This window comes from Canis aureus, chromosome 14 (genome assembly GCF_053574225.1).
Source record: "Canis aureus isolate CA01 chromosome 14, VMU_Caureus_v.1.0, whole genome shotgun sequence".
Lineage (NCBI taxonomy): Eukaryota > Metazoa > Chordata > Mammalia > Carnivora > Canidae > Canis > Canis aureus.
The window spans coordinates 48,386,312-48,530,490 of NC_135624.1; the positions used below are offsets into that span (position 1 = coordinate 48,386,312).

A 144,179-nucleotide genomic window follows, 5' to 3' on the forward strand; every position below is an offset into this window, starting at 1 on the left:
GAAAGTCGGGGAACAGATCTTGGAGGGATGCTCTGGAGAGGACAAGCAGAGATGGGGGAGGGGTGTCAGGAAGGAAAAGGGGAAAATGCCAGAGAAGCAGGAGGAGAGACAGAGGAACACAGCTCCTGACAGCCCAGATTGGAGAGTCACGCCAGGAAGGGCTAATTGAGGATAATGGCAGAGCATCTTTGCCTTTTACCAAAAAAAAAAAAAAACAAAACAAAACACTTCTCTTCTGAAAAGACTGATTTTTTTTAAAAAAAATCTACAGTTTGGTCTACAAAATGGTTCCTCTTTAACATAACCTATGAAAAAATATTTAGAGTTGCTCTGAATCGCCCCAGCTTTGTAGTTTCGCGACCAACCTCCAGAAAGCTGTGCCGTTCTTTGGGCAGAGTTTGCTGAGCATCTTTTCAGCGGTTCCATCGAAGTGCTTCAATCTCTACGAAACGTTTTACTTGAATTCCCTTTGATTCCCAAGTTCCGCATCCTTGTCTTCGTCGCAGTAGAGCTGGTCCTCGTACAGAGAGTCAACGCCCAACATGCTGGCCCAGCTCTCCCTTTGAATATAGAAGTTAGAAGGCTCTTTTTCTAACCACCACAGATTCTCTTCTGAGTCTTTACCCCAGTCTCTACCACCGAGGGGCTCCCCTGTTCCCAGTGAACTGGTTTCTTCTGGGAACTCTTGTAATAATGGCCCCTGGCTCTTGACACTCTTTTCGGCATCATCCCCTCGTCCTCTTTCACACCAAAGAGCCGGTTCATCACTACAGGGTTGTAACAGTTGTGTGTGGCTTATAACCCCTCTGGAATCACAGTCCTCACGGGGACATACAACCCCCCCATTTGCATCAGCGTCCATCGGGTGGGAATTCGGGTTGCCCCCGGCAGAATTTTGCTGTGAGGGGCTTAAGTTTTCACCCGCAGCGATCCGGAGAGGAATACCACGTGGGCCTGGGTCTGCCTCCTGCACGCGGGGTTCGTATTTATAAACGCCCGGGTCTCTTCCCCGACAGTCGCTCTGGGCGGGATCTGGGGGGACTTCGGCAGTCTGCGGTGGTGTTTGCGGTACAGCATCCGCAGCTAAAAATTCTAGGTCTCTGAGTGAGTAACGCCACTCCACTGCCTCGGAGAGGCGCGCTGCGGCGTAATCACTAATGCCCCTGCCTGGGGCCTGCTCACCGGAGGGCCCGGGACTGCCCGGGGACCCGGGCCGGGTCAGTGGGTCCCCCGACGGCTGGGTGCCAGAGTCTGGACCCGAAATGAGAGGTTTATCAAAAGGCTCCTCCGGAGTCTCACACCTGTCCAGAGTCTCCCAGCGGGGGGTGTTGTCCTCGGCATCCTCAGCATCGTCTAATGACACAACCCTGTCCTTCCTCATCCCCGAGTCCTCGTCCTCCGGGGACTCGCGGGCCCCATGGCTGTGGTCGCCGGGCGCCTCTTCTTCGGCATTTCCCGCATCATCTGAACTCAGCGAACTCAGGGTGAACAAGGACCCTTCCTCAGAGTCCGAGTCGCTGTCCAGCGCGGAGGGGACATGCTCCTGCCCCGGTTCCACGCGCAGGTGGTGGCCTGCATCCCAGAGAAGGTCCGCTGGGGCCGGGCCGGGCGCTCCTGGGTCGTCGGGCGTCGCGGCTCCCATGCAGGTGGACAGTCCTTCCGGGGTGCTGGCCCCCCGGGGCCTCGGCTGCTGTGAGTCCCCCAAGTTCAGGTAAGCGCCCACGTGCATTGCCTCGGGATGCTCGGAAGGTGAGGGCCCGTCCGGCGGGGCCTGCGCTGCTCTGGGCCACGCTGGCGCTTCGGGGACGGAGGCCGCAGCTCCGCCGTCTAAGTCCGGCCCGGGGCCCGCCGTGCACCTGCCAGGCGCGGCGGGGTGCGCCCCGGGAGACCCTTCCAGGGCCAGACGTGCGTAGCTGCCTTGTGCAAGAACATGGGTGCTGGGGAGGCCGTCCCACCCCGCCCCGGCTGGTCCCTCTAGGGCGGCGCTCGGCGGCCCCGGGAGGGCGGAGGGGGCCGCGCCGTCCCTGGACATCGGGTCGTCCCTCCCGGCCCCGGGCCCTCCGCGCTCCCCGCCGCCCTCCACGGCAGTCCAGGCCGGAGGGGCGGGCTCGGGGCCGGGGCGCCCGGGGCTCCCCACAGCGCCGCCGGAGGCCTGGTTGGAGTCTGCACGGTCCACGCCCGACCTTTGGCGGCCGCACCTCTGGAACCACAGTCTGTCCACGAGAGGCCTGGCGAGAGCCCCCAGGCAGAAAGCCACGAGGAACGTGATGAACACGGCCAGGCAGACGGCCAGGGCGAGGTCCTGGGCAGCGTCCCTTGCTCTGCTGGCCGGTGGCGCATCCCTGGGGCTCCCGGCCCCCCTGCGCAGGCGGCTGGGCCTCCGGGTGGCCTGGGCACCCACAGGGTGTCCCCTCCGCGGGGTGCCGGCGTGCTCCTGCGGGCCTGCCCGCGGCCCCTCGGGGGCACTGTCGGGGAGGTGGGTCTCCCTGGACATCCGGCTTCGGGGGGTCCACCCGTAGGCCTCCTCGCTCCCTGGAAGTGGGGCGGGGGAAATACAGTGAGTGGACATTGGAGTAAGCCTCCAAGGGTTTTAAAAGCTTCTGTGAGGCCCCTCAGTCCTTCCCTAGCTGCGTCTGAGGTGTCAGGCCAGGACGACAGGCTTCACCGGTTGATCAGTTGGTTGGGCAAGGCCAACACTACGTCTGCGGCCCTGCGCACTGTGGCACCGGCGGTCGGGCCCAGGGCGGCTACTCAAGAGGCCCGGGAAGCTGTACATTTCTTAGGCTTCCTGCCTGCCTGTTGCCCATGGGGCGACAGAAGCCAGGCCGGGGGACCGCGACATCGACATCGCTTTTCCTTCCACGTCTCCTCCACCTCCTACATTCCATCAGCCACCTCCAAAGCCTGCCCTGGCTTTACCTACGTGCATATCATTGTCTCACCCCCCAACCCCCACCGGTGGTAAACAAACATTCAAGTTTCTCTCCCGGTTTCTGACCTTCTGCTTTCCATACCCAGGAGGCTAGTTATGGCTTTTATAGAGGAATGAAATGGGATGGCTGACGTTAAGACTTCTCTGTGATCTTCATGGATTTCTTTAGAACCTGGTAAGCATCATGATGTTTCTATGTCAGTGGCGGTCATGGGCAGAACAGAGTCCAGGACTCATTACAGAGAACCCTACCCCCCTCCCCCTGAGACCCAGTTAGGAGTTTGAGATTTAGCCAAGATAGTTAATGGCCAAAAAAAAGTCTTCCAGAATGTTCAACTCTAGTAACATAGTCTAGCATTTTGGGAGAAGATCAGGGAACAAATCAACGTATACTTTTGAAATATGTGTATGGTGTGTGTATGTACATACACACACACATATATAGGATTATACTTTCAGAGGGTTAGCAAGCACTTTATTTAAATTCTAGCATAGTTAAAATATAGTGTTATTTTCAGGGGCAAATACTTTAATCATGTTTTGCATTTCAGTTCTTTCTTTGACCGGCTATTTGTTAAGAATCAGAATAAAAATGTGACCTTTTGGGGCTTTGTCTTCCTGTGAAACTTCTGTCTTCGATCAAATCAAATTGCTTCCTGAGCTATTTGAGCTAGGTTTCTTTGACCGTGTGAAGAAAATCATTCGCGAACTGAGGGAAGCAGTTAGGCGCCAGTGATTACTCCGTGACACAGCCCGTGGCTGACTTAATGCCATAATCAACACCCTCGCTTTCACGGGGACTGTCACGGTTTCAAATGAGACTAAATTTTTCATGTGCTTTTTCAGTTCAGCTGGAACCGTTTCAGAGAGAAGAGGCACCACTGACTTACCCACAGACTTGCTGCAGATTACATTCCATGTTTTCCTCCAGGATTCAGAAATGACATTCTGAAAGGCTGCCACGCTATAGTCACACTGCCATGGGTTATCAGCCAAGTCCACCTCCAGATGGGGAAGTTTGAGAGCAATGATCATCATTGGTAGGATGGTGGTCAGAACATTGTCGCTGAGGTCTACAACCTGTTTGAGAAGAGACAAATTGAGGACAGCCTGTGAATAAAGACATTTAGAGACAAAATAAATAATAGTTACAGATATTGTTTACATTGCTGTGGAGGCAACAGGAATTTAGCACGGATTTGAGAAGTTAGAGAATCTGTGAGCCTCAGCAAACGGTTCACTTTTTAAGAGCCTACTTCCTAGGGTTGTTGTAAGGATTAAATGTATGTGAAAGCTTTAAGTATGGTGCCTATATTAGATGCCCAACCATTTCCCCTTCCTTTTTTCCTATGAGTTGTAATTTTTACTTTTATTTATTTATTTATTTTTAAGATTTTATTTATTTATTCATTCATGGGAGACACAGAGAGAGAGAGGCAGAGACACAGGCAGAGGGAGAAACAGGCTCCATGCAGGGAGCCCAACGTGGGACTCAATCCTGGGACTGGGGGATCATGCCCTGAGCCAAAGGCAGGTGCTCAACCGCTGAGCCACCCCAGGCATCCCTAATTTTTACTTTTAAATAAAATCTAGACTCCCTGTTGTTATCAAGGTCTAGAATTAGATACCAGGTCTAGAATTTCTAGAAGCGCTGTGATCTGGAAAGCAACCAAAGATACCAGACGATGAGAACATAGAACACGTAAGAATCGTGGTTGACCAGAAGTAGCAAAGACAGAGATCTTTTGCATCAGCGATGATCTCAAGGGTCCCCCTGAGATATCAGTATCCGTAGCTACCTAGTATTCACAAGATGACTAATTTTGCTAGTCTAATCAGAAATGAACGGGAACCTGGGGAACAACAAGGGCTTCAGTGGCTCTAGAAACACAGAGCAGGATCTGTTGAAGTTGAATATGATAGTGGCATGATACAGCAGGGAAAGCAGTTGGGTGTAGCTCTAGCTATTGTTCGCAGAGTGCTTCTGTGTACCAGGCATTCTCCTGGGTGTTTCACATATATTGTCTCCAATCTTCCCAAAAGCTTCCTCTCCCTCCCCCTCCCCACCTTTCACAGAGTAGTAAACTGGGCTAGGTCACACAGTGCATACCACACAGCCCCTGTAGAACCAGGGCCTGATACACAGTGAACGCTCAGTAAATAATGGAGAAGGGAATGAATGAATGAATGAATGAATGAATGAATGAAATGTGATCTAGCTCCACAGCTGTGTACCTTCCACTCTGGAACACGCCCTCTTGGAGCCTGGGTTCACTGCATGGGAATGACAGGCTGGGTGGAGGAGGCCTGGGGCAGGAGGCAGCAGGGTGAGGTCAAGGGGCTTAGGGAGGGGCAGGTGGTAATCAGAAGAAGAGAAAATCATAAAAGAGAAAATGCAAACCTTGCTGGAAGGAAAAAAAAAAAAAGTGGGCCATGGATGACAGCCAGAGAGGCTGAATGTTATCCAGGTCAATTGTTTTTTAAACATCAGGGGGAAAAACAGCACTGGCATCTTGGGTTATATAAATTCCTAAGAAGAGATGATTCAAACAATCAAACAGCACCACGACCAAGACCACAAAGTATAGAATCAGAATTCTCCCTGAATTTAGGTAGTGAGGATGACCTTTCCAGCACTGAGCAACCAAGTAGTCTTGACGCCCAAAGGGAGGTTGCCTGAAACAGGAAGGAGGAGACTTGGGGGGTCGGGGAGGTAAGGGGAGCAAAAGCCACTTCACTTGGCCAGGCCTTGCCTGGGATCAGTAGCTTTCCTTATGTACCCCTCCTCAGCAACACAGTGAAACACTCCGATGTGTTTCAGGTAGTTATTTGCCTTTTACAGCATATCTGCATTTTCTTCATCCCAGCATCTTATTATATTACAAATCATGGAACTGAAAAACAAAACTGGAGCAGGAACAGAAAGCTAATAGAATGATTTAGGAGGAATAATTTCTGAGGAAAGATGAAAGCAGAACAGTCTCATTTGCCTAAAGAAAAAGCCATCCACCATCATCCGAGAGGGGTGTACATTATAGAAAAGATTGGGAGAGGCATCTAATGTTGCTACACAAATCACTGCCTCTAAGAAGAATGGGAACAATTAAGAAAAGGAATGCTAATTTGAAATGTCGGTGGAACTTATTTCATTTGATCTAAACACAATGATGAATTTATGCTTCGAAAAATCTATCCGGCTTTTGAAAAGATTCCCACATGGGAAGACACATAGCATAGTGCAAGTACTAAATTCATCTCCTGAAAGTGGAAAAAAAACCCAACATCTATTTTGATATTCAGCTTTCTGGTACCAAATATGTTCACCAAGTTCCAAAACCAGTTTTTAGAGTTATTGCCAAACATGGAGAAGGGATCATGGAGAAGGAGGAATTGTGTGATTCTGGGCAGTTCAGATGAAGTGAGAATTACAGATGATTTAAAATATTCTTGGGGCTGGTTTTTAGTTTGCCTGTAGCAGTTCTTACCTGTGAGCTACAGAACACTTATGAAGCACAGTAAGAATGCATAGGAAGTAACAACAGACACAGGGCAATCACACCCACAAATACACTTATAATCAGTGTATAGTATACTAGGGGAGGTTCCCAGGCAATCCAGCAGCCTACTTGTGGGGAGCTGGGGAGCACTGCCAAGTTGAGTGGACTTTCTCATCTGCTCTGATAATTACCGTGGCAAAGATGGTCCCCAGTGGTCCTGCCACCTGGTCTTGATGCCCTTGAGGACTCTCCTCCCTTAGAGTGTAGGCAGGGGCTATGACTTGGTTCTAAGCAATCGAGTATGGCAAAAGCAATGTGATGTCACTCCCGTGATTACATCATCTAGATTGTAATGTTTTTCTTGTTAGCAGGCTCTCTACTCGGGCTCTAAAGTGAGCTGCCCTATGGAGAGGCCCACGTGACACGACCTGAAGGCAGGCTAAGGCTGACAGCCAGTGAGGAACCGAGCCTCACTTCCATAGCCCACAAGGAACTGAGTCTTGCTGACAACCGCGTGAGCTTGGCAGTGGGTCCATCTCCAGCTGGGCCTTCAGGTGAGTCTCCAACCCTGGCCAACATCTTGACTTCAGCCTCTTGAGATACCCTTAGCAAAGGACCCAGGCCCTTGCCTGGCTTCCTGACTCCCCAGATCATGAGATAATATGTGTGTGGCTTTAGGCTGCTAAATTAGTAGTCATTTGTAATGTACCTATTCAGGATCATCATCCATTTTTGTTCAGCAAGTATTTTTAAATGTGTTATGAATTAGACATAAGCTAAGCACTAAAACAAGATAGATCATGATGTATGTCCTTAAAGAGATTATGGGGATATAGGCATTAACAATGAACCGTACCTATAATTAAATAAATTGAGTTGTGAGAACTGCAATGAGGAAAAAGCATAGCACATTATAAGTGTATATAAAAGGGCAGCTAATTCAATGTGGAGGCCCCAGGAAGGCTTCCTTGAAGAAGTGACATTGGAAGGATTCGTAAGAGTTAGCTCTCCCAGGGAGAGGAGGATCCGTGTGTGCTCTTTCAGCCTTGGTGTGAAGATAGAAGCAGGAGTGCAGTGAGCAAGGGAGAGTGGTTTGCAAAGAGGTTGGAGAGACGGGCAGGGGCCAGGCCCTTGTTGTGAAAGCTTAGAAGGATTGTTTTTTATTTTATTTATTTATTTATTTTGCTTAGAAGGATTTTTAACAAGAAGTGGCATGACCAGATTTGTATGTTCAAGAGTAGGGTGCTGTGGCCACTTGAGAATTTCTATACGCAGTCTGTATTGATAAAGAGCTTGCTATATTCCAAGTACTATTCGAAGCACTACGCACTAAAGTGCTGCGAATGCATTAAAACATTTAATTTATGAGAAAGGAATGAAGTTACCTCCATTTTTCAGACGAGAAAACAGAGGCACAGAGAGATACGGTGACTTGCCCAAGATTGTGTGCCTGCAAAGGGGCAGAGACTAGATCTCAAGCCAGGCAGCTGAGCCCAGAGTCCACCCACCTTACCACTGCTTCACTCTCCTCCCTTCAATAGCGGAGGGACTGGGGGGCGGGGGGCGCTGGCTGAAAGGTGGCAGTTGGAAATTTGTCTTGCACCCGTACTTGAATAACACTTTTTATAAAACTGGGAAACAGCCGCTGTCTATGTCGATGCTGCCCAATATGACGGCCCTTAGCCACATGTGACTTTCGAGCATTGAAACATAACTAGTCATGTTGGGACAAGGGTGTGTATAATATACACCAGGGTTTGAAGTCTTAAGTGTGAAAAATGATGTAAAATATCTCATGAATAATTTTTATATTGGTTACATGGGTAAGAGATAATATTTGGGTATTGTGGGTTACAAAATATGTTACTACATGAAATGCACCTGCTTATTTTTTCCTTTCTGAATCCAGTTACTAGAACATCTAAAATTGCATGTGCGGCTCACAATTTGTTTCTATTGAATGATGCTGGCCTATATACAGAGTGAGGGTGTGTGATGGAGGATATGGGGGACTGAATCTTTACCTAGGACATCGCTAGATGTCACACTGGAGGCCTTTCTAAAGGAACACTGTGGGGAGGTTGGAGGAAGGTGCTGAGGGAAGGAGCTGAGGCTGCCCAGCCTGGAGCAGGGCTTCGGGGGATCCTCCCCTTCACAGCTGTCAGTGCTTCAGTGAGATAAACCTCAAGGTGCCTGAGAGACAGGCACTGCAGCTCCAAAATGTGACACAGAGCCCCCAGGATGAGTCCGACATTTGTTTAGAACAGTAGGTGGCATGTGGTAAGTACTCTACAGATATGAGCTGTTATTATCATCATTTTTATTATTTGAAATAAAATAATGGGTTTGGGTTTGAAAGCAACAGTGTCACAGGCCTTCAGAGCCCTGTATAGCCCGGTTCCAGACAGCTCAGCATTGCCCCGGGGGCAGGGGGAACCTCCGCAAGTGCTCCAGACTGCACAAGACCCCAGGGACCTTTGACCCACCCTGCAGCTCAGGGAGGGAGCCTCGACTTATAACTCAGATGGAATTTCTTGCCAACTGGTAAGTGGAAGCTTGGAGTTGGGTTTAATTTGATTTAGAAAAATGTGCCAGTTTTTGCTGCTGAGTGTTATGTTCGAGTAAAACTCACATCCATTACTGAGGCATTTGATTTTTGAGGCAAGAGAGAGACTTCAGCAATTTCAGCAGAGTCTTAAAACAGACTCTAAAATCTCTAGATTTTGACTAATAGCCAGTACTCTTGGGCGAGGAGCTCTTCAATAGAAATATTCTTCTAATGTAATTGCCCAGATGTCTGCCTATTGGAAAAGCTCTAAAAGTCATTTTATAACCTGTAACTTCTTGAGGTCCTTGAAGGCTTCTGGATGAATCCGGACTATCTTGTTGCTCTTTAAGTAGAGGTTCTCCAGCCGCAGGCAGTTCTGAAAGTCAGACAAACCGATCTGCGATATCCTGTTGAACGACAGATCCAGACTCTGTAATGACTTCAGTTTCCATAATCCTATTAAAATGAAAAAGCACATTAAAATATAAATGGGTGATATGTACTGTACCATTGTTTATAAGGGTGAAGCAATGGAGACACCCTGCGTGGCCGTCCAAGGAGGACTGGTTCAATGGGGTAGGGTAGGCGATCCTGCGCTGCATCCCCCAGGCTTAGAGAGCCAGGGGAGATGTACAGGAACCACGGCCCGCCTGGGAGGGACAGTGTTCAGTTGCAGAACAGCCTAGAGTATGATTCCAACATTCTTGGGGGAGAAAGAGCCACATGCAAACAGATACAGACATTCTGAGCGAGGGGAGGGAAGGAGATGAACTAAACCATCAGTGGTAGTAACACTCGAGAGTTACTATGGATGCTGTAACATTTCTAGGCCTTGCTATTTTCCAGACATAATAAGTTGTAGCTAGGTTTTGTTTCCGGACAAGACAATCTAATGTGGTTTTGGTCTCTGTCTCTGTATTTCACTTGATTCCAGAGAGTAAACCAGGAGGCCCATTTGGCACAGAACATAAAGGCTGAGAAGGAGGTGCCAGTCAGAGCAGACTTCCAAATCTGATTTCCCATATGAGTCTCACAAGGATGCCCTGCATTTTCACATTTTCCTTCTGCTCTGTTCTCACATGTAGTTTGTGTCTTTTTTCTTTTTTTTTAAAGGGTTTTATTTATTTATTTGAAAGAGAGAGAAATCACGAGTGAGGGGGGAGGGACAGAGGGAGAGGAAGAAGCGGACTCCTCACTGAGCAGGGAGTCCCTGGCAGGCTGGACCCCAGGACCCCCAGGTCATAACCTGAGCCCAGGACAGGCGCTGAACTGAGCCACCCAGGCGCCCCTCGAACGTAGTTTGTGTCTTTAACCAACTGCTACTTAAGAGATCAGGTTGGTTCAATTCCAGAAGGGTTTATTCCTTGTCTACGGTCTGCAAGGCACTCATTATCAGACTGATTATGCAGAGATGATGACTTAATGTAAAAAGCCATACATTGATGTTATCATAGGTTCATATCAGCTGTACGGATTACGTAAGAGACCATTAGACAACTCAATCACAACATAACGAGCTAGGCACTTAGTGCTGAGGACAAATAGAGCATAGCATCCTTGTGTCGGAGTGATAAGACATACACACAAGAAAAAGCTCCCGGTCATACAAGCAGTTACACCCCCACCCTCCTACTGTAAAATGAACTGTTGTTTGCCTCCCTGCCTCTTCCATCAGATACTTTAGTACCTTCTGGAGGCAGAACTCATAGTGTTGTTAACTCTTGCAGTGCCTGGAATATAGTATGTATTCAATAAGCTGGAGGTCACAGTGTGTGACCCGCAGAGAGATTTAAAAATTACCGAGCTAACATTAAAGACTCAATGCAAAAATTTGCATTTCTAGCATCTCTTTGAAAAATTGGAAGTCCCAACAGGCACAAGACAATGTTGGGCTAGAGCCGAATGAGGGCTGCCTGCTTTAGATGGGGCAGGCACTTACAGAAGAAGATTTCTTTGTATTCATGCCTCTATCAAAAGCAGGAAAACAAAGGATAGGCCAAGAAGCAGCATGTTTAAGAAAAATGGGAGAGAACCCAGGCTGAAATTTAGCTGCCATAGGCTAGCAAGAAATACTTCCATATTGGTTTGTAAATAACCATGGCCAGGCCTTTGTGTGCAGCCCCACTGCCCTAGGCACACAACTGAAAGCCCAGGCTACAGGCCAATTGTAAAGTAGTTTGAATATAACCCCTAGAGAAAATATGTTTCTTTGTGAAGAATAGTCCTACACCTTTTAATATGTCAACATATGGGTCTGTGAGAAAAAAGTGCAGCATAAGACACCAGTATGAAAGAAGCTATGGTTTCCTCAACATTGCCTCTAGGTGGGTGTGAGCTCATAGTTCTGTAGTATCTCACTGCTTAACATGGACCCTAGGAGCTCAGTGGAGGGAAGAAATCATTTTAAAACTCCTATTTAATGATATACTCACTTTATGCTCTAAGCACTTCACAAACATCTCCTTTTATTTATTTATTTTTATTTTTAAAGATTTTATTTATTTATTTGAGAGAGAGAGAGAGAGAGAGCACACCAGCAGGGGAGCAGCAGAGGGAGGAGAAGCAGGCTCCCCGCCAAGCAGGGACCCCAACGTGGGGCCTGATCCCAGAGTCCTGGGATCAGAACCTGAGCCCAAGGCAGATGTTTAACTGACTGAGCCACCCAGGTGCTCCCAACATTTCCTTTTAATCCTTTTAGAGCCCTGAGGGTTTTATCATCTTATAAATGGCAAAACCTAGGTGCAGTGAAGTTAAGAAGTTGCCCCATGTCATGGTAGGTGGAGCTATGGAGCTGGGATTGAAATTCATACTGGCACAAAAACAGACACATAGATCAATGGAACAGAATAGAAAATCCAGAAGTGGACCCTCAACTTTATGGTCAACTAATATTCGACAAAGGAGGAAAGACGATCCACTGGAAAAAAGTCTCTTCAATAAATGGTCCTGGGAAAATTGGACATCCACATGCAGAAGAATGAAACTAGACCACTCTCTTGCACCATACACAGAGATAAACTCAAAATGGATGAAAGATCTTAATGTGAGACAAGATTCCATCAAAATCCTAGAGGAGAACACAGGCAACACCCTTTTTGAACTCGGCCACAGTAACTTCTTGCAAGATTCATCCATGAAGGCAAGAGAAACAAAAGCAAAAATGAACTATTGGGACTTCATCAAGATAAGAAGCTTTTGCACAGCAAAGGATACAGTCAACAAAACTCAAAGACAACCTACAGAATGGGAGAAGATATTTGCAAATGACGTATCAGATAAAGGGCTAGTTTCCAAGATCTATAAAGAACTTATTAAACTCAACACCAAAGAAATAAACAATCCAACCATGAAATGGGCAAAAGACATGAAGAGAAATCTCACAGAGGAAGACATAGACATGGCCAACAAGCACATGAGGAAATGCTCCGCATCACTGGCCATCAGGGAAATACAAATCAAAACCACAGTGAGATCCGACCTCACACCAGTGAGAATGGGGAAAATTAACAAAGCAGGAAACCACAAATGTTGGAGAGGATGTGGAGAGGAACCCTCCTGCACTGTTGGTAGGAATGTGAACTGGTGCAGCCACTCTGGAAAACTGTGGAGGTTCCTCAAAGAGTTAAAAATATACCTGCCCTTCGACCCAGCAATTGCACTGTTGGGGATTTACCCCAAAGATTCAGATGCAGTGAAATGCCGGGACACCTGCACCCCGATGTTTATAGCAGCAATGTCCACAATAGCCAAACTGGAAGGAGCCTCGGTGTCCATCGAAAGATGAATGGATAAAGAAGCTGTGGTCTATGTATACAATGGAATATTCCTCAGCCATTAGAAATGACAAATACCCACCATTTGCTTTGACGCGGATGGAACTGGAGGGTATTATGCTGAGTGAAATAAGTCAATCGGAGAAGGACAAACATTATATGGTCTCATTCATTTGGGGAATATAAATAATAGTGAAAGGGAATAAAGGGGAAAGGAGAAAAATAAGTGGGAAATATCAGAAAGGGAGACAGAACATGGAAGACTACTAGCTCTGGGAAACGAACTAGGGGTGGTGGAAGGGGAGGTGGGCGGGGGGTGGGGGGTGACTGGGTGACAGGCGCTGAGGTGGACACTTGATGGGATGAGCACTGGGTGTTATTCTATATGTTGGCAAATTGAACACCAATAAAAAATAAATTTAAATAAAAAAAAAGAATTCAGATCTCGTAAGCATTACTGTTTAACCATGAACATTTCATACCAAAAAAAAAAAAAAAAAAGACATGGACAGGCCCATGTTTAAAGTAAAAAATTTAACATGTATTGTGAGACTTATATGTAGGGGTAAAATGTATGACAATACTAGCACAAACAATAGAAGAAAGGTGGAAGAGTATTGTTAAAATTTCTTGTGATGTTAGGATGTATATTGGAAACCCCAAAGCAATCACTAAAATGCAATAGCAAAGAATTATGGCTAGTAAGCCTACAAAGGAGATTGGATTACTTTTAAAAATATGCAATGAATGCAAGAAAGGCAGAAAAAAGATAAAAGGAACAAAGAAGAGAAGGAACAAATAGAAAAAAAATCAAGATGATAGATATGAATAATAGCCTAAAACACCAAATAAATGGCAAAGATTCCAAGTTTGGATAAAATTCAAGAGTCAGCTATATAATTCCTACAAGAAATCCACTTTAAATATAGAAACATGGATAGGATACATGTAAAAGGATGGGGAAAAAATAGTCTTTTCTACAAATGGTGCTGGAATAATTGCATATCTTTAAAACTTCTATATGTTATTCATACCGTGTACAAAAAAATTAACTTGAACTATTTTAAAACATCATAAACCTAAATTTAAACCCAAATATAAAGACATCATAAACCTAATATATAAAATGTAAAAAAGTAAAGTTATAAAACTTCTAGAAGAAAACATAGGAGAGAATCTTTGTGACTTTGGATTAGGCAAAGATTTCTTAGATATGACACCAAAACACAAATTATACATTAACAAAGTGATGAACTGTACTTCACAAAAATATAAAATTCTGCTCTTTGGGTAGCCCTGGTGGTGCAGCGGTTTAGCGCCGCCTGCAGCCCAGGGTGTGATCCTGGAGACCCGGGATCGAGTCCCACATTGGGCTTCCTGCATGGAGCCTGCTTCTCCCTCTGCCTGTGTCTCTGCCTCTCTCTCGCTCTCTCTGAATGAATAAATAAATAAATCTTTAAAAAAAATAAATAAAATTCTGCTCTTTGAAAGACATTGTTAAAACAATAAATACTCAAGCCATAATCTGGGAGAAAATATTTGCAAATGACATATCTTGAAAAGTCTTGTATCCAGAATATATAAAGAACATTCAAAACTCAATAATTTTTTAATAAATTTTTTCTCTTCTTTCATAGATTTTTAAAAAATATATTTTATTTATTTCTTTGACAGAGAACACAAGTGGGGGAGTGATAGAAAGAGAGGGAGAAGCAAGCTCCCCTCTGAGAAAGGAGCCCAATGCAGGGCTTGATCTCAGGACCCTGGGATCAGGACCTTTAAGCTGAAGGCAGATGGTTATTCCACTGGGCCACCCAGGTGCCCCAAAACTCAATAATTTAAAAAAAAGTAGAAATTGGCCAAAGATTTATATGCATCATCGGAGATACACAGATGGCAAATAAGCACACAGAAAGATATTCAATATCATTAGTCATTTGGGAAATCCAAATTAAAACCACAATGATATACCACTATTCATCTATTAATATGACTAAAATTAAAAAGATTGCCCATATCTGGTAAGGATATAGGACAACTGAAATTCTTACACAATGCTGGTGGGAATTTAAAATGATATGACCACTGCACACAGGACTGGCAATTTCTTCAAAAGTTAGACATCTACTTGACATACAGCTCAGCCATTCTACACCTAGGTTATTCATCCAAGAGAAACAAAAGCATGTATTACTATAAAGACTGTTTTATTATTTTTTTAATGTTGATAGGAACAGTAGCAATGACCCCTCTTTTATCTCGGATAGTGGCAACTTGTGTCATCTTGTTTTTTTTTCTTTTTGGCTAAAGGGTTATTAGCTTTATTTTTTTCAAAGAAACATTATGGTTTTGATTTTATCTATTGTTTTTCCTGTTTTAAATTCCACTGATTTCTGCTGCGATTTTTCTTGTCTTTTTTCTTTTTTCTTTTTTTTTTTTAGATTTTATTTATTTAGTCGTTAGAGACACACAGAGAGGCAGAGACATAGGCAGGGGGAGAAGCAGGCTCCCTGCAGGGAGCCCCATGCAGGACTCCATCCCAGGATCCCGGGATCCCGTGCTGAGCTGAAGGCAGATGCTCAACCACTAAGTCACCAGGTGCCCCTCTGCTGGGATTTCTATGATTTCTTTTTTTCTGTTTGCTTTAAGCTTACATTGCTCTTACTTCTTTACTTTCCCAAGGAGGAAACTTATGTTATTGATTTTAGACTTTTCTTCCAGTGGATGCTTTTAATGCTATACATTTCCCTCTAACCACTGCTTTTGCCACATCCCGCAAATTTTGACAAACTGAATTTTCATTTTCACTTAGCTTAAAATATTTTCAAATCCCTCTTGAGATTTCTTCTGTGACATATGTTACCTAGAAATGTGTTATTTTAATTCCGAGAGCTTTGAGGGGTTTGCAGCTTTCTGTTGCTAATTTCCAAGCTTAATTCCACTGTAATCTGAGAACATACTTTGCATGATTTGTTATTCAAATATGTTAAGATGTGTTTTATGGTACAGAACGAGGTCTGTCCTGGTAAATATTTCATGTAAGCTTGAAATAATGTGTATTCTACTGTTGTTGGAGGGAGTATTCTATACATGCCAATTTGATCAAGTTGATTGAGAGTGATATTCACGTCAACTACATCCTTATTGATCACCTGCCTGCTTAATCTGTTAGTTGACCGGGGAGTGCTGGGAGTCACCAACTATAGTGGATTTTTCTAATTCTCTTTTCAGTTGTCAGTTTTTCCTCATATATTTTGACACTCTGTTGTTAGGTGGATTTATGTTTAAAATTATTAGGTCGTCTTCAAGAATTGACCCCTTTATTCTCTTTATATAGTGCTGTATTTAACCTTGATAGTTTCCTGGTTCTAAAGGAAACTTTGTCTGAAATTAATATAGCCACTCCACTCTTCTTTTGATTAGTGTTTACGTAATGGTTTATCTTTCTCCATCCCTTTAGCTAGCAGCTTTATTTATAATAGTCAAAAAAGACAGCCTAAGTGTCCAGTAACAGGTAAATGCATATCTATACAATGGAATTCTGGCAATGAAAAGGAACAAAATTTTAATACAGACAACACCGTGGATGAATCTCAGAATAATTATGCTGAATGCAAGGATCTATCCCAAAAAATGAAAGTACATATCATATGATTGCATGAATATAAAATTATAGAAAATACAAACAAATCTATAGCATCAGAAAGGTCAGTGTTCACTTGGATTGAGGGGAGAGGATGGGTGGGAAAGATAGATTACAAGGGGCATGAGGAAGCTTTTAGGGGTATGGATAGTTCATTATATCTTGATAGTGGTGATGGTCTCACAGGTCAGTGTGGTTCAGAGAGTCAAAGGAGGATCAAAGTGTGCTCAGATGACAGAGAGGCAGGGGCCTCTCAACAATGTACAGACTTACAGAAGCCTGAACAGTAGCAACAGGATTGTTGATGGGTACTCGGAACTTCATATGAACTCTGAACTTCTGCAGAAAGAGAACGGAAACCACCTACAGTTACCCGTTGTACCTCAAATCACAGAAGTGACTATGATAGCAAAGACTGGCATGGGGAACAGAATTGGAGACTCAGGGTGGTCCAAAGGCACTAGAAGGTAACTGACATTTTGAGCACCTGTTATGTACCAGATGAGAAATGTTTTATATGAGAAATGTTTTACGTGTATCAGCACTCTCTGTGTTAAAGTTTTTACAAACACTATCGCTACCCCTCATATCCTTCCTGTAGGTGCCATCATCATCATCCGCAGTTAAAAATAAGAACCAGGCAGCTTTTGATAGGTTAAGTGTCTTGTTTAAGGTCAATTAACAGGTAAATAGAATAATACAAGAAGTATAAGAGTATAGAAGAAGAGTATAAGAGTAAATAAGAAGGATCTCACTCATGGGGAATTTAAGAGAGGAAACAGAGGATTGTGGGGGAAGAGAGGAAAAAAAAACAAAACAAGATGAAATCAGAGTGGGAGACAAACCACAAGAGACTCTTAATCATAGGAAACAAACTGAGGGTCATTGGAGGGGAGAGGAGTGAGGGGGCGGGGTAACTGGGTGAAGGGCATTAAGGAGGGCACGTGATGCGATGAGCCCTGGGTGTTATATAAGACTGAGGAATTACTGACCTCTACTTCTGAAACCAATAATACGGTAATGTTAATTAATTGAATTTAAATAAAACCAAAAACCACCCCAAACAAACAAAGAGTAAATAAGAAGGATGGGACCAGAACATCCTAAGCATGGGGGGTAGGGACTTTGAAGGCAGAGAGTTACAAGGATACCTCCTTAATTGACTCCCTAGTATCAAGCTAAGATCCCCAAGAGGAAGGTAAACCTTCAGATAGGAATTAAGTTCAGTTACACCTTCTACATGAAAAATTTCCATCTACTTCCAATGTTAGAGAATTAAGGTTTAATTGTATGAAGGGAACTGGTGGGGTCCTAGAAATGATGTTGTTTGTTTGGGGTCTCCCAGGATAGAGGTGGGAAATTTGAGTAAACTTGTCCACGACACTTGGCTGTGTTTCTCAATGGGGAGAAATGTGTTCTTTTAGAGATTTTGTGTGGTGCATCAAGGATGAGGGGGAACTCAGGTGAACAAAAGAAGTTGGGAGGGGCATTCACGGCTGGGGCTTGGACATCAGAGGGTAGATGCCATGTTTCAAGGGAGGGGGGTTGAACACTGGGAGGAAAATGTGGAGGCACTTTTGTGGAGAAGGGATTAATTATTGAACTGCTTTCTTATGATCATAAGCCGTGGGGGACAAGAATCCGATTAGCCTTTGCCTTTAAGTGGCCAAAGGCGTTTTATTGTTTCCAAGAAATTATCTCAGTGCCTATTAGCAGAAAGGCCACAGAGGGTACACCCGGACGTTAAACTGCCTTGGGAACATTCCTTTGGACTATGAACTTCTTAAATGTTCTCTTAAAAGTGATAACCTGGTGACATAAATAGTGACATTCAGGAGGTTATGGCTTCAAGTTCAAAGAGCATTAAGAATCAGAAGAGTTGGGATCCCTGGGTGGCGCAGCGGGTTAGCGCCTGCCTTTGGCCCAGGGCGCGATCCTGGAGACCCGGGATCGAATCCCACATCGGGCTCTCGGTGCATGGAGCCTGCTTCTCCCTCTGCCTGTGTCTCTGCCTCTCTCTCTCTCTCTCTGTGACTATCATAAATAATAATAATAAAAAAAAACAGTATAACTCTTAAAAAAAAAAAAAAGAATCAGAAGAGTCTGGAATGGTCCTAGACAAGATATTTGATTCATAAGGGTAGCCCTTAATGTGGTCAATCTTATATAGGTGAGCCAAAGACCTTACCCTCTTAGCTTACTGGCATACATTCATGCTGTTATTTTAGAACCTGACCTGGTTTTGAGAACGCAGGTTATTGGTATTTTTAAAATCTAATAGCAACCAGGAGGAAATATTTAATTCCCTGAAAAAAAAAAAGAATACAAAATATTTTTGTTTTTTACCATACACTGGTTATATATATATATATTTTTTTTCCTCCACCAGTTTCAGAAGTCAGGGATTACGTCCTCTCATCTGCAACACATTTATCTCTTGGGTTCCAGAATTTAGTGTGTTCAGTATCAGGCAGTCAAATCTGGCCTGTCAACCTAGTTGGAATCCCAGTAAGATGTCGGGCCTTTACACTTCCGGGGGCTCTACGGGTACTCCAAAAATGTTGCTTGATGAAGGTAGGACAGTTTAACTGGAGATTGATCCCGTTGTTTTAAATGTTTTGAAACTGATTTTCTGTTATTAACGCTGCACTCCAGAAATATGTGAGGAAGGTGGAATCATCAGTAAGGTTAAATTCATAGCTGGCTAACTGGTAAATTGCATTGACTGGCACCTCCTCTGGGTATTTTCCCAACATGAAGCTTATTGGTGACATCGCAGCTGACTCTGATGATACGGGATCAGTTAACACTGAGTGAGTCACTGTGATCTGTCACTCTTACAGAGGTGGGCTTTCCGGGGTGAAAGCAACTTTCTGTTGCTTCTTTAAGCTGTCACCATTTTAAGACGGGGGCCGTGATTTATAAAAGTACACATGTGCTGCAAGGCCAGTTGCTTGACTGCCACTTTGTGAGAATCTCGAATATTATTTTAGAGGAGCACAAGCACTTATATAAACAGGTGGATACAAATGAGTCTCTGCTCAGGAATTATCGTGGGCTAGGAGTTCCATCTACTGCAGTAGTTATTTAACATTTTAAAAGATAACTTGAGATTTAGACAAAACGGAATTTATAATTTGTTTCTAAATAGACTGCTATTCTCAATTTGTGCCAAGAGAGTAAAAATAACTAATATTTGCAAAGTACTTTACAAGTATACAAAGTACTTTTCACATATTTTAATAGCTACCATCTATTATGCCAAGTGCTACGTTACATTAGGCTCTTGAAATACATTTTTCCTTTAATCCTCACAACAATTCTATGTGTAAATCTTACATTATCAAGATGTTACCCTTTTAAAAAAGTTTTTTTGAAGTAAACTGTACCCCCAATGTGGGGTTCAAATTCACAACCCCAAGATCAAGAGCGGCATGCTGTACTGAGCCAGCCAGGGGCCCCCCAAAATTGCCTATAAACAGGCTTAGTTACAAAGGAATCCAAGAACAAAGGGAAGGTCAGAAACAGAATGGTACTCCAGGCAGCACTTCTTTATCAGCTCTTTCTCTCCAAAATGGGATTTCAAAGTCAAAGTGACTGAGCCACGGTCACAGAATCACTGAATGGCAGAGGGATGTTACAGAGGCTCAGCTGAAATATATGATGATTAGAGGAAAATAATTCAAATCACAAAATGCTATGGATAAAAGAACTCTGAATTATATCCAATTAGATTCAGGGCTTATACTGGCCTTCCATCCCCCACCTGTTGGTTTCATTCATCTCTCTCTGGCTTCATTTGCTAGAATTCTAGTAGAATTTCAGATATACAATTTGCGCATTTCACTTTTTCTTCTCTTTTCCAAGTTTAACATTTTTCCTGATATTTGGGGAGGCAGAAGTGCAACTTGGAAAAGGAAGGTGGGGATGGATGTGCATTTTATAAGGGGTGTCTGGTCCTTAAATGGAATTGTATTCCCTCTGACTTCCAGCTAGCTCTGGGGAATTCATCTGCCTTAAGGAAATATGTTCAGTGGTAGGATATTTTGACCTATTAATCTTTTAACTCTATTTCTCTCTTTCCATTTCTTCCCATGCAAGCAGAAAGTAGGCTCTGTGTTAATTACCCTAGGGAAGGCGCAGTGCAGGGCAGAAAACAGAGGAGACTACAAGTCTTTCTGGCTTTTGTTTTCCAAAGGCCTAAACCTTTAAAGGAAAGGAATTTGTAGATTTAGACAGAGGGTTTTGAAGAAACAAAAAATGGGAAGGATTTTCTCCAAACTGAAAAAACTGAAAGGAAATGTTCTCTGGCTGCCAGGTGTAAGGGACGTACACACACACACACACACACACACACAAGCACATGCATGCACATGCATACACACTTTGATGCCTTTTCAGGGTATACGATTTTACAGCTGTGGCACAAATTTGGGGAAAGCAAAAGAAAGCCCATGAAAGACTGATGTTAAGTACAAGTATCTACACCCAATCCCCAACAGACCCTACTAGAATGGGGGCTCAGAAATTATGTTGAGTTATAGACAATAGAAGGTTATAGCTCTAGTATATTTGAATTTATGGGTTGATATTCACATCTACCATACTATTTAAAAAATGTTATATTGTAGGGATACGTGTAGCTATAATGATGATCATTAAAAAGTTAAAGCAAAAAAAAAAAGTTAAAGCAAACAAAATGGAAAGTCCAAATGTTGTTTGATTAACTCAATTATAACATATGTATATGGATATAAAAGCTATTCAACTATTTAAAATATTATTTATGACATTGCTTAATTATATAAAGATGTCCAAAATATACTGATATGAAAATACAAATTATGAAATATTATGGAAAGTATGATCCAGTTTTGAAAGAAAATATGTACAAAGGCATAAAGAATATATACAGTTGATCTTTGAACAACACAGGGTTTAGGGGTGCTGACCTCCCACAGTAAAAAATTTATATATAACTTCAGCTTCCCCAAAACTAAAAAGCCTACTGTTCGGCACCTGGGTGGCTCAGTGGTTGAGCTTCTGCCTTTGGCTCAGGCAAAGGGCCTGGAATCGAGTCCCACATTGGGCTCCCAGCAGGAAGCCTACTTCTTCCTATGTCTCTACCTCTTTCTCTGTATCTCTCATGAATAAATAAATAAAATCATTAAAAAAAAAGCCTACTGTTGACCAGAAGCCTTACCCATAACAAAAAGTCAATGAACAAATACGTTGTATATTATAAACATTATATACTATATTACTATAATAAAGTAAGCTAGAGGAAAGATAATGTTATTAAGACAATCAGAAGGAAAAGAAAATATATTTACAGTATTGTATTTATTAAAAAAAAAAATCCACGTACAAGTGGACCTGCACAAGGGTCAACTGTATTACATGGACTAGTGTCTTCCTTTAAATTTTTCTTCAATTACCAATGATCTACAAATAACAGGTTTCTAAAAATAAGAATACAATAAAATTATAAAATAAGATGCAATTATTTTATGCTTTACACTGAAAATAATCCTGCACATTGCTTTTATGGACAAGCTTAGGAAGAGAAGGCTCCTCCCCTTCTCTCACCATTTTGTTGATATGGTGACTGGGATAGTCATTCCTTCACCTGGCAGGCTATTGTCAAAACGATGCTTAAAACAAGACCAAAAGCTGGAGAAAAAGCAAGACAATAAAAATATGAAAGAACTGAAAATAAGAAAAACTATGCATAATTTGGGATGAAGAAAAAAAAGACAGTATCTTTACATTTTCTTTTTTAGCAGAATGTCTTATATAAATACTTAGCATATAGTGACCAAGACTAAAAAGCCAAATGAAATTGTCTAGCACTCTTGAATATTAAAAAAGGCAAAAAAGAAAAAAGGCAAAAAAAAAAAAGGCAAAGGAGGCTATGGATTATGAATCTGATACATTTTCTTAATAAAATATTGGTTGTGTAGATTACTAGATACCAGAATAGATGGGAATTTACATATTGGTTATATATCAATAACATATTTCTAGTCTACATTTGGAGGACAATTAGACAAATAGATGCAAAATGCATTTGAACAAAACAAAAATTATAAATATAGCAACTTAATTTGAATTGTGCTGCATATTGAAAGTACATGAACTAGTTATTTTTTAGTGCTTTTCTATTTTTAGTAACAAATATGATAATCAAAGTAGGTTATTTGAAATCATGCATTATTATTCAGCACTTAAATACTTGTCTCTCGACAAATTAAGTTATAGTAATGGGAGATTAATTGCACTATGAATTCCACATATTATAACTTGAAATTCCACTTAGAAACTCATTTATTTGTTCTGATAAAATTGCTTTCCTTTCAGCTATTTCCTCAACACTGAAAACAAACATGGAAACAAACATCTCATTCTTTGGTCTAGTCCATCTTTTAAAATTGGCCTTACCCTCGGGGATGTCACTGAGGCTGTTTCTTCGAAGAATTAACAGCTTTAGACTTGGAAGCCTATTTCTCAAGTGGCTTCTGTGGCGTTTCCCCCACAAGGACTTAGCACTGGGTAGATCCAACGAGATGGAGCGGAGGGAACTGTTGCTGAGGTTTAGTATTTCCAAAGCACGGAAGTGTGCAAGAGGACTTAAGGTGATGTTCGAAATGAGATGGTTACTGAGGTCCAGATGCTTTATATTCCAGTCTTCTCTTCTCATAGGAGACTGTAAGAGAACCCTAAGGAAACTGGCACTTGAGTCCACTGTGGCTGCTGCCTGCGGTGTGTCCGCAGGTACATCATGCTTTCCGGTAAAAGAACAATTTGTCAGATGATGCCCATTCCATTGGCACTCAGATTTGAATAAAATACTGTTTTCTCTGGGTGGGTTGGTCATTGTTCCACTAAAATAAAGACTTATTAGCATTGTTATGACTCTGAAGTGTAGGTTTTTCATAATGCCTAGAGAAAGGAAAATGATTTATTCAAAATAATGTAATAATTAACAGCAAATGCACAGAAAATTCAATTTTCAATTTAAGATTTAGGAAAATTATCTTGCCTTGATTGCCAGCTTAAGTGCATGTTTGATTTCTTAGAAATTGGGGCATTAAATGTAGCTAAAAATTGGTAAAGCTACGGGGCGCCTGGGTAGCTCATAGCTCAATCTGTTAAGCTTCCGCCTCAGCTCGGGTCAGGATCCTGGGGTCCCACCAGGGTCAGGGTCCCTGCTTAGTGGAGAGTCTGCTTTGCCCCCTCCCTCTGCCCCTATGCCACTACCTCGTGCTTGTGCTCTCTCAAAAAGTCTTTTAAAAAATGGTAAAGCTATAGTATACAATTACATTTATGTCATTAAAGAAAGAACTCCCCTGATTTTTCAGAAAATACATATTCACTTGGGCCTCACCTTGTGTCTGCTGTTCCAGGAATATTCACTGGGCAGTCTGCTTTGGAGAGAAACCTACCAAGATTAAAGACTTCTCTGTTTTCTTACTGGTCATTAGTACTGAGCAAAGTCTATTATGCTTATCTACAACCTGTAATCAGCTACGTGGTTTATTATGTGAGTGACAAGCCATCCAGTTACACTAAACTGTGAACTGTATGGAGGGAAGGTTCAATTCACAAAGGAGACTCTTGATTTTTTATAAATAAATTTACATTTTTTGTGACTTAAAACTTTGAACAATGTGGGTCATAAAAAGGATGTTCTGCATCAGAACCATAAAGATGTGATACAGAAACATCAAGTATCTTTTTCATCAAAGATGGAGAAGCAATCGAAAATTTTAAAATAAGTATCTACAATGGCTGAATGTATACGCAAAAAATTTTAAAAGAAAATGGACAGTAAACTTCCCCAAAGACTGTAAGCTCCCAGAAGAGTCAGGTTTTCCAAATACACACTCACACACACGGAAATTTTATATAGATATATATAGGAAGTTCAACTCACAAGAGACTTATTTTTTTAAAATGACTAGAACTACATATATATGTGTGTAGATATATATACTATGTATATAAAATTCTTCTCCCATGTCTAATATTTTCAATAGTCTGTAGTCTGTCTTAGGGCTATGTTGCTTGGATAAAAAAAATGCATGGAAAGAATGAAATTTAACTTGTAACTTTTAAACTTTTTTTTTTCTTTTAATTTTTATTTATTTATGATAGTCACACAGAGAGAGAGAGAGAGAGAGAGAGAGGCAGAGACACAGGCAGAGGGAGAAGCAGGCCCCATGCACCGGGAGCCCGACGTGGGATTTGATCCAGGGTCTCCAGGATCGCACCCTGGGCCAAAGGCAGGCGCCAAACCGCTGCGCCACCCAGGGATCCCAACATGTAACTTTTAAACTTTGGTTTTATACAAGGTCAATTCTGCTACATTTTGAAGGGCACCTAAATCCAGGTACACATGGCCATGGACCGTAAAGGTGCCCTACAGTGTGGAGGAGTGATTTATTTTTATAGTGTGCCTCTTACACAATACCAGAACTTGAAATTAATTTGTACAGCCAGAAAGATATTTGTTTCTATATTCAAAGCTGCAATCATTATAAATATAATTGTATACCAAGTTAATTTTAATATGAACCACCAAAAAATGTCATCATTCACAGGCACATTACTATGCAGTATTGAAGAGAAACATGATTGAAAAATACTTAGGAGGGCAGAAGTTAAAGATTTTCATTGACCTAGTTCTTTTTAAGTTGAAGAGATTTATACATTTAACTAACAGATTTGAGTTAAAAAAGTAGGTAAGATAATTTTAGGTCTTAAAATGAAATGCTGATTTTTAAAGAAAAATTATGTATACTACATACAAACTTTTATGTACTAGGTAAAGAACCCCTGAGAACTCCAGAAAAACTTTCTAAGGAAATCAGGAAACATTGGGTAAAATGTCAGTCTTTATATGGACACATATATTCAAGCCTAAGTATGAGGAAGCAGTTAGAGATATTGGGGGTGTGTGTGTGTGTCAGAGAGTGAGATAGGGAGAAGGCAGTAGAAAAAACCCCAGAAAAGCACAATGGAAACCAAGAGGCCATTCATTCTTCTATAAAAGAGAAGTTATAACAATTAGAAGAAAAAAAGCAGAAGGGGGTTATGTTTGGCAAGATGCAGGAAGAACACAAGAGTAAGTTTCTAAGGCATACCTTTATGGTCCTTAGGTCCTTTTCAAATGGGTCTCTGTCTAGATCTAGCCAGGTGGGAATTTAGACCTGAGCCTCTGAGGCTCCACCCATATGCCCCCGGAACCTGCCGGTCCCTGGCGAACCTTCGCCCTTTCCTCTTCAGGCTCTGGCCTCTTGCCACTGTGACAGCACGCACATTCCCCCGAGACACTGAGGGAGGAGCCACTAAAGAGGGAGAGAGAGTCTGCAATGCACAGAAGGCAGGACTATCCCAACAGGAACAACTGTACAGCTTCGAACTACGATCGCCAGGACTCCAGACAGATTACATAAACACCCACGTAGTTAAGCATCACCAAGCTGTATTTAAATACATCATGTTTGTATGATTAAGAAGACACCTGTGCTCAGGTTTTTAACCATTAAAAAACCAACAGCAAACAATTTATGGAGTCTTTATTGTAAACAGAGATCATTAATAGTTATTACAAATTGAACAAACTGAAACTCAGGTTAACAATCTGAAATGAGTTACAGGTTTCTTTTTATATGCCATAATTTGTAGTCTTTGCCCTCTCAACACTTTTTAAGACTACTGAAATTATCAGCATTTCAATAGTCTCTTTTTTGTCAAGTTTAGCACCAGAACGTTCTTATCCTCTTAAAAAATTCATTCGAAACTAGGTGGAACTTTCACTTTTCATCATCAAAATTATCACACAAAAAGTATTTCATTTTTTTCATAATGCAGAAAGAACACAAGTAGGTATATTTTTAAATCTTGCAGACCGTGTATAGGCAGTCCCCCTTGAGTTGTTTCGCATTTTCCTAGCTGCCCATTGGACGGTTTCTGAAATGCTCTGTTTTTATTTCACTTGTCCCCTTGTCATTGCAACCTATCTGGGAAGTACTGGGGTTATTTAAGCAAGCATGTATCCACCCCGCTCTCCTGGGATCCTGTCTTTGCCTGTCTACCTTCCCTGAGTCTGCTGCTTATCGTATCTGTGCTCCGAGCAGGGCAGGAACAGCCAGCAGAAAGGGGCAAAGTCAACATTTCAGTTTTTGAGAAATACCATCTGGTGATGAGGAGGAGCAGCTGAAGCTTTACCATTATGCAAAAACAGATCACAGGTGAAGTGGACGGTTTGTTCTTCATCTCATTTTCAGTGAGTGTTCCAGGTCTACACATCAGTGAAAAGGCAAGGGCTACCTGCACAGTGTCCTAAAATACAAGACCTGTTACCTTTACAATCAGTTCTATAAAAACATCAAAATATCCTCTCGTGTCAAAAGCACTTAATGGAGATGTATCAAAAACACAAGTATTTCTCAAGGAGGAGTAAAAATAGATTGCTTCATGAATTATATTCAATAAATAATACTTTGTAACAGCGTTTTGTGGTTTTTACAAAAATATTTAAAGACACTTTCAGAACAAATCTAAATAGAGCAGACAAGTAAAGAATGTAAAATTAAAAATATACTAAGCATCTGAATGAAAATACCAATGGGTTTTTTTGAATATCATTCAAATATTAAGTGACACTGATTATATTCAACTAGGATCTGAATATCACATCAATTAATAGCACTCAGCGGTCATAAAGTTCTTTCTTTCCTTCATTTAAAAACTTCAGTTAGATAATAAGTCGATCTGTTAGTTTACTTTAATGATTATTCATAATCTCTAAGGCATTTGGTTGTTCTATCAGAGAGAACTGTGACTGTATTGAATGCAGATTGTTTTTTGTATTGATTTTCTAATCTACACTGTTCTAACTGACCACGACAGGATACTGTTATACTTGAATGCAGAGTAGGGCTTATGATTTATCTCTACTGCTTATTTTGCAGCAAACTATGTTGAAAACACCTGCCCCTGACGCTGTGTGTATGATTAATAATATCAGAGAATTCCTTTTAAGTCAAATATAAAAAACATTAAAAATCAACCGGCTGGAGGATTGTAAATTGTTACAATGGGATTGTGATAAGGAGGAGCAGAGATCAGTTCTCATACTTACTCAAAATTTACTTAAAAATTATTTCCTGTATCAGCACCCTTTACTCCAGTGCTTCCCAACTTTGTTCAAGGCTTGGCGAACACTAAAATGGGTACTGTTTAAATGGCACACTGGGGTAAACTTACCAACCACTCCCAGCCCCGAGGATTTGCCTGGGGCCACGGCCTCCCACTTCTCACTGCATCGCCCGGGGGCTGAGGGTATAAATATCTTAGGAACCCTTCTATCCAATTCAGGTGCTCCAAGGGGCCAAGGTCCCCTGGCTAGGAAACTGGACTAACCCATAATGAGGCTAATCTGACCTCTCTATAGTGTAATATTTTGGAATTGGCTTAAGCTAGTTTAAAACCTGATTATAGCAGCTAGCCATTTTTTGGACAGGAGATTGTTTTTTTTTTAAACTAGAGTAAGCATGACTGATTTGAATCTTCTCTGCTTAGGGGAGTTTGAATTAGTCGTTTCCATTTTTCTAGAGTTTTAAGTATTAAGACTTCAGCGCAAATAGTAAAAAGAACACAGTATTTGGAAACAGGTACATATAGGCTTGAATCACATGTGAATTCCAATCCCAACCTGGCTATCTCCTATGTGACATTACTTAAGTTTCTTAACTTCCTAATGGGTAAAACTGGGGTAATACCACCGACATACAGAGCTGTGGGGAGAATTAAGAGATATTACACATGCAGCGCCTGGGACAGTGCCCAGGATGTGTAAGATGCTCAGTAAATGACAGCTATCATTATTATTTCATAGTTAAAGCTGAGACTGTGTTTCAATTTTTTACCACATTAACACTTCATACTTAACAATATTTAACAGGTAAACGTTCTTTACAAAGTGTTTTCATACTAGTGTAAAACTAAGAAACCATGGTTTCTTACCAGCTTACATATGTGAAGTTCTCTAATGACTTCACTTGCATTGAGAATATAGCTGAAAATTAATGCACTAAAAATCTATCTTTCCTCTTAGAAGCCCAAAGACAGAATGTGCAACACATATTAACGGTGTACCTTTCAAACATCTTAAGTGGGTGTTAACCCCATTAGTTACCAAAATTTACTTATAGTGAGTCTGAACAGTTGCTTCAGCCCTTTACCCTTTTAGAGACAAGGAACAGTGGAATTTTAAAAACACTTCTTTAAAGATTAATTTTGGTTGTATTCACTTCTGATAATTAGTTTAGAACTCTAATTTGAAGATCAGTGCAACTTAATGAAATGTATTAAAATTCAGGCTGAGAATCTTTTAAAATATGGAGATTGTAGTATAGGTACGTAGTGCTCTGTAGATAAAATAAGAGTGACTGCAAACTCTCTAAAAACATGACTTGCATGCACACTCTTAAGAAAAAAGTCAAGTCAAGGTATGAACACACTGGTGACCTCTCGGGTTCTTCTAGTGAGTGTTTCCACAGGGGTTGTCTGAGGTCTGGCAGCCCATGTTCTGGCCTGTTACTTGTACTTTGAAGAGAGTTCCGTCTGCACACATACAGAGCTTGTAGCGCACCCAGTCACCGGCACCAAACTGGTCTCCGCTGGAGGAGCTAGGTAGGCGAGTTGTGCTGACCATCACAGTTCCATTTAGGATGATGCTGTTTTCCTATCAGGAGAGTAACAGATAATAGTATGATTGATTTGCCTCCACAAGTGTTGACAGGACGAGATGAATACACAAAACTTAGAATGTTAACAAGAAAAATAGGTAACGAAAAACAGTAAAGTCATGACCAAGACAACAACAAAGGAAATTAAAACCAGTGTCGAGATTCAGCTAGTGGCCTCTAGTTCATAATGTGTATTGATACCTAATATTCATCAATCCTACCTGCATGAGACTGATAGAGATCATTTGTTACTTCCTAAGAGTTTTTACAAAGTTACTGACTGGTATATTTCTGATGATGAGAAGAAAAAAAGAACTGTTTTTCTCCTACCGAAAATGAATTTTAAAGACCAGGCACTCAAAGAAAGAGAGCCTGGAGGTTCTCTTCTTCAAGCCCACTATTTCAGGAATATTCTTGTTATTGTGGCCTTTTTCTTTTTGGGAACTCCTAACCCTCTCTCTCCTTTCTTTTTTTTTTTTTTTTTTTTTCCCCATTCACTCCACAAATAATTATTAAATGTCTGCTACATGTTAGATACTATTCTAGGTGCTGAGGGTACAGCGATCAACAGACAGGCAAGTCCAAGTTCTCATACAGTTGACATTTTAATGGGGAGGGGCAGACAATAAACATGTGAACAGGTAAAATAAATAAAACCTCACCGGAGAGAAATAAGGTAAGCAGAGAGACAGTGAGCAGGCCGGGGCTCTATTTACATTGGGTGGTCAAGGAAGGCCTCTCCGATGAGGTCACAGTGCAGCGGAAATGGGATGACACAAATAAGCCATGTGGGCAACTGGGGAGAGGCACCTGAAGCAGAGGACACAACACGCCACAGTGTGAAGATGTGCTAGGTGCTTGAGAACAGGTGGAAGCCAGTGTGGCTACAGCAGAAGGCACAAGGGAGTCAACTAGTAGGAGAGGAGTCGAAGGAAATGGACTTTGAATTTTATCCCCAGTTAGAGGAGAAGCCACTTGGAGGGATATGAATATGGAAGTGATGTGATCTCTGAGGAAGGACTGCTCTGGCTGCTGCTCAGGAAACTAATCACAGGGGTGAATGAGGAAGCAGCCAGAGTGCATAGGAGGCCTTTCCAACAGTGCAGCAGGACACGGTGGTGCTTTATAGCATGGGTGGTGGGGGAGGCAGTGAGAAGCAGCCAGGCTCTATCTCTTGAAGGTAGAGCAAGAAGGCTGCTGATGAACTGATAGACACCATTTAACGAGATGGGAACACTGAAAGAGAAGCATGACTGGGGAGGGAGGAAGGGTATGAAGATTTTAGACTTGCTAATTTGAGATGCCTGTTCTGTCCTGGAGTGAAGGTAAGTCGGCGGGGTATGTGAGTCTTAGACTGGAGGAGAGATTAAAGCAGGAGTTCCAAATTTGAGAGTCATCAGGTTACAGAAGACATTTAAAGCAATAAGACAAAGCTGGGTATGAAGAAATGGAAATAGCTAATGTACTATGCAGTATTAATTAGTATGTATATGGAAATAGAATCCCTAAGTGATGAATTTTGAATTTTGTTCCAATGTTGCCATCTTGTGGTCATTTAATTTTACTTTCTTTAAAACTGCTAAAGAATTTGATTTCTTTAAAAACAGTTTAACTGATAAAATTATTTTTTTAAACAAAATTCTTATCATTAGCTATATGCTTAAAAACTAATTGCTGATATTAACTAGATTGTAAAGCTAATTATTTTCAGTACTGGCCTGTTTTTCTTTAACTGTGGAGAAACTGAAACGTATGTATGTGTATTTCAAAGAATCTTAGTATTTCTCTAACAACAGATAGAGTTTTCAGGTAGAAAAAAAGAAAAGATTTACGTAACTTGCTAATGGCTATATACAAATCTATCACACCTCTTGCTTCTTTGAGTTTCCAGTGCTGAGAACAATAGCCCCACAGTGACGGTTCTTCAACACTATTCTTTTAGAGGAATGGCTTCTTACTTACAATACATGCAAAAAATACTCAGTACTGCTATTGAGTTTCTGGCAAGAAACACATTTTATGTCATCTTTATTATTTAGAAATTAGAATGTGTGCTTAAGGGAGAAAGCTATTTAAGAAAATGGAAAACTTAATTTTTTAAAGAACTATGAAATTTTTTCTAGAACTATGAAATTAAATTTAGGTAAAAATACAAATCCTTAGGTTTCAGTTTATTTTTGTCGCATATGATGCTTGGTAAAATCAATTTAATTAGCTTTAGTTAAGTAGCATATAGCAGGCGACCAAAGGAAGACCTTTTGAATAAATATGCTTCGACTAAAATTGTGAGCAGGTAAACTGTTTTTGGACTTCTGGCTCCCTTATATATGTTACCTATTGAAGTTCAGATATAAACTGTAAAGGACAAAACTTCACTTTTCAATAGCTAAAATAAAGGCAAAATCTTTTTCTTTTGTAGTTAATAATAGATGGGTAAATAAAATACATTTCTTACATCTGCTAATTGATTTTCACATCACTGGATATAAAACTCAGTAAAGGATATGGAAAATCTTTAAGTGAAAAAAAAACAAACCCCAACAACTTCAGGGAATGGACACTACTTTGATAATTCTTACTTTGGAAATCTTCCAGAATTCTGGAAGTTTATTCATTTTTGCTTTTTAAAATAACAAAGGAATAACAAAGGTATCATTTTGTAAAAAAAAAAAAAAATTTTTTTTTTAGAAAACAAGAGGCAAGCAGAAAGAAAAATTAAGTCACCTGTTACCCTGCTACCCACAGCCAACCGCTGTTGACATCTGGCACACCCTTCCAGGTTTTTATAAACGTAGTTATGTTTTGAAAAATAAAAACAATTTATTTCACAAATTGTAACTCTCTTTCACTACCAGGTCAAAAAATATACAACTATAGTACCATTTTTAATAATTGTATACTATTCTACATATAGATTCATGTGCCCAAGAATCTAATAATTCTCTTAAACTCTTAAGGAATACTTACTGCCTTCAACTCCATATTACCACCCATATGAAATTCAATGGTTTTGCCCATAATGAATACGCCTTCATTTCCACGCACAATAGCACGCCCATCAACCTTTATATTTAAGTCACTAGTAGCATTGCTGGTAATCTGAAAATTAAAAAAAGTAATAAAAAGTGTTTCTAAATTAAAGTGAAAATTATTAGAGACAGAAACAGGAGTTTCAGCCATAGAATATGAAAGGCAAGGGTTTCCTGTCACGTTTTATAGGTGTTGAGACAGAGATGTGGCATGATAATGATCAGATTACAAATCCAGAACTAATCAATCCTTCCCACTTTTCCATAATTTATTCTTTCCCATCACTTATAAAACAGCAAAACTCCCCTCCCACTTTGTAAATTTAGACAGCAATTCTCTTCCAGTAATAAAGCAAACAAAATAAATCATACCCTTTCAGTAGAAGCTTTTTGAACGTTCAAACTTTTCACTCCACTTGGCAAATGAAACTCATGAGTTTCATAGTCTGTGCTGAATAAGATATTCTGAGTCCTCGGGTCAAAAAACTGCATACCAATGTCACTCGTAATAGAAGTTTTGTTCTTTTCTACACTGAGCTTTGTTGTCCCTTGCTGAAAGACAATCTTCAGAAAAACACTTTATCATGAGTATGTTTTCAAAGGAGACTGCAGCCAAAATTCATCAAGAACATTATCAAACACTTTAAAATAATAGACTAACTTCAAAGAATTTTAACTGCATTGGTCTGTCCCCTCTCTATCCACTTGGGAAGAATTCTTTAAAAAGAGGGCTTATATGCTGGTTTGCTTACACTGCTCTGCACAAATCCATGGGTCACATGGGCAGGAGGTGGTAAGAACACCTTTAGGTTCTATGTCATTGAAAACCTACACTGCAGCAGCCATGGGGCACAGGCTGCCATGGACTAGATTGGCATATTCTTCTCTAGACTCCCAGAAAGTACAGGGTATTCCAACCTGGGAAGGTGCTTTGTTTGCTGGTTATTTTGTGTGGAGGAGATAGAGGATATTCTGTATTCTTAGAATAATTAATCTGTATTAAGAAAGCAAATAACATTAATGGATTATAAGACCCGCAATATTATTAAATGTGCTGATGAATATTCTCTCAAGGAAAATATCCATTTCCAATAATCAACTCTAGTTTTTTAACAAGGAAAATTTCTCTACTGTCCCTTGACTAAAGTGGTAACTTACAGGCTGGTTGTTGCCGGTGATAACCAAATTTTCATTTCGCCTTCCTCCCACCGTGCTCTTGTAAAGAGGATGTATAACTCCCATGTCAGATACTTGCTTAAACCGAAGCAGGCCACTTTCATGAAACTCCATGCTGTCACAGCCATTTGGTCCAATGCGAATCACAGCCCAGATAACAAGTGTTATCTAAAAAAGAAAACAATCCCCTGCGAATGGGTAGCATATATTCAACATAATTAGAAACCAAACAGAAGATAATTGCCGAAGCATTAAACTTCCTGAGATGTCTCATCAGTGGTATGAACATTGTATTGTATTGTATTGTATCAGTTGGTTTTCCACTTATAAACAGAACCAGTTTTATTTTTATCACGGTATTAGAGGCAAATAGCTAAAAGTCAAAAAGTGCTACAAGAGCAGTTTCTTCTTCCTTTTGCTCCCTCTACATCTCATCCTGGGACAACCACTTTAGGTATTTCATCTAGAATTTATCCCAGATTTTTAGGTGATATATTATTTCTTGACACATCAGTTTGAGGTTTTATCTATTATTTTCATACTTTAGCAGATGAGAATTTATTGTGTTTCCAATCCTGATATGGAAATAGGTTTCAAGTGCTGGCTAGATTAGATCCAGGTTCAGTATTTTTAGTATTGTAACCATATAAGTATTGTTCATTGCTAAGCCAAATACTGTAACTAAGAGAGCAGTTCCTTTCTTGTACTCTGTCTTGTGGTTTCATATTCTTTTTTTTTTTTTTTTTTTTTTTGGCACTGGACCAAATTTGCTTACTCAAATTTTGCTCAAGTTTTCATTTGAAAACTTGACTGAATTTTTTCAAAACCTCCCATGTTTCTGTAAAATGTCCCTTGATAAAATGTTCTAAAAGTCCAAACCTCTTTAACAATTTTTTCTATTAATTTTTCTCTCCCAGGCGATCTTGCTGCAACTCTGATCTTCTTGCTCCAATCTGGGTGGTCACTGCTGGGTCGGCTACATAACTGTAACCGTGAACTTGTCCTTCATTTTCATGCTGGAACTTCCTTCTTTCTCCTGCACTAGATAGATACTGTTTCCTGTATCCTTGTCTTCAGCCTTCTGGGAGTCAGCTCCTTCTTGTGGTGAGCACCTCCTCCAGTGGCCTCCTTAGAAAAAATATATGCGAAGTAAAATTTGAGAGTATATATGGTTTAAAAATGTCTTTATAAGCCCTCACATTTAACAGTCGAGCTTGATAACTTCTAGGTTTGGTGCTATTCTCTCTCTGAATGTTGAAGGCCCTTGTATTCTTGCTTTCTGGTCTCCAGGGTTGCATTTGAAAAGTCTGATGCCTCCGATTTTGTATTCTTCATATGCAACCTTTTTTTTTTTTCACTTCCTCTGGAAGGTTTTAAGATCTTCCCTTTATCCCAGGTTCTCTTCAATTTCACAGTAATGGCCTTGGTGTGAGTTTTTGTGCATGACACTGGACCTAGAATGGTAGTTTTCAATCTGTTCCAGGAAACTTTCTTGGTTAATTTATTTGGTAATTTTATCCCCAGTGTTCCTTCTTATCAATTTGTGAAACTCCTATTAACAGAATGTTCCACTTCCTGGACTGATTCTTCAATTTTGTTGAGCTTTCTGGACGGGTTCCTTTTATCTTCCAATCTCTCTCCTTCTCTTTCCATCTATCCATCCATCCCTATGTATTTCTTTAAGTTCTTCCTTATTCCTTAGTTGCTCCTTTTTAATGGCATGTTATCCTTGTTTCATGGATGTAATATCGTCTCATTTCTCTGAAAATACTGATTTTAATTTTTTAAGTTTTCTGTCATTCATTCTATTTTCTCTGTCTCCCTGAATTCCTAGTTTCCCCACGGTTTGGGTGATTTGGTGCTCATCATTTTTCAAATCTGGGAGCTTTCCAAAAAACTCCATTATCTCTGATAGCTCAGTGTTCATATTTAACAGTGAGGTTTAAAAAAGTGCACAGAAAGTTCTCTGTGTGGGGTGGTTGTGACAGACAGGCTTCACAGTAGGAGAGAGGGTGGCTGTCTCACTGGGACCTGCCAAGTGTCAGTATCTACAGATTTTTTCTCCCAGATGCTTCAGTTTTTCTGGAGCAGACTACTTCATCTCTTGCCTCAAGGACATAAGCCTGGTGCCAGGGAGCTGGAGTCAGAGGATGAGAAGAGAGCTGGGAAACGGAGTCTCAGTGCTCAGGATTCAGACTTCTCTGCTTCCAGCATGGAAACCCATCCCCACCTGCTCTGTGCAGTATCCTCAGGCAAGAAGAATTGTCTCCCTTCCATAACATACTGTGTGGGGTTAGGAGGCATAGTTGCCCAACTGCTGGCTGGAAGGGAGAGTGAGGCTAGGGATCTCAAGGCTCCTACAGGTTTTTCAAAGAAGCTGTTTTCAGTTCCTGCCTCAGTCCTGCTTTTCATGGCACTTGTATTTCCAATTCCTGACGATTCTGCAAGGCACTTTCACCAACACGCCCTGCAGCCCCCTCCCCAGCAGACATGCAGAGAAATCTGCCATTTCTCCTCCTGCTTCTTTATAGGGCCAAATTTAGGATTTTAGGTGCCTCCCACGTTCTTTCAAGATATTTCTATCTCTTGACATTGTCACCTTGGGATGAGCTTTTTAAAGAGGAAGGGGACAAAAATGTCCCCATTCTGCCATCTTAACCAAAAGTTTCCAACAACAAAAAAATTATAAAGTCAGAACATGCACTCTTAGTAAAGCTATTTATAGTATGAAGTCTTTTCAATGTAAGGGAAGAATTAGACACAAATGTTTTGAATGTACATAAAATACAAAAGATGGGATTAAAAATATTAGAAGTCAAAAATAAACTAAATGGAATCAAGGTTAGAACCAATGTAGCCCATGATCATCAGTCTTGGGTATACCAATAACTACCCTCTCAATATGTCATCTACACACATGCCAGAGGGGTTCAGGTGTAGCCCTCAGATTGTTACAACCTTGGATTAAGTCTTCTTCTTTAGAAAATCAAGTATCTTTGGAAAAGGCAACATACTAAGTCTTTAGCACCTTAGTGTAAACTGGCCTACCAGATCCTCCCATTTGACAACAGAAATTTAAGACTATAGATATAACTGTTTGCTGTCAAATAAGGGTTTGCAATTGTAAAATCTGGTTGAGGAGGGACACCTGTGTGGCGCCTCCTGCGTGGCGTGGTTGGGTGCCTGCCTTCGGCTCGGGTCATGATCCTGGGATCCGGGATCGAGTCCTCCATCAGGCTTCTCCCTCTGCCTCTGTCTCTCCCTCTCTCTCTCTGTATCTCTCATAAATAAATAAATAAATCTTAGAAAAAAATTAAAAAAAAAAAAAAGAAGAAAGAAAAAAAATCCGGTTGAGAAGGTTTAGGACTAAATTTAGGTTTAGGACTGCATGAAAACAGAGAGGATTGTATTTTTTAGGAGAGGTAAAGGCAATAAAGTCATGATGGCAAAGGTCTCTCCTGACCAAGTTGACTCTACCCTTCCAAAAGTTAAGTTCTTTAAAGGGAACTTTCCATGCACATTTTCTTCTAAATAAAATTAATACGTGTCAATATTAGCATACTAGGTTTTTAAAATATATGACATATTTAAGACAACTCAATGAGTAGAGGTACAGACTTAGTTATGAAATGAGTAAGTCACAGAGATGAAAAGTACAGCACAGGGAATATAGTCAATAACATCGTAATAACGTTGTATAGTGACAGATGGTGACTACACTTACAGTGAGCACTGAGTAATCTACAGAACTGTCAAATCCCCCTGTTGTACATCTGAAGCTAATCTACTGTATGTTAACTGCACTTTAAAAATAAATTTTTAGGGATGCCTGGGTGGCTCAGTGGTTTAGTGTCTCACTTCCGCCCAGGGCGTGATCCCAGAGTCCCAGGATCGAGTCCAACCTCGGGCTCCCTGCATGGAGCCTGCTTCTCCCTCTGTCTGTGTCTCTGCCTCTCTCTCATGGATAAAAATAAATAAATAAACAAATAAATAAACAAACAAACAAACAAACAAATAAATAAATTTTTAAAAAGGCCAGTGGGTCTTTTCTGTAAGTGTGTAAAAGACAGAATCTCCTGTTGTTTTTCAAAGTATACATCAGAGGAAAAAACATCTGATAAGATGCCCTCTTGGTCATGAAATTAGGAAGATAGGTTTCTGTTAGACAATATATTGGACAGTAGGCAAGTCAGGGCCTCTCTGCACACAGTGTCAAAGGTAATTGTGCATTTAAAAGAACTTAAGAGATAAAACATGTACAGAAAAGCAGAAAGTAAGAGGATTTCAAAAGAAGTTATAGAAACAAAGTCTGCGATTTCACTGAAAAATCCCTAAGGTAATTAAAAGAAGGAAATTCTGTACCATATACTTACAATTAAATTGATGACAGCCAAGATAAACAAGAGGATAATGACACAGATGGCCAGGTTGCCCTTTCTTCCTCTCAATCCCGTTTTATGGAGGCGATCTTCATCAATTGGAATATATCCAGCTTTGAAATTACTATTGTGCTCCTTATTGACATTCCTTCTCTCGACGGCTTTCTCACGCATGGACTTCTTTACAGGACCATTGGAACTTTGCTAAAAACAAAGGACAGCACAGTGGAACCGCCATACTCACTCTTTTCAAGGCATTTATTGATGAAGTGCAAACTCCTAATCAAAGAAAGCTGAACGGGTTAGTGATATATTTTCCATGAATAAACTTTAAGTCACATTGAGTGGCAGGCTCCAAGTCATGACATTACTATGCTTAGAGAGGAGAAGAACCTTTAGTGTGACTATATGGTGACACATTTCCACTCTCTGCTTTGAATAGTCCTAGTGTGTACAGCTAGCTCACTTGGGGGAAAAGCTGACATACACATTCCATGGTGTGTTATCTTTTTTTTATTAATGATTTATAGTGATTTATTTCATTATATATATAGATAGAGATTATATAAATTTTTTTCATTTACAGGAATTTGTAAAGGTTGACACATTTTGCTTTTTGTCACCCCAACTGGCTAAAGCTGACATTATCCTACATCTGCAGTTTTCAAAGTCAGGGCCGGGGAGAACTGGAGGAACTGCTTCAACGCTTAGAGGAATCTGGAGAGGACAAACTATGTTCAAAATAACACCAAGACGTTATTCACTCTCCCCCTCTCATGAATGTTCAGTGGAGTTTTCCAGAGGCTAAGTGATTGTATGGGATGACATCAATGCTCTAACAGCGAATGGAATATGTGCTTGTGTATTCCTGTGTTTCCAATTTTCTCAGGTTTAATTTCTAATGTGGTAAATATCAATAAATACCAACCCACGTAAACAAAAGTTCTTTGGGATCCTCAGTCACCTTTAAGGGCATAAAGATAACCCAAGACCAAAAAGTTTGAGAACGTCTAACTTAAGACTATGGTTGAATAAATAACATTTTTGGTAATATATCATGAACACTGAACGGTAGAAATGGATACTGTCCAACTTACATAGATTTTGGAGCTCAAGGAAAAAAAATTATTAAACACTTTATGCTAAACACTAATACCACAAATAGGAAATATAGGACAGGATCCTCATTCTCTAGATTTTTATTTATTTTTTAAGATTTTATTTATTCATGAGAGACAGAGAGAGAGAGAAGAGAGAGAGAGAGACAGAGAGAGAGAGAGAGAGAGAGAGAGGTAGAGACACAGGCAGAGGGAGAAGCAGGCTCCATGCAGGGAGCCCAATGTGGAACTCAATCCCGGGACTCCAGGATCACACCCTGGGCTGAAGGCAGCGCTAAACCGCTGAGCCACTTGGGCTGCCCATATTCTCTAGATTTATACCCAAATATAATTTGGGTATAAAATAATTAGCAATGCAATAGAGTATTCTGTATGTTTAGGTGCCAGAATCTCAATACTTTGGCCAATACATGCCATGGAGCTCAACGGGAGGAGAGACGGGATGGCTTTGGATTTGTTTTCAACGAAACAAGAAGTAGATGGATCAGAGCTCGTAACAGGGGGGAGAATAAAGTTGCAGAGTAGGGTAGGCTGAGAAAATGTTTGGACTGCTGGGTACAAATCCCAGTCTTTTTGTCTGTTTAACTGGGAATCACTGGAGGTTTGTAAACATGAATGACATATATTTCAGGATGCTAAATGTGTGGATGTTTGTAGGAGAGGAGACAGGAATAACAGTAAGTAGGCTGTTGGGGATGTTGTCATAATGGAGGTTCGAGGTAATGAGATAACGAGGTGGGATGAAAAAGGATAGATTAAAAATATACTCCGTGAGAAGAGTGGACTGAATTTGCAGCCAACTTCAAAGAATCTCGTGTTTACTGAATGGTGACTAGCTAAATATGGGGAATGAAGGAGGAAGATTCTACATATGTTGCACTTAAACTAAATGAGAAATAACCATATGACTCAAAGGCAAGGGGAAGGATGGAATGGATATTAGATCAGTCAGGACTAGAGATAAAGATTTGAGAGTGCTTAGCCTCAAGGTAAATTAAATTCATGAGAGTACATCAGTTTACTGTGAAAAACTGCATACAGGAAAGAGAACAAAGAGCCAAGCACATAGTCTTGGAGAAATTTAAATGTGCAGCTACAGTGGAAAATGAGAAATACAATGAATGGTAAGAAAACCAAGGACGGGCAGTGTCGCTGAACTTGCTTTGTTCAAAAGTGCTTCCATAACCTTCAAAGGGGAACTCTTCCAGCAAAATGTGAAGCTGGAGGGCAGCCTGGGTAGCTCAGCGGTTTAGCGCCACCTTGAACCCAGGGCATGATCCTGGAGACCTGGAATCGAGTCCCACGTCGGGCTCCTTCTATGGAGCCTGCTTCTACCTCTGCCTGTGTCTCTGCCTCTCTCTGTCTCTCATGAATAAATAAAATCTTTAAAAAAAAAAAAATGCGAAGCTGCAGTCTGAAGAAAAAATACCACATGTAAACATCTATTTTCCAGTCCAGAAAGAGAAAAGAGGAAAGAGAGAAGACTGTAGCTAAAGAATTATGTACTGTCAGAGGAAACTGTGCTTTTCATGTTGCTGTTAGTAAACCAACCCCAGCCTCCCCGCCTCACAATTTGGGGGAAAGACTTGTATGTTTGACGGCAGAAGGAAAGATGCCAAGAGGGGCAAAGACCAAAGACCTCAGATGAGGGCAGGATAATACAGGGAATGAGACCCTTTAAGAAGCAGGAAAGAAAGTGATACAGAGGATATGAGAAAAGAATAGGCTTTAAATTTAAAGATAGGCTCCCACTTTGGTGAAACAGTTCACACTCAGAAGAGAAAACACTCTTTTTTCTTCGGGATGTAAAAGGAAAGGTCATCTGAAAATAAAGAGTGGAGAGAGCTACTACAATCTTACGGTGGCAGAGGTAGTGGGCTGGTTAAAGGCTTAAGGAAAAATGGAAAAAGATGCGAATAATTATTGTAATGTAACAGATACAATTTTTTAATTCCACAGAGCAGTATGGAAGGCCTATAGAATACAATTCAATCCATCCATCAGATTTTTTTCATAAAACAGGTAGTTGAGTACAGTTGTATAGGTTGTGTCTACATGAGGTGCAACATCTATGAGGGGTACATTGATACCGCAGATGACTTGGAGTGCAATATGCATTTTGATACTTTTTGGCTGAAGGTATATGATACCTTAAGGGAGGTATGCTTTCTTCTAATTTTCACAGACACATCATGGGCAATTTTAAAGTCAGAGCTTGAATAAAGGTTTACATAAAAGAAAGGACAAAACTGTTCTCTCCTAGGATGCATTCTTCACTCTTCTTCGCCAATTCATGTCCATTATTATATTCAACTTGACGTATTTATGATTTATTGAAGAGTTACTATATGCCAAATGCTCCAGACCACCAAGACAAGACACAGCACTTAACCCTCAATGAACTTCCTTACGGGCCAGGAGAGTAGATAGACAGGGTCACTAACAATGGCAGTTCAACATGGCAAATGCACACAATATTGGGAGGGTACAGAAGAGGAATGTAACTCTACGTACCAAGCAAGGGCATCAGGTGAAGGTTTTTAAGAAAGGCTGAGATTTCATTTGAAACTTGGGAGGATAAATAGGAGTTAGCCAGGCAAAAGCACAGAGAAAGGCATTCCAGGCAAAGGGAACAGCATGGAAACCCTGAGTACAAGTTATCTCTCTGTGAACCAATTTTGGAAGTTTCTGTGGATGGTGAAAAGGATGAGTACAGAAATGGGGCAAAAAATAAGATCAGAGATATGGTTAGGGGCCAGTTAAGGAGCGGACATAAGTACTGTGTCAAGAACAATGGACTTTATCCTGAAGGTGATAGGGAACTACTGAAAATCTAAAATAGGTGATACCATCAGATTTGCATTACAGCAAAATCAAAGACATGTACCAAAAAGAGACAGAAGAGTTTAGACATGAAGATACATCAAGAGCAGGTTGATGTATCTCCAAAGGAGGACTTGACTGAGCTTTAGATGAAAAGATGGGGAGAGGCATCAAAAAGAAGAACTACAGAACCTGCTGACTGATGGGCTGTGTGACCCAGAGGGGATCTAAGATGACTCCCAGGTAGAGACCTGCTAATTACATATGGAGTATGGAGGAAAAAGAAAACGTGGGACCCTTTGTTCAAATGTCACACTTGGGAGAGCAGAGCATGAGAGCAAGTGTGAGTCCCTTCTGAGCTCCCTGGAGCTGGTCCGGCTCTCAATTTTCTAGTGGGGTTAACCTAGCGAATGGATGGTTGGAGCCCTTTTAATGGTAAACACGATGCCACCCAGTTTGTACCTGTTTGAGTTTGAGGGGCCTGTGGGAAAAATTCAGTACAGGCTGAAGACGTCAATGTTTTTAACTCTCAAGTGGAAACTAAGGAATGGACCAGATTACCCAGCTTAGGTGTAAAGTGAGAACGGAACCTTGGCGGCACCTCTGGAGCATCATCAACAGGTGATATGGATGAAAAGAGAACCACCTAAAACAAGAGCTGATAAGCCAGGAGGGAGATCAGGAAAGCCAAGGAACAATTAATTTTTATCTCAGTAACTCCAAGGAGCTTTGTCTCCTTTTACTTTCACTCATTCCTTTAGTTTTTATTTTCCTGCCACCATCTGTAGCGTGCCCCCACCTCCCCCCCCTTAGCTGATTTTTCTGCGTTTGACAGTCTGGGTTTAAAGCTCCTTGAAGGTGGGTTTCATAGCTTCTATTTGTGTCCTTTTGAATGACTGTTCCAGTGAAATACATATAGACATAAATACATCTCTAAAAGCAGTTAATTAGTCAAGAAAGTATTTTCTGAGAACACTGGCATCTTGACTTGCATTCACTTCTTCAACAATGTTGGAGAATGACACTTTTTTTCAAAAGAAACGATCATATATATATAAAAGAAAAAAAACGGTCATATAGTTTTGTAGAGGAAGATAACAGTTAAGGGGGTAAAATGACTATGGAAATTAGTTTTATTACAACCAAATGCCGTCGCACCTCTAGGTTCGTATGCAACACATGCAAGCAGGTATGCGTATGCATGGCTTGCTTTTTTGGGGGGAGGATCAGGAAATTCCTGCTAAAGCATTAAGAAATGATCGTAGACCAAGCGGACGGGAGGCGGTCTTAAACTGCGGACTCGAGCTGCAAAACCAAAGCGCGCAGGGCTGCCTGCTGCCTGCTGCCTGCTGCCCGCGGGGGGCGGACACCAGCGGCCCCAGGCCGACACCCAGGCCACCGCCCGCGGTCCTGGCTGCGGTCCGGGAGCCCCCCCGCCCGCGCCGGCTGACGCTATTTTTACCCGCAGCTCTGCTGGCCACCGAACCCGGCACGAGCCGCCGCTGCCCCCGGCCGCCTGCCCCCAGCAGCTGGCGACCCGCCCCGTCCCCGCCCCGGAGCCCCCGCCCCGGAGCCCCCGCCCGCAGGCCCGCCCCGCCCTCGCCGGCAGCCCGGGCTGCGGACAGCCCCTCCCGCCCTCCGGAGCACGCCCTCGCGCCCCGACGCCCTGCGGCAGGCCCCACGGCGGGCCCCACGGCGAGGTCCCGGCCTCCCCTGCCCCTCTGGCCCCCGGCCGCGGCGGGGCTCCCAGACCTGCTCTGCCGCCGCCGCCGCCGCCGCCGCCGCCATCTTCCTGCGCCTGCGCACTGGAGGGATGGGGGGGCGGTTCCCAGCTCGACGCCGCTACACCCCGCGCGCCTGCGCACTGGAGGGATGGGGGGGCGGGTCCCAGCTAGCCGCCGCCGCTGCACCCCGCGCGCCTGCGCACTGGAGGGATGGGGGGACGGTTCCCAGCTCGCCGCCGCTGCACCCCGCGCGCCTGCGCACTGGAGGGATGGGGGGCGGGTCCCAGCTCGGCGCCGCTACACCTCGCGCGCCTGCGCCCTGGAGGGATGGGGGGCGGGTCCCAGCTAGCCGCCGCCGCTGCACCCCGCGCGCCTGCACACTGGAGGGATGGGGGGACGGTTCCCAGCTCGCCGTCGCTGCACCCCGCGCGCCTGCGCACTGGAGGGATGGGGGGCGGGTTCCCAGCTCGTGGTCGCCGCCGCCTCCTGTCTCCGCTGCGCTCCGCTGCGCTCCGCTGCCTGCGCCCGGCGCAGTGGCCGCGGGTGCGCCTGGTTCCCGCGAGCTCGGGCCGCCTCTCCTCCTCCCGAAAGGGCGCTCCGAGAGGGGACGACGCCTCCCCCGTGGCCCTCCGTCCCTCCCCGCAGGGCTGGTGCGTTCCCGAGCTGCGACGTCCGCGGTGTTCGCTTTCTTGGTGGCTGGAGGTGTGATGTCCCTGCCCTGTCTGCTTTACATCAGACTTGGCTGTGAAGTTTAAACTAGATCATCTGATGCATAAGAAATCCCTCCTAAACGTTTCCCTTCCCTCTGGAGTTTGGCTGATGTCCATCTCTGTGCATCTTTTTTCCCAAATGCTGGAACCACTGACCCATCCCCGTGCTCAGCCCCGCCGGGCGCTCCGGCACATCCTGCATCTTAGCTGGGACAACTGACTGTCAATTGTAGCCCAAGGCTTTGGGAGTCAGCAGTAAGTCTGTCTGTGCTCTGGCTCTGCTCCCATTTATCAGCTCAGATAACAGGGCTTTTGATTGATCCTCAGTTCCTGTTTCCAGTTCTGGTACCACCACAGTCCTCCCTATCGATGCTTTGCCTCTTTTTTTCCTCTGCTGGGGAAGAGTTTCTCTTTTGCTCTCTCTGGCAAGCACACGCTTATTCAACCTCCAAGAATCTGTTCCAATGTCACATTCTCTCTAAAGCCTTATCAGACTCCCACAGGCAGTTTTTTTGCTGGTCTGCCCCTTAACTCTTGTCTTTAATTCTGCATTTCCTTTTACCTTTGGACATGCACACTAAAGCTGGAGTATTAATCAGATTATGAAGACAGCTATTCCTTCATTCGCTTTATAACACATTAAATACTGTCCCCCCCACGCAAAAATATATCCAAATCCTAATCACCAGGACCTATACATGTGATGTTATTTTGAATTTTGAAATAGGGTCTTTGCAGATATAAATAAGTTGAAGATCTCAAGAGAGATCACCCTGGATTTGGGTTGGGGTCTAAATCTCATGACTGGTGTCCTTCAAAGAGGAGAGGACAAAGGCACAGGCAGAGAAGAAGACCATGTGAAGACAGAGGCAGAGATCAGAGTAATGTTTCTACGAGGCAAGAAATGCCAAAACTTGTCGCCAGACGCTAGGAGAGAGGCATGGATCAGATTCTCCCAGAGAGCTTCCAGAAGGAACCCTGCTGATTTTCTGAGTTCTAACCTCCAGAACTGTGAGAAAATAAATTTCTGTTCTTGGAGGCTATCAGATTTGTTACAGTAGCCCTTGGGAAACTTACACTTCAAGCCCAACAAGTCAAAAAATTGGGCTTAAAATCTTTCCCCTTCATCTGCTCTTTGCATGTTCCCTTAGTGAATGATACCACCATCCAGTCAGAAACTTGCAAAGTCATTCTATACTATTTGTAGTGTGATTTTTAAGAAAAAAAAAACAGACAAACCCAGGGATGCTTGGGTGGCCTAGCGGTTTAGCGCCTGCCTTTAGCCCAGGCCTGATCCTGGAGACCGGGGATCGAGTCCCACATCAGGCTCCCTGCATGGAGCCTGCTTCTCCCTCTGCCTGTGTCTCTGCCTCTCTCTCTCTCTCTCTCTCTGTGTCTCTCATGAGTAAATAAATAAAAATCTTAAAAAAAACTACAAACCCGATCATGATACTCTTTGAACTTTAAAATCCTCCGATAACTTTTACAATGAAAGTCTATCTTAGCACATACAGTTCTGTACTTTTTGGTCCCCGTCTACCTCTTTCTATCCTCCTTTCCTGCCCCTTTACAAACTCATCTTCTCTCCAGCCATGTGTAGTATTTGTAGTTCCCATGTATTTGCCTGAGTGCATCAAGTTCTTAATGTCTGTGCTTTTGCACATGTGGCTATTTCTCTATTTTATCTAGCTATTCTTCTACTTGTCTACAAGGACTCAGCTCAAAGGATATCTTTTCTGGGAAGCCCTTCATAATTTTTCTCCTCATCCCAAATTTCTGATATCTCTGGCCCTCAGTAGTTGTTATTGCACTGATTTGCTATGATGCCCTTTGGATACTCCATAATACGCTAGCGTGTTATTTTACTTTTCATGCATGTACAGTTTGTCCCAGAGTGTACTGTAAGTTCCTTACAAAGCAGTGTCAATGTGTTACCACTTCTGTGCTCCAAATCCTGAACATACTATAGGATCCAAGTAAATGTACTTAATAATTCTGATGAATGAATGCTGGATTAATTTTCTTCTGCTGGGTAAAAAATATTACTAACATCTGAATGTCTCTGATACATGTCCACTCTAATGCTCACCATGCATTACTCCATGGAAGAGCCTCAATAACTCTCAAATCTTGTCTCCTAAGAGCTCTTTCTGGGTCCAGCCCAGCTCCAAACTTCACCTCTACGAGCACCAACATGATATCAAAAAGACCATTTTTTCTGTTTATAGCCCTGTGCTGCTTCCCTATTGCCTACAAAATAATGATCGACTTCAGCCTGATATACAAGACTGAATCACAGTTGAACCCAGGATTATCTTCCCAGTCTTGGCTCTGATTCCCTGAATTCCCTACAGTCACACTGGACTAGCATTCATCCTTCCCTGCCTCTCCATGCGATTTCATGCCTCTTTGCTACTGTCCATTCTGTTCCATCTCTTCCTGGTGAAACTCCTCTCCATCCTTCCAGATCTGACTCTAAATGTCAGTCTCTTCTGTAACTTCCTCTGGCCCTTTCTTCAAGAAGCTAGAGGAGGAAGTAGGGGAAGGATAGTGTTTCCAGAGAATTTTATATTTACTGTTACAACTTTCACATTGATCTATGGTTATGTATCTCTTTTCTGAATAGATTATGAGATGCTAGGGAGCAGAGATCAAGTCTAATCTTGCCTTATGATTATGGTAAATGTTTCTGTTGCCTAGAAATTCAGTAAATGTTTATCAAATGTGATGAAAAAACCTATTTCAACATCCTTCATCTTAGGGACCGCCCTCATGCTGTCCCAGGTCCTCTCCCAGGATGCTTAAGGACATCCTACAGTGTAGATCACACCCAGTGCACATTTGCAACAGCTTAAAATATCCTAAGTGAACCCCTTCGATGGCCATTTTCAGAGCCAAGTGTTTGCCATTGCATTTAGCTAGCAGAGCTGAAAACATTGAGGACAAGGATGCCTCAATATTCCATCACAATGATAATTAAGACCTGGGTTGAGATAGGAGGGCTACCTTGTGGCTCTCAAAACTCGCACTGAATTGGCTCCCCCCCCCCTTCTTATCTGTATTTGCTACAAAAGCTCTATAGTTTAGGTGCTAAGGTGATACAGTTGCGATATTAAAATTTTCCTCTTGTTTTTATAGTTTAACCAATAAGGGGCATGAAATAATTTTACAGAAAAATCCTGAACTGTTGCTTTGAGCAGGGAATGCTTATTGGTATGACACAGGAAACAGCATCCCTGCTTCTGTGCAGTGGGGGAACCTGCCTTCAGTTCAGATCCCAACCAATTAGTTCTTTCTCCAATGGGTGGTGTTTTTTTTTCTTTTAAAATCTTTTACTTTTAAAAATATTTTATCTAAGCAAAAGCCAGCACAGTGAGGAGGGAGAGAGGGGAAGGGAGAAGGAGGCTCTCAGCAGGGATGGGATCATGACCTGAGCCGAAGGTAGATACCTAACTGACTGAGCCACCCAGATGCCCCTTAAACTCTTCAAATCTTTTCCTTTCTTGCAATGTAGCAAAGAACAAAAAGGGCCCAATGAAGCTGATAAAATGCGTATAGGGAGCACTCAGACTGAAGAACACGAAGTAAATGGATAAATGAGTATTTTGCTACCTGCGAGTGGAGACAAAGCATCTGAGCAATACCACCAATGACAACTGGATTTAAAGGAAGCTTCATGCCAGTGGGTGAGAAAAGGTTAAAAGATTCTCTTCTGATGCCAATAGGCCCTACCCTAAAGGAGCAATGTCCTAACACAGACAGCTGTAGGACAAGAATAGCATGGCACACAGATTAGTATCTGGGGCACCGGTAAAAGCGTCCAGGCCAGAGCTGAACAGAGTGATTCTTGTAACCACACTGGCTAAATGCAACTGTACTTAATGAGGAAGAACTGAAAATCATGAGGATTCCACTGTATATCCTTGCAGTTTGTTGTATATATTTATGTTTCATGTAGTGTTGAACTATGTATATACACACCTCTCATGACACTGAGTGGATTCAGTTAATCTTTTATTGGTTTCTTAAAAATCTCTAACTAAAAATCTTTCCAGTTGACTGATGCAGGTAAAATTCAGAGTGGGCCAAATTATGGACTTTTCCTAATCCGTCCAGACTTTTATCACATGACACTTCTCTAGAACAAATGGCTCCTAGCTAGTGGTGGAATTATGATGCCATAATAACCACCAACTGGCTGTTAAATTTGCTGTCTCTTGCCTCAACAGGATTATGACATCAGATATAAAGCAGCCAATCCTCTCCTCCTTTCCTCCTTTCTTTTTTTCTTTCTTTCACTTATTAGCAGTTTGGTTCAACAAACTTTTATAGAGGGCCTAGAATGTGTCCGTTCCTATGTGGAGGAAAGCCAAATAAACCTCCCTCTATTCAGGAAGCTTACAAGCTTATACAGGAGGCAGACAAATAAGTTTAATATAATGTGATAATTGCAACAATATCAACACCTCCAAAAGTGAGAGGAGAAAGAGCATAAACAAGAGCAGGGATGAGCTCTGAGAGCCTGGGGTAGGGGTGGGGGGTTGGAGTTAGGAAGATTTTGTCAGTTTTAGGTAGGTTTAAATTTATTAAAAGTGCAACTATAGAGAAACCCCTTGCTTATTTCCTGGAGGTTAAGTGCACTAGTTCTTCCTGCAACCCTGCAGGATAAATTGTATGCAAGAATTGACCCAAGCTGAACTGTGAACCAAGAATTGAAATAAAGGGCATGATTTGCTCAATCTCAACTACAACCAGTATGTTAAAAGAAGCAAACAAAGGAAACAACCAGCATTAAAGAACGTCAGAAGTGCAAGAGATTGCTTAGAGCTGATCTAGTCCATGTTTTTCATTATGTAGATGGAATAAAAGTGAAGTTCAGGGTGATTAAAGACTTCTGTAAAATCACAAGAAACCACTAACTGGCAGAGGGTGAGATAAAGCAAGAGTGTCCATCATGATCCAAGTTTATTGTTTTTTCAACTTCTGCAATATACTTTATAGTGTACCACAAAAGAAAAATTTGATTTTATCTTTTCTTCCCAAATAATTGCCTAGTGATAGTATCCTAAAAGAATCGAATTGAGACAAAAAATATTTTCCAAATAAAGCCTTTACTAATCTGATGTTTTCTTCCATTGGTATAAAAAAGTAGGCTTTTTTAAAAAAGACTTTATTTATTTATTCATGAGAGAGAGAGAGAGAGGCAGAGACAAAGGCAGAGGGAGAAGCAGACTCCACGCAGGGAGCCCGATGTGGGACTTGATCTTGGGACTTGATCCTGGGACTCCAGGATCATGACCTGGGCCGGAGGCAGGCGCTAAACCACTGAGCCACCCGGGGATCCCCCAAAAGTAGACTTTTAAAATAGAATCTCAACCTTGTTGGCTTCACGCTTGTGATATGAGGCATATGGCTTCTTCTTTCATCTGCAACACAGACTATTATGCACTCCAGGCTTCAGCTCCCTCTTAAATTGATTGCTATCCAGCACCCAACAGAAGCTCTGTGGAGGGGACCATTATTAAGGGCACTTATGAGGATGTCCACTTATTCCTACCAGTATGGAAGTTCTAAGTTTGTTACTGGGTAGCATCACTAGAGAGCTAAGAAATGGGGTATCAATTGCTTGGCCCTCTCTTTGATGACATGTGTTCTAGTGTCACCCCCTCAGCATTGATCAAAGGTGACCACAAGAAACAATCACATCAAGACTCTTGCTGTATTTGGTAAAAAAAAAAAAAAAAAAAAAGAAAGAAAAGAAAAGAAAAGTGGGGGAGGTACACTGTCATCTGTATTATTCTAGGCTCTTTAGAAAAGAATAAACGTATTTTGGAATTGGTACCAGGAAAATGTGTTTCCATTAAAAGAAGTGGTTGTGTACTTTTAAACTCAAATAACAATAATCATAAAAGTCATTTTCCTTTCTGCATGGCTTTCATAAAGTGCAGGTTAAATGTTAAATAAAGCTCAATCTTAATACATAGGCTTACACTGGGGGCATATTTGCTTTTTGCACTACAAAAATATTTCTGATCTAACAATGATATTTTCTACAAGTGTTTTACTATAAGTTATCTCAGATCCTCCTTTGGAAGTAGCAGGGAATAAATAATGAATAAATTTCTAAAACACTTTGTTTTGAGTCATTGTTGACTATGATGCTTTGTTATTGATAAACGTGAAGTTCCTGCTACACATGGCGCACGTGCTGCAGAGTTCTGGGGAAACCAAGTGGTACACGAAATGACTCCAGGCTGTAAGGGTCTTGAATCCAGCTGTGGGGCTAGAGCATATGTAGAGATAAACAGTTTCAGGTAGCAAACTCTAAAGTGATTTCAAAGATCCATTCTATTCTAAGACTCTAAGACTATTCAATTAGTAATTTGGACATCTGGTCAAAGCACATTCTGTTTTGAGTCAACTTAATATTGATATTTGGGCTAACATTTTTCTGAAGGTGGTAAGATCCTTTGGGTAATTCTGCTTCTGAATAAGTTTTCATAAAAGCAATCAGTGTTCATGGTAGAAATTCGGAAAATCAGAAAAGTGTAAAGGAGCAAAGTAGTTGATAATCATGCTTTGGGTTCATACTGTATAACAATATATATATAATTTAGTGTTCCTGCTTTTTTTCACTTAACTTTATAGTGAGAATTCCTAGATACTAGATATTCTTCAGTAACGAGATTTGCATTGTGCAACATTGAATGGAAGGATTTGCTCAACCATCACTGTATTGTTGATTTAGATTGTTTCCAAACTAGTTATCACCGTTAAATACAATACTGTGATCTACATTGTAGTAATACACTGTTAAACACTTCACAGGAATTTTTAAAATTTAGTCTCACAATAATCCTGTGAAGTAAGAACTATTGTTCCTTGTTTATAATGTAACCAAGGAGTAGCAGTTAAAGAGCCCACAGCAAGGAAGAGGACTTAACCACTAATCTTACATAAGCAAATATTGCATCTTGTTTTTTATGAATAAATAAGTAGGACTGCTCAAAGATGCCAACCGCCTATTGAAATATGCAATTATTAGCTCCAAATTAAGAGAGCTGTGGAATTTTTCTCCATCCCTTTCCTTCTTCTTAATATATTTTTTAAAGGAAGGAACTAATGAATACTTAGGTTTTCTGATTTTTTCTCTTACTTTAGTAATTATTGCTCTACTATGATAAAATGTGTCATGTACCCTTATGGTCCTTATTGTTTTTGTTTTTATTGAGATATAAATGACAAAGGTAATTATATTAGTTTCACGTGTACAACATAATGATTCAATATTTGCATATAATGTGAAATGACCAACACAATACTCCATCCATTACTACACATAGCCACAATTTTTTTTCCTTGTGATGAGAACTTTTATAGTTCTTATTTTGTAGTCTACAGAAGATGGTAGCAACACAGGCTCCAGAAATAAGCCTCTCATTTTTACTGGAGGACAGTAAAACCACGGTAATGAAGAGAAATTTTAAAAAAAGTGGTATAATTTTGAATATTATCATATTTGTACATGTGCAATGTTCATATATTTTCAAGTACCTAAAGAAATGGAACTGAATTAAACGAGCTGGCTACCTGAGGCTCCGATCCATTCCTGCTGTTTTAATGACTAGGTAAGGACGATTTGCAATCAGCTCATCATTTGAAGCATATAAAATAAGGGCTTCTAAACTGCTTAATGATGGTTTAAATTGTTTCATTTCTTAAGCAGTTTAAACGATCACTGTGGCATTAACACACCCTTTTGAAATAGTGCCAAACGGGGTCTGAAACTTTCACAAAGTTTGTTAGAGAATGAGAAGGAAGTGAAACTTGAGAGCGATCAGTGATCCTAAAACGACACCAAATAATGTCCAGACCCGAGGGATCACCTTGGATTTGTGAACATTCCCGGAGCTTCCAATCTACTGACTCGGGCACCCTGCAGATCCTAAGTATTACAAGGGAAGCACTGAAGGCCTGAGAAGTTAGAGGACCGAGGAAGGTGCCAGGTAGGTGCTAACCTACTGCCTAGGCTAGGTGCTTACCTACTGCTTTACCTACTGTCTAGGCGCCAAATAGGTGCTTACCTACCGCCTAGGCTAGGTGCTTACCTACTGCCTAACCAAACTGTCCACGGAGAAACCACCTTTGCTTTTCCAGGCAGGAGGCCTCGGGGAGCCCCCATCCCACACTGCAGGCGAGTCTTGGTCCATCAAGGGGTGGAGTGGGCGCCCTCGGTAGTCTCGGCACCCCGGCCCGGGCCACGCGCGGAGTGTGCGGGCCTAGCCATCCGCGAGCAGGAGCAGCAGCAGCAGCAGCAGCAGCAGCAGCAGCAGCAGGAGCAGCGCCAGGGCGCTCCAGGGCAGGTGCCCGGCCCCGGGGGTGGGGGGTGGGAGGTGGGAGGTGGGGGGTAGGCGGGTGGGAATTGCAGTCCCCGCGGGCCGCCGCGCCCGGCGTTGCCAAGGCTTGCGCAGTGCGCGTCCCTAGCAGCCGGCCGCCCACGTCAAGGTTTGTTTAATAATCGCCCGGTATTTGGGGGGCGGGGGGACTCTGGGCGGCGGCGGGGGCAGCGGCTGAGGCGCGGCGGCTGTGGCCCAGGGCACCCTGCCCCGTCTGACCCGAGCGGGGAGGATGGAAGCTCCCGCCGCGCTCTGAGCCCCCCGCCCCCCCGGAGAGAGAACACGCCTCCCGCCGCACCGGCCACCCGCCCGCCGTCCTGCGCTCGGTCTCCGCCGCCCAGCGCGCGGCCGCGCGGAGGAGGGAGCGATGGCAGAGAACCTCAGGAGGCTGGTCTCCGGCGAGCCGCTCCGGACCCTGCACGAGCAGCTGGAGCGCTGGCGGACGGAGTACAGCGTGAGTCGGGGCGGGGCGGGGGCGCTCCTGTCCCGGCGGGGGCCTCCTGGGGCTCGCTCGGGGGCCGCCCCGGACCCGGATGGCGGGGGTGGGGGGGCGCGGGGCCGCAGACGCCCCGCGGGTCCCAGGGCGCCCTCCCCGCCCCGCCCCCGCGCGGTAACCAAGGACGCTGGCGGCCCTAGCAACGGGGCGCGTCCGGGTCCCCAGCTCGCAGCGCAGCCCTGGTCCTGCCTCCCCGCGAGGCTCGGGGGCAGCAGGGGTTGTCTCGCGGTGACATTTTATTTTATTTTATTTTATTTTATTTTATTTTATTTTAATTTTATTTTATTATTTTGTTTTATTATTATTATTTTTTAATAATAAATTTATTTTTTATTGGTGTTCAATTTGCCAACATACAGAACAACACCCAGTGCTCATCCCGTCAAGTGCCCCCCTCAGTGCCCGTCACCCAGTCACCCCCACCCCCCGCCCTCCTCCCCTTCCACCACCCCTAGTTCGTTTCCCAGAGTTAGGAGTCTTCATGTTCTGTCTCCCTTTCTGATATTTCCTACCCATTTCTTCTCCCTTCCCTTCTATTCCCTTTCACTATTATTTATATTCCCCAAATGACTTTTTATAAAAAATACCCCCAGATGGCAGTGACATGGACACTTGTCAACGTTGCGGGCTTCAGGCGTGTGCCGACTTCGGGAGGCCTGGGGCCAGGGCTTCTGTAGGAAGCCGGCGTTCTGGCATCGAACCCATAGAGCTCCTTAAGTCCCATTAATCGCCCCCCCCCCCCCCCCCACCTACCACCACCACCACCCAGTGCAACTCAGTGTTGCATCTGCTGAGGTTGACCCGTGCGTCTTAAGCAGGGGAGGCGCAGAGGTTCAGCGAGTGGAAGGGCGGGGCGGAGCGCGGGGCGCCTGCGGCCCTGCACCCAGCCCCCCTCCGCCACCGCGGGTTCGAGGGCCGGCGCCGCACAGACCCGCGGAGGCGCCTGCGCCCATGCATGTCCCCTCCGTGCGTCTCGGTACCTCGTCTGTTAAATAGGAGAGACTCGCTCAACCAGATGATACGCGAAGTTCTTTCTAGGATCTCAAATTTCTCTCTCTCTCTCTCTCTCTTTTTTTTTTTTTTTGAATTTAAATCCGCTTGTTTCTGAAATCCTACCAGGACAAATGCAACTGGATGCCGTCTGAGTCTCTGGGCTTCCGCGTTCCCCCTTGGACCAGGGCTCCTGTGGTGGAGGGGAGCTCCAACAGCACTTAGAGCTTTCTCCTCGCCCCCCCTCTCTGCTGCTGAGTATTTACCACCTCTGCCCACTTTTAAAGAATGAGCACTGTGACTATTCCTTCCCCATCAAGATTGCAGGACTGTGTTTTTTTTTAAATTATTTTATTTTATTTTATTTATTCATGAGAGACAGAGAGAGAGAGAGAGAGAGGCAGAGGCACAGGCAGAGGGAGAAGCAGGCTGCACGCAGGGAGCCCGATGTGGGACTCGATCCCTGGACGCCAGGATCACACCCTGGGCGGAAGGAAGGTGCTAAACCACTGAGCCACCCATTTTTTTGTGGTCTGTGGTTTTTTTTTTTTTAATTTTACTTTAATTTAATTTTATAAGATCGCAGGAAAATTGACATTTACCTCCTACTACATCTTATAGCATATTCTTTCTATTTCTTTCCTTCCTTTTTTCTCCCCTCCTTCTCTTTCTTTTCTCCCTCCCTCCTCTCTTTTCCTTCCTTTCTTTTTCTTCCTTCCTTCTTCCATTTCCGTCTTCCTTTCCTTTCCTTTCCTTTCCTTTCCTTTCCTTTCCTTTCCTTTCCTTTCCTTTCCTTTCCTTTCCTTTCCTTCCTTCCTCCCTCCCTCCCTTCTTTCTTTCCTTCCCTCCTTCCATCCTTTTTCTTGTTATTACCCTGTGACCTAAGTAAACTCTGAATGTTAAAAAGTACATTCAGTTTTGGGGGTGCCTGGCTGGCTCAGCCAGGAGAGAGAGCTTGAGGCTCTCGATCTTGGGGTTGTTAAGTTTAAGCCTCAATTACTTAAAAATATAATAATAAGGTTTTTTTTTTTTACAAAAAAATAGATTCGGTTTGTCACAAGACCATGTTTAACATAAATGACACTACCATTTTGCTGAATCAAATGATTTTTTTAGAAACTACACATAAGTACTAAGACATGCCAAAGTTTATTACACTTCCCTTTCTTAGTAACAGTGGTCTATCTACAAACTATTTCAATCTAGATTCTCTCCCCCATGCCAGGCTCATCCCCCCACCTTCATAGAGAATGCACTTTTAGAGACCAATGCCTTTCTAAAAAAAATCTGTGACCATTTCTCTGTATGATCATTTCTCCTGGGCTGTCTAGTGTTTCTGTTGCATTTGGCTGTTGACATCTCCATTCTTCTAAGGCTCTAACAGTTTGTCTCCTTGCCTTGTCCACTTCCCTCCTATAGTAATTATTCAAGACTTTATCAATCTTCTCTTGGGCCTCCATCCTTGCTTCTCTCCCACATATAAGCCCATGAATCTCATATCTGTATTCAGGGCCTGTTCTCATCTGAGCTCACTTCTCCGATTGCCTTTTAGACATTTTCAGTTGTTGCTATCATTATCTTGAAGTCCAATCAGTCTAAAATCTAACTTAGCTTCGCCCATGCCATGAACACTGGCCTCTTGACTTCACTGTCTTCATCTTGACACACCTCACAACAAGTTCACCTGCTTAATCTGTTGGCACCTACTTCAAAATGCACACAGAATCCTTTCACCACCTCTGCTATAACCATCCTTCCATCATCGTTCATCTAGATTATTATAAAAATATCTCAAAGTGATTATCCTAAATGTCAAGTCAGATCAAGTTACCTCTCTGATAAAATCCTCAGACTTTCTATCCCACCTAGAATAAAAGCCAAAGTTCCTACAATGACTATCAAAGTCCTACACAATTGTGCTCCTTTAAACTCTGACCTCATCTGTTACTCCCTTAATCTACTGCAGCAATATTGGTCTTGTTGCTCTTTCTATTGGCAAAGCTGTCCAATAGAACTTTCTAGGATTGGACATGGTCTATACAGGCACTGTCCAATATGGTGGTTATTTGGTACTAGAATTGTGGCAAGTGCAAATTAAGGAACTGAATTTTAAATTTCATTTAAATTTTAAAAAGTAAATTTCATTAAAGTTTAATTAATTTAAACCCAAATAGTCACATATGGATAGTAGCTACTCTATTGGACAGAAGTCTAGAGCATACCAGCCAGTCTCCTGTTTCAGGACGTTTTGCACTCTCTGTTCCCCTCTGCCTGGAAAACTTTTGCCTGTGGATATTTAAGTAAGATATCAACATTTTCACTTTCTCTCCTCCTTAAGTCTTTGTTTAAATGTCACCTTCTCAGGAGAAACCACTCTGTTCACAATTACCATCTCCCGCCCCTGCCGCTGGCACTCACTGTGTCCCTTTTCTGCTTTATTACTTCTGTGATAGCTACATCTTCTCATTTTTACTTATTCTTTTACTGAATTGTCAATCTTTCCTTCTCCTTTTCCCACTAAAAGGTAAGCTCCAGAAGGCCAAGATTTCTCCCTTTTCCTGCTCATCACTGTATTTCCGGCACTTAGAATAATGCCTGCCTCCTAGTAGTGCTCAGAAAATGATGACTGACTGAGTGCCACCACCATTCTCCCAGACATCCGGGTTCTTGGACTCATTTCTCTTCTTAAAAACCTCATATCCAGTGTAGAATTAAAGATGGTCCTCCAGTATCTTTATTTCAGCCTTTATTGAAATTGGAATTGAATCCAAAAGCCAGGATTTCCAAGTAGGGGCACAATTGAGAGGATGCAAGTGTTTTTAATAGTTTTTGTTGTTGTTGTTGTTGTTGTTGTTGTTGTTGTTGTTGTTGTTGTTTTTGGTGTGTGTGTATGTGGTGAAAGGCAGAGGATAAGAAAATATCTATAAGCCACCTACCAAAATTTAGGTTACATCTAGACTTATTTAATAACTTGTCACCTATAGTGTGGGTTTTGGTCAACTGCTAAGATGTTTCCTGTAATACTGCAAGTTTGTTTTACTAGTTCCAAGGACTTTTTCCTTGAAATCTTGAGATACAGAATAGTCATTGTAGCAAACTACATTATTAAAATGTTGGTTGTAGAGGTTTTTTCATTAAAAGCTTTAAATTATGTTTGTTACGGAAAGTTGATTTTGTTGACTGTGACCACATTGATTTAGTTCTAACTAAACTCAAGCAAAATAAAAGACCATAAATACTACACTAGAATTAAGAATGTGATTAAAATCATCCCCTTGTGAAACAATTTATTTTCAGTGAAAAAGATCAATAACTTGAATAGATTAGTTCTAAAACACAATGCAAAATTTTCATTTTCCTTCATTTGGATTAACAGATCCTATTTAGTTTTTCTTCTTTCTGTCCTATAATTTCCTTCATATGGATTCCCATTTCCTCTGCCTTAATCTGTCCATCACCACCATCTTTTCATCGTGTCCTATGTATGTTGTCAGACACAGTAAATTTTTTAAAAATGTAATTTTCTGCCCCAAAGCTTTTGATTTTTATTTGTTGGCTGGATTTTAATCTTACAACATCTAATAATCTTCTGGGCCCTAGGCAGAATCACAACTTGCTTGATTTTTTTAAAAAAATTTATTCATTAAAAACAAATTATGAGGAGGGATATTTTTCAAAACCCCACTAGAGAAACCTAATAAATGCAACAGCAAACACTGCCAATTCACTTTCTTTTAGTTACTAAAGAGAAGTTGAATTATTGTATTACTTGGTCTTTAAAACTTGGATTCCATTGGCTGTTCAGGGACAGCTTGGTACAAACATGTACCTTCAAAATTGTTTTTCCGTCTTTGTGGTTATTGAGTATGTCGGTGAAAAAGCCATAGAAAATCTCTTATTGTTCAACCAAGAACTGAGCCAATTATTAAGAGCTTAATAATTCACTCAATAAATGGTTATTGGACTAGACACTATATTTACACATTTGGCAATGTACATTTATTGATTAACTTAATAGTTTTTTCAGAGTTTATGATGTGTCTGTGCTCAGTGCTGGGACTAGAAATGTCAGTTGCATCTTAATGATAGACATCCAGTTGGAGAAGAGGATGAAGGGTAAAGGAAACAGCATGTGTAAAAAGCAGGGAGGCATGAAGAAGCTGGCCTATTTGGGGAAGCCTGTGAATGGTTCAAGGCAAGGAGTGGAAGTGAGATGAGGCTGAGGAGGGGGGGTTGTTGGGCCAGACGGTAGAGGCTTTGGGTGGTATATTAAGGAGTTTGGACTTTATCTTAGGAGCAATGGTGGGGGTGGGGGTGGGGGAAACCAAAAGCGTCATGCTTTTTGGAGACCTGTAAACAAGGTCAGACTCTGAGAAGCATCCTTCAAGTAAGAAGGAGTATGCTGCCCCAAAATGCCCCCAGTTGATCATGCAACATCTATATGGTCCTCTTGGTCAACTCTACAAAAGGGTCATATCACCACCTATGCAGAACTGGGTTCTGATGACCTAATTAACCCATAGAGATGTTAAGAAGAAGAGTTAACTTCCTTCCAATGTTAGCAGTACCTGGAGAAGGTCAGCTCTGGGCTGAAATGCTCCTCCTCCTGAGATTCTTTTGTTTCTACCCAGAGTCTTGTGGACTAGGGAGATGCCTTTGGTCAGATGCTCTGCGATTTATTACTTTTTAAAACGTACTATATATAATTAGAGGAGCAAATGGTAAGACCTTACTATACCCTTGATCACCCATCCCTAAGAGAGAATAGGATTCCACTTCTTGATAATAGACACCAGGACATTACATTCTGGAAACTTTTGATTATCTGATATGTGAGTGGGGATGATAGAGAAAGCTGATGATGCATCCTCTTGCATGACTCCCTTGTGCTATAGAAAGCTGCCCTCTTAAGTGAAAACAGCATATTCAATATTAGTACATAAAAAGGAGATCTCAGGGAGGAGTCCCTCTGTCATAGGATACTCTTTGTGGTTGAAATAGACGTTGCCTATATGACAAAATGTCCCTGACTGTCAATACAAAAGGGCTGTTGTAGTTGCTATGGTGTCTTCAAACAGACTCCCTGGCTGCCTTTGCCCTTCCCCATAGTCAACACATTTCTACATTCCTGGGGATTCAATCTAGTAAATTTATAGAAAACACGTTTTCTTCCCTTTATCTTTTTACTACTATGCTGCAGTAATGAATAAAAATCCAAATCTTAGTGCCTAAACCTGCATAAAAGAGATTTCTCATTCATGCAAAGTCCAGTGAAAACTCTCTTCCACAATTGGCTCGGGTTCAGGTGCCCTCTACCTCGTGGACCAGTCATCTCATCACAGGATCTCAAAGGTCGGTAGGGGAAGAGAGAGAGCGCCTAAATTATATATATCACTTTCACTCATCTTCCCTAGGCCGGAATTGTTATGTGGCTCCAATCTAATCGTAAAAAGAGCCTGAGAAATGGAAAGCATGTGGAATATTTGATTGGTGCTACTGTTTCTGCCACAGCTACTAATGAGGAATTCATGGCTAGGAAAGAAATTGACGAGTGATTAAGACAGATTATTTTTAACAGAGGGTCTATCATCTTTTTAATTTCCCTTTCTTCGCTTCTTCTTAGACAAACATGTTAATGGAAATATCATCATTGCTTAATATTTAAGGAAAATAATTAATGAAAGAAATCCAATAGAGATATTAACCGCAGGCTGAGACGCTAAAATCCTGCGGAGAGGTCTAAATAGAAGCTTTTGCTAAAATGTTGGGGTATATTTAAGCTGTCTTATAACTAAAATTCAATATTTTGGTTTTATTTTTTAAAGCTTTTATTTGTTTATTCATGAGAGACACAGAGGGAGAGGCAGAGACATAGGCAGAGGGAGAAGCAGGCTCCTTGCAGGAAGCCTGATGTGGAGCTTGATCCCAGACTAGGATCACACTCTGAGCCAAAGGCAGACGCTCAGCTGTTGAACCACCCAGGGGTCCCTAGACTGAGGTTTCTTAAAATGTAAATCACTGTATTTTGTGCTGAAATCGATGGGTTTAAATAGCTTTTCCAGCCAACTTGCAAATTGATGAAGGATATTTAGTGATAAATTTGATTAATGTAATGATGAAAAGTGTTCTCTCTTCCATGTTGTGGAGGTGATTCAAGGTGAGGAATAGGATCAAAGATGTGAAAGACCCATTGGTAGAGGCTTGGATGATCTGGCTGTCACAAGGAGAAATGGTAAGGTCAAGGCTGCTCCCAAGTAAAGGACGTCAAAGGCATCAAGGTTGGTGGTGGTTCTAGTACACATGTTACGTGTGCAAAGGCAAGGCAGGGGTGTGGCTGCAGTGAAGAGAGTTGCTGAGGGGGAGCAGAGGGAAGTAAGGCTGGACAAGTCATGTGGATGCATGTTGGCAAGGTATTGGGAAATGGGGCAATATTTAGGCTTGATATTATTGGGAACTTTTGTTTGGGCAAGAGAGTGGGGACCTTGAAAGGATGGGAATGAAGCCACTGTCCCATTGCTCTCCTTCCCGCACCAAGGAACTTCTTCAAAGACTCATCTGTCCTCATAGTCTTTACTCCTTCCTTGCTTCCATTTGCTCCCTCAACCCCATGCAATGTGGAAATACATCAAGTAACCCCACACCATTCTGCTGTCACTGTTCTCTCATGGTCCCCAGAGGCCACCTGATAGCCAAGCCCTACTTCTTTTTCCTGGTTCTTATCTCCTTGGATTTTCTGCAGGCAATTGATGCACCAAGTTCTATAGCTTTAGCTACTTCCCCGATGTGAGTGACCGTGAAATCTATCTCCAGGTTGGGCTTTCTTCAGAGCCCCCGACCTAGCCAACCAGCCGCCTTCCAGCTTGCAACATGTGGATGCTCTAGATATCCCCCAACCCAACACCAACCCAACAGGACTAGTTTCCCCCTCTCTCACCTTGCTGGTTCTCCACTTGTGTCCTGTGGTCGGGCAATGGCACCGCATTGCCTGCTGTGGTCCAAGCCTGAAACCTGGGGCCCCCTCTCTCCACCATGCCTCACAAATGGGTTCATCACACCCTCAGGATTCTACTGTTAAATATCTGTCAGGTAGCCCCCATTTTTCCCTTCGCTCAACTGCTGAGCCACCTAAACGTCCCTAGACTCATTAAATTGATCTCCCTTCCCATTCGAGCTGTGGTTTGCACTTTTGGTTGCCCATAAAAATCATTCAGAAAACTTTAAAAAAACTTTTCAATGCTCAGGCCTTACACTAGAGCAATTAGAAAATAGGAATGAGAGCCCACAGAGCTCTTCAGGTGAAGGCGTTCCTGAATCTTCTTGGCCCCCCACCACTTCTTCTTTTGAGCCTCACCTGTGAAATCTAGACCTACTTTTATCATAGCAAGTAATTCTGGTTTTGCATTTATTTACATGTTTCTCTTAGACTATAAATTCCTTGAGAGAAGAGGCTCTCTTACCCTTCATGGTACTTCTAGAATCTGGCACACAGTAGTCTCCTCCATAAAAATTTGTTGAGAGCCTAAAAGCATAAGTGAAGCAGATAATAAACCACCTCCATCTCTGGTTTCCTGGTTCTTTACCTCCCTTCTTGGCTGTCCTCTTATTTCTCACTGCTCTTGTTTTGTTTTCATTTACTGGCCCTTCTTCCTCAGCCAGTTTCTGAAACAGCAAAACTGCCCTCAGCCCTGCCCTTTGCCTTCTCCTGCCCTGGGGATCTCATCTATGCACATGGGTTCCCCTCTCTCCATCTGCTGAAGCTTCCAGAACCACACTTCCAGCTCCTACCTCTCTGCTGAGATCCAGAGTCTTTTCCTTCTATTCTGGGTACAGTGCCATGGTTGAGAGCCTGGCTCTGCCTCAAAGGCTGCAGGAACAGGCTTAGTTTCCAGCTCAACCACCTTTTCTCCAAATTGCTTAAGATCTTGATTTTCCTCATTGGTGAATTAGGGATGATGGATGGTATCCAGTTTGTAAGGTTATTTTGAGGATTATGTGAAACTGTATTCAAAGCTCTCAACACAGGGCTTGGCTGGCACAAAGTAAGTGCTCAAGAGTTGTTAGGTACTTTTACCAGACAGCTCTCCCTGAATGTTCTGCAGATCCCCTACATTGTCTGAGAACAGAACCCATCCCTCGGACACCTCTTTTCTATTTCAAACCTTCTGACATCCTCTGTAGGTAATGCTGGAACCAATGGGACCTTGGCTGACACAGATGTGATTTAGGGCTGGGAAGGGCCTTTAGGGGGCCCTTGGCATCTCCACAACCCTCAGCATCTCTCAGCCACATGTTTACAACTGCCCCCCTTCCCACCAGGCTCACCCTCTCATCTGAACTTTATGTGATCGGCTTTTGCCAGAGCGATTTTTGTAAAACACAGAGTAAGTTGGATGACATCACCACTTTCCTCCATCTGCTCCCTCCAGTCTCTCAGTGGCAGGATAAAGCTCAGAGCCCTTCATGTGGCAAATTAAGTTTATCATTATTTGGTCTCTGGACCAAATGTATCCCACTTGCCTCTGTGGTACACCTTGCTGCTCCCTGCCTTGGTACCTGCTGTTCCTTCTCTGGAAATACCTTAATTTCTTGCCCTTCACTGCACTAGGGCATGCTTTGCTCCTCCTACAGCTCACGACCCACCTAGAGCACTTAATAAACTTGAAGATAACTATTAATCCTCTGTACTCTCCCATTTTTCACCCCTCTTCCCCAGCTGGTGAGCTCACTGATAGGCAACTTTTAATTTTTTTAGTAGCTTTATTTTCTGGGCTCAGCCCAAGGCCTTGCAAAGAATAGGAACTCACTGATTTATGAAGGCATGGACATTGGAATTTAGGAAACAGCATAATTAGTTCGTATCTTGGCTCTATTTATTTTATGGGCTCCCTTGCAACTTGAGTGTCTTGTGTGATGCTTTGTGTGAGAAGCTGCAGCATGTGGTGACAGGTCTTGGGAGCAGGAGCTGTCCTATACTGTATATTCTCTTCTGTGATTTAAGTTGTGTGTACAAATCCACTTAACAGACATTCCTTTGGGCACCTCCTTTGTACCAGGCACTGGGTAAGGCATAGAAGCAGATGGTGGTAATACTACAATAATACTTTTAATTATTCTGTCCCTCCTCTACTCTGCACCTAAGTTAGCTCATGAGACCAGCATGTTACTAAATAGGAGTAAACAGAGGCTCATATTTAAAACACCTTTTCTAAAAAAAAAATAATAATAATAAAATAAAATACCTTTTCTGAGAATACAGCAAATACGTGGGACGCGGTATTTGAACCCAGGTTTGCCTTATTTCTGTGCCCACTGCTCCTTTTAGTAACCCATAATACCTCCTAGGTACCAACTGTGGAGTGCCCTCTGTCTCTGAGGTGCTAGATATGCAATATTTGGGTTTAATTCTCCTCTGCAAGGCATTATCCCCATTTTTCTGGAGAAGAAATGGGCTCAGGAAAGTCAAGTAACCTGGGTAGGATTGCCCAGAATGGTGAGATGTAATCATTCGGGTCCGTTGGACCCTCAGGCCCGCTCCTGGACACTCAGCCTGTCAGGGGTCTAGTCAGGGGCCAAAGCTGTTTGTAACAGGTTCACCGTGGTAAGTGCAGGCATATGGGCAAGGCCAAGGGCTTCAGCGAGGGAGGGATGGGCACAGCTGTTCAGCTGGGGGTTCCAAATGTTCTGACGATGTCAGTACTACGCTGGTAAGTCATTCATTCATTCATTCATTCATTCGTTCGTTCATTCATTCATTTGTCAAATACTTTGGAGCCCTTTGATTTGTTAGACATACCAGTGGCAACCGATAGAGACATAGAAGAGACAAAGGGATTTTTAAAAAGAGCTCCTTGTCTTTTTAGGAGAAGGAGATAGAAGGATGAGACACAGAGACAAATGGCTGCATCAGACTTAACTGCCATAACAGAGCTTGTCACCAGTGCTGTCACCAGCGTGGACCTAAGCTCGCAGCTCGCCCTAGGGCGCCATGAGTCCACCCCATCCAGCCTCCTTCCCAGGCTTGCAAGGTCCTCCGGGACCTGTCCTGCCAACCTCTCTCACCTTCTGTGCTTTTACCCTACACACTTACTTTTGGTTCTCAAGGTGACTAAATTCGCTCCTGTCCCCACCACAGGGCCTTTGCCCCTGCTGATCTCCCTGGGGATCACCGTCTTCTCTCTACTACTCTGAATCCTGCCTTTCCAGGGCAGCTTTTCCTGATGGTCCTCCCCATTCACTCATGTCGCATCATCCTGTCCTCCCTCTGCTCCCAGCACTAATTATGATCTTCAGAGCATGGGCACCAGGTTCAGTTCTGCTGTTTTACTGGCTAGGTAACCCTGAACAGGTTATTTAACCTTTCTGCATCTCAGTTTTGTCATCTGAAAATGCGGGTGATAACAGTGCTGCTCCTACTTCACAGTGCATTGCTATGGAGCTTCACTGAGCTTCTGTACGGAAGGCACCAGTAGCCTGGGGTGGGGGCGCCCGGGTGGCTTAGTCAGTTAGGCCTCTGCCTTCAGCTCAGGTCATGATCCCAGGGTCCTGGGATGAAGCCTGGACCTGCTCCCTGCTCAGCAGGATGTCTGCTTCTCTCTCTCCCCTCCCTGTGTGTGCTTGCACCCTCTCTCTAGCTCTCACTCTCAAGTAAAGAAATAAAGTCTTAAAAAAAAAATGCCTGGTGCATAGGAGTTATGTGATGAACACAAAATACGTGAATCTTCTTGTTGTCCAGTACTTAACTGGGTTTGACTCCAGAGACCAGGCCCACAGCCTCTGCCCCGCAGGAGCTTACGGCCTGCCTGCACCACTTCCCCTGAGGGCACACACATGCATTTGACTTGTAGCATTTTGCCTGGAGGTCGCTCTTCCTCTTTGTTCTCATTTCTATCCTTCTGGTGCCCTGCTTCCTGCCTCAGGATCCCCAGCACCCACAGATCCTGCCTTTCCATGGCTTGAGAAAGAATAATAGCTAAAGGCCCAGCTCTCGGTTTCGCCATGTTCTGTGGATGTCGAAACCCCCCAAATCTGCTTGCTTTCTCCTTGCCTAGATTTCACTTCCTCTCAGAACTCCCTGACTTCCCAGGTTGTAGGCCCTGGAGTAGACTGTGGCTCACATTTTCCATCGCCTGGAACTATCTACACTGCTACCTCCCCTCCCGGTCTGCATGTGCCATAGAGCCCCGGCCGTCTCTTTTGTCTTCTTCTCCATGGTATCCTCACCCCCCCAGTACCTTCTTACTGTTAACGAGTAGTGTTCTTTATGGCCATAATGAACTTGGGTAGAAGACATGGATCCATAAAGCAGGTAAATCAGGACACAGTAGTTTGTGTCACAAAGGGTCTATTCACTTTATTTTTTTTTTAATTTTTTTTAAACTTTTATTTATTTATGATAGGCACACAGTGAGAGAGAGAGAGAGGCAGAGACACAGGCAGAGGGAGAAGCAGGCTCCATGCACCGGGAGCCCGACGTAGGATTCGATCCCGGGTCTCCAGGACCGCGCTCTGGGCCAAAGGCAGGCGCCAAACCGCTGCGCCACCCAGGGATCCCGTCTATTCACTTTATAAGAGGATTTTTTGCAGGGTTCCATTGAGTAGGAAGGAAGTCCAGGGGTATTGCTATTAAAACACATCTCTGTGGCTTTATGCACACAGAGACACATGCACATATACATACACTTTCTTGAGTATGTGACAGTCATTGCAAGTGTTCAATGAGTAGCCTTTCAAATCTTGTGGCTCCACCACCCTTTATGCCCTTGGGGTCCTCTGCTGGGCCCTCCGCAGCTGGCTGGAAGATGGGGAAGGAGAGAGAGAAGAGCATCACTCAAGGGGCTTTTTTCTGGGTCTACCTGGAAATGGCACATATCACTTCTAGTCCCAAGGACTGGAACTCAGTTCCACAGCTGCACCAACTGCCAGGAAAGCTGGGGAAAGTGGTCTAGCTGTGTGCCCAGGAGGAAAGGGAAAAGACGTTTTGATGGACAAAGGGCAGTCTCTGCGCCTGGGAGCATACCGGAGCCAGGCGGCCTCTGTCTACCTGCAGAGGGTCCCAGTAGAAAGGAAAGGCACTGATTTTCTGTTTTGATTTTTGTAGACAAACACATGTGATCAAAATCTCTGTCAATGCCTTGAGTTCATCGAACAAATTTCCAAAGTGCAAGGACAGCTCTTTAGGATCCTCACCGCTGCAGCCCAAGAAGGTGAGAAGGGCCCGTGCTTTCCCGTCGGGCTCTCCCTTCTTTTACTTTTGTTCTTTGTGCTTTCACACTGTGTGGCTGAACTTCTCTCCCTGCCCCGATTTGTGGGTTCTTTTAGGCGGTCATTATGATGGTGTGGAAATAATCAAATCGCGCCTACTGCCTTGGCTGGAAGCCTCCTTTACTGCAGCTTCCCTGGGAAAACCTGTTGACAGCAAGGTCCCCTCTCTGCAGGTAGGGATGCTCAAGGATCACCCTTGACTTTCAGCAACCCAATCTGGCTCCGGGAACATATCTAAGATATGGCTTTTACCCTACTGAGGGACTCTGCTCTACTTGGGGAACGGGGACACAGGTACACAAGGTGAGTTTCTGGGTGCAGTAGTATGTGGCACAACGGCTTGAGCTTTGTCTTCAAACAGACCTGCGTTCAACTCTCAGCTTTGTCTCTTTCCCAGGGTATGACCTGAGGCAAATCAGTGAACCTCTGCTTCCTCAGCTGTAAGAAGGCCCTGGTGATGTTCCACATCTGGGACATTGCCCACCCTAGGCACTAAATAAGAGCTTTGGAATGACAGAGTAGGCACACAGACACTTAGGGTACCATGGGGCCGCAGAAAGAGACCATGAGGTGGGGGAAAGCTCCATATTCTGAAAGAATGAAGTGAAACTAATTGAAAACTTCTTTTTTTAAAATATATTTTTTATTGAAGTTTGACTTGCCAACGTATAGTATAACACCCAGTGGAAACTTAGTTCTTAGAGACTGACAGAGTATCCTCACTTGCAGTTGATAGGGGGGTGATTTCTGTGCAATGGGGTCAGCTTTTAGACAGTTGAAGCCCAGACTGGAAGGAAACACACACCTTGCTTAAGGCATTAACATCTCTAAACGTTGGTAACCTTGATTGTGAACATTTATGTGGATTTAGATGAAGTCTTTTCTAAAATTAAGGCATGTAGAGCAGTCTTTTCTTAGCAGCCTTAGGGGGCAGGGGCAGAAGGGTTCCTGCTTGGAGGTCACAAGGCAGAATTCTTGTCATTCTTCTAGGGTTCTGGGTAGGTTGTCTCGCTTGCTGAGTGGAGGCAATGCTTTTGTTGACCCAATAGGGCCATTTTGAGAATTAAATGTGATAAACGTGCAGGAACAACTAACATAAGGTTAGATATGTTAGCATATCTAACCATAGATAGCAGTTGTTTCTTTTTTTTTTTTTTTTTAATTTTTTTATTTATTTATGATAGTCACAGAGAGAGAGGCAGAGACACAGGCAGAGGGAGAAGCAGGCTCCATGCACCGGGAGCCTGATGTGGGATTCGATCCCGGGTCTCCAGGATCGCGCCCTGGGCCAAAGGCAGGCGCCAAACTGCTGCGCCACCCAGGGATCCCGATAGCAGTTGTTTCTAAGCAAATTTTTCTTCCCTGGGGATTTTCACATGCTACTTAGATTTTTACCCTGTGGGTACTATTCTGAGTATGAAGATATGGGATGATATTCCAATGGTTTTTAAAAAAAATGATGTGCCATAAAAAAATTGAGGTATCATTTACTTGCAGTGAAATCCATAGGTTGATGATATCCATGTAACCCATACCCTATTAGGTTCTAAAATATTTCCATCTCTCCAGAGCATTTCCTGTGTCACTTCCCAGTCACCTATCCCTCCCCATCAGGCAACCACTCTTCTGAGTTTTATCATTCTAGATTAATTTTGCTTGCACTAGAACAGCCTATAAATGGAACTATGGATTTGTGTACTTTTGTGCTTGTTTTTCTTTTGCTCAGTGCAATGTGTTGCAACCCATCATGCTATTTCATATATTCAAGACTATTTTTGATTTGTGTATCATTCCAGGACACATTTGATAAGGAGAAACATAAAGAGTCTGGTGTTCGGGATCAGGACATTCAACAAATAGATGCTGAGTTGAATTCAACTCGTAGTCAACTCAACCAGGTTCAAGACGAGTAAGAGGAATGCAAGTTATCTTTTTCCAAAAAGCATTGTTTGTTCTTAATTTTTAAGTTTAAAAGGAGAATAGTGGCTCATGTAAAATGTAGACATCTGCAAATAACTACTGTGTGTGTGTATGTGTGTGTGTGTGTGAGAGAGAGAGAGAGAGAGAGAGAGAGAGAGAAGAGAGAGCAGAGAGCAATGTCTTTGACTCTGGGGATAAGATTTTTATATTATAATAGGATACTTAAGACCCTAGTCCCCTTGGCTCCATCCCTGGGGCTCCTTCTTCTCTAGAGGCCTATTATCAGCTTATATATATAAACAGGGGAATATTGTCACGTGATAATCTATCTTTTGAAAGAAAAACAAGATGCAAAAGGGAGAGGGTTAAAGAAAGTCAGACAAAGAGTAAAATTAAGAAAAGAGAGCAAGAGTAAGATGAAGAGGCTGCATCCATCTGTCAGACGTGTTCATTTAGGGAGTATAGACGCTTGGCTGAGAAGTCAGACTCTTTAAAGAATGAGCGTTTCAAGATTTTGGAACAATTAGTAGATAGGAAAAGTTTTTTAAAAAAGTTAAGCAATGAAAAAAAAAAAAAGTTAAGCAATGCAAGGCAGCAGCAGAGATCAAGGCAAAGCCAGGGTAGCAAGGTCAAGGAATCACTGCAAAGAAGTGCAAGCCTTGGGTTTGCACTTGAGGAAGGCAGACAACTGTGTATGAAACTGCACTCAGCTGACGTCACCCAAACCCATCAATTGGGTGTTTCTCCATTTGGAGCCCTGCTCCATTGCTGACATGGATGGGGCAGCAAGGAATTCTTTAAGGACTTGTGATGGAATAGGGTGTGGCATGCTGCCTTGTTCTCTGATGAGATTTCCTTTTCAGGAAAACATAAAAGTAATAAACATTCCCTTCTCAAAATGCATACAACAGCTTTGTGCAGTGGCAGTACTATAGCCAAGGAGGTTTATCTGAGGCACGATTGTCGCTAATTCAAAATGCATACAATAAATACAAGTGTAAAGATGAAAATCACCTGTTATCTCATCCCTGCTAACATTTTGGTTGATTTTACTCCAGACATTTTTCTTTGTGTGTGCTTGCATGCACGTGCACATGAGCATACACACACACACACACACACACACACACACATACACACAGGGTTACCTCCACACCCCTTGTGCATTTTCCAATTGGAACTGTTGTCAATGAGCAATTTAATGGCTGCAACGGTCAAAATTTACCAATGTAATGTGCAAAAACACAATTCCTCTGAATTTCTACAACTGATTTCAACTAATATCAGCTGCTTTAGAATGAGGTGAGGAGGATAATTAAATTTACCACTTCTCTTCTGGTTTACTATAGGCCTTTTCCTGTGAATATTTAGTTAATTCCAAGTTCAAACTTCTGTTGGGGGCGCTTTCTCTCCCTTCTCTCCAGGAGTCCCCTGGGCCCTCCTCCTTCCTTAGACTGGCATCTGGAAGTAGAGGGATGCTTGCATGCTCATGAGGGATGGCTTGTGCTGGAAAGGAGGGACTTTTGATCTGGTTCTACCCTATGAGTTCTTGCTGCCTTGTTTCCTCCTGGGCACTAGAGTTTTGTGCCAAGTAAGGGTTGCTGATTTGTGGCTTGTCTGGTTAAGTCTTCTGGAGAATTTGCTGGCAAGTGCTGCTGGCCAGGCCCTCCCATTTGCCACTGGCTGTGAAGCAGGGCTTCAAGACTTTGTTGGTTTTTTACTTCTATCAGCACCAAGAGGAGCCAGGAATTCCTACTTCCCTCTCTTATCATTATGGCTCTCTAAATACCCATAAGGAGCATCAGGGGTCAAGAAAACTATGACCACATGCTTTTTAAAAAGTTTTTTTCTTTGGAAATATTTTCCAACAGAACATTTATAAGAATAGCGCTAAGAACACCCATAGACATAATCATTCACCATATTCTCTTTATCATTTGTGTCTATATATACACCCCCTCCCACAGCCAAACCCTGTATATCTCATTTGAAAGTTGCACAGAGGAAGATATTTGCTCCTTTACTTCAGATTTCCTAGTTTGTTTTAAACCACCTGTGGCTTTTATTTTTTTTAAGGCATCACAAATTGTGTTCTCTGTCCCCCATATTCTATGATAGCTAGGTCTCTCTTTTCTCCTTACTCTACCAGCCTTTTGATCAGGATGCTACCTGCTGTGGAATGAATGGCCCACCAAGGAGATTCCCCATGTCTAATCTTGTGGAGACCAGATTGGTTTTGACTCAATTTCAAATGCGCAAATTCTAATACAGTGCTGAATGGGGACAGGTCTGTCCAAGTTTGATGAATCCTCAACAAAGGAAGACTTTTAGATTTTATGCTTGGTCTCCAGTTATGGATTGCATATGTCTTCATTTCCTATATCCAATCTACTGGCAAATCCAGTTGGATCTACCTCCTAAACATCTTCCACCCTTGTCCCTTTCTATTCAACCACCATCACCCTTGTTCAAGGCTCTAATACCGGTCGCCTTCCAATTGGCTACCCTGATTCCATTCTTGCCCGACTACAGTCCATTTTACACACAGAAATTTATAAAATCAGACTCCTACTTAAAAACTGTTAGTGGCCTCCTTTTACTGTTGGGAAAAAAATTCTAATCTCCTTACCAGGACTCTCCAGCCCTGTGTGATCTGGGCCTACTTCTCTCTCCACCCTCGTCTCATGCCAGGCTCCCCTCATTTAGTCTGTGGTCCCCTTTCTCACCTTGAAGCCTTTGCCTGTGCTCTTTCAGAAAAATGGAAGTCTTTCTCTGGCTCTTTGCATGGCTGGTTCTTTATTATCTTTCAGGTGTCAGCGGAAATGTGACTTTCTCAGAGTCTGTCCATGACCAGGTATATCAAAAGGTCTTTCCTTCCCTTCCCATAGTTCACAGTGATATGAGAATGGCACTTACCACAATTTGAAACTGTAAAATATCAGTTGGCATGTTCTGATGTTCTGATCCACCAGACTGGAAGCCCCAAAGGGTTTCTGTCTTGTATTTGCTATTCTGACACTCTTGTATCTCCAGCACCCAACATTATGCCTGTCACATGGTATATTCTCAATGAATGAATAAATCTCTAATAAAAAATAAATAAAATATGTTAACTTGCTTAAAAGAATGCTTGGCACACAGATGTACCTCCTTTTCTTCTCTCTGTATATCACTCAAGAGTGCCAAATTAGCATGTACATTTGGTTGTATGTATATGTGTTCACACATGTGTACCATGTCTTGAGAAAAAAAAATAACTACTTTATTCCTGTTCATACTCTCCTTCCTTTCTTGGTCTGTTTGCTTCTTTTAATTTTTCTCTTGACAAAAACATTCATTTTTCCCCCTCCATGTATCCTTTAAAAAACCTGTAACATATTCACCTTTGAATTAAATCACAGCAATTTCCTCTTAATCTCCAGTAGTCCTATTATGAAGTTACTGCTACTTTGGCATTTTAAAAAAGACTTTAGACGTTTTGTTCATTCATTTCTCAGCTTAAAAAATATCTTCTGTGTTACAGGCACTGTCTTAGGTGCTGGGGAAAAAAGATGAATTAAAGAAAATTCTCACCCTTAAGTAGTTCACAGTGTGTTTGTAATGAGATTGTAAGTGTGAACCAAGTGTTGGAGGCACTTGGGAGAAGGGGAGACACACTCGGATTGAGAGAGTCAAGGGCGGCATTTGTACAAGAAAGCACTCACAGGATGTGTGGGCACTTGTTAGGTGGCGAGGAGAAGGAGGAGACCCGAAGGAACTTTGGGTAATCACAACACCTCTTGTACTGCCTGGTTGGCTGGAATCTGTGGCGACTTGGTAGGGATCCTGCTAGCCTCTTATTTCTCAATCTTCTTCACTGTCTAGGGAAGGACTCAAGTGTTGGGCCTTTGATTCTTCCATCTAAAAGGAAGGAAGAAGACAGGTGTTTAGATAGCAACTGCACTCTCTTAGCCTCAGGACAACTGTGATGGAAGAGCCTGGATAGTTAAGGAAGTAGGGTCCGAGAAGTCACGAAACCTTTGCCCACCCTATGATCTCTTGCTGGACTAGGGCAACTTGATTGGGAATCACTGCTCCATCCCATATCATCCACATACTTCCATTTCTTTTTTGATTTTAGATAGACCTAAAGAAATAATATGATTTGTTATGATTTGCCTACAATGAAGAGAGTCCTTGAAGCTAGCAATGACCTAGCTATGTTGAAAAACTCAGGAAAATCATGCTAATAAGTGGTGGAAGTCAGAGGCAGGAAGACATGAAATACTTGGTAGTCAAGTGTGATTATGGAAGACTTTACTTGTAGGTGGGCAAATAATTTTTTTTTTTATATATTTAGGAAGCCTGGGAAAATTAAGTCAAATGCAACTCTACGGTGCAAAGTAATGAAACTACTGCAGAAAATGGTATTATATTGCAGAAAACGGAGATTTTATAGGGAGAGGCAGCTTGAGGATTTGGTGTGATTAGAGCAGATAAATTAGGAGGGGGAGATGAAGGAGAACAAGTTTCTTTGCCCTTTGCATTCTAATGTTAATAATTATTACATAGCCTTTTAATGGTAGTTGCTCTGTAATGTCTTTGTGTTTGACATTGAGAAAGAGCGCTAGCATGTTTTTGCATACAAGTGCACCATAATATTTGCAATAGCATCTGATTGGATGCAGATGTCTCATAATTTGATCTTGTTTATGTTGAATTTATATCATATGCCAAAAGTTCCTGGGAGAACCTATGCCTTGATTTGGAAAGTCTGCCAATTTTGGAAAAAATCTGTCTTTAGTTATTGATTTCTCTTACAGTCTGGCTGAAACTGAAAAGACTCTTGAAGAAACCAAGAACAGATCGGCCATATCCCTTTTGGCTGCAGAGGAGGAAATAAATCAGCTAAGAAAGCAGTAAGAAAAAAAAAATGACAGGATTATTGTAGGCTGCTGATTGATCTTTGAATTTAGCTTTTTGGTGCTCCATTATAATATGAAAGAAGCTGTTCACAGAGAGGAAAGGCAGCAATATTTTTATTAATGTTTAATGTATTTTTTTCTTACTACAAAAACATTAGCTATCTACTATAGAACATTTTCAAAGTATAATAGAGTGTAAAAGGAACCCAAAGACCCTCTCGTAATTCCAGAGCCAGTTACTGTTACCATTTTGCAATTTATTCCACCGGATACATTGAAAAATAGAGTTATTGCTGCAAAATAGGCCTAAGTATACAATTTTAGATACCATCTTTTCACTTAACCTTGTTTTTTTTCTATTGCTAAGAAAAAAATACTGCAAAACTTAGTTTTAAATAGATGCACCATGTTATACTATTTAGATATCTCCCTAATATTGAATATTTTACCTTGGTACTGATTTTAAACATTGGAGATAACAACTGTGATAATTGTTGTGGCAGGTCTTAGTTTAAATTTCTGATTATTCTCTAACCATAAATTCCTAGAAGGAAAACATAAACACATGCTTTAAGGTTATACTTTCCTTGAATTTTTTAATTCAATGTATAGTTGACACTGAGTGTCCCACCAGTTTCAGATGTATAACATAGTGACTCGACAACTCTGTGCCTTATGCTAGGTTCGCCACAAGTGTAGCTCCCATCTGTCACCCTTCAATGCTATTATAATGTCAGTGACTATATTCCCTATGCTGTGCCTTTTGTTCCTGTGACTTATTTATTTCAGATGTGGAAGCCTATACTTCCCTTTCCCCTTCATCCCCTTTGCTCGTCTCCCACACTTCTTCTCTCTGACAGAACCACTTTGTTCTCTGTATTTATGGGTCTGTTTCTACTTGTTTGTTTATTCATTTGTTTTGCTTTTTAAAATTTCACATGTAACTGAAGTCTTCTCATATTTACCTTTCTCTTTCTGACTTATGTCACTTGGAATAATACCCTCTAGGTCTATCCATGTTGTCACAGAGGGCAAGATTTAGTTCTTTTTTATGGCCGAGTAATATTCCATTGTATATGTGTGTGTATATCTAATGTGTGCATATACATATGTATGTATATATACATGTGCATATATGTTGATATCATATCATATCACATCACACCACATATACATATACCACATCTTGATCCATTTATCTATCAATGGACATGGGTTGCTTCCATATCTTGGCTATTGTAGATAATGCTGCGATAAATATAGACGTGCATATATCTTTTCAAATTAGTGTTTTTGTTATCTTTAGGTAAATACCCAGTAGAGGAATTACTACATTTCAATATTTAATTTTTTGAGGAGATTCCATAGTGTTTTCCACAGTGGCTGCACCAATTTACATTCCTACCAGCAGTGCACAAAGGTTCCCTTATCTCCATGTCCTTGCCAGCATTTGTTATTTCTTGTCTTTTTCATTCCAGCCAATCTGACAGGTATAAGGTGATATACCTTCCTTGATTTTAATTTTGATTTTTCCTCCCAAAAGCAAGTGGAGAGTTATATTAAAACACACACACACACGAAGACCTTTTTTGCTGCCTTCACACATGTTCCATTGTTCTGATTTCTTTGAGAACACCACCACCAACATTGTAGCTGGGAGTAGTTTTCTGTTTTCCACTTCTATCTCCCCTCTCACCATCATTCTCTTTCTTTTTTACTCTTTTTATCTTTATTTGCATTTATTCTATGCAGAATTTACTCCCGAACCAGTTTCTGTTTCTTCAGTTTCTTCTAGGATATCTTTTTCTTCTGTGTAACCTTCTCTTCTGGCTTAGGAACAATCTGCTCTTTTCCAGTAAGGACCATCTCAATGTGGCTGGGAGAGCTCATGTATGGGTGAATCCGACCACGAGTCTCGTTAAGTTCTATGCCTCATCTTGGGGGCTTTGTTCACCTGGATGGGCTCAAAGCTCAGAGAATCTCCATCTAAACCCTTCAGTTCAGCATTATTCTCTGCATTTTTAAGTATTAAAAATTCAGAACTCTTCTTGAGCCACCAGCCCAGTGTCTAGCCCAACTCTTTGGCCCGGGCACACCTGCCAACTCCACCAGTGTAGTGACAGCATGGCACATGCTGCTTCTGCAAAGTGATATCTTCAGATACTTGGTGGCTTTTTGGAGATGCATGCCCTTGATGGCCTGGGCAGCTTCATGTGGGTTCCTAAAGTGAATAGAAAGATCTGAACCTCTTGATTTGCATGATTTTGCAGGTTTTTCTGGGTCAAGTGGCTAGCGAACCATTTTCAGAGTCACCCCAGGCTGCTTAGGAGAAGAACTCTCACTGTCATGTTCATCTCTTATTTCCTACTTGATAGACCTTCTCAATTTCTTTGATCCTATAATTCGATGATTTCCTGTAGTAGCGATTCTGTTCTTTACTGTTTGCAGTGCAGCTTTTAATTCTGCTATTGCATCGTTAGCTTCTCTGTGTCCTCCTTAATCTTAGCCCTTATTTTTTCATCTTATATCATTGTCCTTTTCATCACAGCACCTTCTCTTTGTGTGGCTTTGCTGTTTTAGGGAGTCACACCTTTTTGTATCTTTTAGGGAGTCACACCTTTTTGTATCTTTACAAGGATGACAACTTTATTTCCGAAGCTTTGTTTCTAGAATACATTATTTTTGTAAATTCACCCTTCCACTTCTGTATTGTCATTTCCTCCCATATTCCATCTGTCCAGAGAATCCAAGAGCTAGGAGATTGCTTCTCTGGCCAGCTTCTGGACCTAGGTTTTGAAGGTCAAATGCTTCCAGAGTTCTATGCAGTTAAGACCAGCCTAATAGAAACCAGGGTGACTATAGGCCCACTCTGCTTTTGCTAGAGGATCTGCATACATATTTCTTTTTCAGAAGCCTTCTTCTCTTTTTTCTTTCTTTCTTTTTAAATATTTTATTTATTTATGAATATTTATTCACGAGAGACACAGAGAGAGAGGGAGAGACATAGGCAGAGGGAGAAGCAGGCTCCTGCAGGAAGCTCAATGTGGGACTCCATCTGGGATCACAAGCTGAACCAAAGGCCGATGCTCAACCACTGAGCCGCCCAGGTACCCCTGGAGCCTTTTTTGCATGCAAGCTGCAGACATGGGTGGCATTCTGACCCTGGCAGTCTGCTCCTTTCTGATTTGTGTTGGTTGCTTGTGAGTTTTCCAGCGCAGTAATGGCATTGCTAAGTAGAGTAGCCTCTGTTACCACATATGCCAGTTGTTACTATTACCTTTCCTCCATTCTTCCCTCTTTCTCTTTTCTTTCCTCCTTAATTTTTGTTTTCTGCCCAGGCTTAAATCTCTTCAAGCCCAGGAGGACTCCCGCCACAGAAGCACAGAGCATAAAAGTGTGGAGCTGCGGGGTGCAGAGCCTCGAGCCTCAGAGCAGAGGAAGTTGGACCAGCGAAGCATCGACAAGAGGAACCCAGACCAGCGGACCGAAGTGATTTTTGATTATGAGAAACAGCTCCGAACCCTGAAGGATGAGATAGCTGTTCTGTCTGCTGAAAAATCTGTGCTTCAAGGAAGGTCTGACAAATGCTTACAGATCTTTTCATTTCAGTTCCTTTCAGTAGTGGTAAAAGCGTGGCTTGGAAAAAAAGTGAAATGACATCCAGAATCCAAACCCCCACAATATTTGAATTGTAGAGGGATTATTTTCTCTAACTGCACCCTTCTAGAGAGAGAGAGAATACCTCTGCTTGGACACTAAGTAATTTGGGGCTGACGTGGAAGCGCAAGGAATGAAACTGAGAGCTAGGCAAGAGGAGAGGATGGTTCTTTGGCTCGAGAGCAGATCTGGGTGCACCTGTCATGCATGGGCCATACCCATGCTGAGAGAATATTCCATAATATGAGGGTCCTGTTCTCTGAGGTCTGGGAGTCCTCCCTCCGGGATGACCACCTGTCATTTTACTTCCTGTATCTCGTTTCATTTGATGGAGTGTGTAGGTAAGTGTTCTCGTGACATCTCTTTCTACGGATGGACAGAAGGTTAAGACAGGTCGTTCGGAGTTAAGTGAGGACAAAGCAGGATGTTTCTCTTGGAGTATTTTCCTTGTTCTTTTTAACACCCACCACCTCCCTCAGCCCCACAACATGCCCTGATCCAAACTGTCAAAGGCACCCCCACACCTGGTCCCCAATCCACCTATATGCCACCTTGGCCTTTCTTGGTTTTGGGAGTCAGTCTGGCATGCTGTGCTGATACCAGCTTGTCTTGGCTCCCAAGGACCGATTCTGTGCAAGTCTGCCTAATTCTGAGTTCAATGTGATGTCACATTAGTAGCTGGAAATTGGCCCTGGTGGCAGTATTTCCTGCACCCTGGAAATTGTCAAACCACACTGGAGGGCTTTCCCTCTGCCCCTCCTTCAGAGTGGGCTTTGTATTACTGTTTGCTCCATAGTTTCTTCTACACCTCCCTCCTTGGGGGCCCAGTGCCCCCCCCCTTTTTTAGGATTTTATTTATTTATTCATGAGAGACACAGAGACAGGGAGAAGCAGGCTCCCTATAGGAAGCCTGATGCAGGGCTCGATCCCTGGACCCCGGGATCATGACCTGAGCCAAAGGAAGATGCTCAACCACTGAGCCACCCAGGCGCCCCGTCCATTGCCTTTGATGCCGTTCATTGATACCCTGCTTTACATTCACCCAGTACTTGCACATCTATTCTTAGCTCCACTCCCACCCAGAAATAGGGCGAACACATTGTGGGTGAGAACTTAGGCTTTGGAGAGGCGAGCCAACGGTGCCACTGCGATAGAAGGAGAACTCAGATCTTTCTCATTGTTCAGTGGTCATCCTGTTTAGACCATATGGCCCGTGATCTGTTCGTACCCCCAAGGCTGGGGTAAGAAGTCAACTGATCTCTTTAATGCTGGCTCTTGCTAGCAGTGCCACTTTACTTGGGGACCCTATTGACTCTTCTGAGCCTCAGAGCTCCGCAGCCCTAACAGGGCCAGCGATCAATGTTGAGCTTGCAGGGCCGCTGAAAGAATAACCTGGGGTGCCAGTTCCCCATGCTTATTTAGAGCATCTGACCGCAAATGTACTGGATGCCTGGCGGAGAGGTCTGGGGGGCACCTGCTTCCCCTGCACGGCTGACGGGCATCACTGGCAGTTCAGGTGGCCGGGGAGGAGGGAGGAGCGCATCAGCCTGCCTCTCCCGTCGGTTCTTGCCAACAGGTCGGCCAGGAGCCGGACGCCCAGCCCTGCCCCTCACAGCCGCAGCCGCAGCCAGAGCCGCAGCCGGTCCACCAGCCCCTCCACCGCCGTGGCCAAGATCAGGACCCCGTCCCCGAATCACGCCAAACTGTCCAGTGTGGCCCGCAAGGCTGCCCTCCTGTCCCGGTTCAGCGACGCCTACTCCCAGGCCCGCCTGGATGCGCAGTGCCTGCTGCGGCGCTGCATCGACAAGGCCGAGACGGTGCAGAGGATCATCTACATCGCCACCGTGGTAGGTGACACCTGCGCCACGGGCAGACAGCGCTTGGGTGACCCGAGCATACAGCCGGGAAGGACCCGTTGACCCTGAGGTCGCAGAGGGAGGAGGGGGGGATTTCCATCTGCTTCCTTCCTTGCCTGTTGGCTTCTTTGCTTCTTCCTTCCTTCCATTACAAATATTTGGGATGAACAGTTACTCACAATCAAGAACAACTCGTGTCTATGAATATTTGTGTCGACCAGACATTTGTCATAGCAGATGGATCCATAAGTATAGGATTATCTCAAATGCCTGTATCCTATATTGATTTGCGCTGGGCCCTCCAATGTGTGCATATGTACACTATTGAGATGGTGCAGCTTATGGCTATCGTTTGATTGCTATTTCCTCTCATTCTCCAAAACCTCAGAAGGCTGTGCTTGTGTTAACTCTTCTGTTTATTTAAGTAGGAGTAGTTACTAAAATTGCTAGTACATCGGCTCCTTGAGTATGGCAGGTTGAAGATGCTCATACATAAACCTTAATTCTCAAAGCCAAAGGTATTTGTTTTGTGAGTACTGAGATACGAAGGGTCCGTTATGAGACACAAGAGCAATCCATGTTTATTTATTTATTTATTTATTTATTTATTTATTTGTTTATTTATCTATTTATTTATTTATTTACTTATTTATTTATTTTAACTATCCATATTTAAAAACAAAACAAAACCTACTGGGATGAGAACAGAATTATCAGAGCCTTCTGAACTTTATCCTGTAGTATTCATTTATTTCAGGGTTCAGCAGACTAGGACCCATGGGCCAGAGCTAGTCCTGGCCTGTATTTCTAAGAAAAATCCCACCTGAGAGCTAAGAATATAAAGAATGGCTTTACATTTTTAAATGATTGTCAAAAAAAAAAAATGTGACAAGAGACTGTATGTATTTTAGGCAAGACTGAGATATTTATTCTCTGGCTCTTTGCGAAAAAAGTTTGCCAACCCTGGTTTATCTCATTAAGAGGTCGGCTAAGGTTCTGTAAGCTTAAGGGGCATGTTTTTCACATGTAACTGAGTTTCCTTGGTGCCTACTATATAACAGACATTTAATAAATGCTTGTTGAATTAATATATGCCAGGGAACATGCCAGATGCTTGATAAGTGTCTTTGTATAACATAAACACTGATAATTTCTTTTCTGGACCAGTAAGGTGACATTGCTGTAGGATCATAGGATCAACCAGCACTTTTATTATTATTTTTTAAAGATTTACTTATTTGAGAGAGAGAAAGAGAGAGAGAGAGAGCGAGAGAGAGCGCAAGCATGGGGAAGGGCAGAGAAAGAGGGAGAGAAGCAAGCTCCACTAAGCATGGAGCCCCACGCGGGACCCGATCCCACGACCCTGAGATCATGACCTGAGCCAAAATTAAAAGTCTGATGCTTGACTGACTGAGCCATGCAGGTGCTCCTAACCAGCACTTTTTAAGTGTTGATGCAACCACAGATGATCTGTTTCCTTGAACCTCTGCACTGTCCTGCCTCCCACACTCAGAATTAGCAGAGCAATGAGCAAATGTCTTGAAATTAGTGAACATGCATAGTTGTATATGTATTTATGTACTTTTCAAAATTGAGATCTGCGTTTTCTCCAAGATTAAAATTAGTTTTGACCAACTGTATTTAGTGTTCAGAAGATCCATGTGATGTTGAATTTTTGGTGAGTAGTCTTTCTTCATTCCTTGCCTCGGACCTCTTCCCTCCTCTTCTTCTACCTAATAAATTTGCTGCATTTTTACCTGCAGGAGGCATTCCATGTAGCTAAAATGGCATTTAGACATTTCAAGATCCGTGTGAGGAAATCGTTGACACCATCTCTGGCGGGGTCGAATAACTTTGAGGATGCCGTCTTGGATTATATCATTTGTCATCTTGATCTATATGATTCCCAAAGCAGTGTTAACGTAAGTGCTGGGTCTCTTGGCGTGACTGGTTTGCTGCTGCTCCTCTTTACGTGGAATACTAGTAATTCAGAAATCCCATGCTCGGCATTTCTTGTATGTAATGGGATAGCAGAAATGAGGAGCATCCAATTGACTTTGTATAAGCAGTCGTTAATGGACATTTCTTAGACATTTTATGGGGAACCTTCATAGTTCTATTTTTAGATGGGTTCTTTTTTTTTTTTAAATAAATTTATTTTTTATTGGTGTTCAATTTGTCAACATACAGAATAACACCCAGTGCTCATCTCGTCAAGTGCCCACCTCAGATGGGTTCTTAAGATTGGAGATAGAATGCCATAGTGCTTAAGAGCAATGGCTTGAGGGACAATATAGATTTGCATCCTGGCTGTGCCACTTACTAGCTATGTGACCTTGCACATTTACTTAACCTTTGTGCTTTAGTTTTCCAGTCTTTAATTTTTTTTTAATTTTTAAGATTTTACTTATTTATTTACTTGAGAGACAGAGAGTGTGGGTGAGCATGAGCTGGGAGAGGGGAAGAGGGGAAGAGAGGCAGACCCCCCACCAAGCAGGGAACCTGATGTGGGGCTGGATCCCAGGACTGTGGCCTCATGACCTGAGCCCAAGGCAGATGCTTAACCAACTGAGCCACCCAGGCGTCCCAGTTTTCCAGTTTTTAGTTGGGAGCAACAATGGTCATGACCCCACAGAGTTCCTATACTTGCCTAGAATAGAAAAATGAGGAAATAATAAATAAAAGCCACTAAGGGTGTTTGCTTTAGTTTTGGGGGGAGACTCTCTTGGCTTTTAGCATGCCATTTGTCCCCTGCATCATCTTTTCTCCTTTCCCATCAGTGAGTCTTTCGCTTCAGCACATGTGCGGCTTTTCTAGTTTATGATATTCTGACCCATTTGCTCTTTCCCACCACCCACCGGTCATAACCCCCTTTGGGTGTCAGAGCTTCTTGTCACAGGTTGGTAACAAGGCGATGCCATCTTTTTGTTTTTCAGGATGTAATCCGAGCCATGAATGTCAATCCCAAGATTTCATTTCCTCCTGAAGTTGACTTTTGTCTCCTCAGTGACTTCATCCAGGAGATATGCTGCATTGCCTTTGCAATGCAGACTTTAGACCCACCCCTAGATATCGCATTTGGGGCAGATGGAGAAATTTTTAATGATTGCAAGTAAGAGACATAAGAGCAGAAGCTAAGGGTTGTTTTTTTTCTTTTTAATAAATAATCTTTTCTCTCTTTTCTGGAAACAATTTAGGGAAAAGAACTCTGGGTGGGGAAATCAACAGAAAGAACCTGGCTTCCAGGGCCTGCTCTATACTTCTCTGTACCAGAGGCCAGACCCCTCTCCTGGGGTCACTTTCTTTCTCAGTCAAATGTAATTCAGAGGTGATGTTATCATTTTCATTGAATGCATTAGTCTTGGGGAGAACTAATGAATGCCTGGAGCCTGTCTAGAACACTTTTTAAAAAAGTGCTATCTACCTACAAATGTGTATTACTTTTTATTGGTTTCTACTGCATTATTTAGGCCATGTTTCTCAAAGTATGGCATATAGATCACTTGTGTCAGAATTACTCAAATCTTGTTAAAAAGGCAGGTTCCTGGATCACACTCTATGATATTTTATGCAGTAGGTCTGGGGTGGGGCTCAAGAGTCTGCCATTTAACAAACACCTAGGTGTTCCTTATCACACAAGCATTTGAGAATGTGTGCTCTAGACTCTCTAGGACCATTAGATTTCTATCAACTTTTACATGGTACGTGTTTCCTTTATAAATTAGAAGAAATTAATTTAAAACATTTTACTGAAATTTTATGGGATCTCATGATACAGCTAGAGATTATTGGGAAGAGGGCAAGCTAGTGGTTAAGAACACTCTGAGGCTTGAGGCTCTGGTATCAGGCTGCTTGGGTTCAAATCCCAGCTTTACCACCAATTAGCTCTGTAACTCGGGGCATGCTATCTAATTTGTCTGTTGCTTAGTTCCCTCTTTGTCATATGGGGGAAATAATGATACCTGTTTCCTAGGGCTGGAGAAGGTCAGTTGACTTCATTCAGATAAAATACTTAGACGCTGCTTGGCATGTAGTGAGCTCTCAGGAAATGTTAGCTTTTGGTGTTTGTTCAGTCTGCAGAGTTAATGGGGGCGGTGACCCAGTCCCTACAAGCTATTGATGACAGAGACTACATACCTTTCTTTTGCTTATCAAATTCACAGTGATGGTGTTTCCAATTGCCTTTTAGCTTGCCATATTTTCCTGCCATTGCCCTGTTTCTATTTTCTTTCAGATCATTGCTCCTAACATGTGTCCACTCATGGAAGAGCTGGTATTCGAACATTACACTGCAATTGATCTTTTTGATTTCTTTACAGAACATGTTATCTTATTCCCTCTTCCTTTATTCCTTTCTCCTTTGTAGAATGCATAGAACCACTCAGAAATGTGTACCCACTTTAGTTTATGGAACCTGCACATTTCACAGAGGGCCTGTGAGGGCCTCCTGCTTCCATGACTTTAATCAGATGTAACCTGTTGCTTCTTGGGGCACTCTGTAGCCTGTACATCTGGAAGACTGTAGAGCTGAATCTAGAGTTCCTAATGATGACTATTTGGTTCTACTTCAAGGACTTCACAAAACAACTTTAATGCTTTTTTTTTTTTTTTTAAACCCTGACACCCTTTCATGTATTTGAAGCAATTACTCAGATCTTCCTTCTTCTGGTTTCATGGCTTTGGGTTTTTCTATATAAAGGGGATTTGAGACTTCTTGATACATCAGTTTCTTTGGCCTATGCTCCATGCTCTTCTGAGTATTCCTTTTTAAGTGTCCACACTGAGTGTAGTCCCCTGCTTTGAACTGAGCAGCTTAGAGAGACCAATACTCTTGCCATTCTTATTCTCCATTAATCCAGTTAATTTGTACCAGTTTTTTTTTAGATGTATAACTCTGTTGTTGATTGTTTTGAATTCAACTGAAACCTGTTATTTTACTTGTGCTTGTGTGATTAAGCCTTTATCACCTCTATCTGTGCAATTATACGCTTTTTAGACTCAATTTTAGGACCTCATATGTATCCACATACATTGTGTCCTATTAGATTCAATTTATTGTTCTTGTCTGTTGAGCTATTTTTTTTGAAACTATCATTTGTTTCTTCTTTCCTACTCATCCCTAGCCTTTGAGTGATTTTTCTATAGTTCACACAGATCATTGATGAACATGTTACTTAGAAAAAGATTGAGAGAGAGCACCTTCATTCAAGGTCTTATCGACTCACTAATTATTTCACTTTGGATAAGATCATTGAACCAGTTTCTGATCGACCTACTTAAGTCAATCATCCACCTTTTTTTCTCTTATTTTGCCCACAAAGATAGCATATGAAGTCTTTCAGGATGCCTATAGGACTTCAGATGGTCTCCATCTCAAGTGTTTCCCTGAACTGTAACTTATTTTTTAATTCTTAAAAAAGATTTTATTTGTTTATTCATGAGACACACACACACACACACACACACACACACACACAGAGGGGGGCTGAGACATAGGCAGAGGGAGAAGCAGGTTCCATGCAGGGAGCCTGATGTGGGACTCGATCCCGGTACTACAGGATCACGCCCTGAGCTGAAGGCAGACGCTCAACTGCTGAGCCACCCAGGTGTTCCTGAACTGTAACTTGTAATTCTGAGAAGGAAAGGACCGAGTTTCGTCTAACATGACTTGTTCTATGTGAGTCCATGTTAGGTCCGTGTTATCATTGGTTCCTATTCTAAGAGCCCAGAATCATGTCTTTAATAACACAATCAGGATCCATATTTATCTAGTCTGAGTGTAATAAAAAATGAAAATTTACACTGATGTCCTCCCCTTATGCTACATCAATTGCTTAATGTCTCTTCTTTGTTCTTTTGTGTGTTTAAAATAGGTACCGTCGCAGCTATGACTCTGACTTCACTGCTCCCTTGGTCTTCTATCATGTGTGGCCTGCTCTCATGGAGAATGACTGTGTCATTATGAAGGGAGAAGCTGTCACCAAGAGAGGGGCTTTTGTACGGTGGCCTTGCATAGTGACAATTCATCCCCAGTGTTTGATTCACAAGTTCGAGAACATTTATAAATCCAGAGATTCTATAGAGGAAGTCTAAAGACTTGCTTGACAACGTTTCATACAAAGGAGAGGAGAGGGACTGGCTGGGCAAAAGAGATTCTTTTCTTTGATTCTTCCATGATTCTTCATAATTTTTGGGCATTAACTTCTTTGTTGGCTTTATTTATAAGATGGAACAAGCCATATGTGCCTCCTCCATCTTAGAAATATGCTATTATAAGGGCAAACCTCCTTGAGCTCATCTTATTGGCAGCCCTCTATGATTCTAAGCATTTGGAAGTGATCAATGAACTTTCAGGATACAATTGGCCAAATTTTTACTGACAAATTCCATTTTTGGAAAAGAGGAATTTGGTCTGTTTTTCTCTCCTTGGTATGATGTGTTCTGAACATGGTAAAATTTGGGCAGCCTTCAAAACGGACTATATGTATGAAAGTGTATTACTGTGTGTTCCTGTGGGGGTTGGGCGGCCATGGGGGCTTGAATATTCTGTATAATATACACAATGGGGTTTTTATCCTGCCCTTCCTTGAAATAATTAAGAGAATTCTGAAGGGAAGTTCTTCAGTCCAGTGCAAAGCCACCATCTGGCTGGTCTCAGTTCCTGTTCTCTTTGAGAAAATAGGAAAGTGCTTCAATGGCAAACATTTCACACATGTAAGGGAGTACAGGACCAGCATATTTTAAAAGAACTTAAGGGTTTTTTCAGCTTAAACATCCCACTATAGTGAACAGTATCTCAATAAAATATTTTGTGCTGTGAAAGTTGAACCTACAGAAATCAGGTTGGGCTGATATGACAGCCACACATTGTCTATGATGAATGGGCTTGGAAAACATGCTTCTAGCTCCTGCAACTATCACTTTCTGTTAAGGAATTGAAATTTTAGAGTCTCTGTAGTGCAATTCAGAAGGGAGGGAGAAAAAAAAAAAAAAAAGAAGGGAGGGAGAGGAAATAGCCACTATTCATGTATTCTACGTCAAATAGGCATTTTAACTTCCTTCTTCCTCTCCTCAAGCATATTGCCAACATTTTTCCCAGCTTAAACTCCCAAGACAAAATGTGAAAAACCTAAAAGGAAGTACTTGGAATAAAGGAAAAAACTGAATGAAGGGAAATTTGTAAGAAGGATTTTGCAAGTAAAATCTCATTATAGTGAATCTAGTTTTTTATTCACTTATTTATTCACTCCCTTCCTCAGTCATTAATTCATTTCATTCAATATTTATTTATTCAATAGTTATATGTGACCCAAGCATATATAGTTTAGGTGCTGGGGATTCAGCAATGAACAAAAGAGATCCAAATCCCTGCCCTCAAGGGGCTTACATTCTCTGACACTTGCATGCTTGAATGTAATTTCTAACAATTTATTCATCAAAACAATATTCTAGCACCAAGAATTTGAATATTCCAAAGCTGTTGCAATGGGAAGTGCCCTTAAAATTATTGTCAAATATTGGGCAGCTGTAAGAAATGAAGAGTGGTCCCATGGTGATTGATGCCCAGTAATGGGCAAGTGTAATCATATCAGCAAAACCTCTTGGTCTGTGGGATATGCATATTGTTTTAAGCCATGTGAACTTTCACAAACTACTATTTCTCTCTTTTTTTTTAGTGGAATTCAGTGCGATCTGTAAGTCGATGTCGAAGCAGGAGTTTAAGTCCCATCTGCCCCCGTAGCCGTATTGGTTTAAGCACGGTATATATCTAATAATTTTACACAAAGCATCTTATAGTTGACACTTCTATCTCCAGTAGTCACCTATAAAAGAGGTGATTATAGGTCTATAGGTAGAAAGAGAACCGGTTGCAATAACCCCAAACTGATTTTTATGCTCCTTGGGCTAAGGAATGTATCATTCAAGGAAGAAGGAAGTAAAAGTTGAGTTTTTCTTACTTACTTCAAAGAATAGGGATCCCTGGGTGGCGCAGTGGGGATCCCTGGGTGGCGCAGTGGTTTAGCGCCTGCCTTTGGCCCAGGGCGCGATCCTGGAGACCCGGGATCGAATCCCACATCAGGCTCCTGGTGCATGGAGCCTGCTTCTCCCTCTGCCTGTGTCTCTGCCCCTCTCTCTCTCTCTCTCTCTCTGTGTGACTATCATAAATAAATAAAAATTAAAAAAACAAAAACAAAAAAAAACAAAGAATAATAGACTTTACATATCTTGTAGTTTTATTTTTGTTTTGGAATGAGCAACAGATCTGGTTTTCTGAATGGAGAATGGGAGTGATCTAAACACAGATCCTTGGTTCCTCTTCAACTTATTTCGTGAATTTGGAGAAATTCCTCAAATGGTCTGGATTTCAATACTGTATATAGGGCATTGCAGGTATTAATTTTCCTCCACACTTCAAAGTAGGAAGAATAACATTGGGCTCCTTGTGTATGAGTTCTTGGGAGGATTATTAATACCTCTGTCAAAAAAATAGCAGCCAAAACATTTCTAAAAACCAAAAACATTATTATGATTCACCACTGTTGATTTATTCAACAAATAATATTTAGTCAATGCCTTTTGAATACAGGGCTGGACCAAGACACCTGGACACCAGATAGGCTAACAATTTGCTGTTCCTTCAAATAAAAATTCATTATATATTTGTTCAATCTTGTTTTAGGGAGACTGATGGAGGAGAATCACATCTGACAGGGTTCCACTTCTCTGAAATTATCTCTAGTAATGCAGCTCTAGCTATAAACTTCTGAAACTCCTTCTGTAAAACAAAATGAAACCAACTGCCCTCCACCTTCCATTAATAAGATCTACTTTTCTGAGTTTAGTGAGCACCTATTACTTCAGCATGCTCTTTATCAACTATTCCTTCCTTTTCTGATGGATGCTAGATTTGGAGGGGGGACACAACAATGATGAAAACATGGTCTCTTCCTTGAATGGTTTTCCATACAGGAAGATCAATATGATTTAAACCAAGTAACTGAGTGCAGTATATGCCACCATCCATACCAGATGCGCGAAGGACTAGAGCCAGGCAAGGAGGGAGGGATTCTTTCTGGACTTGGTAGTGAGGTGGGCGAGTTGGTACTTGATCTAGCTTTTTAGAATGTGTGGAATTTCAATGAGCTGGGAAACTGAGAAGGAATATCCAGAAAAAGGAAATGGCCTGAGAATGGAAAAGGCACGTATCTGACACAGATCTTTTGCTCTTGGCAATTTTAATACAACTCACTTATCCGTATTCATGAATAAGTATTTACAGTGGATAGAAGCAAAAAGATAGTGCATTTAATGGACTGATAAGTAAAAAGGAAATCTTGAGAATTTTATCCTGGAAGAATCACAATCTCCTTATTCTAAGAGGACATGGCTTATCAAAAACCAGTATCACACACCTATCGTGCTTACAGACATGGCAAATTTTTCCTCTGGACTCCCACTGGATGGCTTGTTGGTGGGCAGTATCCCTCACATAAAGCCCTTATGCATGTTTCCCACCCCTTCTTTCTCTTTCCTGCTTTGTGCCCAAGGAGAACCAAATAATTTCAACTTTAGATGAGAATAAAATATATTCTTTTTTTTTTTTTTTTAAAGTAGGCTCCATGTCCAATGTGGAGCTTGAACTCCTGAACCTGAGATCAAGAGTCACATGCTTTATCAACTGAGCCAGGCAGGCGCCCCTAAAATACATTATTAATGGTGAGACTGTTGCCAACTTTCTGTCCCTTTCCACCATCCTCTCCTTACAATGACTGGGTACACCTGGAAAATAAAATACAAATATTTATAGTTAGTCTGATTTTGGCATTTGAGGTCTTGATGCATCCAGAACAGCTTTCATCTTTGTTAGTGTCTATTTATATAAAGTTTTTGAAAGCTCAGAGCAAGAATATTGCTTCTAGTCACTTATTTCTGAGCTGTAACAGGTTTATAGGTATAGGTGGTGGCTTTTGCTTAGTGAAAGCAAATGTGATATTTGGAAAGTGATTCTTTCCTGGCTTCCCAGTGACCCTCCTTAATAGGACAGGGTTTCAGACACATGACAGGATTCATATAAAAATCTGATACAGAGTATTTGATCATTTTAGCTTGAATTAGTTCATTGTACTACCACTAATAATTATTTTCTGGAAAGCATTGAATTCAATATGGCCACTGTGCATCCAATCTCAAAGTCTTCAGGCACCATTAAAACAAACAAACGAACAAACAAACAAGTAAACAAAAACACTTAGGCCACTGAGCTCAGATTTTAATGAATGACATAATTTAAACCAAATTGAGTGCCTGTATACTTCAGGGCATATAAAAGGAATTGAATTGTTCTACCTTAGATGTGATGTCATCATTCTAAAGTGCCTCAGAACAACTAGCTAAGTGTTTTTAGAATAAAATGTCACAGGGATTCATTCTTTGAGCTTCCCCTACTGTGTCATTCACGTTACTCTTTTATATTTTCAGCTATCTCGAAGCCGGAGCCCTTCTCCAATAAGATGTGGATTGCCAAGTAAGTGGGATGCTTTAGCTGGAACAAGTTTTCTGCATTTTAATGCTCTTTTTAGCACTCAGCACTGGGGACCAAAATGAATGTTTTGCTTCCCAGGGAACTCATCTCTAACTTCCATCTCACACCTTTCATTTCTGGGGCTTCTCATTGATGCTGGCCAAGCAAGTCCCATGGGTGACACAGGAGAAGCCTCCACTTGAGAGGCTTTATCCCTATAAACCCAGCTTGACCACCCTAGTTTCATTTAGGTCCTTCCAAAAGAAAGTCTAAGAAAGTGACCATAATCCCAAACTGTTTGTTTTTCTCCCTAGGGTTTTAAGGCCACCCGACATGTTCCTTTGCCACAGTACATCTGCAACAGCCAACTTTCCCAGCGTCTCTATCTCCTCTGCCTGCCTCAGAACTCACTTAAGATAATGTGAAAACGCAATTCTGTGTATCACTCCACACAGAGAGTTAAATGTTTTGGCTTAGCGTGCTTGTAACGTCAGACATACTGCATTTTATTTTATTTTATAGATACAAATTCCATTAATTTGATAAAAACGATTGCATAGGTGTTTAGGATCATATTCATTTGAAGCAAAGTCCATCACAGAGATTCAGGGTTTTAATCTTCAGAGACTAGGGCTTTTTAGGGCAACCATACAAATTAAAGTGGAAGATCTTTACCATGTGGGGTTCAAAAGACAGAGTCAGTTTAGTTTACAGATTGGTCATAAATATTGTAATTGCTGGTATGGGCTTAAGGCTAGAAAACGATGTTGAGTGTTTTAATTTTCTTTTGTTTGGAGGACAGCTCTAATCCTAGGCTGGGGAATTTGTGGTAGCAGTGACTTCAGGCTACAGGTAGATGGCGATGATTGCAGAGATTATAGATCATGGGCTTGCTTGTCTTTTCCTACTTTGAGGATGCCCAGTTTGGTTTTAGTTGGGTTCCAATGCCAAAGCTGCTTACCTGCGAGAATGTTGTTGCTTCATAAATGCAAAGTGATTTGGCTAGAACCAGCTTTGAGATCAATGGCAATTGCCTCGTGTTTATCTTGTGGGAATGTGTCGTGCAGTTTTAAGGTACATGTTAAATATAGAAGTGACTTGGACATGTGCCTTATCTGTTCCCTCTAGCTGTTTGCAAATTCAGATGTCCTAAGAACTGTATCTGATTAAAAATACTTAAACTCAAGGTTTAAAACTAGGGGTACCATTTATTGATTTTAAACTGAGCGAATATACCTTGATTACTGTGAAGGACTGATGAAAAAATTCAAGTTCTATGTAATAATGGAATGTAGTTTTCCCAAGATAAGCAATGTGTTGTATGCCCCCCACCCCCACCCCCCACACACTTTGATGTGGCCTTAAACACAAGCTTCACAAACGACTGTTTTTGCTATGTGCCTTTTAGAGAGGAACTCTGAATTGGCCACAGCTCTTTCTGGATAAACTCAGTGCCAAACTAGCACCTGATGTTTTTTAGGTGAAAAAAACAAAAAACAAAAAACCCAAAGCAAAAAACCCCCTAAAGCATCCTGTCCCTTGTGTTGGTAGATGGAGGTGGGAGTGACCTCCTCCATCCCTGCCCCTTGGGTCTAATGGTCATCAACTCATTCTGAAGCATGAGGTTAGTTTTTCTCCCTCTGTGTATTCTTATGCAGTCATCCCATGAAGGGGAGGCAGCATGCTTTGGGGAGGCCTTGGTGTCTGGGTATTTCCAGCTCTGACTTGGTCATCAGTTTGCTTTGTGGCCTTGAGCAAGTGACTTCACCTCTCTGAGTCTCAGTTTCATTGTAGAGTGTGGAGGTTGGGTGAGACTAGACATTCTCTCAACGCTGCCAGATTCAGTGCCCCTTTATGACAAATATTCCGGTCATTCTGAAATAGAATTCAATGTTAATACGATCCAAATGCATATAGGCTTTTAGATAATGAGCTTAGGATCCTGATTTTAATACAAAGCAGAAAAAAAGGGAAAGCAGTTTTTAATAAAATGCATTTCAGTAAAAAGGCTTTGGTATTGCCATCCAAGAAGGTCAAATTAAGTCACTAGTTGCTTACACCTGTATGTAGAGTCTTGAGTGACAAGTGCAGATCCATATGTATTCGACTGGCAACATCATAAACAGCATTGGGTATGATATTCTGAAATGGTGGACAACTCCTTATAGAGTTTTGAACAAAAAACTTAGTCATGCCTTGATCTGCATAGTAAGCGCATCCCTGGAAAAGTTGGTGTACGTTGAAACCATGCAACTATTACTTTGTTATATGTTAAAAGACCTTTTCTAAAATCTCACTAAGCAATGAGAATTCATTTTTAGGAATTGAACGGGGTAACTCAGCCCTGATTTGGAAAATGTTCACACATAGCCTCAGTTTATTTGCTCTGTACCCTGTCTGGACACTTGTCATTTCTCAAGTCTCTAATTTGAACTGTAACCACACAGGAAATGGTGAAGAATCTAGAATAATTGGGGGGAAGGATCTACAAAAGCCAAGGAGACTGACCTATACTCATCTCATCTGGGCATGCACCTTAACTTTAGTAACTTTGAAATATGAAAAACTCTTACTTTGTAAACTGGTAAATGTCAATTTTTATATTACTGGCCTAACATCTAATAATAAAATCAAGAAAAAGAGTGGTTCTCTATCTGCAGGTTCTTTGCACTGAGATGCTTTCTTTCCAGATCCCCACCTTCAGCGATATCCTTTGCCCATCTCCATTCTGTAAGGTCTGAACCAGGCCCACAAATTTATTCAGTAAATCTGGACTCCCACCCCTGCTCTGGGGTTGACCTTGTGGTTGCTGCAATTTTATGCTGTAGTTTAACTGCCAATTTTAGTTAATTTTATTCACAATCCATTGTCATCACATTCAAGATACTGTCTCTGAGTAGTGCTTTACCATTTTTGTGGAGTTTGCACTTACATTATTTTAGTTGCTCCTACAGTAAATTCAGGCATGTTTTCAACTTATATGTAAGGAAGCTGTTCCTCCGATACACCATGCAATCTTCTTCCAAGGCCTTTTCTTTCAGAATATCAATCTACTCTGTCTTTTTTTTTTTCTGTCATAGCCTATAACATCATTTCATTTGCTTATTGGTTCATTCATTCATACACTCGTGCATACTTACTCAGTGAGTCCCTCCAGTGTGCTAGATTCAGTACCTACTACTGGGGATATAGTGATGGACATGGTTCTGGCCCTCGGGGAGCTTAATGTCATGTCCAGTTGCATTCTTTGGTGATTTTCTTGTCATAGGGAGCAGATAATGATGGAAGACAGAAACAAAAATGACATCAGCACAGCATATCAGTTGAAGAATTTAAATACATTAATTGGGAGGGCAGATATAAGGAAGTTATGCCAGGCAGTAGGAAAAATGTGATGAACTGTATAAGAGAATGTTACTCAGTGTAACTCAGTTATGTCATTCACAGGTGAATCACTCAATCTTAACAAGTATCCACTAAACCTATGATCCTGGGATCATTAGTAGTAAAATGAGGGAGAAGGAACTCCTAAGATCAGATCTGACACTTCCCATTACCACAGCTGTGTGCTTCACCTGCTATATTCCCAAGCTCCAGGGCAATTTGCAGACCATTATAATTCATTTCTAGGCACCCCACATCCTTCATGAGGTGAATTGCTGCCAACAGTGTTCTATAAAGTTTGGGTTGAGTGAGAGATTTCTTCGTAGTCTGACTTTAGATAATATCACACCTATAATTAAGGGCAAAGTGTTATGGAGCTTTTAAGAAGCTAGTATTGCAAACTGCATTAGGTCACTGAAATGTGAGCCCAGGAACCATATGGGTAAGTGACATTCGGTGTATGCCATTTAAATACCAAAGCAGTGAAGTGTGTTGGCCTTAATACAGTGAGTGAACGGGGGCCTTGAAAATAAAGCAGGAACTAATTTTCTTATTTCAAAATGAAATGTAATGGGACAATTTTATGCTTAAAAAATTGCCCACCAGGTGCCAGCATGAATATTATACTTTCCATAGTATCACTGGCAATTAGTATATCAAAATTGGGCAGCTAACTCTATTTTCTATTGGGTGAACAAAAGAAGATGACAAATGGGTATGTAATAGATTTATTTCAATAGAGTTTAAACCACAATTTTACTGCTACAACCAAAATAATGTATTGAAATGTGATGTGAGATGTATTTTAGAAGTATATATTTATTTAGAAGTAATTGGACAATGGACAGAAGAAGATCCTGAGTACCACTCGATGAATCAAACCCTTTAGTGATTGATATCTGCTCTTGGGATGCTGGGGCGGGGCCTTACATTTCTCTTCTACTTAGTGCTATCTTCTTAGACCAGGGAACAAGTTTCCAAGCCATGTCTTCAGAATAAGAGGGTTTAGGATTGCCTCAGCTGAGTGAGTCACAAGTTGAAGCCAGAATGGAAATGTTAGTTGTTTCATCATTCCTTCACTTAAGAAGCACTTGCCGATGCTTGTCAAATGGTGCGCCAGGCACTGTGTTAGGCCCTGGGAATATAATGGGGAACAAGACTTTCAGTCGTGAAAAGAATGTGTTTAATCATCCTTGGCAGCATGTACATGGGATGGGTCTGTGATCTCTCTGAAAGATGGTGCAAGATAACCTCTTATTTGGGAGATCATCCTAAGTCCATGATGTTGATAGTGGGTTGAATCAATCTTCCATGGCACTGTCACCTAGAAGCCTAGATGTAGCACCCAGTATTAACTTATTGAGGGAGGTTTCCCAGCTTCATGTAACATATAATGAGAATGACCCCGAGGAGATACACATGCAGCTTAAAATAATACACCGGAAGTGTTACGGAGGACATAAAGGGCCTTGTACTCACCCTTAGAAAGAGGCATGAATCAGAACCAGAGAAGACATGTTGTCAAGACTGAAGAATCTACTTTCCACAGAAGCATTTTAGGAACCCTCTTGGCAAGGCTTCCCTACTTACTTGCACTTTATTGGCAGATTCTTGACATTTCAGTTTTAGAACTTTACTCAAATTGAGGACTCTTAAGGATGCCAGAAGGCAAATGCACATAACTTGGAGCAGTAACCCCAGAATCCGAATGAAGTTTTGGATTCTTTCCTGAAAGTCATATGGATAGGGGGACAGACGAGGAGGGCCTTGAGGTGGGGTGTTGGCAGGTTATATAATGCCAAGGTTTTTCCTTTTGATTGGGGTGGTCGAAGGCATGAAAACCAGCGTTTACCTCTTCTACTGCTGTGTTTGGTATGAGCGGTCTTATTGGCCAGAGTGCTCTCTTTCTAAAAGGCAGTTTCACTTTAGAAATGGTTGCTACGGACTGGGCATTTGTCTCTCCGCAAATTCATATGTTGCAACCTAATCCCCAAAATGTTGGTATTGGGAGGTGGGGGCCTTTGGGAGGTGATTAGGTCATTTGGGTGGAGCCCTCATGAATAGGATTGGTGCCCTTATAAAAGAAGTCCGGGATCGATCCCCCATCCCTCCCACCTCGTCAGCAAGAAGACAGCTGTCGATGAAGGACGATGAAGTGGGTCCTCACCAGGCACCAAATCTGCTGGCACCCTAATCTTGCACTCCAGGACTACAAGAAATAAATGCTTGTTGTCTAAAGTACCCACTCTAAGGTATTTTTGTTACGGAATCCTGAACAGGCTTAGAAAATGGTTACCTTTGATCCAAGATGCATCTGCTTGCATACTCTAGCTTGTTGCTGCAAATCACTGACCTTTCTTGGTTTGATGTGAAATTGCCTAACAAAATAAAAAGGAGGGGGTCAGTGGGTAGAGAGGAAAAGAAGAAGAGACATTGGGGGGTTTTCTTTGATTAGAAAAATAAATTTCTCCTGGATGTTTTAAGAGCGATGGTGTAATTCAATATTTACACTTTATTTTTCTTAATATTCCTTTATATTGATAATTTGACAGAAAGCTTAAGAAGACCCTAAGTTTCCCAGAAAATCCTCTGTGGAACAGTAATAACACGTACTTAATCTGACATATGTATGCCGGACATTGTGGTAAGCACTCAGTGCTATTAAACCTATTTTACAGATGGAGAAGTGAAGGCTCTAGGCCGTTATTAAGTAACCTAATCCCAGGTCAGGAGGCTAGTAAATGTTGGAGCAAAAGCTCAAAGCCACGTTTTCTCATGTTAAGCCCACCCTCTCTTCACTGAGTCTGTGGGATGTTAAAAGACATGGGGTGGGGAAAAAAAAGTATTCTGTGGCCCTGTCCATTTGGAAAAAGGTGTTAAAAGCTGTGTTGAACCGATCTTTGCTGCCAAACCCTGAAGAGCTCTTCATCACCTGCTGTTCATGGGAAACGTCAGGGAGGATGTCATATACAGCACCTGCAAATTTATTTCACCATGAGACCCTTGTTTCACGGTGCTCTTGTAAAGGTATTGTTCTAGAAGACCCATTTCAGGAAATGCCTCTTTAGAACCTATTTGTTGTTTTTTAGAATAAATGCTGCTGACCACTAGGAGTTACGTTTTCTTAACTTCTACAAGTGAAAGAAGAATCTTCATTTTATCACCTATTAAGACTTTTCCCCAATAAGTAAGTTCCTATTTAAATTAGAAGCCTAGAAGTTACTGTGGCTGAGTTCAAAAAGGGTGTTGCCTGTGTTCTCCTCTAGGATTTTGATGGAATCTTGTCTCAAATTTAGATCTTTCATCCATTTTGAGTTCATCTCTGTGTATGGTGCAAGAGAGTGGTCTGGTTTCATTCTTCTGCATGTGACTGTCCAATTTTCCCAGCACCATTTATTGAAGAGACTGTCTTTCTTCCAGTGGATAGTCTTTCCTCCTTTGTCGAATATTAGTTGACCATAAAGTTGAGGGTTCACTTCTGGATTCTCTATTCTGTTCCATTGATCTATGTGTCTGTTTTTGTGCCAGGACCACACTGTCTTGATGACCACAGCTTTGTAGTACAACCTGAAATCTGGCATTGTGATGCCCCCAGATATGGTTTTCTTTTTTAAAATTCCCCTGGCTATTCGGGGTCTTTTCTGATTCCACACAAATCTTAAAATAATTTGTTCTAACTCTCTGAAGAAAGGCCATGGTATTTTGATAGGGATTGCATTAAACGTGTAAATTGCCCTGGGTAACATTGACATTTTCACAATATTAATTCTGCCAATCCATGAGCTTGCAAGATACATCCACAAAGGCAAAAGAAACAAAAGCAAAAATGAACTATTGGGACTTCATCAAGATAAGAAGCTTTTGCACAGCAAAGGATACAGTCAACAAAACTCAAAGACAACCTACAGAATGGGAGAAGAGATTTGCAAATGACGTATCAGATAAAGGGCTAGTTTCCAAGATCTATAAAGAACTTATTAAACTCAACACCAAAGAAACAAACAATCCAATCATGAAATGGGCAAAAGACATGAAGAGAAATCTCACAGAGGAAGACATAGACATGGCCAACATGCACATGAGGAAATGCTCCGCATCACTTGCCATCAGGGAAATACAAATCAAAACCACAATGAGATCCCACCTCACACCAGTGAGAATGGGGAAAATTAACAAGGCAGGAAACCACAAATGTGGGAGAGGATGCGGAGAAAGGGGAACCCGCTTGCACTGTTGGTGGGAATGTGAACTGGTGCAGCCACTCTGGAAAACTGTGTGGAGGTTCCTCAAAGAGTTAAAAATAGACCTGCCCTACGACCCAGCAATTGCACTGTTGGGGATTTACCCCAAAGATATAGATGCAATGAAACGCCGGGACACCTGCACCCCGATGTTTATAACAGCAATGTCCACAATAGCCAAACTGTGGAAGGAGCTTCAGTGTCCATTGACAGATGATGGATACAGAAGCTGTGGTCTGTGTATACAATGGAATATTCCTCAGCCATTAGAAACGACAAATACCTACCATTTGCTTCAACGTGGATGGAACTGGAGGGTATTATGCTGAGTGAAATAAGTCAGTCGGAGAAGGACAAACATCATATGGTCTCATTCATTTGGGGAATATAAATAATAGTGAAAGGGAATAAAGGGGAAAGGAGAAAAAATAAGTGGGAAATATCAGAAAGGGAGACAGAACATGGAAGACTACTAGCTCTGGGAAACTAACTAGGGGTGGTGGAAGGGGAGGTGGGTGGGGGATGGGGTGACTGGGTGATGGGCACTGAGGGGGGCACTTGACGGGATGAGCACTGGGTGTTATTCTGTACGTTGGCAAATTGAACACCAATAAAAATTTTATTATTAAAGAAAGAAAGAAAGAAAGAAAGAAAGAAAGAAAGAAAGAAAGACCTAAATGGAAATCTCTTATTTATTGCCTTTTTTTTTTTAGAGAGAGAGAGAGAGAACATCAGTTTTGGGGGGACACAGGGAGAGGGAGAGAGAGGGTCTCAACAAGGCTCCACACCCAGTGCAGAGCCTGTCTTGGGGCTCCTTCTCACAACCTCAAGACCATGACCTGAGCTGAAATCAAGAGTCAGACGCTTAACAGACTGAGCCCCCCAAGTGCCTCCATCTTTACTCTTTATATCTCTGCTTCTCTTTTCCTTTGTCTTATTTTCTTCTCCTATCAATGGTATCATTAAATAGAATTCCCTTGAGCCCCATATCAATGTCCGGGAGTCTTTTTTAGCATTTGTGTTTTTCCTTAAATCTCTGACCATGTCATGCTTTTGCTGCTTCGTTTCTACTTTCTCTCTTGTTCCCTTTTACTTTATCAGAGTTTCAGTTTTCCTAGGTAATATCCCTAATGCATATCATTTATACTTCTTAAAAACAGGCACCTAAACTTTAATGACATTACGAATCAATGAAAGAGACAAGCGGATATTATTCAAAATTAAAACACTGACCAGCGTGCCATATAAAGATGCACATACCCTGATTTATACAATGCATTACTTCTACGAAAATTTCAAATAATTATTTTCTAAAATTTGGAATACTTGGGTTATTAAAAATGACAATCGATTCTTAAAATGATTCTTCCAGTGAGTCTGAACTGTGGTCATGTCTATGTTTCTTAAGTCGCTTCAATAAAAATGTTGACTAGTATTTCCCAAATTTGTTTGATGATGACAATCACTTGGCATGTTTATCAGAGATGGATTGTTGGGCTCCTGTCCAAGTGTCTGAATCAGAATCTCCAGGGGCATCTGTATTTTTAATATCAGCAGACAAGTTTGAAAAACACTAGTCTATATCTGGCTCTAATGATCCATAAGCAAAATACTACAGAAATAATTTATTGCACATATTATGCTGTCCTTAACTTTCTAAATGGAAAATAATGTATTTATTTCAAAACCTCTGAGATTTTTAAATTATTTGTCACACTCCAGTGACAGGTAAATTATGGAAATTTAGCACATTCATTCTTTTTCTGCACACACGTATAAAAATATGGCCAATTATGGGCTATACAGTTAGATTTTCAATGAAAGGAAAAGATGAAAAAGAAGAGCAATTTTATTTTTCTTCCCTAGAGGTTAAAATTGTCCTCTCTTGTGTTTCATGTTTGGAGAGCTTCCTTGTTGAGTTGTCAGAAAGTGTATTTCTTACCAAACTCCTAAGTTGTTTCCTTCAACCCTGTAGATCTATGTTCACTGTATGTAACTGAGAGAGTCATAGAAGAATGAGTCCCCATTGGCCATAGTTTGCCTCGTCATGATTGTCTGCCAAATGCAGCTAGTCACCTGGATGTTTCAGACATAGAACATCTTTATGATTATTCATATGAGTCTCTAGAGAAAAATCGAAAACAGAGTGCAACTGACATCCAAATATTAGACCTCACAGATGGCCTACCTCCACTGGGATTTTCCCAAACATTGAACAGAGGAAATTTGACTCTTTCAGTTATCTTTGCAAAGTCCCAAATGACCCAAAGAGAAGATTGGAAGTGAACCTGTTTCTTTCTTTTTTTTCTTTTTCTTTTTCTTTTTTTCTTTTTTAGTGAACCTGTTTCAACTTCCATTCATGAAAACCGAAGCACGTCTTCTTTTCTTTTTAGAGCCTGATGACTCTCTCATCAAGACAGTGTCTGAGTTGAAAAGCAGGTTCTAAACTAGCTCCAGAGAAGAAATATTGATTCAGATGGGCCAAGTGTAACCTCAGTTTGAATGTGCCAGGATTTGAAATGTGTGGGCTGGTAGTTCTAGCGGAGATGCTTTGGCGGAAATGATAGTTATTTTCTTTTTTGAAGTTTTCCTTGTCTGAATTCAGCTTTTCTTCATTGAAGAGCCAAATAGTGGTAAGACAAAACAGCATTGATTATTGGAAACTAAAGTTGTAAAATTTAGACACACACAGTGGGCAGAGATATAGGCAGAGGGGGAAGCAGACTCCCTGCCGGGAGCCCGATGTGGGACTCGATCCCAGGACCCCAGGATCACAACCTGAGCCAAAGTCAGGTGCTCAGCCACTGAGCCACGCAGGTGTGCCAAGTTGTAAAATTTCTTGAGATGATTTCTCCCTCCCTAACCAAGTCGATCCACAATTGGAGGAAATTCTAGGGATGTAAATCAAGTCTAATCTTTGGTGCTTTCTGGGTCTCTTTAGTTCATTTAGGCTTGGTGTTTTTCCCTGGGAAGTTATGGATTTAGCCACGAGATGGCAATGTTGCTTAAGGAGTGAGAGGATGCCAGCGGTGGTAAGACAAACTGGGAAATAAATAGCAATTCCTTCGATAAAATCTAGAAGTTAATTACTAGTTTTACAGCTCTCCATAAATTTGGAGAATACTTAAATTAATGGAGGATAGCCAGGCATAAAATCCAAAGAGTATGATAGAAAATGTGAGTGTTAAATAACTATATCATTGTACCTAATAAAGGATATGACATTTAATACCCAAGGCCCGGGAAGCAATTCCTCAGCGAGAACAAAATTTGTGTGTATTAATTTTAAAATCCTCTTATGCAACCTAACACCATCACCCTGTCAACCAAGAGTTCTTATTGAGATATAATTCAGTTTGTTAAAAAATGTTTTAAACAAAGCTCTTTGCTTTTAAACAGGGAAGAGGAGAACTTAGTTTCTTTAATGATCTTCTATGATGTCCAATATTTTTCAAATTATTAGCATTTCCCATGGCCCCAAATCCCCAGGGAGCTCAGTTTCAGAAACTCTTCGGGTTACTCTTTTCTATTTATTTATTTATTTATTTATTTATTTATTTATTTATTTATTTTTGTAAATTTTTATTTTTTATTTTTTATTTTTTTATAATAAATGTATTTTTTATTGGTGCTCAATTTACCAACATACAGAATAACACCCAGTGCTCATCTCTTAGGGTTACTCTAAGCAAATCTTTTAGTTTTCACCTGGAAGATGGAGTAATATTGCTAAGAAACTCTCTTAAGAAATTGCAGAGACTCATCGGAATAATATTGCTAGTGTTCGAAAAAGCCACAACTCCGGATGAAAGGAAGAAAAATGTATAACATTAAATAACTATTTTCTTTCCTTTAAAATCACGTCTCAGAAGCAGAGATGTTTCCTGTCAAAAAATGAAGATTGCCATTTTGGCTTCTCCAAGCCTGATTTTTTTTTTTTTTTCTATTTTGTTTTTTAACCAGATACTTTGTCAGAGAACATCGATCTTTAAATTTATATCCTTACAGTCAGTGAATTGATAAGTTAAATATCCCTTCTGCCAATGGCCACGCACCACAGTTTAAGTTAAAATACTAGTCTTAGGGCAAAAATGGACAAAGGATTTCCTCTTCCCCAGTTTCTCACTGAGGCTTTCACCCAGCTCTTTAGGCTCTGCACCTCCGGGTTAGACTTTTGGGAAAGGGCCTCCATCCCCAATTTTTCTGGCATCTCCAGAGATATAACAGTTTAAGATAATGTGACTGGTTGGCTGAAAGAAAGGAAACTCTTCCTCGGTGTAGTAAAGCTTCTACATTATTTATATTTAATTTTAACAAATAGATGCTGTGTATGGGTGTCAAGATTGTGGAAGTCCTCCTGGGTAAGGTAGCTTTCTCTCTTAACCAGAACAGTGTCCTGCAACCTTTACCTCACCAGCAATCCAGGAAAGGGAAAGAGAACGTTGCAAATGTTGGAGATGGTAGGAAAAGAGGGTGAGGATTGAAGGAGAGGTTGAATAGGTTTTGCTATTGGAGGTGCATCTATCACGAAGGCAGGAGAGGTGAAAAGAGAAAGTCCACATTCAGCTGTGCAAGTTTTGCTTTCCATGGTCTGAGGGAGCTCCTGTCACTTGGATTAGTGCTACTCAAAGTCCCTGTCTTCAGAGAACTTGGACCAGAATGTAAATCAATGCACCGATTCCTTCATGGACAAAGTCTTGCTATAAAAAAAAAAAAAAGAAAAAAAGAAAGAGTTAACCAAGGTGCTTAGGGACACAGTTGTTTTAAATTCTGATGCAAGCTCTTTATTTAATGGTGGACCGAGGACCAACAGCTTGTGGACTGACAGTGGGTAGCACTGCAGAGCACTGATTGGACTATGATGAGAACAATGTCCCCTAGAATTGTGCATTGCCCAACACTATGCATCGGACCTTGGGGAGAAGAGGAAGCAGTAGCACTGGTTTAACGGCATCTTCAAAGTTCTTGGAAAGCCTCATATAAGACACTGTCAGAACCATTTTTGCCGTTCCCCTGCTGAGGGAAAATAAACTGCATTCTTCAAACAGGGCTTCTGCATTTCTTCTGAGATTCATTAGGAAGAGCAGTACGCACCAGGATCTGGACTAGGGTCTATCTAGCAAGTAATGCGGTTGCACTGGGTAACAAAAAACCCTCAGTAATAAAATATTTTAATGTGATATTTTTAAAAATCGAAGTTTTTTTCAATAAATTAATTTTTTATTGGTGTTCAATTTGCCAACATATAGAATAACACTCAGTGCTCATCCCATCAAGTGCCCCCCTCAGTGCCCGTCACCCAGTCACTCCCACCCCCCGCCCACCTCCCTTTCCACCACTCCTAGTTCGTTTCCCAGAGTTAGGAGTCTTCCATGTTCTGTCTCCCTTTCTAATATTTCCCACTCATTTTCTCTCCTTTCCCCTTTATTGCCTTTCACTTAAAAATCGAAGTTAATGAAGAAAATAAACTATGGTGAACAAAGTGTCAGCATTTTAAGTAAAGACAGGATAAGCAGTACATGGCTACTATCGCTGGGTTTTGATGAGAGAATCTCATTGTAGTCAATATTTTTTTCAGTAAATCACATTGGAAACAAAACTAAACCCAAGATAGAAAATTTTTGTATCAGACGAAATTACATTCATCAGCAACTTTTGTCTGTCAGCCATAAAAGCGACAAATGTTGAATCCAAGACATAATGAGGGGGCACCTGTGTGGCTCAGTTGGTTAAGCATCTGCCTCATGGGCAGGTCATGATCCTGGGGTCTTGGGATCGAGCCCAGCATCGGGCTCCCTTGTGCAGTGGAGAGCTTGTTTCTCCTCCCCTTGCCTCTCCCCCCTGCCTGTGAGCTTTCTCTCTCTGTTAAATAAATAAATAAATAAATAAATAAATAAATAAATAAATAAATAAATAAAATCTAAAAAAAAAAAGAAAAGAAAAAAGAGTGAGAACTTCAGGTTCTATTCACATGAGCTGTGTTGCACGGATCTGATCAATCCCCTTCCTTTTCATTCCTAGAAGTGTTTCCGACCAGTATGGACTGAGGGATGGAATTGCCAGTCTGATACATGCCAGTCATGCTGGTGGACCTAAAACGCATCTCTAATCAAGTGTACAGTGGATAGCAATTTAAAGAGATTCAACAAGGCAACTGTTTTATTTGAGCAGAATAGAGTCTCTCTCGCTCACACTGAAAGAGAACATCTTGTGTCAGTCAGACAGACACTTCCTTGGGGAAATCTAAGATAATGGGGGTTTGTTGATTATTGGATGCGATTCCGTTGTGCCTTCTTGGATGGAGCTCTCTGAAATATGTTGTCTTGTTTGGCATCAGTCTTTATACACTGGGGAGTTGCTTTAAAGTCAATGTTCTAGCAACTGCAGGATGGTGCTGTGTTCACTAGCACTCGAGCGCTCTCTGCTTTGAAAAACAATGAGAATTTTATGCAGAAACTTGGAAAAGACATTCCATTTGGAAATATTCCTGCTGTCCCGGTAAGCTTCCTCTGTTGGAAGACTTCTTTCCCAAGAGCAGGAACTACCTCTAACTGAAGCTGTTTATTTCTAAATATTCTTAATCATGATAATAGAAGTCCTGAAAACAAAAGAAGGCTTGTTTTCCCCCTTCTTCCCATGAACCTGCAGATCCGTGTATGCTTATAACCCGGAGCAGCGCTGTTCTCTTTTGATTTTTGAAATTGGAAAGAAGACCAAGAGCAATCCTCGGCTGCCACTGGTCAGACTTAACATGAACTAGGGTATCAGCCATGCAAGTTCACCCCCCTTCAAAGAAAACAATGTAGGGTCTGCTATTTTAAATAAGTAGCTTTAGGAAAAATCAGCATTTTGCTGGGCTCCCTTAGGCTTGGTTGGCAGTGAAAGAATTGGGTTATAAGTAAGTGTGAGCATGGAACACTCATTTCTTCAAGGTTCAAGTCTTTGAGCAAAATACCACTTATGGGAGTCCAACGGGAAGCCTGTCTATCAACCAAGACCTTAGAGGACCTGGGGGGCCTATGTGGGCCCACAGACTCATGTGCTTCTTCTCGCCCATGTCCAGCGAGGGTCTCGACTGACAAAGGAAGTCCCCTCCACAGGGTCCCAGGCAGATGGTCCTAAACTTCAGGTGTACCACGGTTGTCTGATGGGGGAGTTCTAGCCACAGAGGCAGCTTTGCCTGCCACGTCTCAGAACCACACCGAAGAATGTGGAAGCTGAATGGGGACGACAGTATGGTGCTGTCTCCATGGATAGAACACTTCCTCAGGTTTGGTTGAGAGAAGAGAGCTGGGTTGCTTGCTTCATCACTTCTCCTCTGGTTAAGCTTACAGAGCAGTGGACTCTGGATGTTCCGTGCAATAGGGCCACTGCTGAGGAGGGACGTTGGAAGCATAACCGACAGGAGGACAGGCCTTCCACCTTCTGACCAATAGACTGACTTTCCAGAGCCAGCCTGGGGGAGACACTCTGTCCACTGTACGTGAGCGCACGTCTGCCACATACAAGGACCCGCTGATGAAGGCTGGACTCTTGGTGGGGGCAATGTGACTTTGAATATTTGAAGGTTGCCTTGAAGCTGGAACTCTGCCTCAGAGAGGGAGCGTCCGGGGGGACTCCAACCAGGTCATGAGTCTTCGACAAAAGTCACGCGTGCCTCCTGAAGTAAAGCATTTGCACCTTAGAAAAGTAGCCTTAGTGTTGAGTTGGTGCCAGTTTAGAAATAATACTCAGGCCAGAAACTTTAGAAGGAGGCTTTGATGATTCCTGTGAGGGAAGAATAATCTCCTGCCCTCCCCAGAGGTTCACCCCCTTGATGTCAAATGAAGTGCTGGGGATGGGGGTGGTGGTGGTGTCCTGGCTTTCTGAGAGGTGACCTGAGGGCTCTCTTCCTCCCAGGAAGAAAAGAGACTGGCCTTCACACACCTGCCAGAACAAGTTTGCTCAGGGGCCATTTTGTGCTCAGGCAGTTTGGCACAGAGCTTGGGAGGTTCCTGACAGGTCTCGGGGGCAGCCCCATATCTCAGGGGGCAGGAGACCTCACCCAGTGCCCTGAATCTCCAACCTGAAGACATTCAGGTGGCGAGAGCTCCCACCATTGCCCCACAGGGAGTGTTACTCGTGTTAAAGGAATTGTCCCATCTGTAGGGCTATTCCTCCATCTGTGTTGGGGGTGGAGGAGCGCCACCAGGCCCTGCAGGGCCTGGGTTCTGTAGAGACACACAGAGCCTTGTAGGGACATGTGTTGGGAACAAGAGGATACAGAAGGAGGACCTAAAGTGACCCCCTGGCCCCTGCTAACTCCTACTAAGGGATCATCTTGAAGACACTCTGGCATCAGTTTGGGTTCCTTCTCTTCTCTTCCTTCTCCTTGCTTCTCTCTCTTTCGGGATTTTGCCCTAACCAGGAAGAATTAGGCTATCCTGCCAGCAGGAGGGAGCTCCCTTTGGGCCCTGGGAGGAAGGAGAGAGGTGATTGTGTGGGTGAGAGAGATGTATTTCAAGGGGGGCAGTAGTAGAGAGAGAGAGAGGGAAGAGAAAGTGCTGGTAGGAGTGAAAATAGGTAGATAAGAGGGGTAGGTAATAACTACCAAATAGCTGGGTAGGTCTGAGGTCTCACCATTTGCTTCTACCTTGAGGTGGCCGCCAAACTGTCCAGTTCCTCTTGTCTCCTTCCCCCACCCCTGCCCCCAGAACTGCAGAGCCCTGAGTGATGCCATTGCTCAAGGAGAGCCAACTCTTGACCCTCTGGGCAGCATCATCAGGTTCTTTGGTCTGTGGAACAAGTGCCCAGATCTTGGGCTACTGGACATTGGGACGGAAATCCCTACTGTGCCTGTGCTTCCTTTGTAAACTTGGGCAAGTCAGTTAACCTTCCAGACTCACTTTCCTGATGGATAAAATGGGATGATTCCGTGAGAACTAAGCTTGAAACTATGTAGAGCAGGTGCTAAATGGGTGTGTTGAGAACCCAGATTCCCTTAGAACATCAACACTGCAGCTGTCAAAGTTAAGCTGTCTCTCTCTGAAGCTGTTGAGCATCTCACTTGTCTGCCTGCCTCCCCCGCACCCCCCCCCCCCAGTGCTGTTCCTTTCTCCCCTAGTGATGGGGCTCCTTTCCCTTTCCCTCCTTCTTAGGTTTTCAGTTTTCCGGCCTTCAGGTCCCAGACATGCGTCACTGTGGACACTTCTAGAAATCCTGGGATTTGACTTGTGAAAAGCTGCCCAGCGAAGGCAGGACCCTGGTAGCCAAGAAAAATCCACCGTCGAGTGTACGGGTTACCAGGTCAAGCCTGGTTGTCCTATGGGCTGCAGTGAAAACACATCACTGTTCTTTGTTCGGAAGGAACATTTTTGAAAAGTGGTGGTTAAAAATTGCGCATAAGAAGAAAAAGACTGACTAGCACATTATTTTAACAGGAAAGGAAGCAGACGTCTTAAAAACCAGGAGCGCCTTGCTGCAAGACTAGCCTTCTATTTTGAAATATTCCACACGATTGTAATAAAAAAGCAAAATATTTATGAAGCAGGGGAACTTCGCCTCTTAAGTCTTTTCTCCTACAGCCTAAAGAGCTCCTCAGAATTTAGGACAAAGAGTACCATGTACCTATCCCTTCCGTCAGGACATCTCTCTGCAAAGACTGTCCCCATGCCACGTCTGTAGAAGTGCCCAGTGCAATTTCTGGTCTGGTCTGGTCTGGTCTGGCCTGGAACTTTGACGACAGGAAGAGAGGCTCCATTTCCTCTTCGCATGGCTGGTACTTGCAGCAAATGCCAGTGTTTCCGAGAAGTGTTTTTGTCTGGTCCTAACAGAGTTCGAAGGCTAAAGGCATTATCCCTTCCACTCTGCAGATGCAAAAGCTTAGTGAAGTTCGAATGGTCTCAGCTCCACCCCTCCTTTCCTGTAAAAATACAGGACAGCAGAGAGTCTCCAAACCTATTGTATGAGGGGAACTTTGGAGAAAATTTGCCTCGATGATGTGTTATTTTAATACTTAGTTCACTAAATCCCTTGCCTGGCTGGAATCCCTTTTAATAATTAAGAACTCAATTAACCCCAAAATATAAACACAGGGAATGTGCGAGCTCGTGTTTCATTTGGAGCCCAACTTCAATGCACGGCAGACAGTTTATGGGCTCCTACTTTCTGCAGCGTGAACCTGCAGGGGCTTATTAGCCAGTCTCTGCATCTCTGACTGCCATATGCTTTCCCCACTGCAACTTTAATCAAGACCAGACTTAGCTGGATGTGAAATAAGATCTGAAGGCCCTGAGAAGTCATCCTCATGAAACTTGAGCAGCTGGAGCCCACAGAGTGAGAGAATGTGATTTAGAAACAGCATCTCCATGCTTGAGATTTCCAGGGCATCTTAAAGGAAAACAGAGCTCAAATCTCTGGCTCCTGGAAAAGGTGCATGAGATCTCGGAGCTTCCTATGAACCTGGGCCTGGCCATATAACTAGTTTAGGAAGTGAGAAGTGAATCTTTGTTTTTTTTTTTTTTTTTTAAGAAGTGATCTTTGGATGATCATATATTGTCGGGTCTCCAGTCAGTGGGTGCAACGGGGCTTAAATATGGCTTTCCAGTAAATTAGCAAGGAAGAACAATGAACATTGTTCTAAGTCAAATCCTGTGTGTGAGCTTTTCCAAAATTTGTTTTTAATTAAATCAGATCAACGGAGGTACAGTGAGGTCTTGTGGGAGCTGGGGAAGCTGCAAATAAATTGTCCTTGGCACAAAATGAAATGAGGAACACGGTCTGGAGCTTTAACAGAATTCGTAAATGCCTGGGGAGCACAGAACACTGAGAAGGAGGGCAGCTGCTTTGGTCCCCTTGGTGTGTGGGGGCTCCTCTGTCCAAAAACCTACTCTTTGGCTGGAGTGAGAAACTTCACTGTATCTAGAGAGCAGTGCCCGGGATATAACCATTAGCCCTGAAAAACTGGATTTTTCTTTTTTCTCTTCTTTTCTTTTCTTTTCTTTTCTTTTCTTTTCTTTTCTTTTCTTTCTTTTCTTTTCTTTCTTTTCTTTTTTCTTTTCTTTTCTTTTTTTTCTCTTCTTTCTTTTTTTTCTTTCTTTCTTTCTTTCTTTCTTTCTTTCTTTCTTTCTTTCTTTCTTTCTTTCTTTCTTTCTTTTTGTTTTGGTCTTTGATGGTGAATCTGGAGCCTCACATTCATTTGCCCAGTGGAAAGAGCACTTTCTGGAGAAACTGTGCCCTTTCCACCATTTCCACTACTTCCTCTTTTATGACCCACTTCCTTCGTCTCTCTTTATTTGTCTATGGAGGTAACAATGTCTCCAGACCTACCTCAAGTGAGGCTCACATGCAACAGCAGTTATGGGAGGAAGCAGAACGTTTTGACCCTCAGATTATTAAAGAATTTACCAGCGCTGGTGAAGTCACAGATGGCTTCTCCTTAATCCTACTTGCAAAGAAAGTTTATGGAGCTAAATATAACTGATAAATCCTGCCTCGAGAACTCCTCTCATCTCTCATTCCTTTGGGGAATGGGAACTGATTTAACCCAATTCAATTTAAAACTTGGTCTGATTCCACACTTTAAAGTTATGCATGGTCAATCCAGGGTGTCGGGAGGATACTTTCCTAGTATTTCAGATCTCTTCCCTTTTCCCTCTACTCTTCTCCAAGATGGCACCCGAGTATGTGGAAGACAGGCTTCCACAACCTCATGGTCCTATAGGAAAGGGGTCTTGTGACCTTGTGCTAGACTTTTGTTATGTGCAGCTTGTGTCCCCTGAGATACGGCTGGCCTGGTCCTGGCCTTGAATGTTCCAGTGGTATCTCTGTTGGTGTTTGTGGGTTCTAAGTATAGAGTCTCTAGTCTTTCTCAGACAGGTTAGGACCTAGAAGATCTCCCCTGTCTTCCCTTATCTCCATCCCCCTTTGGGAGTCCCTGCCATGGATCCATCCAGTTCTTGGTCCAGCTGTTTAGCCTGTAGTAGGGGCAGTGTGGGTCTCCCAAGAAGGTGGGCACCATCGCTGACCAGCTGGTCAATCCAGCATTCAGGAAACACAGAAAGCAAGGGGATGGTCAGGAGGGCAAACTAAATCCCATCTCTGCCTGAGCATTCTGTCTGTTGTCACAGAGGCCACCAGGGGTACAGGCAAGGTTATCTTGCAGAGCAGTCTCTAGCGAGGTCCAAATGGCCTGCAAAGCAAGAGGTCCTCCAGACTTACCTACTATACTTTCCCTCCAGTCAGGAGCAGGGAGATGGGCACATTTCCACCTTCTCTCTCCCCAGCCTCTGTCTCACCTGCCTCACCTTGTAATCCTTTTGGACTGATGGGGAAGGCTTTTCTTTCACTTGCCCTTCCTGTCTGCTTGGGCTTCCTCAGGTCAAACTTCTTCTGTGGATCTCTTCTCTTCGCAGTCTTCTTCTCTTTGCTTTTCTAACGATCTCTTTTACCGAAGTAGTCTCTATTTTCTCCCAGATTAGCTAAGAAATAAATATAATATACATTTGGCTTTTTGTGGAAGGATACACAAGAAATGTTTAACAGTAGTTACCTTTGTAATTTTAAACATTCTGGGGTTTGAAAAATCATAGGGTAAAGCAATGTTGTTTTCCACAATATCAGTAGGAATAGAATAAAATTTTCTTGAGATAATTTAAAAGTGCAATATTTGATAATAGAAAATTTTACTTTGGCAGAAATAATATACACAAAGGGAGACTCACGATGGCATAAACTGTGGATCGTAAAATTAGTTACAGACTAAAACGTAGGAATGAATGAAATTTCTGTTGTAAATTTCAAAAAAAGAAGGAATTAATAAGAATTAAATAATTTTAGTAAAATAAAATATGGAAAAAACTGGAAGTTTTGAACTATGATGAGTCAAAAATTAATAAAAAAATTAAACGGGTGTGGTTGGATTAAAGGTGGCCTTCCATAACTGTTTTCCCCACTTTCTCAGGGGGATGCTGGGTGAGGTACCCTGCCAAAAAACTACATTTCCCAGTTTTTTTTTTTTTTGATGCTAAGTGTCTGTGATGTGCCCAATGATGTATAAGCAGAGTTGGTAGGTGGGGTTTCTGAAGAGGTTCATTAAGAAGAGGTAACTAGCCCTTGCTCTTCCTTTTTCCTTCTGTCATAGCTGGATTGCCAGCAGCCTATGCTGGAATGAGTCCTTAAAGATGGAAGCCATGGGCCAAGGATGGAGGAGTAGGACAATGGGAGAGTCGGGGGTCCTAATGACTTCATAGAATCCTAGTCTCTTCCCTGGAGAAACTCTCTCCAAGACTTCTTTCCCGTGAGAGCATAAACTCTTGTGTGATCCACACACTATTTTTTTCAGGCCTCAGTTTACTCACAGCTGAATATAATTCTTAACTAATTGGCTGGCTTAATTGTATTCGCTCTGAAAAATGGGTTCTTCATCAATATCGATATCTTTCTAATTAAAACATGGGTAGAAATGGTCCTTAGCGTCAAGAGCTTGAGATCAAAATTTCCACTGGGTCAAGATGACAAAGTGTCTTGTATTCCAAAGACATTACTTTTAGAAGTAAAGCTCAATAAAAGCTCAATGTGAGTTAGGGATTTATGTTATTCATACCTCATCTAGGAACCACAAACAAATTCCTTTTTCTCTCATACAACTGCTATGCCAATCTTGAATTACAAAGTCCTCTAATTGCAGAGACTGCTGGGAAAATGCACACACCATGGTCTATACATTCATTTTGTCTGGACACTCCGTTCCTCAGTTAGGGTCAAATGCCTGTGGTTTGCATTTGCCTGGGGTAGGCAAATGGAACCAGATGGGAGATTTTAGTGGGAAGCTCTTGATCAAACGCAAAGGCTTGGATATGATCTGGGATCTCCTGGACCCTTATGATCTAGATGAGAGTGGCTTAGACCTCCAGAAAAGGACCTCAAATAAAATTCAATATCCATCCAAGATATTGCAATTCACTGTCATCTCTGCCTCTGGTTTTCCAAGTTCTCGCCCATTATCAATATCATTATTACCAGAATGGTCCTTTTTTTTTTTTTTTTTAAACCAAGGATGGAACCATAATGAAATACCATAATCACCTAAAATCCATAGTTTTCCTTAGGGTTCATTCTTGGTGTTGTACATTCTATAGGTTTGACCAAATATATAGTGACATGTATCCATCATTATAACACCATCCAGAGTATTTTCAAGGTCCTAAAAATCTGTGCTCCTTCTGTTCTTCTCCCTAACCCCCACCCTTGGCAATGACTGGTCTTTTTACTGTTCCCATAGTTTTGTCTTTTCCAGAATGTCAGATAGTGGGAAATATACTGAAGGAATAACCTTTTCAACTTAGCTTCTTTCACTTAGTAATGTGCATTTAAGGTTCTTCCATGCATTTTCATGACCTGATGGCTCAGTTCCTTTTTTTTAAATTATTATTTTTTAAGGATTTTGTTTATTTGAGAGAGAGAGAGAGAGAGAGAGAGAGCACGAGCAAGGGGAGGGGCAGAAGGAGAGGGGGAAACACTCTTCGTTGAGCAGGGAGCCTGATGAGCCCTCAGTTCATTTCCTCTTAGCACTGAATAATATTCCATGCCTGGATGTACCTCAGTTTATCCATTCACCTTGAAGGACATCTTGGTTGCTCCCAGGTTTTGGCAGTTATGAATAAATCTGCTACAAACATCCGTGCGCACGTTTTTTCAACCCTTTTGGGTAAATACCATAGAGTGTTATTTCTGGGTTTTAGGGTAAGCATATGTTTAGTTTTATAAGAAATTGCCAGGTTATCTTCCAAAGTATCTGTACAATTTTGCATTCCCACCACCAGTGAATGACAGTTCCTATAGTTCTACATCCTTGCCAGGATTTGCCGGTGTTCTGAATTTTGGCTAAGCAGTGTATAGCGATATCTCATTTTTTCATTTCCCTGATGACATGTGATGTGGATCATCTTTTCATGTGCTTAGTTGCCATCTGTATATGTCCTTGGGGAGGTGTCTGTTAAGGTCTTTGCCCCATTTTTGAAATCAGGTTATTTGTTTTCTTATTGAGCATTAAGAGTTTATTGTATATTTTGGATAATAGTCTTTCATCAGATGTGTCTTTTGCAAATGTTTTCTCCCAGCCTGTGGCTTGTCTTCTCATTCTCTTGATGTTGTCTTTTGCAGAGCAGAAGTTTTTTTTATTTTAATTTAGTCCAGTCTATCAATTATTTAAAGTCCTTCATAGTCTACATCAGGACTTCCCCTGTGTTCAGCAGTGTCCTGAGGCAGCAAGATATCTACCTTACCATTTTATTCCAAGACCCAAAACTCAGCAAGACTCCCAGCCAGGGTCAATAGCATCTCTTGGGCAGAGTATAGTGAAAACTCAAAAACTACTGGGGCCAAGGGACCGTGTAAATAAATGAATAGAACTAGGTCTGATATAATTAAGAAGTGCAGACTCTAGAGAAATAAAATCTCATGCCCTAATGAGGCAGCTATTATTTAGCTTTAGCCAATTATTGCTGTTATGGACTGAAAGTTTGTGCCCTGCCCCCTCCATTCATATGTTGACACTGTAAACATCAAAGTGATGATATTTGGAGTTGGGGTCCTTGGGAGGTGATGAGGTTTAGATGAGGTCATGAGAGTGAAGTCCCCACGGTATGCTCAGTGGTGTCCTTAAAAGAAGCAGAAAGGAGAGTAGAGCTCCCTGTCTCTCCTGAAGACACTGGGAGGAGGTGGCTGGCCATCTGCAAGCCAGAGAGTTCTCACTAAGAACTGAATCTGCTGGCACCCTGATCGCAACTTTCCAGCCTCCAGAAGGTGAGAAATAATATTTGTCTGTTGTTTAAACCACCCCATGGATGGTATTTTGTGATAGCAGCCCAAACTAAGACAATTGCTGTGTGAGAAGGCAGGCATATAATTGCCACACCTTACAATTTTTAAAAGAAAAGCTAAAATTTTCCGGTATGTAAAATTGTAGGTGAGCCAAAAGAAACAAAGCTGTAGGCCGAATGTGGCCTCTGGGTCACCACTTCACAGCTTCTCCTGGGGTAGGGAAGCATTCTGGCCCTACAGTAAGAAAGGCCTGAGTTTCTCAAACTCTAGCATTTATTAGCTGTCTGTGGGCCAACTAATTTAGCATCTATGAGCTCAGTTCTTTTAGCTGTAAACGGGGCAAAAAATAGCACCCTGTAGGGTAAGCGCGTTAATTTAAGGAAAAGTAGCACTCTGCTAGACACATGGAAAATGTTAAAATAAACCAATCAGAAAGGATATGTATTTTATGATTCCAATGATGTGACAATCTGGAAAAGACAAAACTATGGAGATAGTAAAAACATCAGTGGTTTCTAGGGGTTTAGGGGGAGGGAAGGAGGGGTGAATGTGTAAAATATAGGGGATTTTTAGGGTGGCAAAGCTCTTCTGTATGATACTGTGACGGTAGATACGTGTCGTCATGCATTTGTCAAACAGCGAACAGATAGAATGTGCAACACAGTGAACTCCTAATATAACAAAGGACTTTAGTTGATAATAACGTATCAGTATTAGCTCATCAGTTGTAACAAGGTGCCACGCTAATGCGGAAGGCTGATAATAGCAGAAACGAAGGGTAGGCTGAAAGACTATATGGAAAAAAATGTTAAAATAAATGATGATTATTGATGATGAAGAGATTATGGTGCTTACGCTTGTCTCAGTTAGTCATGCTGCATACCAAGCCACCCCAAACCTTGGTGGTGTGAGTCAATAAACTATATACTATTGCTCACAAGTTGATGGGGTAGCCGGGAGGTTCTGGCAATTTGGGCCAAGGCTGGCTCATCTCAGCTGGGCTTGTTCATGCATCTACAGTCAGCTGCAGATCTCCAAGCTCGTGTTGGCTAGACTTTGTCACATCGGGCTCTTGAACCAAGTGTCACAGGTACCAGTTGGGTCCACGGCTGGTACAACCAGGCTGACTGAACATAGGCCACATGTCCTCTCATTCTCCATCAAGCTAACTCAGGCTTGTTCACATGGTGAAATCAGGGTCAAAGTGAGGCAAGGTATGCAAGGACTCCTACACTGACCCTTCTTCCACATTCTAGTGGCTAAAGCCAGTTACAAGGCCAGCTCAGATCCGAGGACTGGGGAAACAAGCTATAGCCTTTGATGGTAGCAGCTGCAATACCGCACTGCAATCATATTGCAAAGGGCATGGATACAGAGAGAGGAATAACTGTAACCATTCCACCCTCCCCGCCCCCCCCGCCGCCACGCCTGACAAGCTACCAAACTGATGATAATGTAAGTTTGCTTCTTACCTACCCCTCGGAGGTCACTCCTCAACCATGCCCCAGATTTAGCTGACCATATCACTGGCACATTTCTTTCATTTAGTTGGAAGTTTGAATTGGAAAGTTGAACTTGACCAGAGCCCATGATTGTAATCCAGAGAGACTAAAAGAACACAGGAATCATTCAAGTTGGCACCCACTGGAAAAACATGGACCTTAAAATATGGAAGATCTTGTGGAAGGGGCCTACAGATCTGTCACATGCCCTGTGAGCATGTCGACAAACTCTAATTTTTTGTTGTCAAGAGCAACCATTTTTGTTGCTCAATTATAGCAGAAAAAAGAAAATTTGACTCAATTTACCACAATTTACAAAGCCCCAAGACACCCAAACATGACTCATAACCTTTACAGGCGGGAAAAAGGGTAGAAGCTACCCTGGGAGTTAATACAGCACACATGCTGTGCTGTACTTGGCTGCAGATGTTTAGTGATGTTTGAGGAGAAATATTCTTACAACTCATGGACCAAGGGCCTTTGGGCTGCTATTTACTTCTGTGGACAAGTAGTGCGCAATTTACTAGAAAAGCATTTTTAAAAATCCCAAACACCCACGTTATGGAGAAATAGGTTTGAAAATTTTCCAATTTTGTAGCTGAGTTTACAGTCCTAGTCCTAAGAAAATATTCAGAATCCTCTTCATTGGCTCAGTACTTCAGATATTCCAAGAGAAGAACCCCAAACACCATCAGTGGTTGAAGGCAAGTATTGTGTAGCTGACATCCATGTGTCTGTCTTCTCTTGACCCCAGGTATAGGAGACTCCTCTGAGTGAGGTGAAGCTCTTTTTATTTCCCGGGGTGGGGGGGCGGTGTCTCTGAGTGTGCTTCATAATCCACTTCTTCAATTCTGCTAGGGGAGGGTGTGAACGCTCAATGAAGTCCCATTTCTCTGATACTGCTTCTGGATGTTTCTAGAATCGCGTTGCCCAAAGTATATTCCATGTAACACAAGTCTCATGAAATGATTCTCAAGAAAGTGTTCTATGGTCAGATAATTATTGAGCAACCATGTAAACTATATTCTTTTCTTGGAGGGCTGCAATGAGATTAGCAAGTAAAAGCTCTGAGAAGTTTCCCAGTAAAGAAATATACTTTTTTTTTTTTTGTCAATTCAGTATTTCCCACTTGTTTACCCAGGGAATCATTTTAAGAATAGTTATAATGATATGGTAGTTATTATTATTTTGCCTAATACTTTAAACAGTGTGTTAAGTTCCTTGTACATCAACGTAGAGCTAGTTGGGGGGGAGTTTGGGCCACTGTCTCAGTCCATTGGGCTACTATAACAGAACTATCATAGACTAGATCACTTAGTAAACATTTATTTCTCACAGATGCCTAAGATCAAGATGCCAGAAGATTCTATGGCAGGTGGGGGCCTTTGTCTTGGTTCATAGATGGCCATCTTCTCTCTGTAACCTCATATGGAGGTGGGAGGAGGGAGCTCTCTGGGGTCTTTTTTTTTTTTTTTTTTTTAATAAGGACACTAATTCCAGTCATATGACCTATTCACCTCCCAGAGCCCCACCTCCTAAAACCATCATCACGTTCAGAGTTAAGAGTTCAATATATGAATTCTGGGAGAACACATGCATTCAATCTGTAACAACCACTTACGTCCCCGACTCATGGGTTTAGGCACTCCCTTTCTTTACAATCCTGCTTTCAGAGCATGCAACCCCTTCTCATTTCAGACAGGGGTCTCCAAGGCCAGTATCTCTTTGCTGTGTGAATAATGGTAAAAACAAACAAATAAAACCCCAAACAACACACTCACAACACTGAAATTCTTTTCAAGGCACATGTTTTCACTGGGCAACAAAATGGGGACAAAGAAACTCTTTTAGGTAACTGGGACCCCTGTACCATTTGTATACCTTAGCAGAAAAAACACACTGGCCATGACCTCTCACTAAGTTTTGTTGTTGTGGTGGTTTTTAAAGATTTTATTTCTTTATTCATGAGAGACACACACAGAGAGAGGCAGAGACACAGGCAGAGGGAGAAGCAGGCTCCATGCAGGGAGCCCAACGTGGGACTCGATCCCACGACCCCGGGATCATGACCTGAGCCAAAGGCAGACGCTCAACCACTGAGCCACCCAGGTGCCCCTTCTTATTAACTTTTGTATATCTAATGCCTGACACACTGTCTGGCAGAGAACAAAGATTCAGTGACTCTGTTGAATGATTGAATTCGATGAGTGTTTTCCAAAGCATGCTCTACGAGAGGATTTGACCCAGCAAATTGGCAGTTTTTTATTTTAATGATACTACATGGTCTCATATGATTTTAATGATACTACAATTATACTACATTAGTAAAAAGACACATTTTTTTCATGATTTAATGGATATTGCTTTGGGCACAGCTAACATTAAGATGTGTGCTGATTTAAAGAAAATGTTAAATCAATCAAGAGCAATGGACATGTAGGTATAATGAAAATCATAAAAAATGGTATATGTCTGACTGGAGTTTAGGGAAACACTCAGTTTATCACAAGCTGTCAGAGTCTAGGCTCTGAAGTAGGGTGGAGCCTGGAAGAGAGAAGGGTGATGGCTGTTTCCTAAAGGGAGGAAGGGCCACACCTCCCTTTTCCTAATGATGGGAAACCACACACCAACTGACACAAATGAACGGGAAGCAGTACTTCCTTAAACTCACTCAATTTGCTGATTGACCATAATGCTTCATCAAAGAATCCTGGCGACACCAACATAAATGAAACTGGAGATTCTTGCCTAGCCCTAAAGCGGGATGCTTACTGGTTTCAGGTTGGGATGGGCGGGGCTGGGCCGGGCCTAATGTGACTTCAGTAATATGAAAAAATAAATTAAAAATTAGGGTCAGATTGGCTACTTTCAACTCTTTTCTTTTCTTGGAAGCTCTCCCTTAAATCAAATCTTACTTGGAAATTCTGGACAAATGAAAATAAGATCAAAGTGGAGCCCATCGATGTGATTGATGGGGGCAAGGGGTAATGGGGAGAGGGGTTGAAGCCTCACTTCATCCTCCACTGTGGACCCCAAGTATAGTTGGAAGAACCCGTAGGGAAGATAGTTTCTAAGGTTTCCAGTAGATTGAAAATTCTAGTGTTACCTTTGGTGTTGTGAGAATCAAAAATACCCACAGTGCATAAGGATAACCCAGATCAATGTTTTTCTCATATTATTCATTGAAATATCTAAGAACACAAGAAAGAATTACCATACAATCCTATCATATCACGCCTGCCGAGTCTGTAAAGGTAGCTGAAGCGTGAAGCTTGGAGAGCTCCAACTTTATTTTCAGAGCCCCTAAACAATTCCTAATTGTCCTGCTGGTCAGAGGATGAGATATATTAAGTCTATCAATTTGGGGAACTGGATTGAATGGAAAGAACTAACCTTGCACATTTGGTGGTTTCTCTACTGTATTGCTGTCAGATTTTGGTAACTGAGATTCATAAGTCTAAGAATATAAAAATGCCAAATGTACGTTTCCTTCCTAGGTCTTTGAGTGAATCGATGCTTCAGGAAGATGACTTCCTGAGGCTTCACGTGTTCATGCTACACCTTAAATTCCTTGGAAATACGAGTCTACCTGGTAGTGGATATCAAATACACAGTTGCTAAGGGGCAACGTGTTTATACGGGGGATGTTTCCTGATGTTGACCAGAGTGATGCATGTTTTCACAATGCAGCATTGTTCTCAGCTTAGATGCTCGGTGGAAAGTCACTCTTGTCAACAAAGGCTTAGCTACACCTTCACATTTCTGCAGGTGGCTGGAATCGTTCTGCACAGGGATCCCGGACGCAGTAACGCTCAGGTTAGAGGCACAGCGAGCTCCAGCATCATAAAGCCATAGCAAATGTCTTTGGAACATATTAGAAAGAAAGAAAGACCCCCTTCCTGAGAAGTGCTTAAGTGAAAAGTGAGCTCTATCTGTCATTGGGAGTAAGGTCTCAGAAACCAGAATGGACATCCCAGTGCAGATCACTCTGTGGTAGAGCCGGGATTTAAAGCCAGATCTTCAGGCTCCAGAGCTCATTCTAAATTCTTCTCACTGTCTTTTCTGGGGTATATGTTGGCAGTCCTTTCTATCATCTTCAGTCGTATTCCTTCCAGTGACGTATTTATGCTACACTTTTTTTTCTTTGTTTAAAAATACTTTTAAATAAATCACTTATTGCATAGATGTTTTGGTTGTGAGTTATTGCCATGTCTCACAAAATGGGAATTCCTTTCTGCTTTCTTTTGTTTTTATTCATAGATGCTAACTGCCAGATTTTATGGCCTTCCCTGCCTGAAATATATTAGTGTCCAGAAGCTGGTTTCCCCATTGCTGACAGAAGGGAAACTAATTAGAAGTCTGTTGGAGCGAGTTTTATGGGGCAAAATGCATTTTTAGTTCGGCCAAGGCACTGAGCCCATCTTAAGTAGAAAGTAAGAGTATCTCTTGGGTTAACAAATACATGAGTTAGGAAATCGACCTTAACCACCACCCCCATCCCAACACCCAATGCATTGAAGGTAACATGGATGCTCCCAGAAGAATTAAAATGTGGTTCTTTGGTGCATGGGATCATGAGGTATGCATGGGTGCATACCTCACAGATCAAAAAAAAAATAGGGGGCATCCTATAAATTCTGCTAAAACTCAGATAAAGTCTGAAACTGGTGGGGGAGCAGTGGAAATAGAAGCACAAAGTAAGATTGGCTTTACAAGTTTCTGGGGTAGGGAGTGTGTTATGGAAGCCAGGTGATTCTAAAGTCGTCTTTAACTGCTCTCACTATGTTTAATATAGCAGACTTTGGAGTCAGGCTGTCTGGGGCCTAATTCTGGTCCCTTAATTAACTGAGTGAGTGATTAATTTTATTAACCTTTGTGTTTCAATTTCCCCATCTGCAAAATGAGGCAAATAATAACATTTCCCTTGCAGTGGTCTTCTCAAGGCTCAAATTAGTTAATACTCATAAAGTTCTTAGAATAGCACATAATCCTCAACCAATCTTCTCTATTATTATTATACCCTATAAGGCCCATGATACTCTTCTACTTGAGTTTCGATGATTGATTACCTGGACTCAGCAGAACTTGAAACGTGGGTTCTCCTTTTCAATTATTATTAAACATTTCAAGATGGTGACAGTAGAGTGTTAAACCAAGCATTGGGCCCCTCAGAGTTGAGGGCAGAGCTGTGCCATGGCCCAGATCACACACTCATGAGGCTGGCTCTGGAACCAAATTATAGAAACTACTAGGTGTTTGGAAGAATACATATACAAAGCAAGTTGATAGTTTCTTGTCTGGAAAAGCCAATGAAATTTGTTTTCTTAAAAGAAGAAAAGGGACTATTTATGATGAAGAAATCCATTTAAGAAACTTAGAATTGTCCCTTTACGAAGCTGTGTATGGGCCATCTCAGCTGAAATGTTGCAACCTCCACCAGATTCACAGAGAAAGAAAAACCTAAGTGTCAGAGGAGACAATCTTCCAGGCTCTACTTTTGAATTTTCCACAAATGAAATAAGAAAAAGAAATACTCTTTCCATCAAATGCTCTTTAAGCATCAAAAACCTAACTAACCTAGTGTTAATTTTTGGTTGCTGATTGCCAGAAGATAATCCTGGCTTAAATTTCTCTACATCATGCATGTCTTTCCAATAAAACAGATTTTGAGCTAGAGGAATAAAGAAATGAACAAAGAGTAAATAATAACCTTGATGAGTAGATGAAGAGAAAATCAAAGTTATATTTATTTCTTGCCAAATTCGTTCAGTTTTGGGAGATGGTGAAAGTCACGATTACTTAAAACTTATTAGATAGATCAAGGCAGTCAGAGGAAATTGAATCTCAACTAAAAAAAATGGATCTATGCTACTGGACCATTGGGTAACATATAAATAAATATGTAAATATAAAGGCATATACATATAAAGATATATATTTATATATATATAAATATATATATATATTTAAATTATATTTAGAAAGCTCTTCACTCCAACAAAAAAATAAAAAAAAAGAAAGCTCTTCACTCATTGTTGTCTAAAATTCTTTGAAGGCAACATCTGTTCACAATGAGGCAGCCATCCGTAGGCAAATATTTCTCAGCTGGATTGTGTAGATTTCATTGTGTTATAAATGAGACTTAATAATTCCTTTATTTTTGTATGTGTAGTGCTTTCAATATCCTTTCTTTTTTCACTTAATAAGATCAAACACAGTTAACCACTTATCTGCACGTGGATTCTAGCACTAAATAGTTGTTTGAAAAAAAAAACTAAACAAATTATTTTGTTTCCTTGTTAACCTTCTAGTGACTTTCGACATTCACTATTTGACAATGTGACCTAAAAGAAAAGAGGATGGGGCTGTGAAGAAGGAAAGAGAGAAAGAGAACAGCTAAATGTCCTGTGAATATCTTGAACAGTTGATTATTATCTGTTAAAAATACACCAACAAAAATTTGAAATTAACTGTTTAATTATGAAATTATGTTACAAACATAATTATGAAATTAACTGTTTTAATCCACATTATGAAGGTATTGTAAGACTAAACATATACCAGAAAACTGGAACTGAAATAAGCTTTGTGAAACTCAGCAAGAGGTCTAAGAAACTGGGAAAACGTTCTTAAATGGAGTCTATATCTTTAAAGTTTATTTATTTCACCTTCTTTTTGGTTGTTGGTTGGAGAAGATGTGAAGTCTTCATTCTGGATTACCGAATAAATAAGTCTTCTCAGTCATCAGCAGAAATTCTCCTTTCGTTCAGTCCCTAGACAGATTTTTCAATGAAAAAAATTGTACTGAAGATTTTGATACAGACTTCCAATTTAACTTTAAAAAGTTCCCAGCTATACTTGTTCCCTCCTCTGCCCATTCTCTTCTACAGTTTTCCATTTTTTGGTATCCTCCCAGCATGTCTTTATGCATACATGAGGACATATGAATACACATTCTTATTTTCACCCTTTAAGTACCCACATGCAAAAATAAAATTCTAATTTAAATTGCAGGACAAAAGTCAGAATCCAAAATCAACTGACATTTCTAAATAAACACTTGGATACAGTTTCCCAGTACTCTAAAACCTCCAGACTTTCCCACTGGGCACACAGGAGGGAACAAGAATGTCTACTCGAGAGGCCTCTAGGAGAGTGTTCTGCATCATATTTTTTGTTTTGTTCTGTTTTTCCTTATCAGAGCATCTTGGAGATCTTTCCATATCAGTACATAGAGATATTCTTCACGGTTTTTTTTGTTTATTTGTTTTTTGTTTGTTTGTTTTTTTACATTGTATGAATGTACCATGGCATGTTTATCCAGATATGGTACGGCTTGTTTCAATTTTCTGATGTACAAAAATTAAAAATATATAAAAAGAATGTGGCAATGAATAAGTTGGATAGGAATTATTTATCACGCAAACTTTTTTTTTTTTTTAAGATTAGATTGAGGTTTTTGGTTTCTTTTTAAAAAGATTTTATTTATTTATTTATTCATGAGAGACACAGATAGAGAGAGAGGCAGAGACCTAGGCAGAGGGAGAAGCAGGCTCCATGCAAGGAGCCCGATGTGGGACTCTATCCCAGATCCTGGGATCACGCCCTGGGCCAAAGGCAGAGGCTCAACTGCTAAGCCACCCAGGTGTCCCCTAGACTTGAGTTTTTAAGATTATCTTTTTTGAAATCCTGCCATTTGCGAAAATATGGGTGGACCTAGAGGGTATAATGGCAAGTAAAATGAGTCTTATAAAGACAAACACCACAGGATTTCACTCATATGTGGAAGTTAACAAACAAGCAAATAAAAAAGAGAGACAAAAAGACCCAGGCTCTTTGATACAGAGAACAAAGTGCTGGTGGCCACAGAAGAGGTGGATGGGGGAATGGATGAAAGAGATAAGGAGATTAACAGGTAGAAACTTCCAGTTACAAAATAAATAAGTCACAGAGATGAAAAGTACAGCATGGGCAATACAGTCAATAATACTGTACTAACATTGGTGACAGATGGTGACTACACCTGAGGAGCTCTGAGTAATGTGTAGAATTGTTGAATCATTATGTTGCACACCTGAAACTAATATAACACTGTATGTTAATTATTCTTCAGTTAAAAAAGGACATCATTATTGAGATATAATTAACAGTCAAGGGCAGTTATTTAAAGTATACAATTTGGTGAGTTTTTGACTCAGTTTTGACTATGTTTTGACCCTTCCATGAGACTATCAACACAATCAAGATAATGAGTATTTTCATTAATTCCCAAAGCTTCCTCGTGCCCCTTTATAGTCCCTCTGTCAGGACCCTTTCCCACACACCCAGACAACACCTATCTGCTTTCTGTTATAAATTCATTTGCATTTTTAGAATTTCATATAAATGAATCATGCAGTATATATATATATATATATATATATATATATTTTTTTTAGACAAGCTTCTTTTACTCAGTATTATTATTATGAGATTCATTCATTGTGTATATCAATAGTACCTTCTTTTTATTGCAGACTAGTATTCCATTGTATGGATGTAGCACAATTTGTTTATCTACTCACTTGATGAACATTTTGATTGTTTCCAGTTTGGGGCTCTTACAAGTAAAGCGACTATGAATATTTGTGTATAAGTCTTCATGGGAACATATGATTTCATTTCTCTTAGGTAAATAGTTAGGGGTGGAACGTCTGGGTCTTATGATTTCCCAATAGCAAAAATTTTAAGAAACTAGCAAATTATTTTCCAAGGTGTTAGGCCATCTGACATTCTCCTGAGCAATGTATGGGAGTTCCAGTTGCACCATATTCTTGCCAACACTTAGTATAGTCAATCTTTTTTGTTCTAGTTATCCTAGTAGATGTGTAGTGATAGTATGTCATTGTGATTTTAAATTGCATTTTGCTAACGACAAATGAAGCTGAGATTATACTTTTCTTTTTTTTATCATCCATATATCTTCTTTGATGGTGTCTATTTAAATTTTTTGCTCAGTTTCCATTTGTTTGTATTCTTTTTAAAATTTATTTTATTTTTAAATTTAATTTAATTTATTTTTTTTCATTTGTTTGTATTCTTATTGCTTAGTTTCAAGGATCCTTTTTAAACTGTGGACACAAGTTCCTTATCAGATATATAATCTGAAAATATTTTCTCTCAATCTGTGAATTTTCTTTTCGTCCTTTTATGAATGTCTTTCAAAGGACAGACATCTGCAATTTTGATATTGTTATAAATTATAACAAGTTATAAATTTGTGTTCTTTTTAAGGCTCATGCCTTTGATGTTATCTAAGAAATCTCAGTCTAACCCATGATCACAAATATTTTCTCTTCGATATTCTCCTAGAATTTAGGTTTTACATTTAAGCTCTTTAAGCATCAAAAACCTCAATTAGTATTCACTTGTGGTTGCTGATTGCCAGAAGATAATCCTGACTTAAATTTCTCTACATCATACATGTCTTTCCTGGATTCCTGGTCCACAGAAATAGTGTAAGATGATAATATTCACTTTTGTTTCAAGCCACTAAGTTTTAGGGTAATTTTTAATGAGGGAACAGAAACTAAAATGTTAGTTAAGTTACTTGGTAAGCAGTTTGATCCTTCTGGGGCTTACTTTTAAGCTTTACTATCACTTTACTAAGTGATACCAAAGCAGCAGTTAGTGTAGGGATAATTTTGTCCCATTATTGAGGCAAAGCCCTTCTGCGTACTCTACCTAATGCCCATGAATTATGAGGTTTTGTCCCTCTGGCTGGTAGGAACATGAGCTATGCCTGGTGTGATCTTTGGGGTCTGTTCACTTTAATTCTTTCAAGCGGTTCTTTTCCTGACTTTGAGCAGCTTCCTCACACGTATGTGCTGACTGGTGTTCCCCTGGAGACCCTGGGGGACCCTCTGCAGACCTCCAGACTTCTCACTCCGTGCAGCTCTCTCCTCAGACATTCAACTCTGTCTCAACAGAGAGAGATTACCAAATTGTACCTGGTTTCCCCGTCCCTGCTTTGTGGTCTGGAAACTCCTTCCAGCTAGTAAGCTGGGGAAATTAAAAACCTTGGTTCATTTGTTTCTCATCTCTTAGGGATCATTGTCCTTCATTGCCTGATGTCCAATGTCTTGAAAAATTTTGCTTCATATACTTTGCCTGGTTTTTAAATTGTCCAGACAGGATGGTAAATCTGGTTCTGCTACTCCATTGTTGGCTGGAAGTATCCCCCAGATAGACTTTGAAAGGCTGGTCTTTATGGGGAACCTGTCTCGGATATGACGCTTGGTATTTTACAGGCTAAATCTTAGTTAATCCCCCCAAACAAAACAAAAATGTACAAGAAAAACAAGGAAAGAAGGAGCTATGAAGTAGATACTACTAGAATTCATTTTTTTTTTTTATAGATGAAGAGATCAGGATACGGAGACATTAGTTTCTTCAAGATCATAAAGCGAATGAATATACATGCTGGGATTGGGATTTGCATTCAGATCTGTTTGGTTGCCCAAAGTAAGCTTTTAACCAGTCTCTCCGTGGACCTTTTACATCTAACTCTTGCTTCTTGAAGGAAACCGAAAACTGACTTGCTTTTGCCTTTTGCCCACCTTCTGCAGTTACTTATTCTTCTGGACTTTTCATTCTCCCTCTAACGAGTACCACATGGAGAACTCTGCAGTCTCCATAATATTAGACATCGACTTCAGATTTTCCTTCTGTACAGAATAGCTGTTTATTTGGGATCCTAACTTTTTGTTCCCACAAACAAAGAAGCAAATTTAGGCCGAGAATTTACAAAATAATGCATTTCTATCATAAACATATTAGCTTTGACCAAATGATGGCAAATTCTTTGAAATAAGAAGAAGAAAAAGAAAAAAAAATTAGCTCTCTTTGAGGACAATGTGAAGATGTCCCTACAGTTTGAATGGAAGGAGAAATGAGGTCCAAATTTCAAATCTGCTTCCAGCCTTTATGTAAAAACTGGCAAGAAGTTTTCTCTACTGGGAGATCTACTGATGCGTGTTTATAGTGGTTCCAGGAATCCTCAACAAAACACCACAGAATGGAAAGACACTCAGGCCAGCACAAATGACACAAAAATAGAGACAAACTTATTAAATACTTGTTTAAGGGGATTATTAACACACAGTTAAGGGGTTGATTCCAGGGGAAACTTTGAGTCTGTTATAATTCTGACATTCTCATCAAATAACACTCATAAGATTTTGACTGAGTTTTCTCAATAGGGGAGACTCATGAGCCTTAACCTCGTACTACTTCTGTGTAAACCTGAAGCTTTCAGTTTTAAAATTTGAACATTTTCGCAGCAATTTTCTTTCTTTCTTTCTCACGCTTGTTGGATTTTAATTACACAAATAAAATCTGTTTATTGTTGAAAAAATAGGAAATGTAAGTAAGCAGAAAGAAAAAAAACCTATAATCTTACCACTAATCAATAATCTCAGTGAACATACAGATGACTATCCTGATGGCCTTTGCCTTCTCCCTATACAAATAAAGTATATATGTGCATTTATGTGAGCATAATGTGACTTGTGTTCATGTGTGGATGATGTGATCTGTGAGTGGGTGTGGGTGGGTGTGCACACGTGTGATGTATAATTCTAGAATAGTTTATAATGCCATAAGATAGATTCCTACTACATTTGCAATCATGGCACAGTTGGGGAAACCCTAATAACTTTATTGAATCTGGGTTGGAGGGGCCCCTACCAAGACACGGTATGCTCTTATAAATTGTTTTTTCTTCTGGAGCTAAGTCTCCAGCTTTTCACCTTTGTGAAATCCCTAGAGACCAGATCCTGGACCTGTGATTGGAGAGCGATCCTTTGCATAATAGTCCCAAAGGTGACTCAAGCTTAAGACCTGGGTTGGAAACAATCAGAACAATATTTCCCAGACCCACAGCTGTGTGGGTTATAATCCCCAGAGGCCCCCTAACTGTGGCTGTGATTATTGAGAACAGTTTGCTCTCTCTGGAACATGTGAGTGCTAGAAAGGCCAGGTTTATTCATAAATTGAGAGTAAGGATCCTAGGGAGAGGCAGCTAGCAGAAGGGGAGGATATACTATTTTTTACTGAAGTCTAGTCCACATACAGCGTTATTATTAATTTCAGGTGTGCGACATAGTGATCCGACATTTCAACACATTATACTATCCTCTCCGCAATAAGTGTAGTTGCTGTATAGAGTTACTACAGTATTATTGACCAGATTCCTTATGCTGTGCTTTTCATCCCCATGATTTACTTATTTTAAAAACTAGAAGTTTGCACCTTTTAATCCTCTTCACCTATATTGCCAATTCCTACGAGCCCATCCCTTTGGCAACCACCAGTATGTTCCCTGTATTTATGGTTCTGTTTGTTTGTTCATTTGTTTTGTTTTTTATATTCCACATGTACGTGAAATATTATAACATTTGTCTTTCTCTGACTTCTTTCACTTAGCCTGATACCCAGTAGTTCCAACCATGTTGTCAAAAAATGCAAGAACTAATTCTTTTTTAAAGTTGAGGATTATTTTCCATTGTACATATATCTGTATGTTACATCTTCTTTTTTTATTGGGGTTCAATTTGCCAACATATAGCATAACACCCAGTGCTCATCCGCCAAGTGCCCCTCAGTGATCATCATCCAGTCACCCCAACCCCCCGCCCACTTCCCCTTCCACTACCCCTTGTTCATTTCCCAGAGTTAGGAGTCTCTCATGTTCTGTCTCCCTTTCTGATATTTTCCACTCATTTTTTCCCCTTTCCCTTTATTCCCTTTCACTAACTTTTATATTCCCCAAATGAATGAGACCATATAATGTTTGTCCTTTTCTTTTTTTTTTTTTTTTTGTTTGTCCTTTTCTGATTGACTTACTTCACTCAGCATAATACCCTCCAGGTCCCTCTACGTCAAAGCAAATGGTGGGTATTTGTAGTTTCTAATGGCTGAGGAATATTCCATGTATACATAGACCACAGCTTCTTTATCCTTTCATCTTTCTTTTTTTTTTTTGATAAATTTTTTAAATTTATTTTTTATTGGTGTTCAATTTACTAACATACAGAATAACCCCCAGTGCCCGTCACCCATTCACTCCCACCCCCCGCCCTCCTCCCCTTCTACCACCCCTAGTTCGTTTCCCAGAGTTAGCAGTCTTTACGTTCTGTCTCCCTTTCTGATATTTCCTGCACATTTCTTCTCCCTTCCCTTATATTCCCTTTCACTATTATTTATATTCCCCAAATAAATGAGACCATATAATGTTTGTCCTTCTCCGACTGACTTACTTCACTCAGCATAATACCCTCCAGTTCCATCCACGTTGAAGCAAATGGTGGGTATTTGTCATTTCTAATAGCTGAGGAATATTCCATTGTATACATAAACCACATCTTCTTTATCCCTTCATCTTTCGTTGGACTCCATTCATCTTTCGATGGACACCGAGGTTCCTTCCACAGTTTGGCTATTGTGGCCATTGCTGCTAGAAACATCGGGGTGCAGGTGTCCCGGCATTTCACTGCATCTGTATCTTTGGGGTAAATCCTCAGCAGTGCAATTGCTAGGTCATAGGGCAGGTCTATTTTTAACTCTTTGAGGAACCTCCACACAGTTTTCCAGAGTGGCTGCACCAGTTCACACTCCCACCAACAGTGCAAGTGGGTTCTCTTTTCTCCACATCCTCTCCAACATTCGTTGTTTCCTGCCTTGTTAATTTTCCCCATTCTCACTGGTGTGAGGTGGGATCTCATTGTGGTTTTGATTTGTATTTCCCTGATGGCCAGTGATGCAGAGCATTTTCTCATGTGCTTGTTGGCCAGGTCTATGTCTTCCTCTGTCACATCTTCTTTATCCATTCATCTATGGACAGACACTTAGGTTGGTCCATAACTTGGCTGTTGTAAATAGCTGGGGGTACATGAACATAGGGGTACATGTATCTTTTCAAACTAATGTTTTCATTTCCTTTGAATTGATCATATGGCATTTCCATTTCTAATTTTTTGAGGAACCTCCATACTGTTTTTCCAAAGTGGTTGCACCAATTTACCTTCCCATCAGCAGTGCACGAGGGTTCCCTTTTCTTCACATCTTTGCCAATACTTAGTATTTGTTGTCTTTTTGGTCCTAGCCATTCTGACAGGTGTGAAGTGGTATCTCATTGTGGTTTTCATTGGCATTTCCCTGATGATGAGTAATGTTGAGCATCTTTTCATATGTCTGTTGGTCATCTGTGTGTCTCCTTTGGAAAAATGACTATTTGGGTCCTCTGCTCATCTTAAAATTAGATTATTTGTTAGGAGGGTCTACTTTAGATAGTTCATGCCATTCAGCTAATTTTCAGGCCACTGAAAAAATTTTTTTCTTCACTTGGTGTGCTTAGTTGCATTCAACAAACTGATGAAAGCAAAAAAAAAAAATACTGACAAAAGCATTACTAAAAGACAATGTCTGGCAAGTTGAGAGAATAAGATTCAGAAGATAGGCAGCAAAGGAAGACAGGTAGAGAACGTTAGCAAAACCATGCCCTAGGAACAATCTTGTTCCTCTGATTTGCCCTACCTCTGGTGACAAAGGCCAAGCCTTTCCTTAAGAGTTGCAGGACCCGTGGCAAGAATATAGATGGAGGCCCAGTACTATATGTCTAAATATTTAAAAATTATAAATAAGTTATAAATCAAATGAATAATCTGTTAAATGAAATATGTTAAATCCTCCTTCTTTGACAAATATACATTCATAGTCAACTGAAAAGTCAGCCTCACAATTAGAATTCTTGACTCCTTAGAATTCCGTGGGTTGAAATCCAGCCCTTGGCTCCTGTCCCCCACACCCTAGCACATCCTTCTTTTCTCCCCCTACTTCAGCCTGAACATATAAGCACCATCCACATCTCCTGCAAAAGTCCTCTCTTGACCACTCTTTGAGTCTAGAAGTGTGACTGGTCTCCTTTCAGGGGGATGGATACAGGGAAGAGGACCACACAGGTTCTGGAAATATCCTTGGAGTCATTTAGGCAGAGAATTCTAGGGACCTGTGTATTTGGAGTGTAGTTGAAAATCAGGGATGGAGTTTAGGCTCTGAGTGGGTGTATCCTATTGGACTTGTAGATTCCTTGCATAGGAGAAGGACAGCAAGAAGATAGCCAGAATGGGGTCCCTTAAACTGGGGCCTAGGGTAGAGTTTCATCTGCCTGAATCTGAGGGCACTACTCCCCAGTGCCAGGTATGCTATTGCTGCTTTGTGAGCTGGATATGGCTACCAACAGCACAAAGTCACCTCTACCTATGCTGTAGTGTCCCAAAAGGGGTGTATTAATGGCTGAGCCAAGATTATACAACCAGCCAACCCCCCTCACTGGGGATAAGGTGCAGGTGGGGAGCAATGGAAAACAATCTGATAAAAAAATGGACAGATGTTCACTACCCCAAGATTGAAGAAGCCATTTTTAAACATGTTCTACTCCAAGCCCTCAATCCAGAATTTGCACAATTATTTGAGAAAAAAATATATAAATGTAAAAAATACCTTCAATGTTGAAGGTAGCCAAAAAAGAAAGGAAGCATAGAATTATCTTCCACCAGAAACCAATGAGGAAGTTTGTTGTTCCTGTTCATTTTATTTCTCTGTCTAGGCCTGTACTACCTTCCCACGGACTGAGGAGTGAGACTGTACGCAACTTACTCACCAGTCAGTGTAGTAGATGCTTGTTGCTTCCCTCCTTCCAACATCCATTTCCTCTTCCTCTATTCCATTACTTCTGTTCTTCTGGAAATAGCTTCTAGTTGGTTTGGGTGTTGTTGACAAACTCCTGGTTCCAATGATTGGCATGTGCTCCCTGAGTCTGAGCAACCAGAAGATCACATACTCCTGGTTCCTAGACATTAGAATACCTTCTGGAATACAGCTACAGTCATTCCTAACCTGTAGATATTTAAGGAGATATTCAAGAAGAAGGAACTTTTGGATGGAAGAAGTGGGCCATGAGAGGTGGATCATTAGAAGACCCTCCCAAGAACCCAGAACCTGCATGGGCAGGTCCCTCAGCTTCATCCCTACAGCAGAGTCAAGCTGCCTGGATGTCACCTTCTGTTGGCCAGAGTGCTGCTGCTTCTGTGTGCTCAAATCTATTTGGAGGGTATTCTCAGGTCAGAGGACATGACCTAGTGGCCCTCCTTCCTCGGTCCTCTGCTCTATGCCAGAGGCTCCCTAGTGGTCCGTATAACCCTGGGATCTAACACACTTGAGTTTGAATCCGATTTCATCATGTGGCTACCTGGCCCAGTTTCCTCATTTGTCAAATAGGATGTGCTTTAGCCCGAAAAGGGAAATAGGGCTGATCTTTAAGCCCAAGGTCGTTGAAGAGGGTTCTTGATGTTCTCAGGCATTTTTATCTTCAAATGAGGCCCCCAGTTCTTGCAACAAAACAAAGCTTGGTGTGGATTAAGCATGAAATGGAACCGTAAGACACTGACGGCACTAGGAAGTCTGCCTCTTTGCTTCGTAGTTGTACCTTGTACACACCTTGCCAAGTTCATCATGCGTGGTGTGTGCTCAGATAATGTTAGTGATTTCTTTTTGTCCACCTGAGTTATTGGGCTCAATTAGACTCACACAACAAATGTGTGTGGTTACGCTTGGTGCTGCAAGGCATAGTGATGAGACATCCTTCCCCTGTGAAGTGTGCTGGAGTGAGTGGGATGTTTCTGAATGAACCAAGGCAGCACTGCTACCACCATCTTCTCATTAGGGAAAATAGATCTGCTTACTCGTGTGGATTTATTTTGACACAAGCCTATAATCCTTTCTTGTTTTTCCTTTGGCTGGCATCCGGGTTGCTCCTGATGACATCCCTGCTGAGATTTTTCCTTTGATTTCTGAGTGAGCCTCACTCTTGGTTTGACCTGTTTTGTTTCTCATCTAAGGCTTGCCTGAGGTTCATGTTCCCTTTGCTCCTCCACCTCCTCTCCTGGAGTCTGGGGCTGCTCTCCAGGGCCTGGGGCAGGGGAGGGGGTTGAGGGTGTTCCCTCAGCAGGCAGTGAGGTTGCAGAAGGACATCATGTCTCAAAACCCTCTGGCTCTTTGACTCTCTCCCCTCTTTGGTTTCTTTCTAGATGATAAAGTCAGGCTTTGCCCCAAGGATGCAGATTTTATGAGCCAAATAAAGGAAAAGCAAATTCATTTTAAAGGAGACTTGGTTCATATGGATATCCTTCATTCTGGAAGAGAAAATCCCGAATTTATCACCTCAACATGTATTCCTCAACATGTAATCCTTCATGTACTTAGATAAGAGATATAAGCATCATTGAAAAATATAAAAATGAATCTGTCAATAAGAGACCAAAATTTTAAAGGACTGACCAACATATACCACTGATAAAGTTTTAGGTCTTATTATTCCCCCCCTTTATTAAGTGAAACTTAGATTGCAAAGTGATATGTTCCATGTGATCCTATATTATTAAAAATATGTTCATAAAAAAGAATCTTTCTGAAACCATACAGAGTTTATAGATGGCTTTTGCACATTTATTTCTTCAATAAATCTGTAATTTAGGGAGAACAGATAGTATTATTATTTATATTTTGTACACAGGGGAAGAGGAACGCAAAGCTTGTCTGTGAGTACGTATCTAACAAATGGCAGAGCTAGAACACAAGCTCGAGTCTTCTGACTACAGATCTTTCTTGATAGTGTCCCGTTGACGCACAGCTAAAAATCACAAGGTTTCATTTGAACCTCATGTGCCACTGTTTGCATATAAATGTGACAAACACGTATTATGAAATAACTCATGTGCCATAAGTGCGTAACACCAATATCGGTCCTTTTCCCACTCACACTTGTTCAACTGCTCTCATACCACCTGCACATTTCACCGTGCCCATCGCCAGTGCCATCTTACATCATTTTGTGCAATAGTTTGATTCATGTGTTTCTCTCTCACTGGACTATAAACCCCCCACCCTTCCCGAGGGGAGAGAGCATACCTGATTTTGCACACACTGAATTCCCAATAGAGTTCTCGACTCATAATAAGTGCTCAGGAAATATTTGTTGAAAGAATAAATGAATGGCAGGTTAAGACAGGGCAGCTAGTGCTTTGATTTGGGGTTCTGTTCTCAACCAGAAATCAGTGGGGCCTATGAGAGACTAAGGTCAAGGGAAAGTATTCATGAAAGTGTTTGCAGGTTGTCCTTGGATCCTGGTGGGAACCAGAGAAGAAAGCAGCGTCCTTTCCAGCTCGTGTGAAGGGAAATGTGTGTGGCTTTCCTCCTGGGGAGGCCCCTCCGTGGCTCTTTCCTTTCCTTTCCTTTCCTTCACCTTGGCTGTTGAGCAATGGCCATGGGTAGTAGGAGAGCCCTGGCAGTGTTGGCTCTTTTGGGCCTGGTGGGGTTGCTTGCTGACAGAGGGTGCGGTCCCCATCCTGGATCCCTGAACCAAGTCCTGAGGCCAAGTCGAGGCCAAAGTCAATGCAGCTGCTACCTTGGGCATGGAAAGGGTTTTTAATGGCAACACCTGAGCCTTTGAGGGCATCGCCATCTATTTCTTTTGGCATCACCAGAAGAAAACTCTTCCACTCTAGATATTGCCACGTCCAATGGTCCTTCTCAAAGGTGAAAAGGGGGAAACACTTCTGTGCTTTCGGGAGGCTTACAACCAAAGAGTGAGGAAGTACATCATGCTCTGTCTCAGGTCCGCGTTAACTATTCTTGCCACTGAAAACAGTCCAAATGGCTTTTCACAAACTGCAAATGAAAGAGTATTATCCAAAAAGTGGCCAGAACACTCATTTATCTAAGTCCAACCCTGGATCTAATATCATGACAAAATGGAAACTCAGGATCAGCCTACCTCAAAGCTTGGTGTTTCCTGAGCAACGCTTACTCAGAGTGAACTGTGTGAGATGCCCTGCCCTGAGCACAGAGTTTATTTGAAGGACTCTCAGAAGCTTGACTGATGTCATTCCTGCTCTCTGGCTCCCATCACAGGGAGGGCACAGGAGAATCACCTTTTGAGCCTGCCAGGCTGAAGGCCGGGCTCCTTTGCGGTACTGCCCCGGAGGGTCAAGTCTACTTTTAAGACTTTTCTCTTTATTATTGGCTGTAAGTAAATTTCCTTCTTGTGTAGGAGGCTCTTTGAGCTTCAGATTGGTGGGTTTATAGTTTTCATCTTGGATAGTGCCTTCCATAACATTTTATGGGAGGTTTCAAGAAAACGCCATAAAATATTAATGGTTATTAATATTTTCTTCTGCAATGTCTAACTGGCTGTTAATCCCATCCAGTCTGTATTCCATCCCAGGCATTTTAGTTTGCACCTGTAGAATTTTGAGTCTCTAAAATTATCTTTTGTGTCTCCACTTAGCGTATCCTGTCTTTCCTCTGGCTTTTGAACATATGGAGTAGGGTCACAATAATTGCTTTCATGTCTTTGTCTGCTAATGCCTTCACCTGTGTCAGTTTTGGTTTTGACTTTTTTTTTTCTTCACCCTGGGTCATATTTGCCTGCTTCTTGGTCTGCCTAGCAATTTTAAGAGATGCTGAACATTTTGTATTTTAACTCACCGGGTGCTGCATGTCTTTACACCCTTATGAACGTTCTTGAACTTTGTTTTGAGATGTAGTTAACGGCAAACGGTTTGAACCTTGCGGGCTTGCTTTTGGGATTTGTTAGGAGGGTGCAGGGCATCGTTTGTTCTAGGGCTCACCTGCTTGATGAATTACTTGGATTCTCAATTTAGTTGACAAGAATGGGCACAACTGCTTCTGTGGGCTCGGAATGCTGTGACCTCAGATTCTTTTGGTGCCTCATTCCTCAGGCTCGGGTCGCTTCCTCAAAGACATCCACTGAGCAGTACTCTTGCCTCCTTGAGGGGATCTTCTACATCTCCTCCAACGTCTTTGTGTACCTCTCTCGTCTAGGTCCTCTGCCTTGTGGACACCAGCTTCCTGGGTCTTTCCTGTCTCCCATCTCTGTCTCCTTAACCCTGGGCTCCACTTGGTTTTCCCCTGGCCCTGCTGCAGTCTGGAAACTCTACCAAGGTTGTTGTAGTTGCCCTCTATCTGAGGCAACTTTCAGGCTCACCTTGCTTATGTCTCGTCCCCCAAGGATCACTGTCCTTTGTCATGTGATGCACAAATGAATTGAAAACTATTATGTCCTATATCTGTCCAGGTCTTTAATTGTTTCATGTAGGAGAATATAAACCTGATCTTTGTTACTCCATCCTCGCTGCAAGTGGGGGTCTGGCATCATTCGTTTTAAAGAACTCTTTACATATTAGAAGTAGTTAACTTTTTTTTCCCATCCCCTATGTTGGATTTTTTTTTCCCTTCTCAGTTTTGTTTTGTTTTATTTGATGGTCTTGTGTATAGGAATCCTGTGTTAAATTTTATATAGTCAAATTTAGCAGTATTTCATTGTTTCTGACATTGATGTCGTACTTTAAAGTCTTTCTCCAACCCAGGATTGTAATTTCAGCTGCCCCTTTTTGTCATATACTAAATTCTTTCCTACTCTTGTGCTTTATATTTTGATCTACGTCTCTGTTCTTTTATTCTACAGGAAGCATGGATATACCTTAATAATTGTAGCTGTTTAGTATATAAGAAGGCAAATGATGCGTTAGACATTGCTAGTAGCTCTTCAAAACCCATTCTCACCTTCTTTTATGCATTTAAAGCTCAGTGTTAAGATGAGCGCTGCTGCCAAGTATAGTGACTACATTTCCAAATCTCCCTGGAAGTGTGGCTATGTGATCGGTGTCTGGCCAACGGATTCTAAGTGGAAGTGGTGTCTCCAACCTCTGGGAGGAGTTCTTTAAGGAAAGGAGCTTGTTCTTGTCCTTTTCCTTTCTTTTCCCCATGTAGACACCATTGTTGGAGCTTGAGCACACAGCGTGGATCAGAGGTGGAAGCCAGGTCTGGAAATGGCAGAGCAAGATGATGAGAGGAGCCAGGTTCTCAGAGAGAAGAGGAATGATTCCAGCCCTTTGCCATCACCTCTGGACTACACTTACTTGAGGGAGAAATAGGCTTTTATATTTTTTTAAATTTTGTTTTTGCCACTGTTATTTTGGATTTTTCTATTACTCAGAACTCAACTTAATCCTGACTGACATAAACTACAGAATTATTTTGACAAAAATAAATCCTGTTGAGATTCCAATTGGAAATGACACTGAAGTCATATATTAATTTATGGGGAATTGACTTCTTAGCAATATTGTCTTCCCAACCAGGAACACGCTCGGCGCTTTCACTTATTCGTGCCTTCTTTGATGTTACAATAAGCATTTGAAAAATCCTCAAAGACTGTTTTTATCTTTGTTTTACATATTGTGTGTTTCAAGTATGTGTTACCCTTTGAATTATAAGACAAAAACAACACCAAGGCAATTAAAGTATTACGGAACAATGCAGAAATGTAAACCCAGGGTGAGCCTAAATAAAAGAAAAAAATCTGCTTGTTAAGTTGGACTTTTTTGTTTATTTGAAAATTTCATGAAAACTTCCCCACGGCACATGATTTCCAGAAAGCAAGTTGGTGGCTGTTGAACACTCCAGTGTTGCTCAAAGCAGCCTTTTTTTTTATTTTTTCAAAGCAGCCTTTTTAAGTATAATTGCTTACCAGAATGGCCTAGAGATTCATTTGTACTACTCCATGCTTCTATTTGGGTTTCATTTCTTCATAGGATCCCATCCTTGCTACCTAAGAATGGTGTGTAATTTTTTTTGGCAGTATGGGCAGAATATGGAATGCATAAGGTTTCACTCGATCTCAGGCTTTGCAGCTAAGAAGACAAGACGTCTTGGTATCAGATGAGCTGGATTTAAGACTTAGAGTAAGCTCCTCATAGACATAAGACTGCAGATGGGTTACTTACCGTTTTAGAATCCCTGTTTCCTTATGTATAACTTGGGCAGGACAAAAATACTAGCTTCGGGTTTTTTTTTTAAATTTTTTATTATTATTTATGTATGATAGTCACAGAGAGAGAGAGAGGCAGAGACACAGGCAGAGGGAGAAGCAGGCTCCATGCACCGGGAGCCCGATGTGGGATTCGATCCCGGGTCTCCAGGATCGCGCCCTGGGCCAAAGGCAGGCGCTAAACCGCTGCACCACCCAGGGATCCCCTAGCTTTGGGTTCTTTTAGGTGTAAAAATGCTTTATAAATGAGAAAAGTCTTACAATGTTAACAATGGGTTGGCTTTCTCTAATCATAAAATAGCATATTTCTTATTATCATCAGCCATATAAAACATTTTTTTAGAGTACAAAGATCCTTGTTTAAGATAAAAAATATGCTTGGTGATATTTTTTTATTATCTCTTGATTGATGGAATAAATGGGATAGATAGTATGGATACTTCAATGACTGAATGAATATTGTGAATGAATATTTTGTGAATGAATACTTTTCAATCATGGGAACGGTGGAAACAGTGGAACTTTTGTGGCTAATTGTATTACCCATTCAGTCTATGGAAACTGGTGTTGAGATGCTTTTTTGCTACAAGTAACAGAAAACTTGAAACACACTGGCCTAAATACAAAGAAATACAATATCACACTTATAGCCTGTACAGAAGTAAGAGAGGATTCAGGCTTGGTTGATTCTCATGCTCAATGATATCAGGATTTAGGCTCTTCTTTTTTCTTCAATTTTAATTGCAGTTGGTTAATATACAGTGTTATATTAGTTTTAGGCTTACAATCGAGTGGTTCTATACCTTACACAGGGCTCATCATGATAAGTGTATTCTTAATCTCCTTCACCTGTTTTGTTTATCCCCCCCACTTCTCTGGTAACCATCTGTTTGTTCTCTATAGCTAAGAGTCTGTTTCTGGGTTTGTTTCTTTTTTCTCTGTTCATTTGTTTTGTTTCTTAAATTCTGCATATGGATGAAATCATATGGTATTTATCTTCCTCTGACTGACTTATTTCACTTAGCATAATACTCTCTCGATCCCTCCATATTGTTGCAAATGGCAAAATTTCATTCTTTTTATGGCTGAATAATATTCCATGGTATATCTACACCACATCTTCTCTACCCTTTCATCTACTGACGGACACTTGCGCTGCTTCCATAATTTAGCTATTGTAAATAATGCTTAAAAAACACAGGAATGTATATATCTTTTTGAATTAGTGTTTTCATCTTCTTTGGGTAAATACCTGGTAATGGAATTAGTGGATCATATGGTAATTCTATTTTTAATTTTTTGAGGAGCTTTCATCCTGTTTTCCACAGTTGCTGCGCCAGTTGCATTCCTACTGACAGAGCAAGAGGGTTCCTTTTTCTCCACAGCTTCTCTAAAACCCATTGTTTGATTTTAGCCCTTCTGACAGGTATGAGGTGATATCTCATTGCTGGTTTGATTTGCCTTTCCCTGATGATGAGTGATATTGAGCATCTTTTCATGTGTCTGTTGGCCATCTGGATGTCTTCTTTAGAACCCAGGTTCCTTACATCTGTCCTCAATGTTGGCTTCCCTTCAGTTATGCAGCAGGATGGCTGAGGGGCACCAGCACTCACCTCCAGACATGACAATGTCTGAGGAAAAAGAACAGAATGTATTTTGAACAGTCTGTTTTAGGAGAAGGAAACTTTTCCCAGAATCTTCCTTCTGTCCTAATGACCTCTGACCATACCTACTGGCCAGACTTAAGCTGCATGTCCATTTCTGAAACGCTGTAAATATAAATGAGATTATTTTATATCAATCTGGCTCATCCTTGGAGCTGGAGATGCCTCATTCTCCTGAAGCAAGTTTCTGGGGGAGAAGTAGATACTTGGACAAAACTGAAGTTTGTTTAGTATAACAAAGGCCATTGGTACCTGCCCTTGTCTTCTTGTTATGCACAGTTTCTGTTGCAAGTGTCTGTTTTTCTCTCTTTTTCTTTCTGAGATTTCTCTGGGATTTCCTTTCTCTCAGGGATTTCACAGAAACTTGCTTGGCTTGTGTGTGGGACAGCCTGGAAAGTGCTGAGAAGTTTATGATCCTGGAAGTGGCTGTCAATCAATGATGGAGGAGAACTGAATTTGCCCCTTGGTGGGAAAACTTGGAGGTTTTTTACCCCATCTCCTTTAGGCTCCCAATAACACTGAGCTCCAGTTGCCTACAGTGATAATCTGCTCGCATACCTACTCTGTACTGACTTCCTTCCTTTCCTATGTCACTTCCTCAGGTAGTGTCAGTGATGCCTGGTATCATCCTTTGGACAAACAACTTACCCTCAGATCCTTGCCTCAGGGTCTCCTTCTAGGGGAGCTCAGCCTCAGCTGGTAAGAAGGAAGGAGAAAAGAGTTCTGTGTAGGAAACCAACAATATCTACTTCAGGCATGCAGAGATTCTAGAACCATTTGTAAAACTCCCTAAGGTTTATATTCATTGATCTCCAATCATGGTCTCCCTATATGACCTCACAACTAAGATTGTGTCCCAGTATTGCCAAGAATACATTCAAACCTGCAAACTTTCTCACAAAATCCAAAATTGTAGACCATCTGGAAACTTGATGGCTATAATTAGTAGATACAAATTCTTCTTTATGAACTTCTGAGGCTTAATTTAGCCAGTATGCTTCATATTGAAAAAAATTATTTTTTAACATAAATAACACATTTTTTATTTCAAAATACTGTATTTATCAAAACAAAAATTTAGTGGGAAGAATGAAATTGTTTTACATTTTATAAATCTCTTTTTTATTGCTTTAATATATTTTAAATTTCTTCCCTCTTCCACCCCCTACATCTGGCAACCATCAACCTATTCATTGTATCTATGAACTTGCTTCTTTTCTTCTTTCTTTCTTTCTTTCTTTCTTTCTTTCTTTCTTTCTTTCTCTCTTTTTAGATTCTACATATAAAAGAGATCATACAGTATTTGTCTTTTCTCTTATTTCACTTAGCATAATGCTATTGAGGTCCATCTATGTTCTTGCAAATGGCAAGATTTCCTTCATGCACTGATAGACTTAGATTGTTTCTATATCTTGGCTATTGTAAATAATGCTGCAGTGAACATATATGAAAATTTTTGAATATAGACTTTCTTTCAGATATATCTGTCTTTCTCCATCTGGGAAAAAGATGTTTTATTTCTTGAGACTTTGGGATATTTGAGATTGGATCATTTTACTAAATCTGCTTCATAGGGATTTGGGGGATTGTTATTATGTGTGGAATAATATTTTTAAAAGAATTTTATTTTCTCAAATAAATTCTTTGGCTCCTTGGTTTATAATATTCTTGGAATTATTATTTTAAACTGTGAGTTTCAAAAAGGATATGGTCAATGGATGAATAGGAAAAATTGAAAGCTTGATTTTCCTCAACTAAAATTGGAAAGCAGAACTTTATCATTCATATTTTCACAGATGCCATGTGGCTGGAACCTTGGACATCTGGGATGTGGGCAGCTCAGGCTTTCTTCCGCGTCTTACTGGAAATCGAGTAGTTTTCTTGACAGCAGTAATAAATCAAACATCCACAGGAAGCAAAGAGATAACCAAAATGAAACATAAGCTGTGAAATGTTCTCCCTGAGATTATGATGGTTCTTTCCTTGCTGGTTTTTCTCTTTGGAGCTGCTAGAAAAATGAATCTTCAGGAGGCTGCAGGAATTGCAGATGTCAAAAATTATTTGCTTTTGTGGATATTTGCATAGGTTAACTTAGCACATTCCACAAACTCTAGGTAGCCTAACTTATCTTAGGCTATTAAAAAAATCAATGGTATTTTTTGACTTTCTGAATTTAAAATTTCAAGCTAATTTAATGTAGAAGTCCTTCAACAGCTATAATGAACCTTTTAAAGGGATTTGTTGCATGGGAATATGCAATTACATAGGAAATAAATGCATATTCTGAAAATTTCATTCTGATAAACTGAATAGAGCAGTGAAGCCAGATATAGCTATTGAACCATAACTCTTTCCACAGAAGGCCTCTGAGAAGATTCTAGTGTCACTGCCATCACATTGATAACCGATTTCTGTTCAGTTGAAGGTGTCTAATGTATTTTAATCTGATTCTGCTGCTAACGGTAAGACATTGGTCTTGGCTATAGTTGGACTCAATAATTTGAAAAAAATATTTTTGATCAATTAAATCATATTTTAAAAATAAAGTTAAACAAATAATATGACTTCTTCCCAAATTTTAGAAGCAGCAACTACTTCATGAAAAGGAAAAATTGTCAGTACTCACATAGGATTATTTAGTGTTCATTTTAATTCCTCTAGGAAGATTTATAAAAAATATTTGTTCTTTGTAAATCTAGGAAGATTTGTAAAAATGGTTGAGCCCAGAAATAAACGTTGCATATTTGGTCAAATGACTTTCAGCAAAGGTGCGAAGCCCATTCGGTGGGAGAAAAGGCTTTTTTCTTTCTTTCTTTCTTTCTTTCTTTCTTTCTTTCTTTCTTTCTTTCTTTTTCTTTCTTTCTTTTCTTTTCTTTCTACTTTCTTTCTTTTTAAAGATTTTATTTATTTACTCATGAGAGACACAGAGAGGCAGAGTCATAGGCAGAGGGAGAAGCAGGCTCCCTGCAGGGAACTTGATGTGGGACTCGATCCCAGGACCCCGGGATCACGATCCGAGCCAAAGGCAGATACTCAACCACTGAGCCACCCAGGTGACCTGAAAAGACAGTTTTTTGACAAATGGTACGTGGAAAAGCTGGGTACCCATATGCAAAAGAATAAAGATAGAATCTCACTACAAGAAAAATTAACACAAAATGGATCAACGACTTAAACATAAGAGCTAAAACTATCAACTCTTAGGAGGAAACAACTCTTAGGGAAAAATCTTCATGACATTGGATTTGGCAATAATTTCTTGGGTATGACACCAAAGCACAGATGACAAAAGAAAAAAATAAATTGGACATCATCAAAATTAAAACCTTTCTACATCAAATGACACCATCAAGAATGAAAAAACTGTCTACAGAATGGGAGAAAATGTTTGCAAATCATACATACGATGAGGGGCTAATAGCCAGGATGTATAGAAACTACAGTTCAACAACAAAAACAAATAACCCACCCAATTTAAAAAGGAGCAAATAGGCTTGAGTAGATATTTTCCCAAAGAAGATATACAAAAGGTCAGTAAGTATATAAAAACATACGCAACATCGCTATAATTTGGGAAATTCAAGTCGAAAACCACAATGAGATAGCACTTCTTACACACAAAGATGCTACTATTAAAAAATAAAATGTAAGTGTTGGAGAGGATATGGAGAAATTAGAACACTTGCACATTGCCTTTGGAAATGTGAAATAGTACAGCTGCTGTGGAAAACACTATGATGGTTCCTCGAAAAGTTAAACAGAATTACCATGATGCAGCAGTTCCATTTCTGGAAAGAACTGAAAAGCAGGGATTTGAACAGATGCTTGCATACCGCACGTTCATAGCAGCATGATTCGTAATAGCCAAAGAGTGGAAACAACCCAAATGTCCGTTGATGGATGAATGGGTAAACAAAATGTGGTGCAAACATACAATGGAACATTATTCAGCCTCATAAAAAAAATGAAATTCTGATACATGTTACTGCGAAGTAGCTACAGTAGTCAAATTCACAGAGACAGGAAATGGGATAGTGGTTACCAAGGGCTGGGGAAAAGGGGTTGGAATGGGGAGTTTTAGTTAGGAATAATGAAATGTTTTGGAAAAGGAGAGTAGTCATGGTTGTACAATAATGTGAATGTTCCTAATGCCACAGAACGGTAAAATTCAGTTAAATGGTAAATCTTATGTTGCATGCATTTTACTGCCCAAAATCCTCTCCTAATAATAATAATAATAATAATAATAATCAATAAGGATATGACCAGGTAATGGAAATCTGGAACTTGGAAGCTTCTGTGAGGGCTTTCTGCTATGAAAAAGTGGAGCCTTAGAGCAGGTGATCCTTTGTTTAGAAGAGCGCACATAAGTGAGGGTATTAGAATTGCAAAATCAGACTCAGAGAATGATTGTGCATTTGTATGTGTGCACAGGCATGCACCACAGTAGACAAAGTAATGGCTTTCTGTCAAAAAATAAACACTGTTTAGGAGGGTTAGGCTGGGAGCTAGAGTTGAAGGTAGGTCTCAGACTGGTAAAGGAAGCCAAGAAATTGGTGACAAGCTACAGTCTAAGGGAAAGAACACAACCGGGGGTACCTGGGTGGCTCAGTGGTTGAGCGTCTGCCTTTGGCTCAGATCATGATCCCGGGATCCTGGGATCGAGTCCTGCATCAGCTCCCTGCAGGGAGCCTGCTTCTCCCTCTGCCTGTATCTCTGCCTCTCTCTTTGTGTCTCTCATGAATAAATAAATAAAATCTTAAAAACAAAACCAGAGGCTAGTGGAAGAAGGTGACAGCTGTAGGACTGCATGTGATGGCCAGAAAGAGGGCTGCAGCCAGGACCCGTCCAGAGAATGAGAATCTCCCCTCTGCTCTCCAATAATCCCGGGGGGGAGACTGGAGGGAGACTCCCCGCAGCATGGGCAGTGGGGGTTCCAGCCATCTCATTTGCATGTTAAAGTATAATAGCACCAGAAACCACGAGAATGGGGGTGGGGTGGGGCACCAGGGTTACAAATGGAATCGAGTTTATTGTATCATTTCAAACATATATTCGTGTCTTTGCTGGAGTAACTCTATTTGGTTTTGGTCCCTTGGCATCTTCTTCCCCAGCCGATCAAGTTTTGTGGAAGAGATATTTAAACCAATCACTTGCTACAGTCACAGGCTAAGGTTGCTGCCATATGCTGTGTGTCTTAGGAAGCACGAATGATCAAAGTCACACACAACAATTTGGTATTTAGCATATTCCACAGAACTGGCTTGTTATACCTTTTTTTTTTTTTTTTTTTTTCCCATTAGCAGTGGCGAGGAAAACAAACTGACGTCAGCTGTGGCCATGGCCCAAGTAGACATTCGCTTTCTGTTAGGGCTTCCTGCATCCCATGATGGGCTCCCAGAGCGAGGGCTGCTTTCTGTAGGGCTTCCAAGCGATAAGGCCTGGAGAATCCCCAGCTCGGAGCTCAGCCATCCCATCAGAGATCTTGCCCTTCCTCTTGTCCTGGAACATCTGGAAGCCTAGATCAGAGGTCAATGAGCCGGTCCCATCCTGAGACACCAATGTGAGTCACGGCATGTCGCAATACCAAGCAGGCCTGGGCCTACAGCGTCTACATGTTGGAAGAAGCGATTGGTGTGTTCATCTCCGGACGTGGCCCTTCTGTGCTCCCGAGAGGAGACCACAGTCCTCAGTGAATGAAAGTGGAGGAGGGATAGATATAGCCAACGGCCCAGGGAGATCTCTTGGGGTCTTCTCACAAGACCAGCTTCCAAATGGCCAAAGTTGGCTCCTGGCAGTCCTTATGCAGGAAAGGGGAGTAGAATTTATGCGGGTAGGGAGAAAGAGAACATAAAATGATTGCAACTTTGCTAAGGATCCGAGAGATCAATAGGCCTCGGACACAGAAAAAAGGCTCAGAAAGCCCTAGATTACCTAGGTTACTCATGCACGCCACGTGTGTGTGTGTGTGTGTGTGTGTGTGTGTGTGTGTGTGTGTGGTTCTACGGATTCTAGAACCACTGATAGAAGCGTCACAAACTAAAAATAAACTATCACAACATGTGCTGCTGGATAACTACCCAGGGCTAAAAAGAAGTAACATAAAATCTATATTCCCCCCGACAGGGAAGTGTCTTTGAATTTCTGTTTGTCTTTAAAAATCGGAGATGGGGGGACACCTGGGTGGCTCAGCGGTTTGGCGCCTGCCTTTGGCCCAGGGCGTGATCCTGGAGACCCGGGATCGGGTCCCACGTCAGGCTCCCTGCGTGGAGCCTGCTTCTCCCTCTGCCTGTGTCTCTGCCTCTCTCTCTTTCTGTGTCTCTCATGAATAAATAAATAAAATATTTAAAAATAAATAGATAAAAATTGAAGTTGGGAATAGCAGACAATGCATTATGGGTGCGGCTGACATCAGAAAGATTTCATAGATCACCAAACAATCAGCTGACACTGAAAGTAAAGGCCTTGGCCCTACGTGTCCACCAATACATTCCCGATTTATCTACTGATGTACTTTGGTATTTAT

The 144,179-nt window shown here is 41.5% G+C and overlaps 3 protein-coding genes and 2 long non-coding RNA genes across 7 annotated transcripts; 2 read left to right on the top strand and 3 right to left on the bottom strand.

Moving 5' to 3' along the window:
• Positions 1–261: 261 nt before the first annotated feature.
• On the bottom strand, positions 262–25,816 carry LRRC66 (leucine rich repeat containing 66). The gene is made up of 5 exons (XM_077846661.1): positions 25,540–25,816; positions 22,835–23,335; positions 9,264–9,433; positions 3,823–4,012; positions 262–2,532 (listed from the first exon to the last, which is right to left on the bottom strand). The coding sequence occupies exons 2-5, from the start codon at positions 23,328–23,330 to the stop codon at positions 455–457; spliced, it is 2,934 nt and encodes a 977-aa protein (XP_077702787.1). The 5' UTR covers positions 23,331–23,335; positions 25,540–25,816; the 3' UTR covers positions 262–454.
• A 141-nt stretch (positions 25,817–25,957) lies between these two features.
• SGCB (sarcoglycan beta) lies at positions 25,958–43,576 on the bottom strand. The gene is made up of 6 exons (XM_077847982.1): positions 43,429–43,576; positions 37,730–37,939; positions 33,339–33,524; positions 32,553–32,744; positions 32,119–32,250; positions 25,958–29,147 (listed from the first exon to the last, which is right to left on the bottom strand). Exons 1-6 carry the CDS (start codon positions 43,462–43,464, stop codon positions 28,944–28,946), a joined length of 960 nt encoding a protein of 319 aa, XP_077704108.1. The 5' UTR covers positions 43,465–43,576; the 3' UTR covers positions 25,958–28,943.
• A 6,666-nt stretch (positions 43,577–50,242) lies between these two features.
• LOC144283633 (uncharacterized) lies at positions 50,243–53,097 on the bottom strand. Its single transcript, XR_013352186.1, has 2 exons — positions 52,219–53,097; positions 50,243–50,393 (listed from the first exon to the last, which is right to left on the bottom strand). It is a non-coding gene; the product is annotated as an uncharacterized LOC144283633 (long non-coding RNA).
• Positions 52,661–89,605, top strand: SPATA18 (spermatogenesis associated 18). 3 transcript variants are annotated; one of them, XR_013352185.1, is made up of 13 exons: positions 52,661–52,960; positions 66,090–66,195; positions 66,311–66,426; positions 68,050–68,162; positions 72,976–73,071; positions 76,416–76,652; positions 78,311–78,581; positions 80,354–80,512; positions 81,527–81,702; positions 84,464–84,637; positions 86,267–86,350; positions 89,070–89,115; positions 89,427–89,605. XR_013352185.1 is itself a non-coding variant. In XM_077847983.1 (13 exons), the coding sequence occupies exons 1-13, from the start codon at positions 52,874–52,876 to the stop codon at positions 89,432–89,434; spliced, it is 1,623 nt and encodes a 540-aa protein (XP_077704109.1). In that variant the 5' UTR covers positions 52,664–52,873; the 3' UTR covers positions 89,435–89,605. The 3 variants fall into 3 exon arrangements, 2 of the variants coding, with proteins under 2 accessions (XP_077704110.1, XP_077704109.1); XM_077847983.1 differs by having other exon boundaries at positions 52,664–52,960; positions 84,464–84,587; XM_077847984.1 differs by lacking the exon at positions 72,976–73,071 and having other exon boundaries at positions 84,464–84,587.
• Positions 89,606–132,901: 43,296 nt separating this feature from the next.
• On the top strand, positions 132,902–135,532 carry LOC144282942 (uncharacterized). The gene is made up of 2 exons (XR_013351345.1): positions 132,902–133,162; positions 134,930–135,532. It is a non-coding gene; the product is annotated as an uncharacterized LOC144282942 (long non-coding RNA).
• Positions 135,533–144,179: the final 8,647 nt, after the last annotated feature.

What these genes read in the sequence shown, in the direction of transcription:
- SPATA18 (XM_077847983.1), top strand. Translation starts at nt 52,874, where the DNA reads ATGGCAGAGAACCTCAGGAGGCTGGTCTCCGGCGAGCCGCTCCGGACC. An exon ending in TCATCTACATCGCCACCGTG is followed by an intron (nt 78,582 to 80,353) that starts GTAGGTGACACC and finishes TTTTACCTGCAG; the next exon opens with GAGGCATTCCATGTAGCTAA. An exon ending in TCACCAAGAGAGGGGCTTTT is followed by an intron (nt 84,588 to 86,266) that starts GTACGGTGGCCT and finishes CTTTTTTTTTAG; the next exon opens with TGGAATTCAGTGCGATCTGT.
- LRRC66 (XM_077846661.1), bottom strand. Translation starts at nt 23,330, where the DNA reads ATGAAAAACCTACACTTCAGAGTCATAACAATGCTAATAAGTCTTTAT. An exon ending in CCTCAGTGACATCCCCGAGG is followed by an intron (nt 9,434 to 22,834) that starts GTAAGGCCAATT and finishes TCATTTTAATAG; the next exon opens with GATTATGGAAACTGAAGTCA. An exon ending in AGGACCTCAAGAAGTTACAG is followed by an intron (nt 4,013 to 9,263) that starts GTTATAAAATGA and finishes CTTCTCAAACAG; the next exon opens with GTTGTAGACCTCAGCGACAA.
- SGCB (XM_077847982.1), bottom strand. Translation starts at nt 43,464, where the DNA reads ATGGCGGCGGCGGCGGCGGCGGCGGCGGCAGAGCAG. An exon ending in CGGCGGCGGCGGCAGAGCAG is followed by an intron (nt 37,940 to 43,428) that starts GTCTGGGAGCCC and finishes CTTTGTTTTTAG; the next exon opens with CAAAGTTCCAATGGTCCTGT. An exon ending in AAAAAGCTTCTACTGAAAGG is followed by an intron (nt 32,251 to 32,552) that starts GTATGATTTATT and finishes TTTAATTTTCAG; the next exon opens with ATTACCAGCAATGCTACTAG.